This window comes from Talpa occidentalis, unplaced genomic scaffold, assembly GCF_014898055.3.
Source record: "Talpa occidentalis isolate TD23 unplaced genomic scaffold, MPIMG_talOcc4v2.1 talOcc4.4, whole genome shotgun sequence".
In the NCBI taxonomy this organism is placed as follows: domain Eukaryota; kingdom Metazoa; phylum Chordata; class Mammalia; order Eulipotyphla; family Talpidae; genus Talpa; species Talpa occidentalis.
This window is the reverse complement of record NW_023604295.1, coordinates 115,070,752-115,214,930: the sequence shown is the minus strand read 5'-3', so window position 1 is coordinate 115,214,930 and position 144,179 is coordinate 115,070,752. Positions and strand designations below refer to the sequence as shown.

General features: G+C 41.3%; 1 protein-coding gene across 9 annotated transcripts; it reads right to left on the bottom strand.

The window, feature by feature from the left end:
* Positions 1 to 33,387: 33,387 nt before the first annotated feature.
* Positions 33,388 to 143,306, bottom strand: TACC1 (transforming acidic coiled-coil containing protein 1). 9 transcript variants are annotated; one of them, XM_054700895.1, is made up of 13 exons: positions 143,284 to 143,306; positions 88,685 to 88,800; positions 58,396 to 59,509; positions 54,754 to 54,814; positions 52,153 to 52,360; positions 49,584 to 49,636; positions 40,641 to 40,766; positions 39,730 to 39,806; positions 37,885 to 37,928; positions 36,718 to 36,878; positions 35,793 to 35,899; positions 34,328 to 34,448; positions 33,388 to 33,546 (listed from the first exon to the last, which is right to left on the bottom strand). In XM_054700895.1, the coding sequence occupies exons 3-13, from the start codon at positions 59,358 to 59,360 to the stop codon at positions 33,478 to 33,480; spliced, it is 1,992 nt and encodes a 663-aa protein (XP_054556870.1). In that variant the 5' UTR covers positions 59,361 to 59,509; positions 88,685 to 88,800; positions 143,284 to 143,306; the 3' UTR covers positions 33,388 to 33,477. The 9 variants fall into 9 exon arrangements, with proteins under 9 accessions (XP_054556870.1, XP_037381986.1, XP_037381987.1 ...); XM_037526089.2 differs by lacking the exon at positions 143,284 to 143,306 and adding an exon at positions 121,935 to 122,063; XM_037526090.2 differs by lacking the exon at positions 143,284 to 143,306 and adding an exon at positions 121,935 to 122,063 and having other exon boundaries at positions 52,240 to 52,360.
* Between the last annotated feature and the right edge of the window lie 873 nt (positions 143,307 to 144,179).

Below are 144,179 nucleotides of genomic sequence, written 5' to 3'. Positions count from 1 at the left end.
TAAACTGTGGGGATCTGTTGCTTACATAATGATAATTTGAAAATCAACAACACAAACATTCTGAGTTCTGCTTCTCCCACTGTGATGCTCTGGGCTCTCAGGTTCTTGTCAAAGAAGGAATTGACAGTGGCCCGCTCCTTCTGTGCCGAAATGGCATGGTAATCACAGCCCTGTCGGTGGCATGTCCCCAAACACTCTTATCCTCTGAACTGCTGGCACTTGCCATCTACTCCTTTCTGCAAGAATTATAGTATCTGTTCAACCACTAGAGTAAAACGGAGGAATCTGAGGGCATCATTTTGGAGCTTGGCAGAAGTTTTATTCATGTTTTCTTTTATATAAGAGGACACAAAGGTGGGAAGTGTAAGCACGGTAATGGGAGTCTGGTCTCTACTGCCTATTCATAACAACATGCCCTGTTCGTAGATATTTCTTATATCCTAAACCTGATCAAATATTTTTGGCCTTTTCCCCAAAACTAGTTGAAAACCTTCTGATGATAGGGACCATAGCTAATGTGTTTTTTGTTTGGTTGGTTGGTTGGGTTTTGGGTTTATTTTGGGTTTTTATTTTCTGCATTCCCCACTGAACTTGATAGTGGTTTGATAACTATCTGCTGAGCAAGCAGGAGAGGCCTGTACTGTCTTGGTGAAAAGTCCTGCCATGCACATGTCGACAAAGAAGTTGCGTTTATTTTAAAAGAGAATAAAAAGAGCAGGGTGGGGCCTCCTGGTGGTTGAGTGCCCCACTGTGAAGCTGTCCACAGCCTCTGCAGTGCTGGTTTCATCCCCACCAGCCGTGAAGCAACCCACAAGTCACGGCAGACCTCTCCTGTCTAGCCTGCTGCTCCCCTCAGCAGTGTATTTCGTCAGTCTGCCTGTTCTGTTCCCTGCTCTGTCTCTGGTGAATCCTCTCACCCTCCGGCACATCTGGCCTGTACCCAGGTTCTTATATAAATAAATAAATCTTAAAAAAAAAAAAAGAGCAGAATGATGGTGGGGGATTTTGGTCAAAGGGCCCAAGGAACTGCTTGAGTGGTTCTCTGTACCATTTATGTTTCAGCTTTTTTTTTTTTTTTTCGTTTGTTTGTTTTTGCTGGTTGCTTTGTCCCGTTCATGGAAACATTCGTGGGTTAGGAAACAGAAATCACAGAGACTTTGGCCATAATTTACCCTGAATATTCTGGGTGAACTTGAGAAAGTCAGATGTGAGCATTTGATTTATCCCCCCTTCTCCACTCTCCTCCCTCCCAAAGATAAAATGATTGGACCTACATTTGCTTTGGTCCCTTCTAGTGCTAACATGGGAGGAGGCATGATGATAGGTGAATGGACACACTGCTGGGGTCTGGGGCCCAGGCTGCCCTGCGGAAAGACAGTGCCTGACTGGCAGGAAGAATAGACAACACCAGGTGGTGGAGGGTCAAGCCAGGCAACAGATGTGAAAAGGGAAGTAAGATAATGTACAAGCAATTTGCAGGTGGAATAATTCATGAAGAAAAGGGCACCTCCGCCTATTTCTCTGTAGGTTACTCTGGTGAGAAGCTTCCAGTCACCTGCATAGACTATGCTCACTGTGAGTTTCAGTCATTCCAGAAAACTGTACCATATTATTTCCAAGAATCACTGATTTTGAGATTGATAACTACATGTGTGTGTGTGGGGGAGAAACCAATAAACATTTGGTGTGAGGGTTGGGAAGAGTGGGAAGACTCGAGGTGGGAAGAAGATAAATGTGTAAAGTGGTGGTATAATTACCAGCTATGGAGTCCTGACCACAGTGTTCAGTTGGCCTTGGACAGTGTACACACCTCTTTGGAGAAGTCTTCCTCCCCCTACCACAACTCTCCTTGTTACAGGGCAGGGAGTGGGGCACCCCAGAACCCCCAAACCTGCCTGCTCTAAATAGGTTCTGCCATCTGCCACATCAACACAAAACATACAAGACTTTAATGGAAAGGAACTTTAATACAATTAGTAAATAATACAGAAAGGACAAAGAATATAGTTTCCAAATCAAGCACCCAGAGTTACCCGTCCCCTCATGGGTAAAAGTCCACCCAAATGGGATTGGCCCAGAGCAAGGCCCAAAAGCCTGCCACAAGTCTAAAGCACCTGCCAGTGGGGAACCACAGAAAAGGGTCAGAAACAACCAGACAAGTCTGGGAGGAAAAGAGCAAAATCAAAATCAAGATGAAATCTGCCATTGTCACCTCCCCACGGGTCTCACCCACATCTGTGTCACCCAGTCCCTGACCAAAAGGCAAGCATAGTTTCTTCAATTGTCTCTTTGCTCCATGTCCCTCCTCCAAGCCTCCTTCTTGCTCTCCATTCTTCTTCCTTCCTTCCTCAGTCTCCTCTCTCCAGCTTCACTTCCCTGCTCAGCTCCACCCTCCTTTGGGTGGGGCAGGAAACCTGGAACTTCCCCGTTTCCTGGGGACCACCCTGTTACCCCTGTCACATCCTGACTAATGTTCCTTTCCTTTCCAACTCCCTCTGATTCTAGAGGGAATTCTCCATGCTTTTCATATCTCTGTCATCCTGGTATGGTCACCAATGGATACCCAGTCATGGCATATCCAGATGAGCCCACCCAACTGGCTCAATTGATTGGTCCTTGGAGGAGTCTGTGACCCAAGTCTGGTCAATTAACCAATTTATTTGAGATATTTCAAATTAGAGTTGGATTTTAAAAATCCAGATCTTCTTGTGAGTGTCAAAACTGGATGTGAGATTCCCTTTGGCTAAAGGAGAGAGTTACTCTGAGAGAATGAAGCCCACAGGCAGGAAAAATATGAATGTTCAAAGTTGTAGAAGTTACTGAGCTACATGTTTCCTACAATCCTAACATCTGAGAAAGTAAACTTCCACATGAGGTTCTAGAGGCTTCTTAGCTAATCCTGCTTAAGCTATGATAAATAGCTAAAGCTATGATAAATTGTTTCTGTTACTTGTAATCAAGAGCCCCTGTCTCACTTACTGAACTACTGCAGTTTCTAATATCAAGCACATTCCTGTAATTAATAAAAATCCATGATTGAAAATATAATTTCTATCAGTTTTGGAGTGAATCAAATAAGTTAGTGTTTATTATTTTTCTGAACTTTTGGTATAGATTATTAAACAATAGCAGTGAAATAATGTTTGCAAGCTAATGTATGAAATGTGATGAGCTAATAATGTAATGTGATGTATTGTCTTGGTATTTGCTTTTCAAGTTCATTAGTCAAGATGAATAATTTTAGTAGTATTTTAGTTAAATTTAATAAAATTCAAATGTCATATATTTACCTTCCCAGAAATGGTTACTTTATCTTAAGATCAAAAAATACAAACTTATAGGATAAATAAGACTTAAGGTTGTTAAAACAGCATGGTGACTACAGTTAGTAATATTGTATTGCATATTATAAAGTTGCTACGAGAGTATATCTTAAAAATTCTCTCATCACACAAAAAAAGTGTAACTATGTGGGGTGATGGATATTAATTAGGCTCACTGTTGTGATGATTTTGCAATAGAATTATATTCTGAATCATTCATATACCTAGAACTAATAGAGAGAGTTAATTTTATATCTCATTTAAAATTTTTTTTTTACTCTAAATGCTCTTGATCTTGCTGTTTCTTCTTTTGCCACACCTGGTAGATGATCTGGGGTGGCAGTTATGTGACACTTATGCCATTATTTCCCTCCAGTGCACACAGTTATCATAGCTAATGGACCACATGGTTCTCATTACCTAAGTCAGTGTCTCTAAAACTTCTTTCCAAGCAGCAACATTGGTTGACCAGATCAGGTAAATGAAGGCAACCCCCTGGTCCTTCCTCAATGAAGCAGTTGTAATACTGTCTTGAATTAAGCTCCCCAGTGGAATTCATTCCTGCATTTTACTAATTCTTTCAGAAAATCTATATTGAGGACCTTCTCTGTGGCAGGCTCCATTCTAGGTGCCCAGGATATGGTGATGAAGAAAGCAATCCCTGTCTGCAGAGCTTTCAGGAGTGAGGAAACAAGTGAGTGACCTTGTGTGGCAGGTCCTATGGGTGAAATCAGAAGAGGGGGAGGGGAGGCCCTATGGTGCTCAGGAAAGAACTCCTTTGTGGGGCCTCCCTGGTGCGCAAGGTGTTAAGTAGTGCACTATGAAGCAATCCGTAGCCTCTGCAGCACAAGTTAGATCCCTGGCCGGCCAGGGAGCTACCCTCATGGCGCAGCAGACCTCTCCTCTCTTGCCCACTGCTCTCCTTAGCAGTGTATTTCAGTCAATCCACCTGTTCTGTTCCCCACTCTGTCTCTGGTGAATCCTCTTGCCCCCCACACCTCTGGCCTGTACCCCAGTTCTTGTATGCATAAATAAATAAATCTTTAAAAAAAAAAAAAAACTCCTCTGTGGTGGTGATGTATGAGCAGGGACTTGAAGGAGGCTAAGAAGTGAGCCATGCAAAGATAGGTGGAGGAAGATTCTTGGGAAAAGGAACACAAATCTAGGTCCTGTTAGCACTAAGTTCCACTTGTTGAGGAAACAGCAAGTAGGCCCTGGTAGCTTGAGCAGAGTCTACAAGGGGAGCCATGGGGAGAAAGGTCAGAGGAAGGCAGGGCCACATCATTTGTGGACATCATCTTACATCTGAAACAAGGAGTGGTTCACACCTGGGACCATGGCTTGACATTAACAGTTTCGTTTCTTTGGTTTGTGTTATCTTTTGCAACCATATTCAAAGGTGTAATTAGGTCTCATGGTGATAAGTCAGTTATCTCTCCCACCTCTGCCCTCCAATCTCCACCCCCAGTTTCTTCTATGATGTTCCAGAGATATTCTGTGCATCTGTAAGAACACTCTAATACATTTTTTACATCTTATTTCACACAAATATTAATATACCACATCTGTTGTTCTTCACCTTGTAAGAAATTTTGGAAAAGTAGGTTCAAGAAAAACCTACTTTTGACCCAAGATGGAAGAAGGAATACACACATTAGCTTCTCTCTCCTACCTCCCCCAGAAATGTCAGAAATTGTCCTAAAGAATTTAGGAACATTGTCCTACTGACTTTCAAATATGGCCTAGTCAGCATTCTTTTTCAAAGCTTTGTAAAATATAAATTCAACCTCCAATCTATATTTATAAACCTATTAGGCTAATTCTTCAAAATTGATGACAGTCTTGTTGGGAATAGTGGAAAGGGCTGAAAACTCAGGACACCAGGTTTAGGTTCTTCCAGCATCATCACTGATTTTCTGTGTGACCTTGGGTGAGCCACCTTATAATTTGAGAGAAGGGAGGGGAGAAAAGAGAGAGAGGGAGAGGGATGCAAGGAAGGAAGGTAGGAAGGCAGGCACATTTGCCTTCCTGACAGTGCAAGTGTGTGTGTTTGTGTGTATGTACCGTAATGAACAAAAAGGACAAACTCCATTCTAAAGGAAGACATATATAAATTGTTGAAACATTAAACAATGATAAGTACTAAGGAGAAAAAATAAAGAGGAAAGAAGACTTAGAAGTAAAGGGGAGGTAACGTTTGAAATAGACTAAACAGCAAATGTCACATTGAGAAAGTGATATTGGAATAAAAATCTGAAGGGGGCCTCCCTGGTGGTGCAGGGGTTTAAGTCTCAGCACTATCAAACTATCACCAGCCACTGCAGCATGAGTCCCATCCCCAGCCAGGGAGCTACCCACATGGCGCAGCAGACCTCTCATGTCTCGCCCACGGCTCCCCTCAGCACTACATTTCAGATCTGCCTGTTCTGTTCCTCCAGTCTATCTCTGGTGAATCCTCTCACTCCCCCCCATACCTCTGTCCTGCACCCCACTTCTAGTATGCATAAATAAATAGAAATAAACCTTTTTTTAAAAATCTGAAGAATGTGAAGGAGTCAGCCATGGGAGAATTGGGGTCAGATGCAGAGAAAAGAGCAAATGCAGAGCCCAGGGACATGAAAGCCTCACGCTAAAAGGTGGAGAACATGGGAGAGCAGAGACCAAGAAGTAGCATCGTGGGTCATTGTACAAGCTCTAGGCTGCCTTTTGGTCTTTTAAGTCACAAATATTGTAGGTGAGTTTCTGTTAGAGACAGCTGAGCAGAATTTTTAGTTGATTCACTCACATAGTTCAAAAACATTTTCAAAGCAGACTGGGCAGTACCAATTGTTACATTCTTTTGGGAAAGCAAACGTGTTGTGGGCTGAATTGTGTCCAACCACAGATTCCTACGCTGCAGTCCTAGTGCTTTTGGAATGTGACTATATTTGGACATGGGGTGTTTAAAGTGTAATTAAGTTAAAATGAGGCCTTTTGGGTAGGCCTTAATCCAATCTGATGGGTGTCTTTTTCAGCAGAGGAAATTTTGACACCAGAGGTCCATGCACAGAGGGGAGGCCACGTGAAGACATGGCCAGATGGGGCCCATTGCAAGTTAAGGAAAGAGGCCTCAGGAGAAACCCAAAGTGCCAACGCCTTGATCTTGGACTTCTAACCTGTGGCATTTTGTTAATGGCATCCCAAGTAAAAGAACATACACTATCTTTTTAAATTGTTCTAAATATTTAAAATAGACCAAATTTAAAATAGCCTAAAATTTAGTAATAGGGAAAGAATATTGTATACAGTTATCAAAATACTGAGGCTGCATGGAAAATGTTTATAAGACAATGTTTAAGAAAAAAATCAAGATATGATTATGTATCTATACACATCTCAGAAGGAAGTGAATGCACTTATGCACATATATGCATACCTATGTAGAGAGATGATTTTAACTGTTACATAAAGACTTTTCTATATATTTAAAATAGCCAAAATTTCAAATAGCCTCAAATGTCAATAATAGGGGAAGAATGTGTACAAAAAAAGTCCAAGAAGTAAGAAAAACTAATTGCAACCTTTTGAAGAAGGCTATTATTTATATTCTCTTCTTTAATAAAGAATTTAAATTATTATTCTTTGAAATATATTTTATTAAAGTAAGCAGGTAGAATAGTGAATTGTCTATGTGGCCCTATACACTCTCACAGAATAGATTTCAGAAAGAAAGCTGATTGTTTAGACTGAGGGTTTTGTTCTTGGTCTCAGGTGTACATATTGTATTGATAAAATTCCTGCCTAAATGTTTGAAGCAGCAGGTTAAAAGTTATTCTGTACTTTATTCCTTGGTTGGTCTGCAATATGAATGAAGCTTTTGGTGCTTTTCTCATAGAGAAAAGGTGTCTCTCACTGGGTCCCCTGGAAACTTGTCTTGGAGTTCTAGAATCATGCACACCAGTGTGGTCAGCAATAGGCACACCATCCCACAAAATCTTGGGGAGGCCTACAGGGTACTGGCTATCAGACATTCTTTCTACCCACCCATGAGACATGTTCAGAAAGAACAAGTACTGGTCTCCTGTTTCCCCCATTCAAATCCATACCCTTTCCTTCCCCAGTTTAATGAATGTCATTCTTTTGACTTCAGCTACCATATACTGACCACTCCAAAATATGTACTGTTAGCTTGGACCTTTCTCCTTAATTCTACATCTAATTGCTTTCTGGTTTTCTACCACTGAATGTCCCAACTGACCTTTTTGACGATGCCTCACAATCTCCTACTCCTACATTCCCGGGCTCTGAATAATCACTCAGTCACCTACGTGGAGAACCTAAATGTTGTTTTTACTCCTCCCTCTCTCTCTCTCTCCACCCACATCCATTTAATTCATCTAGCCATACAGACCCTCCCCACTTTTCTTATTCTATCCTTTCTTCCCTGCTCCTCCCTACTCCCCCCTTTAGTTTGGGTCCTTATCTCTTGTTTGAGGTATCATTCATCCTTTCCAGGTCTGGACTGCTGAATGAGACAAGAAATGAACCTTTCCCTCACAAAGGATATTTGAGGGGGCAAAAGAATCAAACAAACAAAAGACTCATGTGTACAATGTGTTAAAGGGTGATGAAGGTCATAACTACTCTCTTGAAGAAGGTGACATTTAAACTGAGGCTTCATGGTTGAGAACATAGAGTCATATGGAGAGGCCAAGTCCAAGCACTTGAGGCAAGATAAACAGCAAATAAACACAAAGATCCTGGGCTAGAAAGAGCTTGCCAAGTTGAGGAGTAGTCCCTGAGAAGGAAGTCATTCAAGAGGCATACAGAAGTAGGAAGGGCCCTTCTGGCAATCATGTGAAGTTAAGTCTGAAGTTTATTTTAATCACTTGGAAGATTTTAAGCGGGATAGAGGGTCTGCCTCTCCAGCCCCCTTCAGTGTGTTTTCAGATTCTGTCTCTCTGAGGTTTTAAGAACATCCACTGGCACTAGCTTACCTACACAATAACACCCAAACTCCCCAGCCTGGCCTCCAAGGCCTTTTCTGATATTGCCCCACATTTCTTGCCATCCTTGTTTCTCCCCTCACCTCTATCCCCTTTGCTCCGGCCACTTGAAGCAACTTCAGATGCCCAGATAGATTCTGCTTTTCTGCTGTGATGTACTGATGATTCCTCTCTCCCGAGCACAGTGTTCTCTACCCCACTATCAAGCAAAAATCTACTCATCTCTCAAGTCAAAGATCAGATATCCCCTCCTCTGTGGATTCTTTCCTGGCCACTGCCCCCAAATAGAATGGACTATCTCTTCCATTGCATCTTCAGTGTGCACTGCATGAACTTCCAGCATCACCCCTTCAACACTTTACAGCACCTCTCAGTTGACATGCATCCTTCCCTGTTCACAGGTGGCCTTGCTTACTGGTATTTATCCCCTACTGCTTAGCATAGATCTTGGAATAGTTTATTCTATAAAAAGAATGAGTTTCCCTCCGTTTTGCATATTTAGGTTATATACAATAGTTCTGCCAAAGGTACAGGAGCCCAGATGCTTGAAGCTCAGTAAGAATATTAATAAAAATATCAGATGCCTCTTACAGCAAGTCTGCTTGACTTTGAGCTGTTAGGGTCCCCTCCATTAGCTGCATCAGCACAGTGATCCTTGTGGGAAGGAATGGGATTGGGAAAGGGTTTGAGCAGGTAAAAATATCTATGGGGCGTAGGTTGTTTTGAAACCTGTTTGCTTGTCAGGCATCTCTAAGCCTTCTGCATCATCCTACTGTGTCTGCAGTGCCCACCCCAAAACAGATGGTACAAAGGGGTCCGCTAGCTGGTACTGGTACAAGACTGCTGGAGACTGAACTCGTCACTTTATAATTTCCTGCTAAATGCTCAGCATAAAGAAGTAAATCATTTGTTTCCTATATTTGGGGGAAGAGAGATCATGATTATCAATCGAGAACACTAATTGATATTTGTCAATTGACACTTTGATATACAAGACTTAATTCAAACGGGACCTAGGATTATATAATCAAATGCTGGATGGTGTGTTACAGGCAGTAGCAGGTAGTTTTTTTAAGGGCCTCTTGACCTTGATGTTGAAGGTCAATATGTGACTTCAACCAGCTAGTTCTGTTTCTCAAAGATTGGGCCACAATAAGGATAAATGAAAAGAGAATCAGAAAATGTCTCTTCTAAGAGCTCAAGTAGTTTGCTGCTTACTTGAGGAACTGGCCACATTCTGAGACATACATTTGCAACGTGTGATCCTCCTGCCTATTCAGCAGCTGTGTCTCAGAACAAAGTAAGACAAAATTGACCTGGAAGAATACACAGGTTGCAAAGTTTGCTGAGCCCCAGGAGGGCTCATATGGAGTTGTGTGAGCCTTAAGCTGTTCAGGGTTAAGGGAATTGTAGTCACTGATGACTTTCTTTGTGAGTTTTCACGGAAAATTTTCATAAGGGGACACCAAAGGCAAATATGCTCCTCATGGAGAAGACCGACGGCAGCAAATCCTTCTGCTCCCTGAACCGCTGCAGCTGCAGCAGCTTATCCAGAGACTTTGCCAAGAAGGCGTCATGGCCTGAGCAGGGGTCACTAGTAGCTGCACTTTGGAGAGGGCAGCTGGCTGGACCTCAAATGAGATGTAATCCTGACCAATTTCTGAAGAAATTTTGAAAACTTGAAATCAAGCAACAAATTAGGATGGCTCATCCTTCCATAAATCCTAATTGTGGTGACTTCATTTGGTCTTATTTCATTTGGTCTTAACCAACAATGTGCAACTTCTTGGTGAAGTTTAAGTTAGTATATCTTCACTTAATGATACAAAACTTGAACTGACTATTTCTTTTTAAGTTTTCTTATATATCTATTTCTGGATGCGTTCATCTCACCTGACAGGATGTCTCCAGAACAGGGCCTCTGACAGTTCACTGCACATTACAAGCTTGTACTAAGTAGCTGTTGCTGGACCATTTTACAATATAGCAGGTTAGACCACAGCAAGATATTCCATATCAATAAACTAACCCTAATATGGAGCCCATATTCACATAGCACCAGATGCACATAAAAAGCCTTTGACACTATTTTTAGCTAGCTTCTGACCTCTGAACATTTTAGGATGGAGAGTTTCTCAGATTCTCCCATACTTGATCACAATCTTCTTTAATTGTGTTTTTCTGCGGAAACAGAAGCTGCTTCCTCAAAGGCAACAGAGGAATTTGATTTTCTAGCTCTTCTCTGGATAAGGCGGCACAGCGTGTCAGATCTATGGGGTGCACAACACAGCACCCCCAGGGTCCCCACCCCCACAGATTCCTAGTGAGTCGTGGGAAGGGCAGGTGGGGTTCCAAATCTTTCTTCTGAACATCAGCTGTAAACATAAGCTCACTCTGGAACTAAGAACATAAACCTTAGTTTTAAAAAGCAAAATAAAGATGTTTTTAACATTTGATGCTATTAACATGTGTGGCCACATCCCAATTAGCTAATTTGTTTTTGATTAGCTTCTTACATTAGTCATGTCACCCAAAATAACTTAGGTCTTGCCTTCTAATATAAAATTTGCAGTAAACGGTCTTTGGGTAATTCAATGTTTCACTTAAAAAAAAAACCAAAAGATTCAATAATGGAAGAGAGAATTAGACCCACCAGGTTCAAAAATTATATACCCCCAATACAGCGTTTGTTGGTTGATATCTCCCCACCCCCATTTCCCATATTTAAAATTTTGAGTGTGTGAACATGTGCATGTGTGTGTGCGCGCGCGCATGTGTGCGTGTGCGTGTGCGTGTGCGTGTGTGTGTGTGTGTGTGTGTACACCAAATGATTCATCCATCTGCTCTGGAAGTCATCTCTGCTGGTGATCAGCAGAGGCTGATCCACCCTTTGCCCTCCCCTCTGTCTGGTGAAAATGCAGAGTATGGGTTCTGTGGTGCTGTTCCCCAAGTTGTGGTCCTCTTTATCTAGGTACAGTGCTCTTAGGCAACTTATGCCCACACAGAGCTTATTATCGCTTGATCACATTTCCTCATCTTTTCCATCTGCCTGGGACACAGAAAGTGTGCACACCCTAAAAGAGGACCCAACAATCCCCAGGGTCCTCAGAACCCACAGAATAGGCCCCTCCAACAAGTGATGCCCTTGGTGGAGTGACCTATGCATTCAAGGAGACTAAGTACTAGATTCTTCTCTATCTTTCTCAGCACAGGAAACCTGTGCTCTCTTCCTGCTTCTCTGAAACTCTCCGCTGCAAAGGTGACCAGAATGCTTTCTCTTTGAGCTTCTGGTGATTCTGATGCTAAGGATATTAACAGAGATCCTGAAACTTCTGGTGGTACAAGCTCTTAGGTTTCTTTTTACAATGAACTTGGGTACAGATCTGTGTACTGAGGTTCAGGCTAACCACCCTAAAACAAGAGCACTTTTGTGGAAATCGCCCTTTCCCCTCCTGTTCCCACTCCCTCTATAGATTTTCCTATTCTGGAGGAAAGCCAGGCTTTTTTTTTTTTTTTCCCCCCCAACTGTAGGTTTTCAAGCTGGCCCTAGCAGGCTTTCAGGCTCCCTCCCTCCCTCATTTCTTTCCCTCCTGGCTCCTATTCAATGACTAAAGCTCTCCAGGGGTATTTATGGACCAGGGTATCTATTGTGACCTTGTGATTGCACTAATCCCTTGGCTTGAGGCTGCTCTGCTCCAACAGTCACAAGGGAGATTGGGGGTGGGAGTGGGGAGGAGGCCCATGCATCATCCAGGAGTGGTGTGCTTATTTATAGAACAGCCTTTCCTCTCCTTCCTAGAGTTATCTGTCAAAGCTGCAGTTGCCATATCCTAAAGACCTCCCTTTGGGAGAAAAATGAGGAGCCCCAGTGCCCTCGAGTAAAGGCCAAGGTTTCTGGAGGCAGGACACTGAAGGAACAATTCCTCCCACCCATATGGGATGAACCCAGTTCCCAAGAATGGTTGATTACTGACATTAAAACTGCCTCAGGGGCCTCCCCGGTGGTGGCGCAGCGGTTGAGTGCTGGGTTGCGAAGCTGCCCACAGCCTCTGCAGTGCCGGGTTCGATCCCCGGCTGCTCCCCGAATTCTCTCACCCTGCTGTGCTTCTGACTGTACCCAGTGCTTGTATAAATAAATTAAAAAAATAAATCTATTTAAAAAAGTAAAAAACTGCCTCAGTAGCCCTAGGTGCTCCAGCCTGGGCACAACTAATTCAATAGCCTCAGGGAGTGTGTCACACTCCAGAGAGCCTCTGGCTTCATTCTGGTAGTATTTGGGATCTGGTTAGCTTGATAATCCCTTTGGGGTCTTTGAAAAGCAGGGTGGAAATTGCTGTTGGGTAAAAGAGAGAACAAGAAAAAGAGACCTGCCTTTTGTGTATCTTATAGAATGGAATTGCTGCTATCATAAGAAAAAAAAAGGGGGGGGGGACAGGATTTGGAAAAAAGTGAAAATGAGGACCAAATAAAGCCAGAGGAGGACTCTTCACTTGCTAATTTAGTCAGGATTGTGTGCTTCCTTGAGGAACTGTTATTACTTCTTGTATTCAGATTCTGACTCAACTCATCAGTAAATCTCTGTGGACAGGAACCTTAAGGCACAGGGCTGGTGCAAAATTGGTGAGTGGTAAACCCTGTGAGCTCCCATATGTGGGTTCCTATAAGCAACAATCACTAGTATTAAAGAAAGGTTTTCTGAAGATGATGATGAATCCTACTAAAGCCAGAAACTGGTAGTTTTTACATTTTTCTCCTCCTTCTGCCCCGAGTACAATGTGTGTAATAGGTCTTCAAAATCATTTGTTAGATTTTTGTTAAATAATTGATGATTCTCACAGTTTCATGTCAGTCACATGGAATGTCTGAGACTGGCTTATTAGTGACTTTGACTACGTTTTAGACTTTGACTAGGTTTTAAGTTTCTCTGTTTTATGAAGAGAATCTTCTGAGGCTGTGCTCAGTTGTCCCACTGAGCCCTGGGAGTGTTATTCCAAGGGCAGGTGGCCCTCAAACCCCAGCCTTGTACAGAGGCCACCTGGAGAGTTGGCAGCCGGACTGTCTGATGCAGAAGGTATTGGGTAGAGCACCAGAATGTGAATCCCCAAAGTCCTCATGGCTGCTGCTGATGATTTGGGGACCATACTCTGACAACCACCGGTATGTTAGACTTACCTCAGGTTCTTTCACCTGGAACTTCATTTGAGGATTCAAGAAAACTCCAGGGAAATGGGCTTACATTCTGCAGAGAAGGCCCCTGTAGAATTCTTCTCAAGGAATCATTGCTGCTATCTGGGCCCAGGGTCCACTTTCTCTAGAGTTTAGAAGTTGTCAAAGTGAGACAAAGGTTGCTGAGAAACCACTTGGGGCTCCCAATTTAATTGCCTCCAGGCTTACCTCATCTCCAATATATTTCAGCTTCTTGCTTAAAAGCCTTCATGGTTCCCCACTTCCTCACCAGAAAGTCTAGTTCTCAGTCCTTTCATGATTTGACTCTTGTTTGTCTCTTTAACTTAGTATCCTGCCACCCCCTAAACACTGCCGTTCCCAGACCTCTTTCACCCTGGTCCTCTGCACAAGCTTTCCCCTGGGCTTACAGTGTCCTTCCTGCACCCCTCTGTCTGCATCCTACCCGCCCGTCCATCCCCTGCTAGATCTCCCAGCGAAGCAAGCCTCCCTTGTTCTCCCTTTCCTGTGTGGGCACCTCCCCTGGGCACAGAGCCCTTGTTCCCAGAGCTGTGGTCCTAAGTGCTTTCCTCTTGGACTCAGCCCACCAGGCTAGGAGGCACCAGGACTGACCTTTTGATCCCCTGAGGCTTAGTACACTGCCTGGATTGTAGGAGGAGCTCAGTGAGGGTTTCTTGAATGAACAGAAACTGCTAAAGACATGGTAGCAGACCACACATTGGACCAGAAATACTTCAACTTTGGAGACTTTTGGATACCAAACAAGTGGGGATGGAGCTTGCAGGTAAAGATAAGGGGAGGGAATGGAAAGAGGGTGGATGGAATTAACCAGCATTCCCTTTAAGTCACCTGCAGTAAAATTAACTCCTCCAGCCTTTGTTTTCCTAAAGCACAGTGACAAAGGTGTGTTTGGAAACAAACAAATGAAGGTTTAGAAGTAGAACTTTAGACATTGATCCATGGCAGGGAGGAAGTTGGAGGTTTTGCAAAAGGGGAAGTAGAAGCCTCCTGAAATTACAGCCCTGCTAAGAGTTGCCTACCCGGGAAATAGCTCAAATCTCCCCAAGTCCCCTTCTGTCTTGTTGGGGGGCAGCATCTTTCTTATTCCCTTTTGATTTGAAGGCTTTAAATGGTGACAAGTTACTTCAAATTCTGGCTTCTATATGGTGCCTGGAGACATCAGCCTTCTTATTCTGCACGGAGTTTGTAGATCAACTTCATTTTTAAATGTGATTTTTATACTTGCCAGGTTGACTTATAGACTTCAGATCAAGTTTCTAATAAAAGAACTAGACTGGGAATCTGGAAATGTGGCTCTCCTTCCTCCTCCAGTGATCAGCTAGCTGCCTGCAGTGGTGCTGTTGTATTTTCAACTTCCTTCAATGCTCAGGCAGTGCTTTTAAAGACTGTCCACTTGGGTTTATTTATGACCCTTCCAAACCGACCACATAACTGTTTTCCATTCCTAAGATTGTGCCTCAGAAAACTTGGACCCACTTTCTAAGTCCTCTCGGTGATATCACTCTCTGTGAACTCCAATGGCCAGGAAAGTATGATAAACAAAAGAGGCCCACAGGGAGTTTCTCAAGTTCCAATTGTTTGATCTCAGAATCTGGTTGAATTTATCAGCTGAAACCACCATTGACAGGATATTTCTGACTGACCCCTGGCCCTCCACACCAGCCACTCTCCTTCTGAACATTGAGCTTTCAGTCCTGTTAACATCTGCACAGTTCCCTCCCCTGGGATAAGAGCCCATGTTCTTCCTGGAATCAATTTAAACCCAAAGGAGTCTTTAAAAAAATACAGTTAATAGTTGGAGAGGATGCCTCTCCGTTTTAACTTCTGAGCTCATTCCCTCTGGGAATCAAGTGACATTTGGATTCCGGTGTATAAGTTGTTTTTTCTTTAGATTAGTTTTTGTGTAAACATTCCTTTGCAAATTATTTTCACATTTTAAGGCAACATCTCTCAAGTGTCCAGTCAGACTGATTCCTACTCTGTTCCCTTCACTAACCCCAACCTTACTCTCTCACTCAACAACTTCCCCATTTCTCAACAATTCAGATTCAAACTGATTCTACTGTTGGTTGAAATATTTCCCCAACTTTCTGGAATTTCCATTTTTTCAAGGTTGTCTGCCCTGGACTGCAGCTGCAGCCAAAGCTGTGTCCACCAAGCTGAATGTAGCTAGCCGAGGTAAGGAGGGCAGTTTCACCCACAGGCACTGTCAGCAGTGGCCAGAGTCATTCCACATGAGGACTGGGGACTGGGCTGGGCTTAGCATGAGGCAGAGAACTCGCTCCACAGCCAAGCAAAGAGGGGAGCAGCTTCCTAATTAGGAGACCTTCCAGTGCCTGGCAGTCACAAACAGAAAAAGCATCAAATGATGTCCTCTTTAGCCAAGAACATGATTGCTCTTTGTAATAAACCTACAAGAGAGTAAGCTCTCCTCATGCCTTTTCTGCTAACGTTGTCATTAATTTTTTTTTTCTAATTTGTTACTATTTTCCTTGTACACTTGCTTTATCTCTCAGTTTTAAAACATGTCCCTTTATGGGGGCTCTCATGGTAGCCACATGGGCTGGCCACAAGCCCAGGGATGCCATTCACATAGACTACAATATAATTATCAGAAGAAAAGCCATTTTTTCTCTTTAAACCTTTAGAGGTATCTTTTATTTTTCTTTTAGGCATTAAGAAAGGTGAGATGGGGTCTCCCTGGTGGTGCAAGGGGTTAAGATGCAACCTATGAGCTATCCACAGCCACAGCAGCACGAGTTCGATCCCCGGTCAAGGAGCTATCCACATGGCACAGCAGACCTCTCCTGTCTTGCCTGCTGCTCCCCTCAGCAATGTATTTTAGTCGATCTGCCTGTTCTGTTCCCCACTCTTCTCTGGTGAATCCTCTAACCCCCCACACCTCTGGCCTATACCCCAGTTCCTGTATGCATAAATAAATAAATATTTTTAAAAAAGAAAAGAAAAGTGAGATAGTTGAGTGGAAAGAATACCTAAATACCTTGGGATTAGAGTCTCTGTGCTGCCACAAATTTACCTTTGTGGCCTTACCTTACCTTACAGATCGCTTTGCCATAGAAGAGATTCGCTTTGCTCTCACCTGTAAAATAAGCAGTGAGACCCACATCATCTGGAAGGATCTTGACCTCTGGTGATGACATTTTCTGGACAGCAGAAAGGGACATTTCTTTGATCAAAAAGTCACTTCCTGGGGAGCTTTTGATGTGTCATTTTCTTCCATTGCCACATGGGTGTTTTGAGCTGCTCAGTTTCGTTCTGACTTCAGTTCTCTCCTTGCAATGCTGCAAATTTTGAAGTCCAGTGAATATGTCTCACTGGGCCAATTCTCTTCCTTGATTTTCTGAGCTTGGACTTTTTTCTGCACCATTAAAACCAGAGGCACTAATTTGAGGAATCAACTGAAGTGGTCACTTGAGGTCATGTAGCAGCTGTGGTCCTTCAGGGTCTCACTTTTGCAAAAAAAAAACAAAAATAGAGGCAAGAAAGTTGACCAGATATCTTCAGAAATTGAGGAAACAAAGCATTCCATTCTAAGTGTTTGGCTGTTGGGGAATAAATCACAGCTCCTCCTGTTCCTCAGCAAATCACAACTTGGCCAACTTATTCTGGCAAAGTTCATAAGTGCCTGTTGTGGGGGGCACCATGTAGAAACACTTCTTAACCAATCTCAAAGCAGTTCTTCCATACCAAGTCCCTGGAAGAAGGTTTGGGAAAGAAGGCTTTGTTTAGTTGGCTACATCCAATAAGTCTTGTCAGGATACAAGGAAACAACCTCAAGTTTTAAATGATTTGTAATCAAATGCATGTGTAAAATTAGACAGGTGTTTCTCAGTCACTGGGGGGTATGTCACAAGTACTTTATTACTATTAGTACTTAGGGTACCAACATTTGAAAGTGATGGCTTTGAAAATATAAATTAGGGTGGGTTAAAGCTGATCTTTCAATATTGAGGGCTTTTTTTAAATTTCTCTGCAAGAATCGTTCTGAAGGGTGTTTGTTTGTTTGTTTGTTTGTTTGTTTGTTTAGAAAAATACATGGAAGGGATATTTAGGTTTTAGAAGATGACACTGAGAAGAGAGCTTAAAAAGACAGATAAAATGGAGGAATTATTGAATTGCTCTGCATAAAGAAAAGGAAGCAACATGTTTTTTGTTATTGCTATTATTGGAAATAGGTAAACCAGCAAGAGAGATGGCAGTGTGACTCAGGCAATGTAACAGGAGGTGGGCATTCCAGAGTTAAGTCATCAGTGTTCACGTTTATAAAACCTGTTCAGGTGCACCTTACTGTAAAGCACAGCTGAGAGAATTAGTGCTTGGCTTCCATGCCCTGTCCAGTTCATATTCTTAACCAGCACCGGGTTAAGATTGTTTTTTGTTGTTGTTATTAATTGTGGTAATACATACATGACATAAAACTTAACTATTTAACCATTTTTAAGTATATAGTTAGTTGAGTAGCATTAAGTAAGTACTCTCCACTCCCACTGTGGTGCTCAGCTCAGGCTCTTATTTTCTCTGGGAGACAAGAAATGGAGACGGGAAACATGAAACAAGCTCAAAAGACAAAAAAAAAGTGTTCTCTATCTCCCAGGTTCCCCCATCCCATCTCCCTTGGCACTATCTCACTAGGGGAGCCCCAAAATTGCCACTACCAACCCGGAAGTCCAGCTAACCACAAGACCAGAGATTGACCCTTTTGATATTTAAGCCTGAGAGGTCACCTATGGGGTCACAATCTGAGCCAGTCACCAGTAGGAGGCTGGTGCCAAGCCATAGGAAGCATTCAGACAGCACAGCTGGACTTCTGGAATGCCTGGCCACAAGTTGCACAAGCTAACCACAGTTGTTCACTAAACCTCATCATAATGCAATACTGCCTTTTGCAGATTAAAAAAATTAGAGCCCATATATTTTCTCCTGGAGGGGCTTACTATATATGTATATGAATATTTTGCTAGTATGTAGCCCATAATAACCATCCAATAAATATATTACTGGGCATATCTAATATTCAAATTTAAGTTGTTGCATTTTGTGATGCTACTTGTTCTGCAGTAGTTCTATATCCACAGGCAGTTGTTAATATTGTTGCTTTTAGGATGCTGAGGCACAATTTTTACTCAATGCAAGTATAGAAATATAGAAATGCCATTAGATTTGGAGTTAGGAAGAGAAATTCACTGGAGGAAGGAAGCTGGTCTTACAAAGTTCACCATGAGAAATCACTCCTTTCTCATTGAATTGAATTCTCAGCAATCTGGCAGAGGGCATTAGACTTTAGTCAAGGAGTGGAGAGTCAAGTGTTGGTCCTATCTGTGTGGTTAAATGTTAAGAAGACCCATAGGTGTTAACGAAGCTACAAATAAAGTCAGCTCATTGAGTGCTTTCTTTAATGGAAGAAGAGAGAGTGCCCTGTGAGAATCTGCATATCCTGGTGTTCTGTCCAAGGGCTTATGTGGTGCCAATGAGCATTGTTCATGACATGAATAAAACACAGAAACTCTGAGGCTGCCCATCTGTCCTTGGGCAAGTTAACTTGTTCTAGATTCCCTATCTATAAAGTGGGGACAATAATACAAGGTATGCATGAATCTGGAAACATTAAGTCAATATAACGTCATCAAGGACTTCATCATCTTCAATCGATAAAAAATTTATCTTACGGACACACTGACTTCTATCAAAAAAAATTGTGAAAGACTTTGAAATAGGCTAAAAAAAAACCCCAAAAGTTTTAATGAGTGCTCAGATGATTATACCCATCTGTGCTATCTCCATCTTTCATCTTTGAGTTCCTTTCAATTCTAAATTGCACTAAATGAATATTAATAAAATGATTCTTAGCCACAGAAATACAAGTGAACTCTATCAGATAGTGTGCAATGGACTATTCCTTGAGGATAGAAAGACCTGTTTTGCATTCATCTGATTATGGACTTATTTCAGACTTCCTTATTTTTCTCTGTATGTGTAGACTCTGAGTTCTCTTTGAGCCAGTTAAAACATATTACTGTTCTCTCATTAACTAATGATATTTATAAAATCTTTGACACAAACCAAAGTTTATATATTTATAGAAAGTCATGGTTATACTGTCTTCTAAAAATTCTCTTAAAACTTCATAGAGGAATATAAAATCATTTGAGTAGTAGCTAGCACATAGAAAGCTGCTAAGTGTTAGTGCATGTTATTACCTATGTTACAGCACTATGATAGAATTGTTAAGGTCTATCTTATTTATTAGACTCTGTCTTGCTGTATTGTTACTAGATCAGGAAACTATAATTTCAATACAGAGACCATTAGACCCTAAGCACCAAGAATATAGTTAGAGAGTCAGTAAATTGCTTGAATAATCCAACAGAGTTTGATAATTTATTTCTAGTAAAGGACCAGATAGTTAATACTGTAACCTCTGTAGGTCACAAGATATTTATAACTATTCAACTCTGCCAGTATGGTACAAAAGTGCCATAGACATGAGTATTACAATCAATCCTAACATATAGACACTGAGGTTTGATTTTAATATAATTTTCACATGGCAGAGACTATTATTTTTCTTGACCATTTAAAAATATGAAAAACATTATTAGCTTGAGGGTCTCATAAAAAAAAAGTCTGTAGGCCATATTTGGCCCTGGGTCCTGGTTTGCTTATCCCTTAATTTGATAATAGGTACTTCAAAGGCAAGAATTATGTCTTATTCATTTAAACTTTAATTTGGCCCTTCTCTTGTAAAAGAGGCTCAAATAATTGAATTAAGTAACAAATGGATAAAAGCAAAAGGGGGACATTTTATAATAATGAGAATAAACTTGCTAAATCATTTCAGAAAGATGGGATATGTAGTGATGACAGGATGAAGGCGGGTTTGGTCACGCCTGCCGTGTGGGCAGAGTGGCAATGACTGGTCCCAACTGTATCCACCAAGTCCTGTCATCATCACTCTTAATTGAAATCATCAGTGACACTGATGGTTTTATACCCTGTCTGCACACTGCCTTAAATTCTTTCTAGAGCAAAAATTCTAAGTAAATCTAAATTGTATCTGCTGATCAAACAAATGTGACCAGCATCACATGACAAGATACCTTTTCCAGAGATTACATAAAAAAAACTGTCAGTCTATATTAGTTGTTACTTGTCAATTTCATAGACCAGAATTTGGAATTTTCCAGAATTGGGGAATTGGCAGATTTGTGTCCAAAAGCACAGATAGGACCAGAATTTTCTCCACCTACAGAATTGAAATGGACCCAGCTGGAATCTACAAATGCTGCCTGCTTCGCCTCCTGGTATACACGCCTCCCTCCCCCTCACTTATATTGTCTCCCAGACAGAACAAAAGCAGTTGCCTGCAGCCCAGTGAATCCTCTCCTGCCTGGAGATCATGTGTCCATGACACTGAGTTACAAAAGTTATTTACAAAGATACAGCTATATTTTTGCTGAGGGGTTCATAATTCGATCTTTTTTTTGTGCCTATGATTCAATTTCTATAGGACTCAGGCAAATGGTAATTAGGATGGTCGACTTTCAAATAGGAATTCCATAAAAAGTATGAAATTCCTCAATGCAAGACCATGACCAAAGGAATTAAAACAGCTGTGTCAGGAGAACATATCTGGAATAAGAAGGAAATAAACAGAAATTGGAAAAGAATTCGGGTTTTAAGCACATTTAAAAACGTTAGCATGGGGCCTCCCTGGTGGTGCAAGGGGTTAAGCATCAGCACTGGGAAGCTATCCACAGTCACTGCAGCACGAGTTTGATCCCCGCCAGGGAGGTGACCCATATGGGGCAGCAGACCTCCCCTGTCTTGCCCGCTGCTCACCTTTGCAGTGTATTTCAGTCAATCTGCCTGTTCTGTTGCCCACTCTATCCACCTCCCACACCTGTGGCCTGTACCCCAGTTCTTGTATGCATGAATAAATAAAATCTTAAAAAAAAAAGATTTAGTCTACCTAGACAAGTAGTTTAAAAAAGAAAGAATGGTCAAGCTCCTGGTATTTGATAGTTGAGGAAAGAGGTCCACAGTGTGACTACATAAAGCCCAGGTCACAGGGTAGGTACCTGGTCAGGTGAACACGTCAGAAAACCTGGCTCCACTCATCATGACCCACGCTCTGTGCACAGAAGATACAGGGAGGAAAAGGAAAAGGCCTTCCTTTCATGGACAGCCGGTTATTACAACATCAATTTGCAGCTTTAAAAAGAGACAAAGGTGGGCCATCCCGGTGGCACAGCGGTTGAGCGCTGGGTTGCGGAGCTGCCCGCAGCCTCTGCAGCACCGGTTCGATCCCCGGCTGCTCCCCGGCCACCAGAGGAGGGTCCCACATGGCGCAGACCTCTCCTGCGCCCTCTGCTCCCCTCAGCAGTGTACTTCGTCCATCCATCTGTCTGCCTGCTCTGCTCCCCACTCTGGCTTGGTGAATTCTCTTACCCTCCCGTGCTTCTGACTGTACCCAGTGCTTATATAAATAAATAAATAAATCTTAAAAAAAAAAGAGAGACAAAGGTAATATATAGCTTAATGAATAAAGATTGCCCATGATAGCATCACTTAGCCATAACAACCTTGTCAGCTAGCACAAAGAAATTGTGTTTATTTTGGGCTTTAGTACTGCAGTCCGGGAGACCCAAGGAGCCCTTGAACTCTGTTGGTGTTTAGGGTTGCCTGGGGATGGGTAAGGACTTTTATACACAAAGACAGGACGGGACAGGACAGTTCTCTTTCAAGTCCATTATGCAAATTATGCTCCAGTCATATTCTCCTTGGTGCATTGCAATATGCAAATTAGGTGAAGCTGAACAGTGATTGGTGAAGTTTCACTTTTGGTGGTTTGCGGCCACTGCTTTGTTTTCCAGTTACTTCTGGAGATGGAGGTGTCTGGACACCCTGAGCGTGTTCGGAAATGTCTGGAAGTGCCTAGGACCGCCCTCAACAGCCTGATGACTGTGTTTTGGTTTTACTCAGACTCATTTGGCTCCATTTTGTTATCTTTCTTTTTTCACATTTCTTTTCATTTCTAAGTTAGAGGCAAAGAACTAATAGTAATTCCTTGTTTCTTTAGGCAACATAGTACATAAGTGCTGGAAAAAAAGAGAAGTGTGTGTGGTAAGAAATGGACCAAGTTCTCCCTCAGGAGCAGCGACCCAGAATGGGATAAATGCTGCAAATATATTAAAAAAACTCTTGGAATGGTATGTCAGTGGGGTAAGAAATAGGAGATGGTGGAGAGATAGCTAACCACAAAAGAAGGAAAGTTTAGAGAATCCTTGCAACTTTTCTGGAAATCTAAAATTATTCCAAAATAAGTTTCAAATGTTTAGAGAAGCTGGTGGTTATTTCACAAATATTTCAATTGACCAGTTATGTCCCCAGACTTCTAGAATTCTGATTTCTACCTGTGTGACATTGGGCTAAGCCTTACCTCAAACTAGCAGATTCAAACTTAAATTTTATCATACTTCTGAAAATATGCAGTAATTGTGTGACTTGGTCACTTGTTCATTTAACACACATGTATTTATTGCTCCAGGTTACTCAGTGGAAGAATGGCATTGGTTATAATAGAAAATCACCCAAATCTAGTGAAGATGTAATAAGGGCCTATACAAACCTTTATAAAGTGGAACTGAACAGTGCAGAGAGAGTTAAAGACCTATAATCAAGAGGCATTCTTTCTTCCAACAGGAAGCTGCTGCTGCTGCTGCTTTCTTTTCTTTTCTTTTCTTTTTTCCATATGTAAGTCAGTTTTTGGCTGTGCTAACATCTTTGGGGGCTTTGAAACTCAGTAGTATGCCCTCTGCTGCCACAGGAAGGAGGATGAATTTGAAATGATGAGGATGGGAAAGGCAGAGAAGAATTTGGTTTTTATTCTCTTTTTAAAAATATTCTTTTTTTAGAGCAATTTTAGGTTCACTGGCTTTTATTCTTAATATGTTCCCCTTCCTAACTTCCACTTTTCTTCTTTTCCTCTGAACTGAGAATTAGGAAGGAATTTTATGTCTTGTTTTCTGAATGTAGCTTCATGTTCCTGTTTTAAAATTTTGATTTCTTCAAGTTACTATAAACTGTGGTTTTTGGTTACTAAGTGCTCTAACTCTGTAACTTACTTTTAAAATGTGAGTATTGCAATAGTTATTTTTGACTCCCATAAAACCCTTGACTGATTCAACAATAGCCCCTCCCTCATAACCTAAAGTTAGTGGCTTTCAGACTTTTTTCAAAATCTTTTTTAACTTTTTTGACCCGCTACCACATCTACATTTAAGTAAAATAAAAGCTTCGAAAGTTACTTTCACTATTTAATCTTACAGTAAGCGCTCTTCTAGTTCATATCCTCTCTAATGGGTTTTGACCTGCATTTTGAAAAATTGTAAGGCTTTGGGAATGGAGCCCCCCAGTGACCATTCACATGCATTTGTATTGGAAGCTGATACAGGAAAATAATTTCACATACCAGACATCATATTTTTGCCAAAAATCTGTGATGTTACAAAAAGGAACTGAAAGGGGGAAAGAAAAAATTGTGTCTGGAAAAATCAGGACTTTATAAAAGACAAATTAGAGTAAGTGCCAACCTTTCAGTGAAACAGAAAGCACATTTATTATTGTACCTCATTATGAGGGGCTGTCTGGACTCTTTACATGAAATACTATAATTATACCTGAATGCACCAAATTCAGTAATTATGCGGTCATTTTTGATGTGTTGAACAAAAATGCCTTTTGAAGTCTATACAATGTCTATGGTTGAATATTTGTGATTGAGTTTGTACATCTTAAGAACTCTAAACATCTTGTCAATTTAATTCTCAGAAATGCAGACGATAATGGCATGCCCATCTTCTCAGGGCAAGCAACGGAACTGGTGAGTCCGTGGGCGTATTGCAGGGAAAATATTTAGTGTGGGTCAGCTTGCTTCATACAAGTGTTGGGTTCAGTGGCTGTTAATGACACTCTCACTCTTGGGAGAGACCTTGGAGAATGTATCCCAACTTCTTCATTCCACATACAAAGCTGAGACCCAAAGAACTGCAGTCCACCAGAGAAAGGAGCTCAGACTCAGATGCTGGCTGGAGCTTAGGCCCAGTGAATGCTGACATGGGCTGGCACTCACCTCTGAATGCTGTAGCCACCATGGTGCCGCAGAACGTCCTGTGGACTCATCATCTCTTGGCAAGTTCACTATTGTCAGCACATTTGAAGATTGATTTCAGAATGATATTGAAAGGGAAACTGGAGAATCTTTTGCATTATAGTTAGCACTTTAGGGAGATTTGTAACTTACATCACAGGATGGACTTTCTAGTCTTCTCAATATAGATGAGGGCGTTAGGGGTTTACCCAATGCTGGCGATAAAAATTAGGACTGGAGCCCACACCTCAGTCTTCCAGGCCAAGATCTGTCCACAAACAAGGATGCCTTACATATGAAAAAATGTTCAACATCACTTGTAATCAGGGAAATGCAAATCAAAACTACCATGAGATACCATCTTACACCAGTGAGAATGGCACATATTTAAAAAACTAGCAACAACAAATGTTGGCGAGGTTGTGGAGAAAAAGGAAATCTCCTGCACTGTTGGTGGGAGTGCAAACTGGTCCAACCACTATGGAGAGCTGTGTGGAGATTTCTGGACCTACTAAACATAGAGCTTCCATATGATCCAGCAATTCCACTCCTAGGTATTTACCCAAAGGACACAGAAACATCAATTCCAAAGAGCACCTGCACTCTATGTTCATAGCAGCACTGTTTACAATAGCTAACTTTGGAAACAACCCAAATGCCCAAAAATAGATGACTGGATCAAGAAGATGTGGTACATATATACCATGGAATATTACTCAGCATTCAAAAAAGATAAACACATGCAATTTGCAGCAACATGGATGGCGCTGGAAGGGATCATGCTCAGCGAAATAAGCCAAAAAGAAAAAGAAAAATACCGGATGGTCTCACTCATAGCAGGAATCTAGAAAATTTAAATAAGGGACCAGGAAAATGAATAACTATAAGAAAGTGAAAATCAAAATCAACAAAAAACAATGAACCAGAGACACTCTATGGGGGGTAGGGGGCGGGAGGGGAGGGATTGGGGTCAAAATAAGGGGGTTGCAATTGTATGGGGTATATAAAAATAAAATTTTATTATTAAAAAAAAAACAAGGATGCCTTAAAGGAAGTAATGAATTATGTATCTTTACCAGGTTTCATGTTCTCATACTACTGAACTTTGGTGACATGTTTATGCAAGACTTCCCAGATATTCATTGAAATATTCCCACTAGAGATGAGAAAAGAACAGGAAAATTCAATTGTGAGTGAAAAGTCCTCCTTTGCACTGTTGAAGATATTAGTGAGAACAGGATTTGAGGGCCTCCCTGGTGGTGCAGTGGTTGAGCGCTGGGTTGCAAAGCTGCCTGCAGCCTCTGCAGCACCGGTTCTATCCCCTGCTGCTCTCCTGCCACTGGAGGAGGGTCCCACATGGCGCGCAGACCTCTCCTGCCACCCGCTGCTCCCCTCAGCAGTGTACTTGGGTCCTTCTGCCTGCTCTGCTCCCCGCTCTGGCTCTGGTGAATTCTCTCACCCTCCTGCGCTTCTGACTGTACCCAATGCGCGTATAAATAAATAAATAAATCTTTTTAAAAAATGGGATTTGAGATCAGACCTGGGTTCAAATGCCAGCTCCACCTTCTCAGTGAACCAACTAAATTGTCTTTTAGTCACATTTCCCCCCATTGTACAAACAACACAATTCTACCTACATGGAATTGTTAATGTGACATGACATATTTGTAAAGGCACACTTGGCACACAGGGGACTCAGTAATCAATTACCCTTTTCTATAAACCGACTGAAAAATGAATTTCTGAATTCATTAATTGTATCTTCAGCATAATCTTTCATATTGTTTTAATTATCCTATATAGATATATATCTATATATGCAAGAATAGGCTGAAGATACAACACATTCATCTGAGAGAGGAAGTTGTATATATTCCCATGAGAACCAAACTTTGAAAGAAATACACATTTTGGCAAAAGGAAAAGAAAGATCATAGAAACCTAGTATTTTGTGGCACACACAGATCCTGGGGAGTCTTGGAATGGTCTATTATGCAGAATTTCTATCCTCCACTTAATAGCTCAATCATTCCAACTTCGGAATCTGTCGTCTTCAGCTGATCCTCCAGTCTTCCACCATGGACCAATTTCAAATAAAAGAACAAAGTTAGGTTATGTTTCCTTTCAATTTTTTTTTTTTTTTTTTTTGTGGGACCCTCGCCGGCGGCCGGGGAATGAACCGGCACTGCAGAGGCTGCGGGCAGCCTCGCAGCCCAGCACTCAACCGCTGTGACACCAGGGGAGGCCCCTGGTTTTTTTTTTATTTCTAATGAAACTAATAAAATTATTTGCCTCATCATTTGAGAAATTTCTTAAGCTCTAAGTTTTAGGTGATAATTACTGTCATTTATTAAAGATTTAAAAGTCAGGCATCATGCAAGCATTATGAGTCCTCACAACCCCCTCATGAGGTAGAAATTAATATTCCCAGAGTTGAGAAAATTGAAGCTCAGCAAAGTGAAATATAACAGAGACTGGGATCTGAGGCCAGGCCAAGCCCAGAGTGTCATTCTGTGTGGTTCCTTCTTATTGTGCTGTCTTCTGTTCCTTCTAGATGCCTCTGGTCTTAGTCTATGCCATCCTCAACAGTTCCCTGCCATCTTATGCTGTTTGGGATTAGATTTAACTAATAGATTGTATAGAACACTGTCTCGCCATCCTTAAGCACATAACTTAGAACTTGCAATAGATTTCTCTTGGGAAAGACTAGTTTTAATTAGCATATCATCTATATTTAAATGAACTTTCTGTCAAAATTGAAAACAGTTTCTTTTTAGCTAATTAGCCTCAGAAATTTTTTCATGTATCAGTTTAATAAGTCAAATTTTAGTAAATGAATGTAGAAAAAATATATTTTGTTTTGATTGGTCCTTAAATGCCTATACACTTAGAAAACAATGTAATATTACCCAAACCTGGGATAACTTGAATTTAAAGAGCTCCAGAGAACTAAGTGACTGTTAATTTTGTTGTCCATTTTGAGTGAGGGCAACAATTGACTAATACACAAACTATGCAATCGAGTCTCATCAACTTCTTCGGGGCCTCAGTTTCAATTGTAAAATGTTGGTTAGATCATGTTTTTTCATACTTCATCACTGGTTATTCCAAGAAACTTATGTTTGTCACACATTTGTAATTGAAACAAATTTCATAGCAATATTTGTCCTTAATTTGTGCAATGCACTTTATTTACTGTCATGTTTTTAAAAAATACTGATTGGCACTTAATGTTTCTCTATTTTAAAAGTACAAAAACCTGCAGTAGTTTGTTATCAAAAATAAAATTCAGTAAGAGTAGAAAGGTAGTTTCCATCTTATTTTTTGCAACAATTCTCAAAAAAAAAAAAAAAATGAGCCTTCTACTGTCTGTGGCATTCAGTAAATGGCAGTGCCTCCCTGCAGTCATGTTACGGGTTCCTTTCTGGAAGTTCAGGGGCCACTAATGAGAAGCATTCTCTTTAGAACTTTATAAGGAACAATATCTTATGATGCAACTAATAGTAAGAAAATGACAGTGCTCTTATTTCCCTGAGTACCCCCCCCAACCCCACAAGTTGTAAAATGAAGCCTGAACTAGCCCCTTAACATATTTTTCCTGTAATAAAACTCATGAAACTTCCTGCCCACTCCTCTGCCCCTTTAATGGAGAGCTGACGTGGCTAGTGCTGAAAACGGTTTTTCCTGGTATTAACCTAGAAGAAACATAAAACGTCACCTATTTTCTGTGGGTCATTCTGCATGTTGACATAGTCTGGCTTATCCTGTGTCCTTCGACAAGTCAGACAGCTTGGGGTGACTTGGGTCCTTCTGACTTGAAAAATGCCAGGCAGTCAGGCGGTCTCTAAGCAAAACCAAGAAGTGCTCAATTAAAAACTTTGTTTGCACAGATGCAAAGCCATGGAAATTTCTATCGTGAGGTCTAAATTCCAAAGTTTGTTTTGTTTTTAATTATACACCCAACCAAATGCATAAAACCCACAAAATAAGTGTAGCAAAATGTCATCTTGTCTATTTTTAGACTGAAATATGGAGCTCATAAAAACGGGGCTGACATAAATTTTCACATTCAAGGATAAAACGACTTATAAGCAGGGAAAAAAATCATACACACACCATCTACAGTGGTAAACAGTTTTTATTCAGGCAATGAAACATGGAAAAAATATATTAGTAATCATTATAATAATTTCATTTGTGTGAGTATAACTTTTACAAATATTTACCTGACATATAAAAGGGAAATTACTGTGCATATAAAATTTATGTAGATGATTATTCCACACAACACAATCCTGACAGCAGTAGTCAATGCAGCGATCATTCCTCTAGACGAGAGGTTCCTCACACACTTCATGGCACCCGTAGGAACACAGTGGAAAATGTGCAGTCAACGTTTACTGGTTGGCACATTAGTACAAATGAGTATCTATTGGCAAACACACACTTGCTAACAGCAACACTGAAAGTTTACTGCTACCTCTGAGACTTAAAAGAAATGCCTGCATCCTGTCCTGGTGGGTGAGAGGGCCCTGGCTGAAGCTGGGGGGTGGGATCTATAGTCTGGCCCTGTAGCTGGCCTGGGTGTTTTTGGAGTTCAAATGTTTGTATGTCCACTTATAAAAATTATCCATAAATACAGAATATTGGTTAATAATGTGACAAGCGAATACTTTTTTGGAGTACATTTCAGACACCACTACAAGGCAGAAGGGGACAAAGTGGCATCGTTATACTTCCTAAGAATCAATACTGGAAAGGTTCAAGCCACACCTCAGCTCCAAGCCTGGCCTCCAAAGGATTTAAAGCGTCATACAGACTGCCACAAGCCAGCATTGCACACATCTCCATATTAGAACTATAACCAGAATATATATATATACACACACACACATTTATGTAATAGCTGTAACCATATTATAGTTAATAGTCATTCCTTAGGAATCTTGTTTGTCCAAATCTAATTGCATGCTAAGTAAGAGGCACAGAAATGGGATTGCATTTGGACGAAGAACTACGAAAAGTGCAATCTTTAGTCTCCAGAATGCTAGCTCTGGGCACTAGGGAATGGGTCTTCACCGGAAATGCTGGCATTTATTTTATCTTCCAGAGGAGATCCTTAGACATGTCTAATATAGCAATTGCTTTTATCTTCACTATATGGGAGACTCAAGGTGTGACTGATAAATTGCTTTTTAAAAATGACTGGAATCCGAAGGCCAGTCAAACCTTTTTGCATAGAAGTCTCCTTAAATACTTCTTTATAAAAATTGGTGAAGAAGACTTCTTAGACCTTTGGTTTGACATTCTGGGATTTCCAGACTATATTTGTCCTTTAATAAGCAAATAATAATCTACTATTTTTTAAATTCTTCAGAATATATATATCTTTACTTTAAAATCTTTTGCCTGAATTATTTAATCTTTCAATATCTAGTTTCTGTCTTCCTATAAGACGGATGAAGTAAGAATCCCAAATCTGAGAGCAGGCGCAGAAGGCTATAAAACAACAAAGATGGGACAACAGTTGTGGACAATTCATGAGACGGCCACCAATCACAGTGGAAAACCAAAAGGAAACAAGAAGGGAGGTTGTGAGCTTTTTACTCCACTAAGATGTGCTGAATCACTAAAACTAGTCAGCAAATCTTGCTCTTCAAAACTTCATTTTGAATTTTAAATCCACCATCAATCTCCTTGTTACCATTATTAAAAATAAGGGCTTCACTCTGGCTGCTTTTCGTCAGCCCATGGACATCCGGGGCAGTTTAGACAGTACTGACTCAGGACTGCTTATAAATACTGAAGCATGTGTGTGAGAATTGTATGAAGTGTGGGGCAGGTAGAAGGGGTAACAGGCTAGAAAGAATTCAACTTGAGATGTCCTACCAAATGAAAAGGAAATCTTCCCTTAGATTCCATATCATTCTGGAAGGCTGCCAGGCCCTCGGTTTTTCACCATCATGTGCTTCTGCACTTCCCAATTTGGGCTGGGTTTGAAGAAGCTAGAAACCACACGAGAACATGAGGCTTCTCAATATTTCCAGACGAGCTTTACAGAACAAAAGGTTTGGGCAGGTCACTGGCTTTCAGAGCCTTCTCCAAATAGAGTAAGTCTTGGAAGGTCTGACTGTAACTGACCAGCTCATCTAGGGACAAACTGTTCGGTCTTACATTAAATCCTCCAATTAAAACACCTGTACATAAAGACAATTTATATACACTTTTGCAGTCAGAACCTTAAAAAATGTCTCTGGATCTAGAGTCTCAACCTGATCACGGATTACTCCCCAAATCACTATCTAGGCCAGTGGCTTCCTTTCATGGCCCCTTCACACTTCTGTAACTGAATTTACTAACCAGTAAGTTAGTACTGACCAATAGTACTAATCGATAGTGCCTAACCAGTAAGTAGTATAGTCCTCAGATGCTTTGAAGCCAAGTTCTAGACTGTATTCTTACATTCCAGAGTTCTAAAAGAGCTTTCTCTAGCTTGTTTTTAAAGAAAATAAACACTTGTACTTCATTCTACCCAGCATATCCTCCTGATTTGCCAGCTGTACAAGCTGTATCTTTATTCTTGTTGGAGAATATCCATTTATTAAATTAGAATAAAGAGCATTTCCTTGTAATGGTCAAGGTCCTCGGTTTCATATTCTTTGTGCAGAAACTTCATTCACCAGGGTCTCTTCCACCACTGTGCTAGGGAAGGACTGTCGTCACCTCTAACACATTGCTACTTTTTTCCCCCACCACACAAGAAGCTTAAAGGAAGCAATGGACTTATAATGAAGACCACTATAAACCTTTTCATGCTTAAGACAGGTCAACATAAAATAAGAAAACATGGGCATTCCACCAAAACAGCAGCAAAAAAGGTTTAGCAACGGTTCTTAATGTAAAATGCCAATTTCTCTAGTGATGGAGGACTGAAAAAGGAAATCAGTTACACCAACTGGAGACACTTATATTCCATTGATACTCTGACTACAGTATACGGCATTCACAATTAAACCACAGCGACTGCTTTCAAAGCCCAAATGATTGTCCAGTCACCTCCAAACATAGATCACTTCTGTTGTTCTTTTTCATACAAAATGTTAAGACAAAAGGCTTTCAAATATAGCCTAAGCACCAATTATGACAAATCATACTGGTAAAACATGACTTCTGGCTTTAAAGGACATTATTGACCTCTCTGGGGCTAAAGATTACACCCATGTGAATACACACCTAAAGAAAAATTCATTGTTAAAGATCTATAGAGGTTCTCCACTAGGCACAATTCATTTGCTGAAGTTGGATCATGCAATAGTTTTACAAGAAAAGTACGAAAACTTACTTGTACTGAATGTAGTGCATATCACCATGAAGACTTTCAGGGTGTAAGATTAAGACAAAAGAGTGCTTTAAAACACTTGCATGGATTTGGTTTTGCCTATCAAATGGAAGGGAATTCACTGCATTATATGGGAAATTTCCATCTTGGGGTTACTGCCCCCACAAGCTGGACCAAGTCCAGTAAGAGCTTAAGGAATTTGGTTGAGTATGCCCCTCCTCCAGTATTCAAATGGTCTTTGTTTAAAAACATTCAAAATGCGCTGATATTTGGAGTGGTTCACATTTTTCCTGTCTGCTTTGTTAAAAAGTTTAGTATCTTAAGTTTGAAAGGACTCTTTGCCTTTAAAAAGAAAACATCTGAAGAACAATGCATTATACTTATAAAATACCCATTGTTCCTTCACCTTATGATTGCTAATGGGGTACAGTGACCTTTTAATTAAATAAGATCATCTAAACCTTTTACAAGCTTTTCTTTGCATATTTCAAATAGGAAGATAATAAACAGTAAATGCTGATTTTGTAGCAACAAATGGAAGCTGAGCAGACTAGCTGGCTCCAGGACGGACTTGCCAAACTCCAGCTCTGAGGGGGTCCCGTGCTGCTTTGTGTGTGGAAAGCAGAAAACTTTCAATCCAGGGACTGATGCCAAAAGGGCCAGACTGATTAAGACTGAGAAGTGTTCACATACCAGGACAACCAGACACGAGGGGAAAAGACTTCCCTAGATGCAAAACCTGAGTCACAAGAGACACAAATCTGGGGTCTTCCCATCTTTAATCCCCTAAATTTGAAATTGCCATCCTGAGCCAGGATTCTATTTCATAACAGGGTTTTACATTTATGGAAATAGGTCCTACTGTAAAGTTGTTAGTTATGCCACAGGGGAAACCCAGCAGCACATACAGATATGTGTGTCCGTATGTAAATGGGTAGTCAAGAGTCCTTCTTGTTTATAACTTGTTTATAACTGGAAGTAACAATAGGTCAAATTAAGTAAAACCACTAATACTAAAAATAAAATGTAAAAGATGAAATAAATAGGTTATACGACAAAATAAGACAGGTGATAGATAGGAGATGACCCCAAGTAAGCACAAAACCACAAACTCAATGCACTTTGAAAAGTAAAGAGGACCCAAAACAAACTGAAGATAGAGAAATCACAAACCCAAACTTAGCAGCCTGTCTATCCGAACTATCGACAGAGAATTGAGAAAGACTCGAGGACTGTCAGATCCCACTCATTCAGGACTGTGCAACACTCCAGGGGTCCTTCCAGGGCTGTTGCGTCAGCAGCAAAGCGGGACAGGTAGCAGTAGGCATGTGCTTTTTTTTCAGTTTTTTTTTTTTTTCTTTTCTCTGCAAAGGGGCAATTATTCCTGGATAAGGCAAGATAATTGTGGTCACGAGAAGCAGCCAAATGCAGATCTGCTGAGCTAACAGGGAAAACTCAGTCAGTCTTTCCTAGCTTTGCAATCAGTTCATCACAGATTTTCGTCAGTTCTTCAATTTCTTGGTTCTGAAAAATAAGTGATATGATTATGCAGGCCACTCTGTATCCTGAGCCAAAGGCAATTATAGTTAAATAGTTCCAAGGCTGGCTATACTCTACCTAGACATCCTAATTCAGTGGTTCTTAACTTTGCTATGTCAGAGACTCTTAAAGAAAGGAAAAGTATGTATCATCTCTCCTAGAAAATGTTCATGTGCTCAGTTAGGCCTACATTGAGTAGGGAGTGAGGTTAGTGACTAGCCCTCTGCAACTCATCCACAAACTCTTATTTCTCAAAATTTCTTGTTATCATAGGAACTATCTGTGGTATTTGGACCTCACCCAATCCATCAGCATTGCCTGGGTCTAGGGTTCTATAGTCTTACTGAGTATCCCTCTGTTGTAGTTGTTAGACCCCATAGGGGAAAAAACCCTGGTCTAGTTGAATTGGATGTCACAATTATGAGTACGTGAAACACAGTAAGAAAAACAATACTGGCATATGAAAGAGGAAGTCCAAGAACTGCTGAGCAGTGAAAATAGAGGCCATATTGCCACTGATTTTAACTATGGTGCTGTTGCCATTATCTACTAGTTCAGTCTGCAGGGAGGGCTGCCCTGGGCACTGTAGGCTGTTTAGCATTTCTGGCCTCTACCCACTACATGCCAGTAGGATCTCCTAGTAGTTACAACCAAATATACTTAGATGCTGCCAATGGTCCCCTGAAGGGTGAGATTGCAATAAAGGGCTTCATATATTGGGTTGTCTACACCTGATTCAGTCAGGCCACCATCTCCCTCTTTGTACCTTCTGCTGAAGGGCTCTTTCCAGGGACTCCACCTTCATCTGTTCTTTCCGGAGTCCAGCGTGGAGAGCCGCACTCTCAGCCTTTGCTTTTGTTCGAACCTGAGCAATCTCTTCATTGGCTCTGTTTATGGTGTTTTGTTTGCAGAATAAGGAGACAAGAAAGCACATGGTTAGTCATCAATCCGGATACTAACCACTGATGTCCATCTGACCTAGAAATTATTTCATAGTAAGAAAAAGTGTTAAAAAAAAACACCTAGCTAAATTTAAATACTCTATTTCATCTATTAGAACTGCAGAAAACCAAAGTCTGATCTGTTGGCCAAGCTGTAGGGGAAAGAGATATTCTTGCACGTTGGCTAGGGAAGTAAACTGAAGGGGAAAAAAAAGCCTAGTTAGGGCAGTTTGATAATATTTATTATAATAATTCATATGTTTGTTGGCTCAGCAACTCCTTTTATATCACACAGAAAATTCATAAGCATGCCAAATGATCATTATTCAAGGTTACTTATTTATTGTCATTCAAGAGTTTAATAAGGTACAAGCTTAATGGAACAAAGCATCACAATTCAAAGCAAGAAAGAGGATTGACATTAAAAGAGTTCAGTAAAACTAAGGCTGTCTCACACTGAACCACTTCCTAAGAGGGTCACACTATTCAGCATCTTCAGCAAGACCTCCTTCTATTTTTCATTTAGTTCTCAGGACATTTTTCTTGGCTCCTGGCACTCTCTACCTTCCTCAGAAGTCTGTCTGCCCTCAAGCCACCACCAGCCTCTCCCTTGCTTTTTTCACTTTCAGGGATATCTCCAGCAATTTTACTTACTGCAACATTGCTTGTAGCTGAAGATTTTAAATGACTCAAATGTACAGCAGGGGCTGACTAAAAAGTTATATAGTCCGACAACGGAATACCATTCAGCTATTAAAAAAACAAGGATGCTCTTTATGGATTGATATGGAAAGTTTTCCAAAATACACTGTTAAGTGAAAAAAGTGAGGTATGCTTCACCTTACCACATAAGAAAATGGTATTAAGTGATGTGATAGGAGGTGTCCGCCAATACTAAAAGTGGTAATCATTCTGATATATAAATTTATCAAATCAACACATTGTACACTTAAACTCACATAATGTTGTATGTCAATTATATCTCAATAAAGCAGGGGGACAAAGGATGGAAAGTATATCTAGAGGATAAAAGAGATGAAGTACCTGGTATGAGGAGAGAGATGGAACTCAATGGAAGGGGTGACAGGTTGGGAGGGAAATATAGTGTATTTTCTTATTTTGTTTAATGTTTGAATCATGTGAATAGTCTACCTATTCAAAAAATTAACATGTGTGCACACATGCATGCATACACATGTAATCTAGAATTGCCAAACAGTGATTTTTTTTTTGCCTCTGTCAATCTCCCCACATCACGAAAAATGAAACTGAATATGCATAAGCTCTTACTTGTCTAGTTTTTCTTCTGCGTGAATTTTCAGGGCTTGGTATCGTTGTTCCTCTTGTTTAACTCTTGCCAAATAATCCTGAGCACACTTTTTCAAGGCTTCTTCATTCTGTTCCAAAATGACAATTTAAAACAAAAGGTTATTTTGTTTTTCTTTTACTAGTAACATGCCATGTGCTAGAGTTTTCATATTAAAAAAAAAAAAAGAGAAAACCTAATTTATTCAAATGTCTTTTAAGTTATACTCCATGGTAATTTGAACATCAAATTATCTCACTGACACAAATATACTCACTGAAGAAATTTTAGATAATTTTTCCATGTATTAATTTTAAATCACACCAGTAAGGTTCAGTTACACCTACTTTAGGAAAGAAGTTAATTCAAAAGTGAACGGCAATCTGATTAGCCAGTCTCATGAAAAAAGACAACTCATGAAACATGAAAAAATAAAGTTTACTACTATAAATGTGTCTTATTGATAGTATGTAAACTATATTAAATCAAGATGTCCACTGACATCTTAATTTGAAACAATACACTTACTTTTTTCTAGAATATGCAGCCTGAGTTTTTCAGGTTAGAATCCCTTTTACTTTTACTAATATTGACTTGATAAATTATCCAAAAGAACACTTCTAGAATACTCCCAAGGCTTGAGGGCTGCACTCCGGTTGTTTCTGGGGTATACTGGCCTGACAGAAGGACCAAAGACAAGTCACCCATTGGGTCAAATGTCCTGAACAACCACATAAAGAAAAAAGGGTGATAAATATGTCTCCAGTTTCACTGAAACAGAAGGTACAAGGCCAAAAGGTGCCTAGAATCCCTGTTTAAAAGACTATTAACACCTCCAGCACACATGTTTGAAGATCTGTTACCAAGAAAACACACCAGCAAGGGGACAGAAGGAAAAGAAAACACTACCTTCTTGAACCCTTCCAGAGCACCTTTTAGGTTCTCATATCTCCTGAAGAGATCAGAAAGGGACCTTTCCACAGAGTTAAGGTCAGCTAGGGCCTGCTCCTTCTCCATGGTAAGTTGTTGGAAGCTCTTCTGGGAGGTCATATTTGTCCTTTGTTCATCTTCTGTAAATCACAATCAAAAGCAATGGCATATTTAGTCAATAAAGAATGAACAGTGGTTGGTGTGGTGGGGACCCAGCAGTGGACAAAGCAAAGCTCTCACTTTTTCAAGGACCTACATTCTAGTAGAGGGAGATGCATGATGTATGTTGATAGTGACAGGAGAAAGAGCAAAGCAGGGCACGAGGGGTGTGTGTTCCATCTTATAGAGAGATCTCTCTCACAGCAGAAATTTGAGCCAAGCCCCAAAAAGAACTAAGGGCAAAAGCCACGAGGTACCTGGGAGAATATTCCACACAGAGGTATGGCAAAGACCCTGCTGGGAAGGCATTAGATGATGTTGATGTTAGAAAATATCATATTGGTGCTTAAGTTCAGGAAGAACTGACTTCCACTTGGAGTGCTAGTCCTTAGAAGATAGTCCTTAGGAGAGGTTCTAAATTCAGGAAGATGAGCCACTGTTGTCTTGTAAAGGCATCAATAAGTTTGACATAGGGAAAGGACAATTTGCAGAGGTGTAAAGGATACCAAAGCAAAGAGATCCCACCCAAAAGGATACTAATGATATGGCTAAACTGGCCAAAAGCATCAACATTCTAGGTACTGGGAGAGGACTTTTCACAGAATTCAAGGGTTTGCTATTCTCTAAAATGAAACTAACTATAATCAGTCCTCATTATTTGTGGACTCCTTATTTGTAAGTTGGCCTATTTGCTAAGGTTTACTTGTATCCCCACAATCAGTAGATGTAGCATGTCCCTGTCATTCATGGACAAGTGCAGAGCAGCAAAAAACAGTCACCTGGTGAACACATTTTCAGCTAAGAGTCCTCTAAGAACACAGCTTCAGTGCTCCTTAAATCAGCATTTGCAGCAGCTTTCTAGAACAGAACTGCTGCAAATATGAGCATCAACTGTGTCTGAGTGATGTACAAAATAAACTTAATGGCCTGAGCTGAAGATCATTCATGAATCCTGTGTCTCATACCCCAGAAAAGAATTTTCCTTACCAATCATTTGGGCAATAGTCTTTTCATATTCAGCCACAATTTTCCTTAAAAAAAGAAATAAAACATTACTATCAGAAGTGAATTTCCAGACAACAGGAATTAGAGAAATGCTGCCCCAAATAACTGAACACATTAACACACTATGACAAATTTACATGACTTACTTACCTGCTTTGGGACTCTCTTTTTTAACATTTACGTAAGATTTGTCAACATTCAAAAGGATTTCCCTAAGATTTGATGTTTAACAAGACTCCTATTCACAGTAACAAAATTTTTTATAATATATTTTTTAATCGTAAAAGAAATTAAGAAAAAATGAAGGCATTTTTTTCTTTGCATCTCTTTGAATGACTCTCAAGGTAATAGATTAGAATTAATCTCTTACAAATTAAGTTAATGACATTTTCTGGGGTTCCTCCTAAGAGGTATGATCTGAGTTCAATCTTTCCTGGCCCCATACCTCCCTTTCAGACAGTCTATGTATGCCCCATTATTCAGTTATACATTTTATTTTACTCTCCTAATTCCAAAAGCATCCCAGTTATTCAGACTTTAAACATCATTCTATTGTGTTAACCTTTTGTTAGTGCAGTGCAATAATGCTTTCCCAACCCTCTCCAGTGACAGTCTCTTCCCTGTGATCCCCTCAGGGAGAAAGGATGTCTTCCCACTCCTCCAGGGTGGTCCTCAAGTTTCTACAATGGCTACTGTATGCTTTCTAAGGGCAGGGACTGCCCCTCACCCTCCAGCATGGGGCTTTATACCCAGCAAATATTAAAAAAAAAAAAAAAAAAACCCGCCAAATCAATCAAAAGTCACAAATTAGAGTGGACATATTTTAATTGTATCTTGATCATTCAAGGGATGGCTGCACAGTATAGAAATGTCAATTTCCCTTCCCCCCTTCTTTAGTATCATCTTTAGTTATTTCCTAACTCCCAACTCTCTAAGGAATGAGAAGAAAAATAAAGGGATTTCAATTTAAAGTCAATTTTGGGTTTTGTTAACTGACTTTTTTTTTTTTATTTATATGTATTTTGCATCATTGTTCTTTTTTTTTTTTTTTTTTACAATGTTTGCTTTCTTTTCTCAGGGGTAGTCCCTATAGAATTTCCACCACCAGTTCACCCGTGCACCACCACCACAGTCCCTTGTGCTCTTCCCTCCCTCATCTTGATCCCTTTCCCTCCCCCACAGAATGTCTCTGATTTCTCTGATTTATAGTTATCTGTTTATTTTTGTTATTTTTTTATTGTTATTATTTTTCCCTAATGCTTTATTTGGCTCCTTTATATTCCTCCTATAAGTGAAATCACCTGATATTTTTCTTTTTCCTTCTGACTTATTTCACTGAGCATGATCCCTTCTAGCTCCATCCATGTTGCTGTGAATGACATTATTTCATCTTTTTTGATTGCTGAATATGTTAACCCATTTTTTATAATTCATTTGGTTGTTATGAAATTGGAAGTTACTGTGTATAATTAATTTTATAATTAATTTGTGAATTATAATGCCTCCATAATAAAATATATCACTTATTATACTGTATTTCAAATGGATATTTTAAAACAAACTTATGTCTTCAAAAGACTAGAATAATGTGGGTTCTGCTATTTGTAATGTTCTGAACAACTCAAAATAGCTACATTATTTAAATATTTTACCTAGTCAGCAATATATATGAAGTCATTTTATCATTCACAAATTAAGGTATAATAGCAAAGCCTTCAAGCTCAGAACAACTGGTTCTGTGATACGCAAATATTTTAATCACTTCATTTCTATTAAATCTAACATTGCATAAAGGTATCCGACACCTTCCCCAACTTCCAGACTAACCTCATCTCCAAGACTTCTTGTCGGGTTTCTTCATATTTTTTCTTCCATTCATTTGCTTCAATTTCCTTAGTGATTATCTAGATTATGACAGAGACAAAGCTTGGTTTAACCTACTCAACCCACTGTAGCTGGATTTTAAGATTGTAGACTGAGAACAAGATACAACCAGTTTCATCTCCAAACATTCAATCTATACTAAGAATTTAAGTCCTAAAGCCTAAATATAAAATATTGCTCATCAGTATTCAGAAAAATGACAATCCCATAGGACCCAAGATGTGGCCACCAGAGGAAACGAGGACAGAACACCCACCAGGAATATTCCTGGTGGTAATCACAGTCTCTAAAGATTTTACCTCAGTTAATGGTCTGGCTCTCAGCTGTGTAGGTTCAGAATCCTGATTGAGACAGGACACCGAAAGCAGAGCCATCTGTCTGACAGAGACTCACCTTAACCCAAGTACATGCCCGAACAAAAATGTTACTTTGCATGAGAAATACAACTGCCACAAAATCAGTGTTAGACAATTGTTAGGATACATTTTTATAATACTTTTCATAATACTCCAAGTCAAAAAAGTCAGCAATTTTTAGGCAGGAGCAGAGCATATATCCTCTGTAAAATAAAGGTACTGCTTTAGTTATATGTGGGTAAAGTTGACAAAATTAGATATTTAAAACCTCAAGGCTGAAAGATAAAGTATGCAAAATTCAAAGCATCAGCCTTCTCCCCTTACACCAGTATGTCAGACTCCAGCATCAAAGTGGAGTTTTACAGGAAGCCCTTTACATGAGCTACACAAGCTGTAGGAAACAAGAACTTCCAGCCAACAGAGACCGACCCACTGGCACATGGGCTACATTGCCAGAGAAACAGACTGATAAGTGAACAGGACAAAAAAAGCCTTTACCTCTTCTCTTATCAGGGCGAGCACAGCAGTCTTATCTGACTCACTGAGGCAGATCCCATCCAGAGGGCTCTCACCTCCACAGGCCACAGACACGGGGGCCTTCTCAATTTGGGACTCCAACAGCCCCTGTGGGAGAAGAGGTAACATTTAATTCCTCCATTCTTCAGCTTCTTAACCTCAAATAGCCTTTAATAACTTCCTGATTGCTGAATCGATCACATCCTTTAACAGGTTTGAAGAAAAAACCAGGGGAAGCTTTTAAAAAAAAAATCCAGTTACGCTATTATCTACAGGGAAAAACGTTCTAATGAATTATCAGGGGTCTAGTTACTGTTAAACAGGAAGCTTAGAGAAATTTTCTTCTTATTCAAAGATGAGAAAGTATAATTATCATAATGGTCAGTTACCAAAAAGTTACATGTAGAAAAGAGAATACTATTCATGGTTAATCTCTAATTTTTATACTGGATATGTTCCATGTAAATAAAATTTCCCAGAAAATGTCAGTGTTTTAACATACTGAAGCTTTCTATCTTTATTTAGTACTTCAGATGGAAATGTTTCTAAAATGCATTACTAACTTTCGGGCCTAAGGAAGCAGAAATGGCAACTATCTCTCACTCCTGATGCCCACACCCACCCCAGGGTAATCCAGGAGCATCAAGAACTTCAAATGCTCTGTAGTGACGTCCTAACCTGGCAGTGCTGAGGCAGCCACATAAAGGCAAGGCTCTAGGCCTACATTTCTTTTTCTTTTGTTCTTGCTATTAAGCTTTCATTTTCCTCTAGCAACAAGTCACCTTCTGATGTGCCAGCTCTTTCCCATAAACTCAGATACTGAAGTCATATTTGGTCAGTACTGTGACTTTCATAGAAACATGGGCTTGGTACTATTTTTTTTTTTTTAAGATTTATTTATTTATCTATACAAGCACTGGGTATAGTCAGAAGCACGGGAGGGTGAGAGAATCCACCAGAGCCAGAGAGGGGAGCAGAACAGGCAGAATGATGTACACTGCTGAGGGGAGCAGTGGGCGCGGCAGGAGAGGTCTGTGCACCATGTGGGACCCTCGCCGGTGCCCGGGGATTGAACCGGTGCTGCGGAGGCTGTGGGCAGCTTCGCAGCCCAGAGCTCAACTGCTGCACCACTGAGGAGGCCAGGTACTATTTTCCTTACTAATGGGCATTTTGGAGGGAGTAGGGAGGAGGCTATTTCCTTATACTTATATAAGAAAATGTTTTATATGAATGGGGAAAAAGCTGATATAAAAACATCCAAAATGCCAGCCAATGTAACTTGGGAATAATCATAATAATCTTAATCATCAGTATAACTGATCAATTAGTTACTATAATTAGCCAGTTCAAATTAGAAAAGTGGGGGCTTCCTCGGTGGCACAGTGGGTTGAGCACAGTGTTGTGAAACTGTCTGCAGCCTCTGCAGCACAGGTTCAATTCCCAGCCAGCTAGGGAGATTCCCACATAGTATGGCAGACCTCTCCTGTCACGCCCGCTGTTCCCCTCAGCAGTGCTTTCGGTCCGTCTGCCTGTTCTGCTCCCCACTCTATCTCTGGTGAGTCCTCTCACCCTCCCTCACCTCTGGCCTGTACCCCAGCTATTGTATAAATAAAAAATAAAATCTTTAAAAAAAAAAAAAGTGGACATTTAAAAAAAGAAAATTTAGACAAGTGGTTTTTAAACTTCTCCTGGTCATAATCACCGCACCCCTTCTCTCAAGAAAACACTGAAAAACACATATGCAGCATCACAGATCTCATCCAAAGGCCCAATACAGAACCTGCCAGCTTAGGCCACAGAAAAGGGAAATGCAAAATCCACAACAGGCAATGCCTATGTCCACATCACTTGGAAGAAGGTAGCTCCCCATGTTGACAGAAGCCCAGCCTCTGTGTCTTGGAATAGATCTATCACTAGAGCAAGAAGCCACTTGTGGTGGGCAGCCTCTAAAACAGCCCTACCCCTTGATATTAATTCTCATATGTAACCTCCCCTTGCAGGTTGGACCTAGTGATTCACTTACTTCTAAAGAGGAGACTATGGTAAGTAATGGGATGTCACTTGAGGTTAGGTTATAAGACTCCAGATTATACGCTGTGAGAAGCTCCAGGGAGAAGCCCAAGTGGCAAGGAACTGACTCTGCCAACTACCAGTGATGCCCTGAGACTTGCCAACAGCCACATCTGTGAGCTTGGAAGTAGATCTACTTCGAGTCAAGCCTAGAGGAGACCATTGTCCCTGTTGAGGTCACGATGGAGGCTTGTAAGAAAGCCCAAGTCAGAGGTACCCAGAAAAGCTGCCTTAGGATCCCTGGTGCAGAAATGATAAAATAATGAATGTTTGTTGTTTTAGATTAATCTGTACATAGAAACTGATAATACCCCTGGACCTTCAAATCATCTCAACTTCCTGTGCATGTCAAAGAAACTTTCCCCTAATCTTGCCTCCCATGTGACAGGATTAAATTGACACATTTGGTTCACCTGTTACATTTGCCATTCTATTCAGTAATACATTTTAAAACGAGTCTTTTAAAAATACGCGATGGTCTCACTCATAGCAGGAATTCAGAAAACCTAAATAAGGGACCAGGAAAAAGAGTAATGAATACAAAGTAAAAGTCAAAATCAACAAGCAACTATAAACCAGAGACACACTACCGGGGTGCGGGGGGAGAGGCGGGAAGAGGAATGACTAGGGTCAAAATAAGGGGGGGGGGCAATTGTATGGGGAATATAACCAACATGAAAATGCATATATTGTGTAAAAAATGAAAAATGATGTAAGAATTATATAAAATAAAATATTAATAAAAAATAAAATGAGTCTTTTGTGAGTTTTTATTATTCCAAGCCAGAATTCCCAAGTTGGGTAAGCTCTAGGAAATGCCCCCATGAGCCTCCATGACTTTCATGTTAGCAAGAATTTGGGAAATAAGCCAAAAGAATTTTCTTAGTGAGGAAAACACCAATGTCTATTCTAGAGTTTAGCACCTCATTCATTTGTTGAGGTGGTGAATGAATTTAGTCAGCATGCTTACTCAAGAACTTAGTGCTAACAAGAGGTGGCATTCTGACTGGAAGTGGGAGATCAGATCTCAGAAGGGGGCAAACTAGCAAACAAGTGCAGATGGGTGGGATCTGCAGCTACAGCTCTCCTGGCCACTCCCCTTTCCCTGTCATGGCTCAAAAATGGAACAGCTCTTAGAGATGACAAGGGGAAGGGAATTTATGCTGGGGCTCATTTTAGCCACCTTTTCCAGTCCCACAGGATTTAACTTTTTAAATTCCCGAGTCCTTCACATTGCTTATCAAATACTATAGAAAACTTACTAAATCTACTATCACAAAGAATTGGCCAGTGATCTCTTTCTGGGCTGCACAAACTAATATGTATTTAATAAAGATGCTAATCAATCACATTCTTTCAAAAGCGTCCCATGATTGTGTCTCCCAATCCTTCTCTTGTTACAACTGAGGACCAACAAAGACCTGTCTGTAGACTGTAGGGAACGCAATGGAGCTCTGAATTACAAATATATAGTGAGTACAGATGCCACAAAGAAATTCTCTCAGCTCATGTCCTTGCAGTGGGAGAGTGAGGGGGCATCAAGAATCTTTCAGTCTGGGCCTCCCCCGTGGCACAGCTGGGTTGTAAAGCTGCCTGCAGCCTCTGCAGTGCTGGTTCAATCCCCAGCCACCTGGCGAGGGTCCCACATGGCACGCAGACCTCTTCTGCTGCCCACTGCTCCCCTCAGCAGTGTACTTCGGTCCTTCTGCCTGTTCTGCTTCCTGCTCTGGTGAATTCCCTCCCGCGCTTCTGACTGTACCCAGTGCTTGTATAAATAAATTTTTTTTAAAGATTTATTTATTTATTTTATTTTATACAAGCACTGGGTACAGTCAGAAGCGCGGGAGGGTGAGAGAATTCACCAGAGCCAGAGCGGGGAGCAGAGCAGGCAGAAGAACTGAAGTACACTGCTGAGGGGAGCAGCGGGCAGCAGGAGAGGTCTGCGCGCCATGCAGGACCCTCCTCTGGTGGCCGGGGAGCAGCCGGGGATCGAACCGGCGCTGCAGAGGCTGTGGGCAGCTTCGCAGCCCAGTGCTCAACCACTGCGCCACTGGGGAGGCCCATAAATAAATCTTAAAAAAAAAAAGAATCTTCCAAGCCTGCTGATCTCATCATTTGTCTTTGAAACCCTGAGGCAGACCCCTTTTTACACAGACATGGTTAGAACAGCCAAGTGAACATCCTGAAGAAAGTTTAATACTTCTTTAAAAAATTAACTGAAAAATGCTGCAGATCAAGAGCTGAAAAGCCAGGTGAGATTCAATGCCCACAATGCTCTGCACTACAGCTTAGTCATTTTGCCCCAGCTACCCCTGGGCACGAGAATGCAATTTGGAATGTACTTCAAAGCAATACAGAGAGGCTTACAAAAGTGAAAGCTAAATCAAACAGATTTCTTTACTCAACTAAATACTGCAATTGCTTTATGCAGAATTTGTTTATTTTTTAAGATTTATTTATTTATGAATACAAGAGCTGGGGTACAAGCCAGAGATAATGGAGGGATGAGAGGATTCACCAGAGACAGAGTGGGGAACAGAACAGGCAGACTGACTGAAATACACTGCTGGAAGAAGCAGTGGGCAAGTCAGGAGAGGTCTGCTGCACCATGTGGGTTGCTCCCTGACCAGTCAGGTATCGAACTCATGATGCAGAGGCTGCAGATTGCTTCACAGTGAGATGCTTAACCCCTTGCGCCACCAGGGAGGCCCTCTTTTACGCAGAATTTAGTCAACATCCTAAAGAAGTAAAAATTATGTCTGGAAATTCAACTGGGGATACTTTTAAAAGGTCACAATGGGGCCTCCCCGGTGGTGCAGCGGTTGAGCGCTGGGTTGCGAGGCTGCCCGCAGCCTCTGCGGCGCTGGTTCCATCTCTGGCTGCTCCCCCCCCCACCCCCCCCACGCCCCCCACCCCCCCACCCCCACCCCCCGCCCAGGAGGGTTCCACATGGCTCTCAGACCTCTCCTGCCACCCGCTGCTCCCCTCAGCAGTGTACTTCGGTCCTTCTGCCTGCTCTGCTCCCAGCTCTGGCTCTGGTGAATTCTCTCACCCTCCCGCGCTTCTGACTGTACCCAATGCTTATATAAATAAATAAATAAATCTTTAAAAAAAATAAATAAAAGGTCACAACGCAGGATAAATTCCTCCGGCTCTAGAGACAAGTATTCCCGCTTTTCCTTTCATTATCACACCAGCTTACATTAGCCTGGCACTTCACAGCTTCAGTCTTCCATGTTACTTCATTTTATCCTCACACTCACTCTGACGAGGCAGAAGTGCTGCTTAATTTATGGAGCATAAGTTGGAAATTCAGAAGTTTAACTAGTATGTTGTAAGAACTGGGTAAATCACCTGAGTCTGCAGCCACACAGACCAATGCTTGGTCCTCTCAACACTTCCTTCTTCAGTCAGCCCTCTGCTATTTTCATACACTGAAGATACTAGAAAGTGCTCCCACAGCACTTGGAAATTTTCAGAAGAAACTAGTTCCCCCAGTGCATGAGCAGGCTATTTTGGTGGTGGAGTTTGGGGTCTCATCCTCATGGGTGAAGATGGTAGGCATACTGTCTTGCTCACAGGTGAGGAAACCCAGGCAAAGGTCCATGAGTGACTGCATTAGGTGACCTATCTACCTCCCAAGAAAGCTGAGGATAAAAGGTGATTCTGTCAGACAAATATCACAATGCATGAAGCACAATCCTGTGAAAGGATAAAGTATCCGAGTCCCTATGTGCACCTCCCTTCTTCTCTTCATTCTTCCACAGGCTCCTCCACCCTACTACCTTCACATTTGCTGGCCTAAACTATCTTCAAAGCAACCTATTAATACAAATAAGCTGTATTTAAAAAGCAAAACAGAGGGCCTCCCTGGTGGTGCAAGGGGTTAAGTACAGCATTATGAAGCTATCCCCAGCCTCTGCAATACGAGTTCAATCCCTGGCTGGCCAGGGAGCTACCCACATGGTGCAGCAGACCTTTCCTGTTGCACCAACTGCTCCCCCCACAGCAGTGTTATTTCAGTCAGTCTGCCTGTTCCGTTTCCCACCCTGACTCTGGTGAATCCTCTCACCTCCCCACACCTCTGGTCTGTACTCCAGTTCTTGTATGCATAAATAAATCTTAAAAAAAAAAAGTAAAACAGAATAGAAAATACCAGAATGAATCACACAAAGAAGGGTAAATAATATTTTGTATTTTATAAATATATAAATGTTATGATGTATCTCATATGTGCATATACATATATGTTAGCCAGATGTAAATATATTTTTTTTGGTAAAGTATGTTTTAATCATAACTTCATCTAATCCTATAGCTTCAACTATCCCAAATCCTAGGGGGCATCAAATCTGCTAAAGCAAACCCAGGCTTTCTTGAGCTCATGCTATGTAGTTAAAACTGCCTACTGGATATACAGACTTATACAGAAACTAGTCCCAAGGTGTCTCAAAGTCACACAAAAAATGAACTATAATTTTCCCCTCCTTCTGTATTCTTTATTTGCTGATTCCTATGTTTAGCAATATTTACAGTTATTATCCTTATCATCACCAAGCCTACAGTCTTGTAAGGAAGGTAAAACAGGGAAGTGACTTTCAAAGTAGATTCACAGAACTGAAAGAAATCCTGTGTGGTTAGAGGAGCGTCAGATGTTTGAGGGAAGGGGGTAGGGTCCCGATACTGAAAGTCACACTGGCCACAGTAAAAGACTGAATCTGCCTCAAAGACAAGGGAAACCAATAAAGTGGTTTAAACAAAAAGTAACAAAGTCAGTTTTGTATTTACAACTTTACTCTAGCTTATGTATAAGGATGAGAGAATAAGCCAGGGAGCAGGGAGACTGGTTAAGAAATTGCCACTGTATTTTTTTTTAAAAATGGTGGTAGCTATCAGCTGGAGAAAAGTAGACAGATTTATAATATACAATTTCTGGACATAGAAACTTACCTCTGGGACTAAGGGGGAGAGAGGAGTCTAAGGTGACCCCAGATTTTGTGGCTTAGACAACCAGGTAGACAGTGGTGCCATTTGTTGAACTGAGATCCCCTTGGGTTTGGTTAACAGCAACACTGACCATACCAGATGTGGTCAGAAATCCTGAGTAATCTTCATCAACTTTCATTACCACCTCTTCCCCAGTCACTATGGATGTCCCCAAGATCACATAGCAGTGTTGGTTCTACATGCTAAATCTCTGTTTCCACCCCATCCTCTGAACTATCACCAGTCACAATGTTCCCTACTTAAAACCCCAAAATAGTTACCTTCCATGTCTACATCTGCTGGGGCCCTGCTTATGGTTCTTGATGATCTGACCCCACTGTGCCCATCCACATGCACAGTGTCCTTGGATCACAAGACAATTAATACTTGTAATTCCTCATATAAAGTCTGTGCTTTTTCTCACTCCCTGCATTTGCAAAGGCCATCTCTCCTGTCTGGCATTCCCTTCACTGCCTATCTCCCTAGAAAACCCTATTTTTCCTTTAAAAAGTTAGTTCACATGGTGGAACCTAACTGACACCACCTTAACCAAGTGATGAAAATCAACTCCACCAAGGACAGAATATAATGATGTCCATGTCACTCCTGTTGTATCTGTGCCAAAACTGTATAAACTGAATGATGAGGAAATATTGGGTGAACCCTAATTGAAAGACATTCTACAAAACAACTGAGCAATACTCTTCAAAAATGTCAAGGTCAGGAAAAACAAAGAAGAACGATCACAGATTAAGAGATAAAGGACATGACAAGCAAATGCAATATGGGATTCTGTGTCAGAAAATAGATATTGTGGGGCCTCCCCTGGTGGCTCAGGGGTTGAGCGCTGGGCTGTGAAGCTGCCCGCAGCCTCTGCAGCGCCGGTTCAATCCCTGGCCACCACCGAGGGTCCCACATGGCGTGACAGACCTCTCCTGCTGTGCCTGCTGCTCCCCTCAGCAGTGTATTTTGTCAGTCTGCCTGTTCTGTTCCCTGCTCTGGCTCTGGTGAATTCTCTCACCCTCCCGCGCTTCTGACTGTACCCAGTGCTTATATAAATAAATAAATAAATCTTTAAAAAAAGAAAGAAAAAAGATATTGTGGGACAACTGATAAAATATGAATGCTGTTTATAGATAATATTATTGCAACAGTACTGATTGATTTTGATCATTATACTGTACTGTGCTTATATAAAATATTAATGTTTGAGTATGAGTGAAAGATTTACAGGAATTCTTTGTTATTTTTGTAAGTCATAAAGTTGGTTTTTTTTTTTTAATATATTGTTTTTAATTGGCAGGTGCCTTCCCGACAGCTACCATGGAGCCAGTGAGCCTGGGCTCCCACAGTCCTGGGAACATATTCTGGTGTAACATTCACCACAGGTTATCATTGGTTCATATTTTGTATCTTCTGTTCAAAAGAACTAGAATACAAGTCATCGCAATTTAATATTCTTCAATGGCTACATGAAAAAAAAATAAACAGGTGAAATTAGTTTTAAAACTATAGTTAGTATCTGAAATATTATCATCCTAACATTTAATCAATTTGAAAAGTTAGAGACTTTTTATATTCCTTTTTATGGTACTACATTTTCGAGACCTGGTTGTATTTTACACATACTGGACACCTCTCCATTTGGACTTGCCACAGGTCAAGTGCTCAATGTCACATGCAACTAGGGGCTATTGTGCAGGACATTATATAAGCTCCGCAAGTGAATATATTTCATCATCATCACTAAATGCTGACAATTAATTTAATGAATTAACATGGACTTCCAAACAATACTGGGGGGGAAAAAACCCAAAACAGCACTTTACTACCACCCACCACACCCCTCCTATGAGCTTAGGAACTTACAGGCACGGCAGGTCCATCTTTTTCCATCTTCTGGCACGACTCTTTCTCTATGCCTAAAACACAGAGAGTCATTTTTATAGTTATCCCAAGAAGCAGTTTCCCTCTGAGTGAGACTCTTGGAACCCCCAGTGCAGGCCCAGAATGACATCAATGAGTACATGACCAGCACTTTAAGATTCTCAAAGAAGCACTGGCATTCTGCTGACTGCTGTACTGTCTGTGTTAAAAGTTGAAAATATTCAGAAGAAAAAGGAGTGTGCCACTGGTTAATCAGCCATAAACATATCAAGGATCTTCAAGTGAAAAGAACAGTAAGACTGCCTCCTTGTGTCCATAAAAAGTTTTACAAGAGTTGTAATAAGTGCCGCAATTTTTCAGAAAGAGGAAACTGAATACTATTATATTTATTACCAAGTCTGAGTGAACTTAAATTCCAGCCTTGAAGAGTACTCTCAAACCAATTTATGTAATAGATAAGTTTCAAAGCCTACAAAACTAAATGCATTATCCTCTCCATACACTTCAAACTGGTTTCCTTATATCCAGTCTTACTTCTACTGTCACCAGAAGCAACATTTTAAAATAACCAACTCTATGCTTTTTTTTCCCAATCTAAAGGAATATGTACTCACTGAAGAAATTTTTAAAATATGGGAAATCACACAGAAACTTAAAGTGCTGTCTCCACACAGCACGAAAATAATAATTTGTTATTGCTATCTGTCAACTGTGAACTATTTAAAACACAAATGTGACTCTGCCTAAAAACCTTTAATGCTTCCCTTGTAGGTACAGGAATAGGCCCAATTCCTCAGTGGGATCTCTTTATCCCACTTGCCAGTACTCACACACACAGCTACTGGGCACTTTACTAATATAGCAGGTGGCCTCCTATCCCTGTGTGAGATTCTCATGGTGCACATCTATATTTGCATCCACTAAGACCTAGCTCAAAGGTGACTCTCTCCAGGAAATGGTCTGATTCAGCTGACAAAGTCAGAATAACCACTTCACCTCCACCACCCCCCAACCCCAAACGACCCTACCCTCTGCCTGCTCCCATGATACATAGCTAATCAGCGACAGTAGGCCATTAGCTATTCACTAACTCTGAGGATAGCACTGCCATCTAATAGAACCCCAGCTGTAGAAATTTCTGTTGAAGGGATTTCCTCCTAGTAAGAAGAACATAAATCAATAAGTATCATGCATCTGCATTAGAGGAAATTCAAAGACTAAATCACTGATTGTCCATAACCTCAAAAAAGTTACCGTTCTAAAATCACTACATGGAACAGGAATGGTAAAGGCAGCAGGAGGCAGTGACAACTGAGACAGACCTGAGAGGACGTGCAGAATTTTTATAGGAGAGAGTGAAGAAAGGCATTTCAAATGGAAGAAGCAAATGTAAGTATAAAAGTACTTGGGATTAGTCTGTGTAAATGGAATATAAAAGGGAATGAATGGCAAACAATGTCTCTGGGAAAGAAGTCAGAGCAGAGAGAGACCAGCAAAGAAATGTGAAGTCCTGTCACATGTGCTTTACGGATGGGAAGCAGAGTCCTGGGAAGCAGGGAGGAAGCCAGGGGAATAACTTCACAAAGTCTGTATTTTCATTTGCTTCCCTGGCTTGATGATAGATCAAGATTTTTAAAATTCTAATATTCTAAGTATAAAAGTCCCAAATTAAATTATGCTGCTGAAGATCTGAGCTTTTATTAACATTTAATGTAGCCAGGAACAGGACTCTAAATATTTCACAAGTCAAGCTTAAGGCGACAGATGTAACTTGGGACCTGCAAAAGAACCTCAGTTCTAGGAATAAACCAAAGGCAAGAAGCTGCAGCACAGGTTACATGAGGTTTTTATTAGAACATTAAGAAGGATTTTATAGGGCACTGATCAATTTCAATCTATCACTACTCTGAGCATGACAATTTTTAACATACTAATGTAATGAAGATAATCCTTTCACATTTTAGCACTTTGGTTAAAAGACTTTGGGACCAGACTGCATAGGTTCAAATCCTATTTCTACCATTTACTAGTCAAGTGACCTGACTTGAGTTACTTCTGTATCTCACTGTCCTTCACTGAAAATGAGAAAAATACCTATCTAATCATACCTAGAAAGAAATAATGAGTACTTTAATGGCATGTAAAGCACTTAGAACAATGCCTGCATGTGGTAAGGCACAAGCGTTAGTTTCTATTATTTTTGTAAGTTAAACAACGAGCATAATAATCACAAAGAACATAATTACCATATAGTTATAAGCACCTGTACTTTAGGATGTTGCCACGTTAAAATAAATCATAAAAAAAATACAAGCTATCTCATACACCAGTGTCTCCTGAACATCCTGCCACACTTGTCCATCTGTCCCTGGCATTTCAGTAAGACACCCTTTTGTGTCTCTTTTCCAGAAAAAGCAGCAAAGCATAGATCAAATCCTAAATCTATCTTCCAAGTGACCCAATTTTCTATTAACTCTAAGGCACGTCCTGCTTTAGGCTTTTAGGCTTTTCTGTGCTTATGTACATTAAAGATGAAGATATACTTCCATACCTGCTTCTGAGGATGAAAACGCATGATTTATGGCAGACACAGGAACATTGGAACATTCAAAGTACTCCAGGTCTTCCTCTGGCTCACCTTTCACCTCGGCCCCAGCTGATTTCTGACTCGAAGAAGTGGACGCCAGTTTCTCCTCATCAGTAGCATGGCCATCCCTATTAGAAATGTCTGAAATCTGGGAGATCACTGTTTCTTCATCCTAGGAAATGAAGTAGATCAGATGTTACCTCTTAGGAGCACAAACAATGGGGAAAGCACCATTTCAGGAACAGAAGCAACCACCATCCCATATGGACACTGGATAAAAGTTAGTCACAGATTGGATACACGGATCATAGAAGAAATCTGGAATCTCTTAATCATGAATACTGTGTTTTCTAGAACTAGTTTTTCTAATTCAATTCTGAGGATTGAAAATTTCAGCTTCTCTAGCCTAAACTTATAAACAAGTTTAAGTGATCCAAAGGCAACAGTTTTAAATATTTTACTCATTTACCTCCCAAATTTCTTGAAAAATCTAAGTACCCCATTGTATTTTCAAGAGGTATCTAAAAACTTCCCAGCATAAATTTAAATAATTTCAAATAATATCTGATATACTTTAAATAGTGACCTTATTTAATTCAACCTAGTTATTCTAATGTTTTGATATCCTATGATCTATTTAAATTTGAACACGTGCATGCTCTTGAATTAGTGACATTAATCTTCTGGACATCATTCTTCTTCCTCTCTGAATTTCTATTTCTATTCTACCACCACCAGGAAATTATCCCAAGGAAATACAATGGTATGCTTGAAAATTGTCAAAAAGACTTCCTATCATATTTTTGTTTAAAAAAGTTAAAAACTTTAAAAAATCTTTTCTGTGACCGTAAGTCTCACTTAGTTGACACTGTTCTTCAGGGGACTTATTACAATTATTTATTACAACTTCTGACAAGTACTATCAAACACAAAAGTAAGATTTTATTGAAAATATAAAACTACAATATTTTGATGCATCAGGTTTTAATACTTTTATACACAGTATCAGTTATCTTTCTGAAGCAAATCATGTACCAATTTCTTATGGCTCTTGTTGCCCGTTTTAGCAACACCTGAATGAAGGTCAATAGTTCATATATTTGTAATAGATGAAGAGTAAATCCAATTGTAAATCCTTTCTATCTTTTTAAGATTTATTTATTTATGCATACAAGAACGGGGGTACCGGCAAGAGGTGTGGGGGGTAAGAGGATTCACCAGAGACAGAGTGGGGAACAGAACAGGCAGATCGACTGAAATACACTGCCGAGAGGAACAGTGAATGAGTCAGGAGAGGTCTGCTGTGCCATGTGGGTAGCTGCCTGGCCGGAGATTGAACTCATGCTGCAGTGGGTGTGGATAGCTTCATAGGTTGAGTCTTAATCCCTTGTGCCATTAGGGAGGCCCTGCAAATCCTTTTTAAAAATAATCTTAAAGTATGTACCAAGTTTTGGTACAAATCACATAGGGTAAGTTAAACTTAAAATGCATTTTATTAATCAGTGAATGTATTTCTATGTTCATAGTTACACAGAAACTGAGTGCTAAAAAGAAAAAAGGATCTCACTTAAACCCAATGGGCCTGAATTTTTTGTTTCCCAATAATTCATATAGTTATGGTCAAATATTATTTATTGCTGGAATGAAATAAGGGTCTCAATAATTTTATTCCCATTTTTCTTTTGTATAATTATAATCAATAAGAAATCTTATGTATAAGTAGATGAAACACAAGGAAGTTTTGAAATAAAATGTCTCTCAATTCCTTGAACCCCTTTCCAAGTTATGTAGCAAACACTTCTATCATCAAGTTATTTTTAATTTTTAAAAAAATATTTATTTATTTATACATACAAGAGCTGGGGTGTGGCCAGAGGTGGGGAGGGGGAGGGAAGATTCACCAGAGACAAAGTGGGGAGCAAAGCAGGTTAACTGACTGAAATACACTGCTGAGGGGAGCAGCGGGTGAAACAGGAGAGGTCTGCTGAGCCATGTGGTTTAGCTCCCTGGCTAGGTATTGAACTCATGCTGCAGCAGCCACTGATAGCTTCACAGTGCCTAGACTTAACCCCCTGCACCACCAGGGAGGCCCTCATCAAGTTATTTTTTAAATTGAAATATAATCAACATTAACATTGTCCAAATTTATTTTTACCTGATTAATTCAGGTTCTCCTGTTTTATTGAAAGCAATGAATTAAAACTCATATAAACTTAAAAATATTATCTCATTATTGGAGACAACTACCTTCCTAATACACCAATATTTCCAATCTCTCTGGTGACCCAGAGGTTTCACATTTGATGGTGATGCATCTTAGTAAGATTTAGAATGAATGAGAGAGGACATTTGATAAAAAACTGGGGAAAGGGCAATGTGAAAGGTTTCCCTTGACCTCAGGGGCCTTCTCAGATGAGTTTAGGAAGTTAAGGACCCGGAAATTGGTTTCTTTATCAGACAACTCAAATACCTGCTGAAAGTTTTCATTACCTATCCCACTCTCAATATAATCTCCAGTTTGGGGATAAATGGTTTAAAAGACATTCTGGTGACAGACAGACTTACCTGAGCACACCCATCCAAAGCAAGAGACTGAGTTTCATACTTCTTCACCTTACAGCCACTCCTGGAAAGAAAAGGAAAAAATTCAGCAGGTTAGTAATCAAACAGACACTTTCTAGGTTATGAAATGGAACAGAGACAGCAGTGTTTGCAGATAGAAGCCAAAGCATAAAGCACCACACAAGTCATACATCTACACGTTAGAGATGGCAACATCTTTCGCCTGAGTCTTCTCCCAAGAAACAGAATAAAGCAAAGACTATAGTTCAACTCGTTCTCTGAAATGACCACCTCTTTTGCTTTTATGGGATATTAAACGCCGGTACTCTGATCCCCCCAGTTTCAACAGCACATTACCAGAAACCTTTCAGAGAGCAGCCTCAGTACTCACAGACATTTGGTTCATCTGATTCTTACTCACTTGGCTTTGACATTCATTAGAAAAATTACCACGCCGGGCCAGATTCTTTAGATAGAAATTCTTTATTGCACTAAAAGCCACAGAAGTCTGATAAGGCAGTTCCAGACCTGTTTGCTATCAGAGAAGAACTGTGGTCAACACAAAGTATGAAAATATTTAAGTAAACTGATACCATTCCTATTAAGTAGTAAGATGGAAAATGAACATAGCCGGAACTGGGGTAAGTTCAAACCACCTGTTATTTTTTAAACTGGCATGTAATTTGCGTTGCAAAGATTTGGTTCTAATGCACTTAAATTTTCCTGAAATGTCACTGACACTCCCCTCACTTCCCCCTTTCCCAAATACCAATTTTTTCTTCTTCTGTGTGTGTGTGTTTGCAGGAGGAGGGGTCGGAGGAGAGGAACACACAAGCATGTAAGTTACCAGAATGTATACTAATACTGTCCAGTTCATGGCTTTCTTTCTTAATACGCCTACTAAATTCCAACCCCTGCCACCAAACTCACATTGAGCTTAGTAAAATTTAGCCCCTGCTTTAAGCCAGCAGCCTTATTCCATCAAAAAAGTCACCTATTTCCAAGAATAAATAGCAGAGCAGTCCCTTGAACCAGTGCTGGGACGATTTCAGGGCCAAGCTAGCACTCAATATTCAAAGCGCACTTGAGGAGTGCCAAGCCGAGGAGCGCAAGCTCTCGCACCTAAGGTAGGAAGGCAGAGCTTCATCCTTTAGGTACAGACAATTGCAAGGCTAAGCTGACTTGTGAAGTGGCAAATGAAATGCAAAAAATCACCAGGTCCAACTTAGAAGTGGCAGCCAACATGCTATGGAAAGACGGTATGGGGAGGGCGGGAAAGGAAAGTGCCAACATCTCGGGGGTCAAACAGAAACAACAGCAGAAGTACTTACAACAGAAAACAGAGAAATTTCACTTGTTCAGTAGTCCTGATGCACCAACAAAATTAGAGACAGGAAAAGAGACAGACAGATGGAGAAAAAAAATTATGTAAAGCCTGGAATATTTATCTCTAGTCTGGTAGATGTAAAAAGGCTGCAAAGTTCTTTCTACAAGATGAGATACAAACGAAAAATGTTATATTTATGAATATTACCACTGGTGAGTGAATGATTATCAGGAACCTAGAGGGTGGTAGAAATACTCAGAAATGCTATATAGTCAAACTTAGAGATGAAAAGTAAATTTTCAAATATTTGTAAATGCATTAAAAGGATACGTCACTGCTGACTATAGTTAAACATTTAGTCATCCAGATTAAAGGATGAATGAAAATAATAGTCGTTGAAAATGTACCTGTTGCTATCTACTGTAGGTGTGCATCACTAAGATACTTGAAATGACTTTACATAATTTAATTTGGTCCACAAATCCCAAGCATAAAATGCTATCTCCATTTACACAAGAATCTGAGAAGTCACTAAGATACACCTTTTAAAAAGTCACACTGTAAAAAAAAAAAAAAAAAAAGTCACACTGTAACCTGTTAACAGAACTTCTAACCCTCCGCTAGGTTTTACCACCAAACGTGTAGTTTCAGTCTGTCCTACCAATGACGGATTTGCTAAACAAAATCCCAGAGTTACATATGAGGTCAAGCTCCCTTCTCTTCTAGAAAGGACAAAGAGATTTGATTGCAACGGAGTAAACAAAACAAAACAAAACCTACAAAGTATACAGATTAAGAAGTTCACTCACCAAAACAGAACAAGAAGAAAATGCTATCAGGCAAGGGTGGTAGCACTTGAGAGAGGGCGCTTGTTGCTACTGAAAATAAGGTTTATGGTAAATTTTCCTCCTTTTGGCCTAGACTTAATCTTACCTAACATGGATGCATGGGCTACATGCCTTCAACATGCAAAACTGAAACAAAGGCTTCCAAATGAATCCTGATCAACCTTGCTAGGCAAAAGCATCCTGTGGTTAGGCTATCGCATATTCAGAAGCAACAGGACAATGACCGGGCCAACACATACCCCAAGCACTGTCTAGACACCAGTAACCAACCTTAACCACAGGAGAGCACTTTAAGGACATCCAATTTTTAGCAGCCACTTTACTGTTCATATGTAATTGAAGAACAGATCAAGACTACCAATGACATTTCATTTCCTTTAGATGTTCTGCAGACATTCCATGAAGAACTGATTCCGACAACACTCAAGCTTCTTGGGCCTGATAGATACTTTCTGCTCTTGAAAACTTGTTCTCTAGAACAATTCAGCAAACCATCTAATATGTTTCTTAAAGTCTAAGTCATTATGAAACTGTATCTCCAACTGATGTATAGTAACTAAAAATATAGTAATCTTCCCTTTTCATGTTCCTGACCCTTCTTTGTATCTAATTTTTAGGGAAAACTGTCACAGAAGTCACAAAGGCCTATATTGTTATCAACACAAGTTTTGCAATAAGGTAATAATCCTGTAACAAATCCAAACTAAAATTTTACATGGACTGTGGCCTGAGGCCATCACTTTGGGAACTTCAAGGACCTTGCAAAAGTGGCTCTAGATTTCCCAGGCCCAGGGGAAGGGGGGGGTGATGATATACAACTAAAGGTTAACCAAATAATTTGTCAGATTAATGTGTTATATAATATTCTTCATTCTAATTGAAAATTCATTTCCTTACTGATGGAGCCAGTTGCTGAACATGGAGACATTAGGACTTTTACCAAATTTTAGTGATAGGTATTTTTCCAACCGAAAGCACAGCTTTCTATTTAAGTGACAAGACTAAGACTCACATGTTTTGTTGCTGCACAGGTAACTCGTGGGCTTGGAGTTTTTTGCTTTATCCATACACAATCTGATGGCAGTTGGCAGTGACACATGAATTCAGTATGCAGTATATAAAGTGATTACTGACAGCCTAGATAGGACTTCCAAAAACCATCAAGTCTCTATCTCATGCCATTCTTTTTATTTTTTTAACAGAAAAAAGTACTCAAGGAGGGGGTGAACGAGGGTAAGAACTGAGCTGAATAAGCTGAGAATTTAGAAACCCGGCAGAAATCTGACATGAAACCTCTGGGAGTTCTGATTCCAATAAGTTAGGCCAAATAGTGAAGATGGCAACATAGTTATTGAGTTTCTCTGCCTGCCCTGTTGCAACGCAAGGTAACTTCAGTTCCCTAAAACCAAAAGCTGGCTGCTCAACTCACAGAGAATACACAGAACGCATCCCACACCCCTCGTCACTCACGTTATTAAACGCGACTTTGCCTTCTTGGGTGACTCTAAGATCTCATTAACATGATTAGCAGCGGCAGAACAAAAGTCACTGCTTGGTAAAGCTGTAGTTGGCTTAAAGGGATCCGAGGACTCGTCAAAGTTGTCTGGGTCAAAGTGGTAGGAGCCTTTAGAGGAGAGGGGTGGGGAGTTCTGCAGCGTGGAGTGGCCCCCAAAGGGATTAAAGTTGGGGTTATCCCACTGACTGGGATCCAGCTTAGAAGGTGCTGGGGAGAGAGGAGCATCTTCTGGAGCTGGAGGTTGTTCTGTATCTTTAGATGCTGCTGGCTTACTAATACCATCTTTTTGTATCTTGGGGGTCAATTTGTTACCCAGTTTCCTGCCAAGTTTCCTTGGAATGGCTTTCCTGGACTCAACATTTTCCACATCTTCTGTGAAATCAAACTCAAGTTTCAGAGGTGAGCTCCTTGACTCCTCTAGCAGCTCAGCCCCTGAATCATTGGTGTCACTGCTGGGAGCCCTGGATGTTTCCTTAACATCAGGAGATTTCTGGATCCTGGCACTTCCTAGCAAAGAAGGATTTGTGCTCCCATCCACTTCTTCAGCACTGAACTGACAGGATGCCTCGGGGAGAGGCATGGCCTCCAGAGCAACTTCCATTTCTGGTAACTCACAGCCATTCACTTTTTTCCTCAGGGAGATAGGTTTGGGCTTTCTTAGTTTGCTTCTGCTGGGCACAGGTTCCAGACAGGAGTTGCTAGCCTTTAGGTCAGCTTCTGTGGAAGCTTCCAGTGTAACCCCCATGGTACCCTCTGTCATTGCCTTGTCCTGGATGGCTTCTGGCGTACAGGAGGGCAAAGCCTTGCCTGAGACCGCAGTTACATAACCATAGGCAGCTTTTGTTCCAAGAGTTGCTGGGATGTCTGTGGAATTCTTGGTTTCTATTGAGAATGGTCTCACTACTGAAATTCTGCTCATATCATGTTCGGGTTCTTCTTTGAAATCCTTGACTGAGTAAGAACCAATAGCCTGCTGGGACACCTCATTTTCTGAGGGTCTAGAACAAGTCTCAGAAGAACATTTTTCAACCACTTCTGCTACCAGTCGTTCATCAGTTTCTTGTGATTCTAAAATAAAACACAAAGTCAACTATTAAAGAATTATCTTTGGGGCATTAAAAGTAATTACATAGACAAACAACAAGTTCTCCTCTTTACATTTATTAAGCCTCTCTCAAATTAGGCAAGGATGGGAGTTCAGTTTGAAAGGGAACAGCTGGCACTAAACCCAAAAATGAGTTTTCCCAGATATACAAATAATAATTACACCAAATAGAGCTATTTAAGAAAAGGCTAAATAGATCATAGACCTACCGCAAAACTATATTGATATATTAAGACTCTGTAGGTTAAAGTAACTGGTCTGGAAGAAACTTTAGGCTCTGAGGATTTCAGGCCCCTAATTTTATGCAGTAGGCACATTTTTTAAAAAAGATTTTTATTTATTTATACAAGAACTGGGGTACAGTCAGAGGAGTGGGAGGGTGAGAGAATTCACCAGAGCTAGAGCTAGAGCAGAACAGGCAGATGGACCAAAGACACTGCTGCGGGTAGCAGCAGGCGAGACAGGAGAGGTCTGCTGCGCATGTGGGTTTCTCCCTGGCCAGCTGGGAATCGAACCCATGCTGCAGAGGCTGCAGACAGCTTCGCAGCGTGGCACTCAACTGCCTGTGCCACCTGGGAGGCCCAGCAGTAGGCACATTTTAATCCTTGGATCTTAAAAAACATAAGTCAAATTTATGTTTCATTTTTAAATACAGGATGGTTTTATGGTAGTTTTCATTGTACCATTTTCTGTCACATAATCTCAAAACTTCTCAGAAACAAAAAAATCTGAAACAACTGCATTACACACAAAATTTTAACAAGAACATTTAAAGTGGGCCTCCCTGGTGGCACAAGGGGCTAAGTCTCAGCACTATGAAGCTATCAGCAGCCACTGCAGCAAGAGTTTGATCTCCAGCCAGGGAGCTACCCACATGGTGCAGCAGACCTCTCCTGTCTCACCTGCTGCTCCCATCAGCAATGTATTTCAGTCAATCCACCTGTTCTGCTCCCCAGTCTGTCTCTGGTGAATCCTCTCACCCCCTGTACCTCTGGCCTACATCCCAGCTCTTGTATGCATAAATAAATAAATCTTTAAAAAAATAAAAAGAACATCTGAAAGTATATGGACACTTTAAATCAGTAAGAGGGATTCTCCTGTTTGCTCTCATTTTAAGTGTCGTTAGGTCAATTCAGGCTTAATTTAAGAAAGGTTAAGTCCAAGTTTACATAGCTAGTTAGAAGCAGAACCAGAATAGAAACCCATGTCTGCCCAACCCCAGACCCAAGAATTTAACCATTACATTAGATTCATTTCTAGATGACCAGAATAAATAATTCCCTGTAGTCTCAGCTGATCACTTAACATCTGGAATTGTGAATTCAGATGGGTTCTTAATTCAGTTCTGAAAGGCTCATCTTAAAAAAACAGTGACAAAAGGCAACGTCCTTATATGAATGTAGATCAAGATAGTTATGTCTGTAAACAATTAGTCTAAGACACGTAGCTTAGAAAACTAAGCATTGTACTTATTGTAGCTTGAGAAAATAAAATTAGGATCACATGGACAACTGTTAGAAGGAAACAGATCCCAAGTCACTATTAAAACTAACAGAACTAACCAGAAATGGAATGGTTACAAAGAAGCCAGCTCTCTACCAAAAATGGAATGGGTACAAAGAAGCCAGCTCCCTATCCATCAGTAACAGTTCAGAGTGGTTTCTATACCAATGCAAAGGCAGGGCCCTGAGGCCTTTTTAATTCTATGCCTCTGAACACAGAAGCATTATTTATAATAGCTAAATAATGGGCATTTATTTCCTTTTTTTTTTAATAGAGGCATGTTTTATTTATTTATTTATTTGTTTGTTTGTTTGTTTATACATACACTGGGTACAGTCAGAAGCGCGGGAGGGTGAGAGAACTCACCAGAGCCAGAGCGGGGAGCAGAGCAGGCAGAAGGACCGAAGTACACTGCTGAGGGGAGCAGCGGGCGGCAGGAGAGGTCTGCGCGCCATATGGGACCCTCCTCCGGTGGCCGGGGAGCAGCAGGGGATCGCGGGCAGTTTTGCAATCCAGCACTCAACCGCTGCGCCACCGGGGAGGCCCTAATGGGCATTTAGGACATACATAAAGAGCCTTCCTCTGGACATGAACAGTGACTTGGGTACAAAGAATGTTTGCACTAGTAGCTGAGGAACTGTAAACTACTACTGATTTTGTCGTTAAAGAATCTAGAGACTTTTTATAAGTTATTGCAGCATTCTGAGTCTGTTTCCTCATTGACAAAATGAAAAGTTGAGCAAAAAGATCCTTGAGGGCCTTTTGATTTCAAATCCTCAAGTATTTAGATTTTTTTTTTTTTATGATATTCTTTTTTTTTTTTTTTTTTAAGATTTATTTATTTATACAAGCACTGGGTACAGTCAGAAGCGCGGGAGGGTGAGAGAATTCACCAGAGCCAGAGCGGGGAGCAGAGCAGGCAGAAGGACCGAAGCACACTGCTGAGGGGAGCAGCGGGCGGCAGGAAGGTCTGCGAGCCATGCGGGACCCTCCTCCGGTGGCCGGGGAGCAGCCGGGGATCGAACCGGCGCTGCAGAGGCTGCGGCCAACTTCGCAACCCTGCACTCAACCGCTGCGCCACCGGGGAGGCCCTTCAAGTATTTAGATTTAACAGGTTTGTAATAATCAGATTCTTTAAATTATAACCTGTAAACATGTTTTCTGGATGGTTCAACCACCCATTTCATTCTTTCTCACTCAATAGTCATTCAACAAACATGTATTTTTTATGTACTGGGCTCTGGTGATACAAAAGCAAACAGAAAGGATGAGGTCTGGCTCTCCTGCAGTTTAAAGTTTACTAGGAAAGAGAGACCTTCATTCAACAATTATTGAATGAAGGTGGGGGTGAACTGAAGTTGGAAAAGGAGAAAGGCAGTATTTTTGCAGAACCTTGCAACGCTTGCTAAGACTTTTGGTCTTTATCCTGAGAGTAACAGGAAGCCACATAATATTTAAAGAGGGGACAATCAGATCAGATTTATGTTTTGAATAGCTCACTCTAATTGTAATGTGGAGAAGGACTGAAAGGGGGTCAAAAAGGAACAAATAAAACTGTTAGCATCTTTCTCTGGGGACTTTGACTAAGGCAATTCGAGAAAGATGGTAAAGTAAAATTGATAAAGTTTAGTGACAGGCTGAATACAGGACCAAAAAATAAGTAGGCATCAAAGCTGACGCAGGAATTTTTAGCTTGTGGAATAAGATGGCGTTACCATCAATGACATGCAGGAAATACTACCATAAGAGGTTGGCGGCTGTCAGAGTGAGGCCCTGGGTTGGATTGGACGTGCTAAAAACTACTGTGTAAAGATGTTGAAGGCAGTAAGTTCAAAAAGGAAATCTAGATTGTGAATAACACCTGACATAACTTAAGTCATGGATATAGCTGTGACTACCTTAAAGTCACAATGAATACAGTGTATAAGTTATCGACATTCTAGACTTTCTTTGAAAGCCTTATTTTAAATTTAAATTTATTATAGGTGTTATCTTTTTTAAAAGTTTACCTAAAAAGAATTCATCGTATTTAAAATAATATTGGAATTTTAATCATTCTGTAAAAGTAGTATCATTAATAGTTATGTTTGAAAATGTCCAAATATTTTAGAGAAGCAAATTGAAGTATTTAATGGCATGACACCTGAAATTTGCTTTAAAAATACTTAAGCAATGAAACAAAAGATAAAAAGGGGAGGGTAAACAAGCCCAGAAAAATCTTGACAACTGTTTAATCTGGGAAGTGGGAATGTGGAGGTTCTGTTTTGTGTGGTGCTGGAGTGGATCACAGTAATTTTTTCTCTTTTGTTACATAATTTCTCCCCCATTCTCCTTTTCTAAATCTCTGCTCCCTCATAGACTCCCTGGGCCCCAGGACCCTGCTGTGTTCTTCCCCCACAGGCCTGAGATAACTTCCAGGGACAAGGTAAGGGGGGAGATAAGGAAAGTACAGTGGTACCAAGACTGAGCAGTCGGGAACTGAACAGCCCTTCTCCCCTCCTTCTATATCCCACACTCACCCACTTCTTGCAATCTGTTTTCTACTTCCCAGACTCCTCCATCATCAACCTCAAGCCTTTGGGAGACCAAAGGAATCCTGCGAGAGGAGGCGGTCACTTACTTCTCTCCTAGCTTTCTATTTCTGTCATTAGAAAAGCGCAGAACCTTCCCACTTTCCTTCGCATTTACCTGCTCCTTGTAGAGCTCCCCTCCCCCTGCCCCATCTGCTATTTTGCCCAAGCTGAGAATCTCAAACTTAAGAAATGGAGAGTGTACCTTACAATGATAAGGGAGAAGGAACAAAAAAGGAGCCTATATCTCAGTGTAAGACGCAAGTTCTAATCCCGGCCCAGTCCCAGCAATCTATAATTCTATGGATTAGGAGTCCTGACTGCAGCATCATAAAGCAAGCCACCTGCCATGGTGGAATGGGGAAGAACGCCTCATTTGGCTTCAGTTCCCAGCCTGAGCAGGAGGCTAAAGAAGCTCCGCCAACAAGACTCCCTGTTCAGGCATTTCTATCAATTGCTCAAGCCAGGTGCCAGGTAAGTAAACTTACCCAGCCCAATAGCTAGTCACTGCTGACAATACCTTGATCTAATATCTTTAGTCAACAGTAGAACATACTGACAGGGTGGGAAAGAGCAGACAGGACAGGAGTGCTCACTGACTTAAACCAGCTTTGGAAGTCCTGACAATGTAAAAACCAATCTAACCACATAACTCAAAACGATATGTTTGAGCATGATTTCATTTACATTTACACTCTGAATCAGCAGCGCTCCAGTACCAGTTGACCCCACCTGCCCAATGCCGCCCTAAAACAGTACCTAAATTTTAGGTATCAAACCACAAGTAACTTTCAGTAAGAAGAAAAATACCCAAATTCTCAGGAGGCACCAGTTCCCAATAAAGTCCTGGCCACAGCTGTCAGTTCTTGCCTTTCATCTGAAAACACTGTTATATAACTAACTACCTCTATTTATCCTTCCATTTTCACAAAAATCCTATATTCCCTAAAAATTGTCCAGGGTACTGAAAAAAGCTCTTTCCCTGAAATGAGTTTGATGAGTTTGGACAATTTTGACAAGCACAGCATTGCCTGGCAGCTTGATGAACACAGACAGAGAGACTAGATTAGTAGATGAATTCAAAGCAAACACAGAGGAAATCCAAAAATAGACCAACATTTTCACTTCTGCCACATATGCTGCTGTTAATGAAACTCTTCCTTTCAATAATCAGCTTCCCTTAAATCTAAGAGGTTTTATGAATTGCCCATGGGAGCGCTAAAACAGCAGATGCCTTTTATGTTTATTCAGGACACAGACTATTATCAATGTAAAAAGAAATTTTCCCTCCCCTCACCCATAATATTTTTAAAAGGAAAAGGCATAGAAAGCCAAAATTTTAAAGACTGAGGTAACAGTTTGACATTCTGGTTTGTACTTTGATATGCTGAAATATTACTTGAGTTAAATACAAGTTTATGAAAAACCTTCAAAGTCTTAGGAGAGGGGAAATGCCATTATCACTGAGTATTCCTGAAACTCAGAAATGTTTTCAACTAACATATACTGAGAACCTACTACTTGGCTAGCTGTTTTCACATGTATAATCTCATTAAGAGCAGAAAAACAGCAACCACGTGAAAACAATGTACAGTAAGTAACACTTCAGGTTTGGGTTTTATTCTCAAATAACCTTGACTTTTTTCCCCTCAGATAACTTATGGTGAAACACTTTCTGCAAGCTCCTTTTATACCTGTCTACCACTCACTACTTCATTAGCTACAGAAGGCACCTTCTATGGGTTTCTAAATACCTGACATGTAAAGTGAGAAATTTGCCAAAATTTGAACAGGCCACTGTATTACCACAAAGCACCTAGTGTAACAGCTTTAAAATCTCAGAACCAATACATGAAGATCAATGTCTGTAGGGTAAGGAAAAATGTCAGGCTTTTCTGCCCTCCCGCCATCAGGACAGATGATCGATCCTTGCGGTCCTGAATGCATGCCTGATGGCGGGCACCTGGAATAGGATGTGGGCATCGGTAGATGGGATTCACCTGGGCTGAGACTGGGCTTTTAAGGGTGGCATCACCGGGATGCCAGCAGAAGCCAAAAGAGAAGCCAAAGAGAAGCTGAGAGAGAAGCAAGAGAAGCAGAAGCTGAAAGAAGGCCGGAGAGCCCAGAGTGAAGACCTGCTGGGGGCTGGGAGCCCTGCCAGCATCTCAGCCCCCCAGCACCCCTGCCTGCTGTGTACCTGGTAATCCCAATAAAAACCTGCAAAACCCCTGAGGGCTCCAGAACTCCTCCTTTACCGGGTCTGCATGGGATCCTAGAAAACCTGCTCAGTGGCCATTCCTGACCCTACAATGTCCTTAGGTACTTTTCAGAAGGTTCACAAAGTGGCTGGAACTCAATGAAACATTATGTCAGAGCCTGCTTCAGAGGAGAAAATCCAAGGCCTTATTCACAGCCAGGCATTAGAAACTACTGCTCCAGAGGACTATTTGGGGACCAATTTCTCAGTCCTCAAAAGGGTTCCTTCTCTCCTCATTACTCTGTAGCATAACTTCAACCTTCCCTCCCAGCCCCAATCATAAGGGTTTAAAAACTCTTTAGCTACTGCAGAAAAAAATAACAACATGCAAGAATAAAGCTTGCTACCTCTGAGAACACTCAAATAGAATGTGTGGTAAGTTCAATCTTAAGTGTGGACTAAATCTTTAAGGGAACATTCACTAAAACACAAGTTCTGATGTTTGCTGAAACAAAATTCAGTCACCTTACTTCGTATGTGGTGACGTCAAGACTGGACCAAATGGGAGACCAGCTGGGCAGCTGGGAACTAGTCCTGCAGGGGCACCAGTTATCACTTCAAGGTAAAGTTGGTGGGGAGACAGACTGGTCAATACTCTGGTGTGGTAGGCAGGGATACTCGGACAGGTTACCCCCGGAAGGGGATCAAACCCCAAAGGAACAACTTAAGTCAACAGTTTTCCTTCCCTAGAGGGTGGTTCAGTTTTGTTGAGTAGTGCTCAGCATCAGGTCAAGAGACAGTCATATCTGGCTTAAGTCTACAGACCTCTTCTCTATATAAGCTTTATCTATAGAACATTCACTTGAAGGGGGGAGCCAAATTTCAAGCCTGCAGGGTGGCCTCAGCCTTGGGTTGGCCCAATCATAGGCCAGGTATTGTGAAGCCCTGGGAAACATGCTCACCTACCAGGTGAACAGGAAATACTGGGGTCATGGCTAAATGCCAGCTAAGCTATCTCCCAATAAGACCTGATACAGTGAGCAAACAATGTGAGGAAAGAAGGGAGGAAGTCAAGCATTGACTACACATCAGGTACAGTGACTGAGCATTTTACAAACAAAACTCTATATAACAAAAGGAGAGTTAGGACACAGAATCTCATTCTCAAGGACTTTATAAACTGGATAGTGAGCCCAATCAGTTCCCCCTTCCCATGGACCCTCTCCCAGTCTCTCCCCCTAACACAAAGCAGAGGAACAGAGGTCCCACACTCCTATTCCATCCCATCTTAGGTCAGTGCCGTGATGCACTTGACCCCTTTTCAAACTTATTTTCAAGAAATAACCAACAATCCTCTCACTCTGCTGCACCTCTGGCCTACACTCCAGTTTTTGTATGGGAGGGAGGGAGGGAGGGAGAGAGGGAGGGAGGGGGAGAGAGGGAGGGAGGGAGGAAGGAAAGAACCGACAGACAGTCTGTCACACAAGGGGTCAGAGACAACCTAACATAAATACTGGTACAGGGTACAATCAGATAAAACATGTCTCCAAGAAGGGAAACAGGAAGGCACAGTCTGGATACATTAACAAGTGTAAATTCAGTGAGGAAATGGCAGACAGTTTAAATACAACAGCAGAAATTGTAGAGCAGAGAGAGTGAGGTGAGGCGAATTGGCTATGTGGTGGTAGTGGCTTCCATCTGTGTGCAGGAAAGCCTGACACACAGATGGAAGGACAGACTTCCTATGGTGGAAATGGATGCATACAGCTAATGTTTCAAAAGTGCTCCTAAATCACTTAGGAATCTTTAAAAATAGATACTTGGGTTTTATTCTCTGGAGGAGGGGTCTAGGCACAGGAGATTCTTAAAAGGTGATATTCACATGCAGAGTAGGATTGAGGGCTATTGAACTTCTGGAGTTCTATTGGACTTTCTGCAATGATAAAAAAAAAAAAGTTCTATAATCTGCACTAGGCAATAAGACAGTCATTCACAGTAAGTGGTTATGGAGAACTTAAAATGTAACCAAGACACAGATGTTTAATCTTACTAAATTTTAACTTGTTTAAATAGGCATGTGGGACCTTACTGAACAAAGCAGTATTCTAGGGGGTGCCAAATCACATAATCTGTGAAAATAAATATACACAAACCCTAATGTTAGGAAGCTAGAAGAGTTTCCACATAATCAGTAGAACATGTCTTGCATCTCTGATGGGAAGTGATGTTGCTTCCCCACTCCTGGAGAAGGAAGGAGGGCATCCAGTAGTAATGGCTGCTGTAGTAATGGCCCCTGTGCAAGGACTAGATCTATGGAGATGTCTTGCTATGTCACTGCATTTTTACAGGTGCCTTTATTGTTTTCCCAAAAAAAAAAAAAAAATCCATTTTGTCGGTGCAGTAACTGACTACCTTTTTGTTTGAGTTCAACAAAATTCAAAGCCATATTTACTAAATCAATGCTCTATGGAGGGAGTCTGAGCAACTTGAAACCTGCGAGCAGTCTCTCCTCTCTTACTAGCAAATCTAGAACAGCAAATCTAGAACAGGGCATGCTGGGGGTGCATCTGCATTCACCTTCCTGGGCTTTGTTTCTTCTTTGCATCTTTTACCCCTTGACATATAATCCCTATTCCTCCTCTCTACTTTCATTCTAAAATATACATTTATTAGTTAAACTAATGATGGAAAGCAAGGAAGTCATACCAGATGCTGTTTAAAAAAAAAAAAAAATGGAGTCATATCAAACCTCACCAAGACTTACTACCTAATTTAATTGTAGTTTCAGATTCTCCCAAAAGTAAATTTTAAACCAATCAATCTGGAATTTCCTTGTTAGCACAAGTGAGGTAAACTGCATGGTAAGATCCCCTTGCTTTCCCCTAAGGGAAGGTGTCTTTGCCTGAAATAATCTTTTTCTGGCCCGCCCTCTTTTCTGACTATAAAAAAGTTTTGTACAACTCCTTGCAGCACCTTTCAACTTGCTAGATGGGATGCCTGATCATGAACCATTTAACAAAGCCATTGCTGTAATGAACATTTTCTATGTGTATCTTTTCACACTAGGCAACTAACTGGTGGTATAACAAAAATGGTCTTTGCCCAAAGTACCTGGCACAGAGTTCTTAAACCTCCTGGAATTTCAAGTGACAGAATCGTTTGTAATTCACAAAAAGCCCCTTCTGACCACACCAGTCATATGCTAATGAGGTGTCTCAGGGTAAGCTTTGGGATAGTTTAAGGATGGGTGACCAGAAAGACCACACAACCCACCTAAACCTAGAAGGTGGGGACTTTCAGACCTGCCCCAGCTCCACCTCTGTGGAGGGTAAACAGGTGAGAGGTTGGGTTACAGAAATTCTTGAACAGAGAGATACAGAGTGTCCAGGTGGGCGGACCTGGAGGTGTGGGAGTATGGTGCTGCTGGAGTGATCATGGAAGCGCCATGCCCTGCCCTATTCATTCTCTTCCATTTGGCTATTCCTGAGTTGCAGCCTTATAATAAATGAATTCTCCTGAGTATTATCCTGAGTTCTGTGAGTCACTGTAGTAAGTTACAGAACCTAAGAGGGGGTTGCGGAAACTACCAAATTCATATAGTCCAGTTGCACAGAAGTGTGGGAGCCTGGGGACCTGGGTCTTCAACTGGTGTCTCAAGAGAGGGCAGTCTCGTGGAACCAAGCCCATAACTCTGTGGAGTAACATGCAAACTCTGGGTAGTTAGCATCAGGATAGACGTAAACTGTAGGACACAAAGTTGGTGTTAGAAAATCAGAGATGTGGTAATTGAAAAGACAACAAATACTTGGTATCAGGGAAAAATCTCTCAACTACATGTACTATTTGGTCACATTTTCATGTACTTAATAAGTTACAGACTGGCCACAAAAAGTAGAGAAATACAGTCTCGTCTAGTAGCAAGAACAAAGATTCTGTCTCCATGTAATGGGAAAACAGTTTGTTTCATGATTACCCAAGGCTGGATGATCTTCACAAGGGAAACCAGGTGAATTCCCTGCAACCAGATGCAAGATTTCTAGCATGGGTACCCACACATCTGTCCTCCACAAAAGGAACAAAGAAAACATTTCCTTACAGTCATTGTTTAACTGCCTCATTACTAGCTATCTAGCTCCAGAACAGAGATTTATTTATATATATATGTTTATTATTCAATGTTATATATATTGTGTTATTATACACTGTATATAAAATTTGTTTCGTAGTTATGACAGAAACATATTCATTATATATTAGAGAAACCAATTTCTATAAAGCATTCTGACTATAGCATTGTCCTATCTTCTTGAATGTTACTTATAGAACTTTTATTATGTAATAATTCCCACATAATAAACCTTAAATAAACATTATATTAACTCCAATGTTATATATTTATAGTCAAATGACTCAGCGCAACAATTTTCTTCTCACCCCAAACCTAATCCTCTTCTACCCAGTTCTCCTTTGTTTCCATTTCATCACAGGACACTTACTCCAACCTCAACCAACCCCACCCTTTCTGTTTCCAAGAGAGAAGGATGGAATTAATTGCTAAGAGTTGTTTTTGAAGTGTCTCTCTCCTAAAAATATTATTTTTAATTATATTGCTAATGTGATTATACTTGGAACTTGATTCATTACTTTAATAATGTTGTAATACAACAACTCTGTGAGGTATTTCTCAACCCTTCTTTACACATGAAGAAAATAGGGCTCAGAAAGGTTAAACACACACACACAGAGGAAGTGAGGGAAGAACAGAGGGAAAGATAGGCAGTGGAATCTAGTTTTGGCTCATCACTCAACCATGCTAGACAGGACCCCAATTAATTCCAGAGCTGAGAAAACCAAGTGGGACCATGAACCAAAGAAGAAAAATGGTGGGTAGAGGTTAAATGCTATGGAATAACAGTCAAACATAGTCACAAGCTGCCTAATGACATGCTGATCAATGAGGGACCATGTATATACAATGTGGCGCCTACATATATAGTCTAGGTGTATATTAGGCTATATAATCTAGGTTTGTGTAAATATACTCCAATGATGTTCACATAATGATGCCTATCTTAGAACATATCCCTGTTGTTAAGTGATGCAAAACTGTGTATCATTCTGTGTTGTTACATCCACTTAGAGGTAGGCATCTGTGAGTCAGGAAGGAAGCAGAGGGGTGGTCAGTCTCTAGAAAGAAACATCAACGCCACACTATGCTCAGAAGTGAGATAAGGAATCCATACGACCAAGGTGGGCTAGACATCTCAAAAAGATGTAACTATTCCTTATCTCACTATTTGATTCTATCCTCACCAGTATGAGTTTCATACAATCCCCCTCACCCTTATTTCAGGTTGTAATAAATCTCGTAACAAGTAAAAGTCAACTAACAACTATAGAATAGAACCCTGGCTAGCAAGGCAAGTCTAAAGTATAGGTCTCTTCTACTCCGGGATACATAAAGAATAAACAGCGAATAAGACAAAACTGTCACTGAGGGAAGACCCAGCAATGACAGTAAAGTTTTATAAATATATAACTGAAAACATGTCATCTATAGTACTAAGACAGTCTACATAAAGATCTAAGCTAGATGTTCAATGTCAGCAATCCCTAATTATTTTAAACTGATAGCTTCATCAGTATAAAAGTCCTAACATCAAATCACAAAATATTTTCTAAGATAGTTATCCAACCAACAAACTAACCTCAGGTTCTAGTGACCTGTATCAGACACTATGAAGAGGACCATAAAATAAGCACATGGGGTTTATAATCCAGTTAAGGAGACAAGAGCATACTCAAACCCCCCTCAGAAGACAAACACTGAATCATGAAGAAATAACTACCACCTGCTTCTCATTTTGCCACTGCAAATGGTTTTACACAGAAAACAACTCCAGACTTTAAGTCGATGTCTTACAACATCAACTTCTTTTTCCCTTTTTTTTTTTTTTTTTTGGTGATTTTTTTTAAAAGATTTATTTATTTATACAAGAACTGGGGTACAGGCCAGAGGTGTGGTGGGTGAAAGGATTCACCAGAGACAGAGGCGGGAACAGAACAGGCAGACTGACGAAATGCACTGCTGAGGGGAGCAGTGGGTGAGACAGGAGAGGTCTGCTGTGCCATGTGGGTTTCTCCCCGGCCGGCCGGGATCGAACCCTAGCTGTAGAGGCTGTGGACAGCTTCATAGTGCGGCACTCAACTGCCTCCACCACCAGGGAGGTGGTTTTTTTTTTCCCTTCTAAATGAGCTATTTCCTCTTTGAATTTGCCCTCATATTCATAAGAGAATTTCAAGAAGCATTATATAAAATAATTGTTTATTTTTGAAAGCTAGGTTGTATTTTATTTTATTTTTTTAAAGATTTATTTATGCATACAAGAACTGGGGTACAGGCCAGAGATGTGGGGGTGAGAGGATTCACCAGAGATAGAGTGGGGAATAGAACTGGCAGATTGAAATACACTGCTGATGGGAGCAGCGGGCGAGACAGGAGAGGTCTGCTGTGCCATGTAGGTAGCTCCCTGGCCGGGTATAGAACTCATGCTGCAGTGGCTGCGGATACTTTCATAGGTTGCCTTTTAACCCCCTGCTCCACCAGGGAGGCCCCAAGGTTGTATTTTAAATGGATCTTTATTATTTACTTAGACTCATGCTAGGAGGAGGTGGAATGAGCAAATACAGTGCATGGAAGGCATAAAAGCTACAGGAGAGATTAGGAAACCAGGACTGAACCTCAGCATTTCCTCAACCTCAGCATTTCCTCAGAGAAGAGAAAAAACAGTTGCTTTTAGAGCTAGCTGAAAGATGACTGGGTCAGAGCATGGAGTTAATTTTAATGGGGCACTGATGTCCCTGACCCTCCAAGTATAGGATCTATGTTCTGTTACTCCTCAGAAAATAGGAAGAGATTGGCTCCCAAATCATTTTATTTCCCCTTCCAAACCAATCTTTGTTTATATTTCTTTAGTAACAAGGGCAATAATCACTCTCCTGAAATGCAACTCACAGAGGAAGACCTAGTACAATGTTAAATTATATAAAATAGAGAAAGAAGAAACCTTGTTATGTTTTTTTTTAATTAAGAAGAACAAATAAAATACTTTACTCACACTTTTATATGACTTTCAAAGCATTTCCAGAAACATTAGCTAAGTGGTCTCAAATTGACAAAAGGTATCTCAGGGCTTAACAATTCCATTTAAAAACAGGAAAAGGGAATTATGAGTAAATGTATGTTAAAAAGTTACAAAACTTAGATAAAACCAATTTCTAGAAAGATACAAATAAATGAAATTGACTTAAGAGAAAATAGAAAATCTGACTATATCTAAAGTAAGAGTTGGATTAGTCCATTAAAGACTTTCTATACAAAATATAGATTAAAAATGACCTGTACTAGATTTGTGACTTCTACCACATAGAGAAAAATTATTATAAATTTCTCATAAAAATGAGGAAGAAGCACATCCCAACTCATTCTATCAGGCCAGTATTATCCAGATAGAAAAACCTACAACCACCAAAGGAAAAAAACCAACCAGAGACAAATACCTTTTACTGAAAATGGATGCAAACGTATCCCACAAAAATACTAGCAAACCTGAACAAGTGGAATTTATCCCAGGAACGAAAATCAATTAACATAACATGCCATATCAATAGGAGACAAAACTCACATGATTATCTTAATATACACAGAAAAAGCATTTGACAAAATCCAGTATCCTTTCATGATTTAAAAAAACCCAAACAAACGCAACAGACTAGGAATAGAAGTGCATGCCCTCAACTTGATAAATGGCATCAATGAAAAACCAGTTAATGCTATATCATACTTAATGTAAAAGTTTGAATGTTTCACCCTAAGAGCAAGAATAAAAGAAGAATGTCAGCTCTTGCCACTTCTATTCAAAATTGTACTACCAGTTCTAGTCATAGATATTAGGCAAGAATAAGGAAAAAGAGGTATTAACATTGGGGAAAAATATTTAAAATTCAGCAAAGGTGTGGGATACAAGATGAAATTATTAAAATCAATTTTATTTTTGTATATTGTGATGAAAAATCAAAAAAAGATATAACAATAAAATTTATTATTTAAAAAAAATAAAGCAAATATATCATAATGTTAATAAAAAAAAAAAGTCCATTCACAGTAGTTTCAAAAAACAAAATATTTCAAAGTAATTTTAAAAAAAAAAATGCAAGACTTTACTCCAAAAAACTACAAAACACTATTTGAAGAAAATCAAAATAAGTGAAAAGGCATCCCATAATCACTGATTGAAAACTTCACTATTCTCAGGATGACACTATTCCCCAAATTTATCTACAGACTGAATGCCATCTCTATCAAAATCCTTGCTTTCTTCTTTGAAAAAATGAACAAGCTGCTCCTAAATTCATTTAGCAATGCAATGGGCCCAAAATAGCTAAAATAATCTTGAAAAAAGAAAAAAAGGAACAAAGTTGGCAATTTCACACTTTGCAATTTGAAGACTTACTGCAAAGCTACTACAATCAAGACAATGTGGGACTGAATAAGGAAAGAAATAGAAAATGAAAACAGAATTCAGGGTCTCCCTGGTGGCACAGGGGTTAAAGACAGAGCTATCATGCTATCGCCAGCCACTGCAGTGCAAGTTCGATTCCCAGGCTGTCCAGGAAGGTGACCCACATGACACAACGACCTCTCCTGTCTCGCCCGCTGCTTCCCTGAGCAGTGTATTTCAGTGGATCTGCCTGTTCTACCCTGCTCACCACTCTGTCTGGTGAATCCTCTCACCACCTTCCCCCTCCCCACACCTCTGACCTACACCCCAGCTCTTGTATGCGTAAATATTAAAAAAAAAAAGGACAGAATTTCAGAAATCAACCTTTAAGGCCATTCCTACTATTGAGTTCAGGTACCAGATAGAAGGTATAAAGTATGGTTTGTTGAGAACAATCAGCAGTTAACTTTTGGCAAGGGTGCAAAATTAACTCAATAGAGCAAAAAAACAGTCTTTTCAACAAATGGTGATGGAACAAAGGGATGGCCACCTGGGATGAAGGTGGATCATTTCCTCATAGCATATATAAAAATTAACTCAACATGAGAATCACAGAACTAAATATAAGAGCTCAAACTATAAATCTTTATGACTGGGGGTAGACTTTGACTTTCTCTACCAAAGACAACCAAAGGCACAAGGGACAAAAGAATAAACGGATAAACCTAACATGAATAAAATTTTAAAATTTTATACTTTAGATGATACCATCAAAAAAGTATAAAGACAATTCACAGAATGGGAGAAAACATTTATAATTACATATCTGATAAAGGACTTGTATCTAGAGTACATAAAGTACTCTTACAACTGGATATGAATAAACTTTTTGTTAAAGAAATACAGAATAGGCAACAAATACATGAAAAGATGCTCAACATCAGGGAAATGCAAAACCACAATGAGATCCCTACTGGATCTCACACCTACTGGAAGGCTACAATCAATAAACAGTTACCAAGTGTTGGTGAGCATGAATAAAATTTGAAAGCTGCGGGAATGTAAAATGAAAAACAGCTTGACAGTTCCTCAAAAATGTTATAAATAAGTTAATGTTATAAATAAGTTACCTCATGACCCAGCAATTCCACTGGTAGGTATACATCCAAGAAAAATGAAAACATATATCCACATACAAACTTAAACATGAATGTTCATAGCTGCATTATTCATGATAGCTCCAATGTGGAAATAACCCAAATACCCATCACCTAATTAATGGATAGATAAAATACAGCACATCCACACAGTGAATATTAATCAGTAAAAAAGGGATGAAGTCCTGCTACATGCTACAGCACAGATGAACCTTGAAGACATTATGGTAAGAACTGAGCCAGTCACAAAAGACTACATACGGTTCCATTTACAGGAAATGTCCAAAATAAGCAAATTTATTGAGACAAAACAGATTACCAGTTGCCTAAGACTGGGGGTTGGAATGGGAGGTCACTATAATGGGTACAAGGTTTCTTTGGGGGTTGATAAAATGTTATAAAAGCTAGATTGAGGTGTTAGTTTGATAGGTGCCCAAGGCTGTTAATAAACTAAAAACCACTGAATTTTATAGCCTTCAAAGGGATGAACTATGTGTCATGGGAGTTGGATCTCAATAAAACTATTTAAGGGGGGGTGGCGGGGAGGAGAGGGAGAGAGTGAGAAGAACACAAAAGCTCAGAGAGTAACAGACCAGGAGCAAGTTCTTCAGTTCCTAATAAAATGTTTACACCACAGACTTACATTTCAGAAAATGCTTTAAATAGTCTCTTACGTGTGTCACTTGTAGAGACACATACTTGAGAAAGTTGGTAGGTCTCACTATCACATCAATTTGGGAATTTAAATTTCTCTTGAGGAAGCCCACAATGTGCTAAATAAATGCTATTTACAGAAAGGTGGAAAAATGACATCACTCTTCCTCCAATACAGATAGTCAAGTTTATGAACCATCCTAGAGACATGACATTTAAAAGTTGTTTGTTTTATTTGCTGGGGGAGAAAGAGTATTTTTCTTTTTTTATTCTGACTTTCAACATTTGACTTCTTCTAATTCTTCCCTCACACATTTCCTTTCCAGAACTACCTACTAGCTATTAAAACTTCTGGGGAAGTCAGGGAGGCCATGAAGCCTGGGAAATAGAAGACATCTTGTTCCCTTCTGACTGGGCTCTGCAGTGGAGGCTTTTCTCTATAGCCCCCTTTGTATTCCCAAGGCAGAAACTCAGCACCTAAAACAGAGTTCATATTCTCAGTGTCCACCACTGAGCAAATGTCTGATATATAAATCCCCTCCTTCTTACCTGATCATCTTTTTATACAGAAAAGAAGTATAATCAATTAGTAATACTGTTCAGCTCTACATCACCTTGTACAGGATTCACACTTGTTCTTCTGTTGGATTGTTCCATTTGAAGGCCCCTCCTCCTCTAAAGGTATACCTCAGCCTGCCCTCTAATTCCTGACTCTCTCATGTTTGAATCAAGGGCTTCTGATTCTGGCATTTGAGGCACCCCTTTGTGCTCAAGTGGTTTGATACAAGGAGAATATTAATGAGGTACATATTAGCATTTAGGCAAGTGTCCAAACTTGAGGTTTTTTCAGTTTTGTATCTCTGGTTTTCAGTTCCTCTGACTACCCCAAAGTTGAAATATATTTGTATATGTATGATCTCAGTCACTTATCAAAGGCATCAGCCTTAAAATGGAGAAGTGGACAGAATGCATTGTCCAGGGAGGGAACACCAGGATAACAGTACAAGAAGGCCTTTCCCAGGAATGCTGGGTAGAACTTATGGTGTGAGCTGCACAGTTCACATTTCCTTACCATCCATGGGGGCTCCAGGTCACCCAGAAACATGAGAATAACAGAGAGGTTTCAAGTGGGTGAGTGTCAAGCAGGAAAAGACAGAACATCCTTTTAGATCTGGCATAATTTTAAGATGCCTCACTATTTATAGCAGAAAACAACATTAACACTCATACACTGCTAACAGAACTTAGACAACACAGTAACTGCTCAAAACTCTCCTACCCACCCTTCAAAAACAAAAACATTATCCAGGAGTAAAGGGAGTCAGAGGGTGGGAAGAGATGCAAGATTAACTGATTTTCGTAAGAGATGGGAGTGCCACATTGCTCTTTGAATTCCTAAGAGAAGCTCACTCTAAAATATAAAAATTCAAAGGTAAAGAATAACCAAAAAGCCACTTGATAAACCGAAAAAGCTTGTACTGAGGATGAAGAAAGTACTTTAAATTTTCAAACTAAGACTTTCTGATATTTCATTTAAAAAGAGACCCAGGGTCCACCCTGGTGGCCTAGGGGTTAAGTATCGGTGTTATTACCCTGATGGCCTGAATTAGATCCTAGCCAGGGAGCTAACCCACATATGGAGCAGCAGATCTCTCCTGTCTCACCTGCTGCCCCCCTCAGCAGTGTATTTCAGAAAATCTGCCTGCTCTGCTCCCTACTCTTGTGTCTGGTGAATCCTCTCGCCCCACCCCCCACACCTCTGGCCTATACCCCAGTTCTTCTACACAAAAATAAATAAAATCCTTAAAATAAATAAATAAAAAATAAAAAGACCCAAGCACTAGCCTCTGAAGGCCAAGACTACCATATGGTAAGAGGGTGGAGTCCTGTAATCAGAAAGTTCTCAATGCAGGAAGCCAAAGTCGTCTCCAAAAAGCTACTCTAACAATGAGTATGTTTTCTCTTTTCACTCAGGAGATGTCCCTGAGTTTTGGAGCCATCTGATTTGTTTGAGGTTACACTTCAAATAGAATACAAACCCCCCCTCCCCCGGCAGATAAAGTCACAGAAGGCCCTCCCCACAGGTCTTCTCCTTCATCCCCAAACTACTGCAGCAGGAAAGCCAGGGGAGAGACAAGTGCTGACAGATGGGATTCCTTTGCAGAGATCTGAAATTGTGTAACTTCACTCTGGTGCTGCCAAACAACCACAATGTGCATCGCTTCAGAAATAATTACTGGAGAATTCAAAATACCAACTGCCTCTCTCACAAAGTAGCAACCACCCACACAGAGCTGAGAAGCTGATGCAGTGATAAAGAAAAGGAGGGAGGAGACTCCAGACATAGCAACAGCACCCAGTAAGCTGGCATATGAGTCTCTTTCATAACAGGACGGGGACCATGGCTGAAGCACATTTCATTTCTCCTGTCCCCTTTTGCTTTTCTACTCCCAAGAAAAGCAGCAGCAGAAAGGGGTGGAGAGGCAGTGGAAAGTTCCAAAGGAAGAGTAATTTTTTAAAAAGTTGTAGTCTTTGAACTACACCTGTTGGTATAAGTTTCCCCTCCACCACAAAGTAGAAAAGGATTTTGTGGTAGCCAATCTCCAAAATGGTTCCAGTAAGTCCTATCTCCTGGTATTCATGTCATTGGACTGACCTCTATAACCAAAAGGATGCTGTGGAAATAACTGTGTGGCTTTGTCATATAAGCACTGTAGTTCCTGGATCATCCTGCTCTTGGGTCACTCTGTGGGCATCAGATGCCATGTTGGAAGAACACTCAAGCAACGCTGTGGAGAGCTGTCTATCCACATGGTAAACTGAGGTCGCCTGTCTATATTACTAACAATAGCTTGTCAGCATGAGTGAACTAACTGAGGAGAGAATCTTCTAGCCCTAGTCAAGCTTCCAGTCCTGGCCAACATTATGACTACATTCTCACAAGTAACCCTAAGCCAGACCCAGGTAAGCTGCTCCCAAACTCAGACCTATGAAAACTAAGGGAGATAATGTTTATTGTTTTAAGCTGCTAATAAGTTTTGGAATGATTTGTTATGCAGCAATAGGTAAATACAGGCCTCTTAAAAACTTTTCTTCCTACCCCAAAATAGGTGCAGAGTCCTAGGAAGTTGCATACATCTCCATGCATCTTCCTCTTCTCACCCACATATGACTCACAGGTGAGAGAAAAAGCAATAGCTATTTCTGAATGTGTCCCTTCCCTCTTCATTTCTCATTGAGCAGCTGAAGCTTAGCATTAAGAAAGTAAAATATTTTCAACCTAATAGGACTACTTACAGAGATTTTTATTTTCTTACTATTTTTGCATAATATATGTGCTCTGTGTGAAAGTTGTGCTACAAACTTTTTTTTAATAAATTTTTATATTCCCCATACAATTGCAACCCCCTTATTTTGACCCCAATCCCTCCCCTCCCCGCCCCTCACTCCCCATAGAGTGTCTCTGGTTCGTAGTTTTTTTGTTGATTTTGATTTTCACTTTCTTATAGTTATTCATTTTCCTGGTCCCTTATTTAAGTTTTCTAGATTCCTGCTATAAGAGAGACCATCCGGTATTTTTCTTTTTCTTTCTGGCTTATTTCGCTGAGCATGATCCCTTCCAGTGCCATCCATGTTGCTGCAAATTGCATGTGTTTATCTTTTTTGAATGCTGAGTAATATTCCATGGTATATATGTACCACATCTTCTTGATCCAGTCATCTATTTTTGGGCATTTGGGTTGTTTCCAAAGCTTAGCTATTGTAAACAGTGCTGCTATAAACATAGGGGTGCAGGTGCTCTTTGGAATTGATGTTTCTGTGTCCTTTGGGTAAATACCAAGGAGTGGAATTGCTGGATCATATGGAAGCTCTATGTTTAGTAGGTCCAGAAATCTCGACACAGCTCTCCATAGTGGTTGGACCAGTTTGCACTCCCACCAGCAGTGCAGAAGAGTTCCTTTTTCTCCACATCCTCGCCAACATTAGTTGTTGCTAGTTTTTTTAATAAGTGCCATTCTCACTGGTGTAAGATGGTATCTCATGGTAGTTTTGATTTGCATTTCCCTGATTACAAGTGATGTTGAACATTTTTTCATATGTCTGTTGGCCATTTGCATTTCCTCTTCAGAGAAGTTTCTTTTTAGCTCTTCTGCCCATTTTTTGACAGGATTATTTTCTTTGTTGTTGAGTCTCATCAGCTCTTTGCAGATTTTTGTGATCAGTCCTTTATCATTAGTGTTGTGCGCAAAAATGTTCTCCCAGTTGGTGAGGTTTCTCTTTGTTTTTGTTATTGTCTCTTTTGCTGTGCAGAAGCTCTTTAACTTGATGTAGTCCCAGCTGTTTATCTTTGCCTTCACTATCACTGCTTTGGGCGATGTGTCTTTAAAGATGTCTTTGATGTGCAAATCACGTAGTGTTTCGCCTATATTTCCTTCTATGTATTTTATGTTTCAGATCTTATGTCTAGTTCTTTAATCCATTTTGAGTTGATTTTTGTGTATGGTGTGAGGTAGTGGTCAAGCTTCATTCTTTTGCACGTAGCAACCCAGTTTTCCCAGCACCATTTATTGAACAAAAAAGTTGTGCTACAAACTTCTGAAGGTCAAAAGTTCTAAAATTTAGGGCCTCCCTGGTGGTACAAGGGGTTAAGTCTCAGCACTATGGAAGCTATCCATAGCACTATGCACAAGTTTGATCCCCAGACAAGGAGCTAACACACACGGCGCAGCAGAGCTCTCCTGTCTCACCCGCAGCTCCCCCCAGCAGTGTATTTCAGTCAATCTGCCTGTTCTGCTCCCCGCTCTGTCTCTCACTTAACGGATACTTAAGATGCTTTCCCCCATTACACACTCTGTGCTGGCAACATTTTAAGAACCTTTATTTCCACTGCTAAGTCTTCTCTTCTTTCAGTAAAGATTCACACATTCATAGAAGAAATAAGATACATAATATACTCAAAAAGAGTTCTGGATCTGTGATCCTAAAAGTTGAATTTAAGACTCGACACTACTATTAGCATTAAAGGCAGCGGCCTTGATTTCCCAATCTGTAGAAAGTCTGAAAAACCTACTTGCTTCTAATACATCTAATAAATACAGATGAAACCAAAAACTGGTAATCTGTTAAATGGGAATCTTACAGTGGGAAATAGCTATTCCATTTCTTTTTTTTTTTTTAAAGATTTATTTTTATTTATTTATACAAGCAGTGGGTACAGTCAGAAGCGCGGGAGGGTGAGAGAATTCACCAGAGCCAGAGCAGGGAGCAGAGCAGGCAGAAGGACTGAAGTACACTGCTGAGGGGAGCAGCGGGTGGCAGGAGAGGTCTGCACGCCATGAGGGACCCTCCTCCGGTGGCCGGGGAGCAGCCGGGGATCAAACCGGCACTGCAGAGGCTGCGGGCAGCTTCGCAACCCAGCACTCAACTGCTGCGCCACCAGGGAGACCCAGCTATTCCATTTCTAACAGTAACAAAGGAATGAGGACTTCTAGACTAGCAAGGAGATTATGGGTCTCTCCAAGCAAACTGTCAAAAATTACAATTTTGAATATTAATGAATTGTGAATTAATGAAATATTCTATACAGGTAGTTCCTCCTTGTGAGCTTGGTCATCATCTGTCTAACTTCTGGAGATTTGATCATGTTTGTGTAAGTTCATAAAATTAAGTTCCTGTACATGTAAAGGTGACAGTGAAATCTCTAACTTAAAAGCAAAAGTCCTGGCGCGCAGACCTCTCCTGCCGCCCGCTGCTCCCCTCAGCAGTGTACTTCGGTCCTTCTGCCTGCTCTGCTCCCCGCTCTGGCTCTGGTGAATTCTCTCACCCTCCCGCGCTTCTGACTGTACCCAGTGCTTGTATAAATAAATAAATAAAAATAAATCTTTAAAAAAAAAAAAAAAAAAGCAAAGGTCCTTTCTAGGCCCTATGTTAACAGTTATCAGGAGATGTAGCAACCTCAAGTTATCAAATGCCCCCTGAGACAGCTGTTTTGGGTGGATAAATCATGCACGAAATTCTCACCACTAATGTGAATTCAAGAGATTATGACAAAATGGTTCATACTGCCAGGGCTTCCTATTAACAGTATTACTGGCCACGTGAAAAATATACTATGGCAACTCTTTAAATGTTAAAATGGTTTTAGAACATATTTATTTTTTTAGATGGAACACTAAATGGAAGCAAGATAATTTTCCAGGTGTTTCAAAACTCACCCTTTCCCTCTTTCTCCGTCTCAGCTACAATGCTTTACTTGATGTTCAGACAAGGTCAAAACTAAGGAGCACAAGTCTGAAATGAGTTGAATTCTTACAATGCATATTTCTTAAGAATGCCCTGAATTTATAATTCATTTTAAAAGGAAAACAACATTTTGACAGTCACTAAAATATTTACTCTCAGCAGGCAGACTATGTCTTTGTCCCCTGTTTTGTTTTTTATTCAAACACTGTGGTTCTGAACGCGTAGGTCTGTGCTGGAAAAGCTTTGTGTTTATAGTTTTCATGCTTTTGTAGAAGACATTCTCTGGGTGGAGCACCATACTGAAATGACGGTGCTCCCTACATGGCTCATTTACACTGGTTTAAATAGAGCAACAAAGAAACGTGGCTCTGATCCCACTTACTAACTAAGAAAAGCTCCAAGCTGAGAGTTAAAAACATACGAGAAAAAATGGAACCATATCATGCTGAGGTTTTTACATCTTAAATATATTAACATAAAATAATAAATAATAACAATAAAACAAAAGCAGTATGTTCTGAAAGGAGCCACAAGAAAATATTAGTGGAATAAAATTGAATTATTAATTCCATTATTTCTAGGAAATTCTAATAAAGCAATCTTTGTGGGAGAAGCAGGGATAGAATGTTAATTTAAATACCTAGGAGAACAAGACTTGTAGATTCAACTGGAACATTTCAATATGTACTTAAAGAAAAAATGTTTGCATAGTATTTGCTTATACATGTAACTCAATGCATTAGAATTGAAAAATATAAGACTAAGATTTTAACAAGATGTTCATTCTAGGTTATATATGTACAGTCTAAGGCATTTCAAAAAATATAGCAATGATACAACATTATTAATGACATAACATATACAACAATATACTATACCAACAATCAAATTACAAATTCTTAAACACCCAAAGTTACATTAAATTCACATAATGAATGGGCAAAAATTAAAAGCAGGCATGTCTGTATTTGTATTAAATGATAGAAAAATTCTCCCCACTCCTCCTTAATTTTTTTTTGTAACTCCTTAGATTTTTTGGTCAACTGAAAAATCAGGGAGAGTGACAGACCAATTACATCATCTCTGTTTTGCAAATAAGACCAATAGTCTTACCTGACCACAGGAGCCTACTAAATGGTACCTAGTGCCCACACTCATTTGTTGATCAATTATAGCCTTGACTTTTTAAATTCAACATCCTGAATTACTTAAACTTTATATTTTTACCAAAACTATCATTAAATGTAGCTCTAGGTCAGCACAATATTTCTGTAAAGAGCCAGACAGTAAATATTTTAGGTTTTTGCCAGCCATTCAGAATCTGTTCCAAGTACTCAGTGTTGCTATTGCAATGTAAAAGCAGTCACTGACAACACCTAGATGAATGAACAGGATTGCATTCCAACAAAACTTTTATTTATGGACCCTAAAGTCTGAATTTCACATAATTTTTACACATTATAAAAAGATTGTTTTCAACCACTTAAAAATGTAAAACCACTTCTAAGCCCTGGGACTGAACAATAAATGAAGATAGACTGGAGTCTCTGAGCCATAGTTTGCTGAATCCTGATCTAATTATAAAACAAACCAACCAGCCAAAAAAACAGTATGGACAAACAACTCAGCATTCCCACAATGCTTCCAGCAATAAATATGTGTGAATGGATCCTGTTTATCTATTTCTTTCCATTTTGGACATCTATAATAGGTCTTTGAAATACCTTAGGCATTAATTAAGATATCAGAGTGGGTAGGTTTACCCAGTACTTCCAAGGGCATATGAGAGCTTCTGTGCAGAATTAGGATTCTCCTTCAAAGAGAGATGAATGGTCAGGAAAATAAAGGGGAGGGGTTACAAGTAAGGGGAAGACTGTGGGAAGCAGGAGGGTAGAAGGAAGGACCTTACCAAGTAGAGGACAGCCACTGCAGCTTTATAGCCTAAAACTAAAACAATGGATAAAATCACAGTCCATAAGCCTGTGTAAACACACAAATAGATACACAAGAGGGAGGGAGGATTTGAGATTTCAGTTCTTTCAAAAATCCTGTCCTAGGTGATATCTCCTCACAGATACATCTCCCAGCAAAGAGGAAGAACGGCAACAGCAGCAGCTTAAACACCCTTTGTGGGGGAAGGCAGAGAGAACTATAACCCAAACATAATAGCCACTATTTTGATATTTTCAAGAAACCTCATTGGCTATAGTTATATTTTATCAGTTAGTCTGAAATCAGTTTGTATCTTTGGCATTGGAAAAAAATAATCCACCACTTCATCCACCATGTAATTCCTAGAATGGCAAAAAATTCTGTTTTATAAAGTTATTATAAACAAACCCTTCACATCTGATTGCAAAACTGAGGCAAACAGAAGTGTAGAGTGGCAGGGTGGGAGTGGGGGAGTGAGTGGGCCCAATGGGATATGGTGGAAGATTACTGGGGCTTTGGTGGCTGGTGGGCATGGTACGAAAACATGAATTTGTAGAGGTTTGACCCTCTAACCCCTAAAACAAATACAATGGTGTAAACCAATTTTACCTCAATAAACATTACTTGGAGGGCAAAAAAGTTATTACAGAGGTCAGATATTCTAAGTCCTTAAAAAACTTCCAACAAAAAGAAAATTAATTTCAAAATAGACTTAGATGTTGCCCTGAATTAAAACAATTAGATGGAGGTTGGTATAGAGTATGGGACATAACACACTTGAGGACCATTATCTATCAGAAAGACAGATTTTTTTATTATGTAAGCTCCAACCTGATTGGATAATGATCATAACTCATCCCTCTGGAAGATACAGTGTTATATAATCTTTAACTACTGTACCACCAAGTCCTAATGCCATGGAAATAAGAAAGACTAACCTTATCAGGAGCAAAATAATCAACAATTTTGGGAGAAATGGACTCATCCTAGGCCCAGAAAGTAAATTTCAACATAAAATGATTCTCGAAAAATTTCTAACTACTGGTATCCTCCCTGGTTAGAACTGTACTTGGTTTTTGTGTTTTCACATTTACTATGTATACACATATATATTACTGTGTATGTACAGTAAGGTCATGAAAAGGACTGTGGCCTGGCTCTAGATGTTGGGGAGAAAAAGTCCAAGAAGGCAGGTACTCTCAGGGTGATAAGCAATTATTCATTCTATTTTTGAGGATCCTAAATTGAGAGATTTCATAATATGTAGTGGTTGTTTCCTAGACTGTGCACCCCACTCACACCACCATACAAACGGTCTATAATCATGAATGACTTCAAAGAGCTTCTCTAAAAGGACTCTCTAAAAGGAAAACTTTTAGAATGAAAAGGAGAGTGTCCACTAAAAGCTACCAAAACTTGTAATAATAAGTGAGTTGCACAGGAAGGACTAAACAATTGGGTCTCTATGGCTCTGGAGACATAGTTCATACAGGCCTTTATTCAATTAGTAATAAATTTGTAAAAATGAATCATTGTACCGCTGACAATGATAAGGAAGAGGTTGCTCAAGCTGAGGGCAATTTCAAAGAGGCTTTCAAATTGCTGTTTAAAATATTTTGTGAGCTTCATTTAAATTTGACGGGAAGACTACAAAACAGTTATATCAGTCTTTGAAATCTCCCTTCTGATGTGCCATCTTGAGAGACAAAAAGGGAAGCCATGAAGAACAGGAGGCATCTTTCGTCACTGAGAGTGCTACAAAGCAGAATGCATGCACAAGTTCTCCAATATTTATACTGCCTGTTCCCATGCCGTCTCTGCCTAAAACAATGATAAAAAGCAGCCCAGGGCTGAATTCTCTTTAAGGGAATTAAAGCCAAATTTAAAGCCAAATCACAAAAGCTGAAATCATTTCACCAATAATTCTGTCATGAATTCTATCACTAGAGAAAATGACTTCCTAGGCAACCTGTGAAGAAGTGACTAAGCAATAAAATACAGTAATCGTTAAGAGGAAAAAAACCACAATTGGTGCAAAAACAAGGTGACTGGCTAGCTGGAAGCCAGCTTCTACCGGAAAGCTGGAGATCAACAGTGATAGACAGTGGAATGGAAACCCAGGTAAAGAAGGCATTCATCCCAGAGTCCCTTCACCATATAGCAGACAGTTAAGACTTTAAAAAAAGAAATCAAAGCATGACCCCTCTGCTCAAAGGCCTCAGCTGTGAGTTGAACTGTGTCTTTCAGAAGGATAAATTGAAGTCCTAACTCCCTATAACACAAATGTGGTCTTACTGGGGAAAAGTATCTTCGCAGATGTAATCAATATAAGATGAGGTCACACTTGATTAGGGTAGTCCCTAAATCCAGTGACTGGTGTCCTTATGCAACTGCCACATGAAGGCATGGTGACATACAAAAAAGCCATGTAAAGAAGGAGGCAGAGACTACAGTTAGGCTGTTATAAGCCAAGAACACCAAGAATTAATGACAATCACCAAAAGGTAGAAGAGAAAGGAAGGATTCTTTCCTATTGGGTTTGTCAGAAAAGTCATGATGTACTGGAAGGTACATGGTCCTGCCAAAACCTTAATTTCAGATTTCTTGCCTCCAAAACTGTGAGAGAATAGATTTCTGTTCTTTTTAAGTCACTGTGCTCTGTTATTTTAAGTCACCCAGCACTTTCTTTTTTTTATTTAAATTTTATTTTTATATTCCCCATACAATTACAACCCCCTTATTTTGACCCCAATTCCTCCTTTCCCCGCCCTCCACGCCCCATAGAGTATCTCTGGTTCATAGTTGTTTGATTTTGATATTTTCTTTCTTATAGTTATTTTTTTTTCCTGGTCCCTTATTTAAGTTTTCTAGATTCCTACTATGAGTGAGACCACCAGCACTTTCTTAAGGTTGCCCTGGGAAGCTTAACACACCCCTGATGGCTTCCTGTCACTGAGAGGAAAAAAAAAAAAATTGAAGCATCTTCACAATAAATTCCAGACCTCTCCTTATCTGGCTGACTTCAACCAGCCACCTAGTCACTCCACTGCAGCCACACTGGCCTCTGTCAGGCTGCTATCCTCCCACTACAGGTCTTTCCGTCATAGGTTGGTCCTGTCTTAAGAACTTTGCAGATGCTATTCCCTCTGCTGGAAGGATTCTGGTGCAGTAATGTGGGAAGGTTTATTCCTTCAATTTGCTCAAGATTCTTTTTCAGTAAGGTTCCCCCTAATTGCCCTTCAGCATTTCCTATCCTCCTATCCTTACCCCAAACATCCTATTCCTTCTTCTCATGTTTTATAATTCTCCATAATAACTAACAGATCGACAGCAATATTTTGCTTAAGTTCTAAAAGAGAGATTTATAATGTTAGCTCCATGACAGCAGGACTTCTTCATTGCTGAATCACAGTGCATTCTATTTATTGATTGAATAAGTGTATTTTATCAGGACAGGTGAAAGTTTACTCAAAACTGGCCTTGTGACAAAAAGGTTTTTACTAATTAAGTGGAACAGCAGGAGTTCCCATAAACGAAGGGCAGGCTCAAGGTTGGGCACTGAGGGGCTAGGAGAGTCTCTGTGTCATGTTTTCTTAGATAGACTGAGGGGCTCACCACCATCTATGCCTGGAAGAGGGAGAGGTAAGAAATTCCCAAACAACCTTTTAAGATTCCTCCTTATCTAAAAAAAGGAAAACTCTTACCTATAATTGTCTCCAGCCACACCCGTCAAAAGAATTTAGCTTGAGAAATTTGTGAAGCCAAATCTAAATATAACCTTACCTCTGCATTATTATACAGGGTTTTGTTTTTTATTTTTTTTTAAAGATTTATTTATTTATACAAGAACCAGGGTACAGACCAGAGGTGCGGGAGGATGAAAGGATTCACCAGAACCAGAGCAGGGAACAGAACAGGCAGATTGACGAAACACACTGCTGAGGGGAACAGTGGGCGAGGCAAGAGAGGTCTGAGGGCCATGTGGGACCCTTGTCCGGTGGCAGCTGGGGATAGAACCCGCGCTGCAGAAGCTGCGGGCGGCTTCACAACCCAGCGCTCAACTTCTGAGCCACTGGGGAGGCCCTATACAGGGGTTTTTTGGGGGAGGCGGGGATACTCAGGGGAATCAGGGGGTCCAGCAGGAATATTTAGTAATGATAATCTTATACTGCAAAGGTACAAAGTACTTAAGGAAGAAAGCCTCTAAGAGTACCATCCCAAAACAAACATTTCAAATAGGCCAGGACCTTTAATAATGCTCCTTCTCAGTTTTACCTAAAAGACAAACCCTTTTAAATGGCTCTAAGTTATAACTACTTCCCTTCATTTACATTTCAAAACATTAAAACAAAAGAGACAGAGAAAGCAAGTCATGCTTTACCTTGGATTTTGGCCCCAGGTGGTGTCAATGCTAGCGGTGCATTACAGGATTCCTTGAGAGGAGATCTGATGGGAGTTTCAGCTTCAGGGGTCTCAAAATTACCTTCAGAATCCGAGCTGCCAAGGGGGAAAAATGAGGAATTACCACTTTCAACGGTATTTCCGACACCCTTTATAACCTATGTATCCACACAGACTAAAGTCCAGCATTTGTCTCTAACTTTACAACCCGAGAGTCTCAGCACGGATTGGCCTGCAGGAGCTGCAGTGGATTTTCTAGCAGTGTCCTCCTCAGGCTTCTGTCTGCCAACCTGTCTCCCTGAAATCTCCATCCTCCAGAGTCTTCCTTCAGCACCATTTATTTTTGAGGTCATCCTTCCCTCTGACACCCGGAAAAAAAAAGTGCATTCCAACAGACTCCTTACCTCACCAGAGCCCTTTTGTAAGAGCCCTTTTCCAGAGGCTAAAAAATTAATATTGTCCCTCTCCCCCTAAAAAATGTAAGGCAATTTCTTCTCGATGCCTTTTTCTTCGGAAGACTTCTCTACCTGCAAGCACTGACTTGGCTGGAGGCTGAGAATGCTGTCACCTGCCTTTCGCAATCATACGGGTGACAGCTCAGCAGAGACCACCATTTCTCACCAGCTGCCAGGGGCCTGTCATCACACGACCTTTTTTTTTTTTTTTTTTTTTTTTTTGAACCAAGGCTGCATTTTTCGGGACACAGTCGTGGGTGTGGGGGGAGACTGCTTCCTTATAGGGAGGACCCTAAATTCCACCAGGTATGTGTGTGTGTGTGTGTGTGCGTGTGTGTTTCAAGGACCGGGAGGAGCAAAGCTTAGCGAAAAAACGACCAAGGCGGATGGGGATGCGGAGCCACTGCAGATTCTGGGGTGGGTTCCGAAAGCTCATACTGAAACTGGGGGGATAGAAAACACACAGGCAGCCAGAACATTCTGAACTTTCGAATGCACAGCGGGGACCTGGTTAAGGGCAGGCACGCAACATTGCCATGAAAACGGTTACGCGGGTGGGCGAGCACACACACGCACAGAATGAGCCGCAGATGGATGGATGGCTGGCAGCACGTCTGCATCTCGACTGGGATGCGTGTACTTGCCTGAAACTCAAGGATTTGGTCTCGGCTTGCGAGTCCTCCTCCTCGGGGTCGCCCTCGGGCCCTCCGGCCTCGTCCTCTTCGGCGCCCCCGCCACGCACCGCGGACCACGTCCATTTCGCCCACTGCACGGGGGACAGGATCTGCCAAGGGCTGAACGCCATTGCTCCGGCTCCGGCGCCTAAGAGTAGGGGAAGGGGAGAGCCTTTTTTCCCTTTCAAAATGGAGGGAACCGGTGACAGGCGCCGGGAAGCGCTTTCAGCCGAGGCGCGGATGTGGTGAAACGGGCGCCGTCGGGGGCGCGGGCGGAGCGCTTCCTCTCGGCCGGCGGGCAGCGCGCGTCCTCTCCGTGCTCCGTCCCCCGCGGCGCGGCCTCGGCGCCGCTCGCCCCGGGCGCCTCCCGCCGGGCAGACGTCTCTCCTGGCGCCTCCTCAGGGCCCCGGCCCGCAGCGCCCGGCAGAGCGGCTCGGCCTCGGCGGCTCGGGGTCTCCGTCTCCCGCCTCCCGGCCGGCGGGCGCGCATCAGCTGCGGCGGGAGCCGCGCCCCAGGAGCCGCCCCCTCGGACCGTACTATTGGCGCGCGCGGGCGGGGGCGGCGGCGGCGCAGGGCCTTTGAAGTCAGCGTCGCGCCCGCCGGATCCCCCTGCCGCGGCGCCGCGTTGGTCGCGCCTGGACTGCGGGGAGGGGGCGTCCCGACCGCGACTCCGGCCGCCGCGGAGGACCCGGGCGCCCCCAACCGCCGCGTCGGCGTTAGGAGCGGCGAAGAGCCGGTTTCCGCGTCGGTGACGCCGGGCTGTTCCTCTTTTAATTTTCATTTCTTCATCTTGCCACTGTGGCGTGGGAGATACTGGATCGCACTGGAGTTAAGCCTCTTACTTTGAAAAAAAAAAAAAAATTTGGTGGCTCATGGGGTTAAGCACCGCGCTGTGGAGCAGTCCGCAGCCTCTGCAGCATGAGTTCGAGTCCCGGTCAGCCAGGGAGCTACCCACATGGTGCGGCAGACCTCTCCTGTGTCGCCCGCTGCTCCCCTCAGCAGTGTATTTCTGTCTTCTGCCTGTTCTGCTCCCCACTCTGTCTCTGGGTGGATCCTCTCACCCACCCCCCCCCGCATCTCTGGCCTGTACCCTAGCTCTTGTATGCATAAATAAATTTTTAAAAATTTAAAAAAAAAACCTTGAGGCTGCTATTAACTGGTACTTCCCCCTCCCTGACACTGACAGCGTGGACGGTTTCAGACTGTTCACCTTCAACCCTCTCTAGCACTCCCAGGATTTGGAAATCTCTCAGCAACGCTGCAAGAGAGCCAGGGGCTGGAATTTTAGATGCCTCGCCCTTCCCCAGACAGCACTCGTGGAAGCTCTGTGGCCTGGTCTTGGGTAAAGTGTGCTAAATTACCCAGTGAAATTGTAGCCTGATCGGTTTCCCACTCCTTTTTGAGGCTCTCTTTTCATAACTTCTAAGTCTTTGATTTCAGACTTCGTTTGCTGCATCAGAAGTATGCCAACAGGCCTGAAGACGGCAGCCTTCAAAATAAAAACCGTCTCTGTTAGAAAGCAGGGGGAGATAGCAGAGCTCGCCTAGGATTGTCTTCATTCTCCATGTAGGGATTCCATTTAGGGATTGCTCCTCTCAGAATGTACTTCTTTCAGGTGAATCGACTGCCTCAAACACCGGTGTAATGATATCTTTGCCCAGACAAGGTGTTTCTTAAACTATTGTAATTTCCAAGACTGTGGTGAATCTGTGAGGTTCCCACAGAGAGAGCAGCTCCAGAATTTGGGTACAAAATTATGCTGAGGCAGACTTTCTCCCTTGAGGAGGGTTGGTACATATATTGTGGATGAATCATGACCATGACGTCTTAGGGATTCAATAACAAAAACAAAAGCAGTAATAATGTGAGATAAGGCCTGGTAGATAGTCTTATCATAACAGAAGGGCAGGGGTTAATAGAGGGTTGGAGTGTCAGGAAGCTTGAGAATTCATCCAGCATCTTCCCAAAGATTAAAAACAACCATCACAGGTGTTGTGGAGACTACAAAGATGGAAAATAAAATAGCAGGAGTCGTTCTGGCGGTATCCACATGAAATATGCCACAATACCACTGAACTGTACCTTATTTTTGGTTTATGGCTCACCATGTAAAACTTCAGAAGGCATGGCGGGGAGGGTGTCCTGGATTTGACACGTGTTTTGTTGCCTGGAAATAATACTACCCTATGTAAATCAGAAACTGGCACATACTTGGTCATTCTTCCTCCTAAGTAGTTCTGGAATCTTTTCATTCTTCTGCATGCTAATTGTGACTGACTCTCCCCCTCTTTAATGGAGCTACTGTAACACTTACCTCTGAGAGTTTCTGACCTGGGTCACCCTACCTGGCTGACCCCTGATTTGTGCTCTCATCTAGCTGTACCTGTTCTCTGCTCCTGGCCCTTTGTATTCCTAGACATAATCAGTACCAGTTGGGAACTTTTATATGTCCAAGAACTATTTGGGACATTTCTTTAAAGACACAAATCCAAATTGCCAGCAGAATCCAGAAATCTGAATTTTTACCAAGTGTTCTAAGGAATTATTCCCCCACGGGATAAATTTGAAAACAATTACTAGCTTGAACCAATTAATTGCTGCTTCCAGGAGTCTCCCTTTTGCATCTACTCACATTCCCCTCCGCCACCCCCACCTTAATCTCTCAAACCTTGACTGCCCCAAATGTCCTTCATCAACCAGCTCATGTCTATTCTGGAAAAACAGGTTGATTTTTCTCTCCTTTCTAAACAACTCTATACCCGGATATTCATAGAGACTTTTATTTATGACCCTTAGTTTTCACAAGGGACAATATTTTTTTACATATTTTATTTTATATAATTCTTACATCATTTTTCATTTTTGCACAATGTATGCATTTTCATTTTGGTTATATTCCCCATACAATTCCCACCCCCTTATTTTGACCCTAATCCTTCCTCTCCCCCTACCTCTCCCCCAGTGTGTCTCTAGTTTATAGTTGCTTGCTGATTTTGATTTTTACTTTGTATTAATTTGTCTTTTTCCTGGTCCACAAGGGACAACATTAATAGTTACAGCAGGACAACAGGATTACGCAGGATGTCCCAGGAGGTAAGGTGAATCTACACAGAGCACAATCCGTTTCTGGACTACAAGCTTCTAAACAACAAGGACATATTGTATTTACGATTCATTTTCATTTCCCCAGATATTAGGACAGGGCTAAACACTGGTGTTCAATAGGTGTTCAATAAATGTGCCAAAGAAGGATATTCCAGTTCACAAAGAGACCTGATGAGTTTGGTTAAGGTGAGAGAAATTTCCCAAACTTAAATCCTCCTAGGGAAATCAGGTTTCCGAACCAGAATAGTGATGACAGCAGTAAGATCAAAACCGACCTAAACAGCAATTTCTTAAAACTTGAGAAGCAAATGCCCAGATTTCTAAAAACCACTCCTCTGCAAATTTCCAGACTTAACATGACAGCAATGAAGTAACTACTCAATAGCTCAAACTGATTTTGTTATCTGGAAGTACAAGTAATGAGGCTAACTGACATATCAATTTTCCTGTAATTCTGGGAAAGAATGGGCAATGTTTGACAACAGATATCCTAGCTGAGGTAAACCATCATCTTGCTGCTAAGCCCTAGACCTCACTGGAGCACATTGTCTGTAAATACATAACCAAGTAACCAAATGAAACATATTTGTTTTGGAAATGACCATAAAAGCACAGAAAAAGCCCCATCTGTTCTATTCCCTGTTTTTGCTCTTCACGGAAGCTTTGGATCAATACACCATGAAAATCTAAAACGTAACTCTCTTGAGACACTCTGCAATGGTGTCTGGAGGTCAGGCATATGCCTGGCTGTTAATAGATGTTTCACAAAGATCTGCAAAATGGGTCTCTTTAATTAAAATAGTAAGCAACTCAAACAGGCAAACAACTAACCATTTCAGAGCACAGCCATAATCTAACCATTTCAGAGCACAGCCATGATAGGAATGTGGCAAGAGATGAAGTACAACATGGAGCCTAGTTAGAAGGGATCCTGCACACCTGTTAAAAGTTTAGAACTTGATCCTGTAGTGGGGGAGCAAAGACAAGTACCTACCTGGATAATGAGTGGTAGCTGTGCTCTCTGGAGAACTCATGCTGTGACTGAAGGGAAGCCCCACCTAGTTCCTGTTACCCAGTGTTTAACAATCTTCCAGGAGAAACCCAAATTTAAGATTTCATCTTTAATGTTCTAACTTACAGTGTTTAAAACCTTGCGGAGCCCAATACTGTGCAGGACAAACAAAGCCATCTGTGCTCCTGCTCAGCCCTGGGACCCTGGTGGGCAATGAAGAACAGACTGTAGAGCAAGTAAGTAACATCTCCATTTAGAAAGATCAGTCTGGCAACAGTCTAGGGAAGGAATGGAAGTATAAAGATTAGGAAACCTGTCATACTATTTTCTCAGCTGGGAGCTGCTTAGAGAAGGGAGACAGTTTCACTTCAGAACTGGAATTAGTATCCTAGGCTTTCACCCTACTTGTTGGAGCAATATCAGAGCTGGAAGTAAGCCAAGCACGATGGGACCAGTTTACAATGGAAGGAAAACTGCTAGTGTAGAAAACTGAGTTTCTGACAGCCAGGGACAAGAGAAACTATGTGGGCCTAAGATGATGTGAAGGGTGGAAGAGGCAGGAAGGAGTTGAACCAGGGTGGCAGTAGGAATCACAGAAATAAAGAAACCACTGTGAAAATGGAAAGATCTAGCAGCAAGCAGGCAAGCCCATCAACTTATTTATATTTTCTAAGAACTAAAGAATTTGATGAGCAAAAAACCCCACATCTAATTCCACTTAAGCTTAAATGCCAGGTTCATGATGTAACCAGAATGGCTGGGCAGCTCTGAAGGGCTCAGTAAAAGCTTTAACCCAGACACAAATTTTTTTTTTTTTAATACAAGAACCAGGGTACAGGCCAGGAGGGTGAGAGGATTCACCGGAGACAGAGTGGGGAACAGAACAGGCAGACTGAAGAAATACACTGCTGAGGGGAGCAGAGGGCAAGACAGAAAGGTCTGCTTCGCCATGTGGGATTCTCGCTGGCTGGCCGGGATCGAACCTGCGCCCCAGAGGACACGGACAGCCCCACAGTGCGGCGCTCAACCCCCTTCGCCACCAGGGAGGCCCCCCACCCCGACACAATTTAAATGGCAGTGGCAACCCCCCACCCCCCCAGCTGCTTTTGAGGGCCAGCCTGCTCACTGGATGAGGTTTCCACCATATAGTGGGGTATCCCTGAGTGTGGTTACTCCATCACCCTGACCCCTCCCCTGTTACTCCCCACTCACCAGGCTTTACACTCTCAAATTTTATGCCCCCACCAAGGATATTTAAATTGTAGAAGGTGTTCAAATGGAATGACTGTAGCACCTTATAGCAACAGAATTTCATCTGTTCCTTAGCATCTTTTCTCTCAGGTAGCAGGCAATTTCTCATTCTCAATTTACTGATGAGGTAACTGAAACAAAAAATGGAACCACCTGCCCAAGATCATGCAGATAACTAGGGCTAGAACTGAATCTAGAACCCTAGTTTCCTGACTTCCAGTTCCCTTTGTGCTTATCAATCTGGAAAAAGCAGCATGATTCGTGGCCCTCCTGCAGTTTAGGAGCTAGATATTCTTTTTAAATTCTTGCTGCTTTGCTACAGCTCCAGCGGCCTCCTTTCTTGGTAAGGCTGCAAAGTCACAGCTAGGAATCCCTGCCTCCAGATCAGTGAAGAGCTGCCATTGCCAATGAGAAGCCTGGTTTTCTAATCTAACTCAGTCTACCCAGGCAAGAACATGCTGATGTCTGCATAAGACAAACTTGTCAATAACCTCATCTGACAATATTCAAATATTGTTACATTACAGCTTAACCTTGCCAGATCAGATTTACCTTTTACCTGCGTGTTATAATCGCCTATAGTATTATAATCTCTCCACCAGCCAAACAAATCCAAATCAGGGAATTTGTACCACGTTTATACCAAAAATTTTATCTTAAGGAGAAACTCATTTCTAATTTTTTAAAAGAGAAAAGTTGAACGTACATACATAGTTAATTCTATTTCAAGGAATAGAATCCAAGGAGATTATAAGGGATCCACACTGCGTCTGCTGAGAACTTAGCGGAGCTCCCCACCCAGGAGCTGCTCAAAGATGCTTGCCCAGGCTTTGCTCTGGTGAACACCTCCTATCAGATCCATCGTTTGATCTACTTTTTTCTGTGTCATGTGGGAATGGTCTCCCCAAAAGGGTGTAGGGTAAGTGATTATCAGGCTTTTCTGCCCTCCTACCATTAGGATTAATGATGGATCCCAGTGGTCCTAAAAGCATGCCTGATGGTGGAGACCTTTAGTAAGGTGTGGGCATGCATATGTGGGCACACCTGGGCAGAGACAGGGCTTATAAGGACGGCGTCATGGGGACGCCAGCAGAACGAGTGAGAGAAAGAAGAAGAAGAGCACAACAGAACCAGAGCAGCACCAGCAGCGAAGCAGAGACCACGAGTGAACGCCACAGAGCCCATAAAGAGTGAAGACTTGCTGGGGGCTGGGCGGCCCTGCCTGCTGTGTACCTGGTAAACTCAATAAAACCTGAAAAAGCCACTGAGGGCTCCAGGGCTCCTCCTTTACCCGTCTGCTTGGGTCAAAGAGATCCTGCTCCTCCCTCTTGCACTACAAAGGAGTTAGATAGGCTTTCTCCAAGGCACCCAGAGTAGGCCTTTTCTAATACAGGTCACCTTGGAATGTGGACTGAAGGTCAATAGAGGACCTAGAGGCTAAGGTGAAGCTCTTGCTCCTCCCCTTAGCCTCTGCCTTACCCCTAATCAAAGAAGTATTCACACCTCCTTCTAATGACCTAGAAGAATGTAGTTTGAAGGGTATCACCCTGGTGTAAGTTTACCAAAGAACATGTGCTCTCCCTCTGGGAAACACACCTTTTTAGCATTAAAAAGGAAGTCATTCACCTCCTGGTAATGAGAACCCACTCCTCTCTCAATGCCCTAGGTCCCTTAGCACAGGCTATATACCCCCGGTTTGCCCCACTTTACTTTAGAATTTACAATGTCAATTCTCCACATGTTATTACATTTTGCCATTTTTTTTTCCTCCACTAGTCTTTCTGATGGTAATGTGTTCATTCATAAGCCCCAAAAGAACTCAGAGGGGTAGAGAAGATTTCCCCTATGTTCCATCAGTCACAAAAGCACAATTTGACTTCCTCAGAAAGTATGTTATTCAACCTACAGCAGAACTGCCATGGCAGTGTTATACTGTGTTTGTTTTCAGAGAAGTAGGGGAAGAAAGCAACTATGTTTTATGATGTTTACATTAAACAAGTGTCATCTAAGAGCCACCTCTATCACCATCAGATGGCACAACTATATGTTTAATAACTTTATTTTTAAAAATCCAGTACAATTCTCCACACTGGAATGAAAGAATATTAAAGAAACAGTTACTGAGTACAAAAAATATAAAAGATCAATTTGTTCTTCGTAAGTGAGGAAAATAACCCCAAGAGTATCCTTAATTCTTCCCATCAACTACCACAAATCTGAAGTTGAAAACAAGCAAACCAAAAATCAAACAAACACAAATGATCCCTCAAAAAGAGTGAACTGGGCCTCCCCGGTGGCGCAGCAGTTGAGCACTGGGTTGTGAAGCTGCCTGCAGCCTCTGCAGCGCCGGTTCGATCCCTGGCCACCGGGTGAGGGTCCTACATGGCGCACAGACCTCTCCTGCTGTACCCACTGCTCCCCTCAGCAGTGTACTTCATCACTCTGTCTGTTCCCCGCTCTGGCTCTGGTGAATTCTCTCACCCTCCCGCGCTTCTGACTGTACCCAATGCTTGTATAAACAAATAAATAAATCTTAAAAAAAAAAAAAAGTGAACTATCTTTAAATTTTGAAATATCGTCTATTCCAGTTGATATAAGTTTAGTTTTTCCTGCTTAACAGCATTACTGAACTAACAGAGCCTGTTAAACAGGAATACTATCCTGCAAAATCACTGTTACTGATTTATCACATTTTGTTTTCTTCCTTTGGTCTTACATTCCTTTTTAGCTGAAAGGTATTAAAAAAAATAGGTCCTCCAAGTTACAGAGGTTACACATAAAACCACAGATAAGGGAACTACTGAAACCCTCTCTCAGTTGTTTATGAATTTAAGTTTCTAATAATGAACTTTACTCCAAATTTGAGAGATCTGCTTTACTTCATTGACCTGGTTAAGGGAGAGTGGAATCTAATGCTTGAATAAAAGAGGCTGAAGGAATTTAAGAAGCTAAAATAGAATAGTCTTTCTCCCACAGGCATTTTATCCCTCTCTTCTACCCTACCTCCAAAATTAAATAAATTCCTAAATAATCCATTTGGATGACTAGAGGAACATTGATCATGTTACAATCCGGGTTTTCTAAGATCATCCTGATTTCAAATAGTCTACCCACTATCCTTGTAAATTAGTGAGTCTTCAGGAGACCACATGTACCATTTTTTGATTTATGAAACACTGTCACTAAGAAGTTAGAAGGTAACAGATTAAGAGGCACTTGGAAAGGACAGCAGAGACACTGGTGAGAGAGTGGAGGGAGAAGAATCCACCCAGAAAAAAAGAATAAAATCACAAAAAGCTTTCCAAAGCAACTGGGATCCCATCTAAATGCTTGCTTTGGGAAACTGAAAGGATTTTACTACAATAATTCATGTGTTTGTTAAATAGTATTCCTATGTTCCTTAGAAATAAAAAGGTGGGACACCAAGAAGCCAACTCCATGACATGATATGAAGCTTCTTGCTACTTCTAGCTTTGATATTTTTACAATAAAGTTTTAACTGCCATATTGGTTCTTAAATATACGTGCAGGGAAATGTGTCCTTTTCTTTCTGCAATAGTATAAAGTAGAGAGGGGACGTCTATTCTTTTTGTGTTCAATTAAAAAAAAATGTTAACATATTGCTTGTTTTCTTCACAAATAACTATAAACAAAATGATTAGCTGAATAAATTGGAAGACATAACAATGTTCCAAGTTGGTAAAACTAAATATTGTAGAGATGACAATAGTATCCAATTAATATGTAGGACTAAAGCAATTTCAGTCAATTCTTAGGGAACTTTCCTTAGAACTTGTCAATATATGTGCAGGCAGGGGAGAGAGAGAGAGAGAGAGAGAGAGAGAGAGAGAGAGAGAGAGAGACAGAAAAAGAAACCCAGAGTGAAGACTTGCCTGGGTCTTGGAAGCCTGCAGGCCTCCTGGTCACCCAACACCACCACCACCCCACCCCCACCCCCACCGTGTACCTGGTTGCTACACTACATGTAAAAGCTCAATAAAAGCCTGAGAAAGAAAGACAAGGGCTCCAGAACTCCTCCTTTACCCTGTCTGCACAGGATCTTAGAAAACCTGCTCCATCCCATCCTGCCACGACAATATGATAAAGATGTTACAGTGCAGTAGAGAAGGGAAGGTTGTTTAAGAAGTGGTTGGAGAATACTTGGCTGGCAATGGGGTGGAGAGATTAAGTTAAACCCTTACCTGAGAACATATACCAGGATAAATTACAGATGGATTAGATGGCTAAATAACAAAACTCAAACCAGGGAAGAAAACAATCTAGAAGCAACAGAATCTGTCAAAGCTCTGTGGGAAGGATGACTGCCCAAACTTAGAAGTAATTAATGAATTCCCATACAAAATAAAGATTGCAGTCTTGGCTACATGAGAAAAGTAAAGCTTCTAAATATTTTCCTTCAAATTAGAGACAAAATGGCACATTGGGTAAAATACTAGTAATCAAAACTACTATTGTTATTACTAAGGGAACTCATGAAAATCAGTAAGATCCAAATTCCAACAGAGAAGGATTTTAACTACTTACTGCATCCACAAATTATTTCAGTTAATCCCCAACCCTTTGCCTCACAGTCTCATGAGAAAGGTATTATTATGGTTTTGGTTTTTTGTTTTGTTTTTCAAATAAACAAGTCAAGTTGGCTACATTTTTAACCTCTCAATCAGGGTCTCCTGATCTGATCTTACCAAGGAAAGGTTTAAAAAGATCCTGAGCTGCTTGAATTTATATGCAAAATGATGTGTTTGTGCATTTTTGCATTCATCTCTCCCCCTCTTCGTCCCCATATACAGCAAGTTCCACTCCAACAACAGTACTTCAGGCTGATTAAAGATTAATTTTCTAATCTGAAAGAGGAATTAATAGGCAATTCCCCTTCTCTAACAGTCACAAGGAAGTTCAAACCAAAAGGACCTTTACACAGAGAACCCAGACCTGCCAGAAATTAATACAAGAAAGCATATTGGATAACATGCAGTGAGTGCAATGGGGAGAAACACCTAGAAGGCAACCTGTGGGTCTAATCTAGGTGACTGTCTGGTGAGTAGAGTATGACATTCTCGAGACAAAGGATTTACCTGGGCAGTCAGGTGTCATGAAATAGATTTCCCACGGGACTCCTAATGACACAGATGACCATCCTCAAGGACACAAAAATTGTGCAGGATATACAAGGTTTGCATTATGTGGAAGATACAAAGAATCAATTTTAACACTTCTCTTGCTTTGGTGCATTTCCCTTTAGTGTGATTTCCTCCAAGAAACTATGTTGATGAGACAGATGGGACTGCTAGGAGCCTTTTCCCATCTGGGAAAAGATAGAACCCTGTGGGTTTCAGTGAGGGAAGGAGGCATGGAATAAGTTGGACAGAAAGCTTAAAAATTTGAAGAGCTCTCTTTAAGAAAAATACAAAAGGACCCCTTGAACACAATGTTAAGATTGCTTAGCTATGGCTCCTGAAGTTCAAAGCTTCCCTTAGCTTCTGGGTAAACTCAACTCTGCCTAAAGAGCAAAAAAGAGATGCTTTTGGCTCAGAAGTGGTCCAGTGGCTTCTGCTGGGTGAGTGAAAACACTGAGTTAGCAAGAGTCAAGGCTGACCTCCTCTATCTTCTTAGAGGAAATGAAAAAAAAAAATTAACTGTTGGAAATTTGATAAAACTGTCAAAAAATACCTCCTATACAAATTGTCAAGTACAACTCAGGGCTCTATTCCTTCTGTACCAGTATAAACTCTTTCTCTCTTTCTCTCTCTCTCTCCTTTTCTCTCTCTCTCTCCTATTCTCTCTCTCTCTCTTTCTCTCTCTCTCTCTCTCTCTCTCTCTCTCTCACACACACACATACACACAATTTTAATTAAGATAAAAAAGAAAACTGTAATGCTTCTCTAGCTTGTGTCCCTTATGCACCCTTATCCTTTGAGTTTCCACAAGATCACCATGGTAAAAATAAATCTGTCCCCGCTCTCCTACCCCATTATTCCTTTATTTCTTCTGCTATAAGAACCCTTTCAGTTTATACTAAGCACATGGCTGCCCAGCTAGAGGCCACATCCCCCACCTTCTCTGCAGCTAGGTGTGGCTTTGTGACTTAGTTTTAACTTGTGGGATGTGAGCCAAGTGGTGGATGCAACTTTGGGGCAATGTCTTTAAAAAGAAAACTGTCTTCCTGTGCAGTCCTACCCCCAGCCTATGGATTGCTGGTGAGTCAGCTCTATTGTGTGGATAAGGACATGCTAGAGCATCTCTAGGGAGATGCTAGAGCAACAGGACATATGGGGCCAAGCAGAGGAGCCTACCGCCCTAGTCTAACACCCATTGGACTAGATGTCAGAGAGAAATAAAAGCCCCTCCCTCTTCTTTGCACTACTGTGCCGCTCGGTCTCCTGGGTATAGCAGTGTCACTTCCGAGCAATAAAACCTCTTAGGGGACATTTTAGCATCTAAGCTCATTTAGATGGAGATATGTGAAGAACCTGTCTTAAAATTCATTCCACTTCATCATCAGCAAAATTATATTTAGACTCCTTCAAAATTCATCTTCTGTCTCAGTAGTGCCCTTTATATTATATTTGGACTCCTTCAAAAATTCATCTTATGCTTCAGGAGTGTCAGGTTGCCAAGTGGATGAGGTGATCCAATTGTCCTGAAATCAGGACTGAGGTCACCATTTCATCTACCATACCATGAAGGCTTGGGTTGTAATATTGCCTTTCCAGAAATTCAGCAGTTTCCATAAGATGGTACAGACAAAACACTGAAGTGGTAAGGAGTCAATATTTAGATTCCCACAAAGTCCAGATCTGCCAAGCAGAATGGATTTAGATACAGCACAAAGGATATTATCTTCAGAGAGGTTTCTTTGACAATAATATGACTTTACAAGTGTAGAAATGCTATATAGTAAATGAGTATTTTCCTAATTCAAAGGCTAATAACAGATCCACATTATATGAATGAATTAATTATTCTTCTTCTTCTGCTTTACTACTAACTGGTTTTAGTGAAAATTTCCATAACCCACCTACAAAATCATTTATGTAACTATTTTGTTATTGATTCATAATCAGTTAAGTTACTTTGTTTTAGTATCTTACGGAACTGTCATTACTTCTGACCTTCCCTGTACCTCATACATGATATAGTAATATATGTTTAATAACGTCATACATAGTAATAACAAATGTATATTTTGTTAACCTTTGGCAGAGATAAAGATAGCTCTAAGTAAAAACTACTTGTTTTAAACTGTTTTCTGAACAAATGGTAAATCACTGACTCCAAACCTAAGCATCCACCCTGGATCTCACAGAACCACAGGAATTTTTATTTGGAAAGGATCTTTTTAGTTAGAAAGATCCTTGGGCCCAATAGTATTGTGTTCAGATGAGCAGATGACTCCTTGAGACATTAAGAACTACCTGGGGAGTATGTCAAAGACCCATGCTTCTTGGGTAGAATGTCTGAGGTCGAGATTTCCTCCCCACCCCTAGAACATACACAACCCTATAACATGCACATTTGACATTTGTGATAGAGCTACAACTCCCCCGCCCCCTTCATCTCATTTTAAAAGGCAACATGAGGGACTCCCTGGTGGTGTAAGGGGTTAAGCACAGCACTGTGAAGCTATCCGCAGCCACTGCAGCATGAGTTCGATCGGGCCAGAGAGCTACCCACATGGCGCAGCAGACCTCTCCTGTCTTGCCCACTGCTTCCCTCAGCAGTGTATTTTGGTAGATATGCCTGTTTTACTCCCCACTCTGTCTCTGGTGAATCCTCTCACCATCCCCCACACCTCTGGCCTGTACCCCAGTTCTTGTGTGCAGAAATAAATAAATCTTTTTTAATTTTTTTAAAGATTCATTTATTTATTTATTTATTTATACAAGCACTGGGCATAGTCAGAAGCGCAAGAGGGTGAGAGAATTCACCAGAGCCAAAGTGGGGAGCAGAGCAGGCAGAAGGACCCAAGTACACTGCTGAGGGGAGCAGTGGGCCGCAAGAGAGGTCTGCGCGCCATGTGGGACCCTCCTCTGGTGGCTGGGGAGCAGCAGGGGATCGAACCGGTACTGCAGAGGCTGCGGGCAGCCTCGCAACCCAGTGCTCAACTGCTGCGCCACCGGGGAGGCCCTAAATCTTTTTTTAAAAAAAGGTAACATGAACAGTTTCTTTTGTAATCAATAACATTGTGCTTTGTTTTAAAAGTATTTTCAATACCTTTATTGTCTAAGGCAAAATGATACATATATTCATTCTTTTATTCATTTATTCCACAAAGTTTACAAATGACCAAGTTTTCAACCAGTTCAGTTCATACCCTCATGGAGCTTATTAGTGAGTCTAGTAAGGACAAAAACAAAGAAAGCCGCTTACAGACTGTTATGCCGGATATATAAGAAAAACACAGTTGCCTATGAGAAAAGCCAAGGGATGGGGGGAGGGGTGAATGGAGGCAAGCCAGGGATGAGGGATGAATGGAAGAGTGGGGGTAACAGCATCCAGAAGGGTGACAACCTGGTCTGCTTTGCAGCAAGCACAATTAAAGCCAAATGAGGGGAGAGAGGGGGTGGAACTGTGATGCCTGGGTTGATGAAGCAGGGAAGGCACAGGCTATCCAGGGGCCCTCCAGGGCTGTGCTAAGGACTACTGGTTGGAAAAGTTGATATAAGTGGAGCCATTTTAAAATGATGCTGGAGCAAGCATTTCAGAGAAAATGCCTTGTTCATCTTGTTCCTTGAATCTTGGGACTAGGCCAGACCTCTGGATGGGGCCAAACCACAACTGCTTGAGAAGTCAGCCTGAGCTCAAGAACTGACACTGTGGATCTTGTTTGCCTGATGATAGAATCAGCAACTAATTACAGCTAGCCAAGGGTAGCCTAAGCTGGTCAGCACCCAAAAACTCTTTTTAAGACACTAACCTAGTCTTCTTCTTTTCCTCTCATAAATACCCCTAACTTTTGCTCCTCCATGGGACACTGCTTGGGGTCTGAGCTGAATCTAAATGACAATCCTTTGTTTCCAAATAAGGTGCTTTTGCCTTTTAATTGCCTCCTGATTTAGAGATTAACACTTGTCTTTGAAAAGTAAATTTTTGATGATACAAAGAACTACAAAGAAAGGAAAACTTGCCCATCATCTTGATTTTAACAAATAACCACTGTTTTAAAATGTTGGTGACTTAACCCCTTGCACAGCACGATGGAGCTATCCACTCTTCAGCATGAGTTCGATTCCCGGCCAGGGAGATGCCCACATGGCGCCGCAGACCTCTCCTGTCTCTCCCGCTGCTCCCCTCAGCAGTGTATTTCAGTTAGTCTGTCTGTTCTGTTCCCCACTCTGTCTCAGGTGAATCCTCTCACCACCACCCACCAAACGCCCCCGCCACCACCTTTGGCCTGTGCCCCAGCTCTTGTATGCATAAATAAATAAATCTTTAAAAGAAATAAAATAAAAATGTTGGTGGACAATTTATCCTATTTTTATCTTTTGCAAAGCACTTTCCTTTTAAAGATTTTTTTATTTATGCACACAAGAACCAGGGTACAGGCCAGAGGTGGGGGGTGTGTGAGAGGCATCACCAGAGACAGAGTGGGGAACAGAACAGGCAGATTGACCCAAGTACACTGCTGAGGGGAGCAGCAGGGTGAGTCAGGAGAGGTCTGCTGCACCATGTGGGTTGCTCCCTGGCTGGCCAGGAATCTAACTAGTGCTGCATTGGCTACAGATAGCTTCAAAGGTTGCGTCTTAACCCTTGCACCACCAGGGAGGCCCCCTGTGAAGCACTTTTAATGTATGAAATCAAATTATTTCTAATTATTACCTATTTTCCCACTCCATGAGCAAAGTACCTGGTTCATCTTGTTCTGTCCTATGTTTGATGACTGAATGAATAAACAAAACAAAACCTTCTAAATCCTTCTCTTACAAATATGCAAGAATGTACTCATGAGGATGGAAACGCTGATAGGTAAACAGATACTTTATATAAATATATATATTGTCCTCTGTCAAGGTGAGGACTTAGCCCGTTTTTTCAATTTTTGTCTTAAGCTCTGCCTCCCAGGGGAGGAAGTCTAGTCCCTTCCTGAGCCCCCAAAGCTGATAGCCTTCTCTTAGCTCATAACAAGCCTTTTGTGGGGCCACATAATTTACTGAATTTGTTCCCCACGGAGAGATACTAGATGTTTCACTGTTCCTCCTTATAAGAGAAACTCCCAGAAACAACCCAGTGTATATATCTTTTCACATGCACACATGATTGTTTCTTTAAGTAAAACTCTAGAAGTGGATCATAGTGTTCAAAACAAATACATTTTGTATTTTGGTAGTCAAATTGCTCTCCAGAAAGGTGGCACTAATTTACAAAATACAGCCTTTTCCCTGAACCCTAATTAATACTGAGTTAGTCAATCTTCTAAATCCTTGGCAAACCTTTGGAAATGACACATTTTTATTTGAACATATTTGATTATGAATGAAGTTTGAACATCTTTTAATGTATTTACTGAACACATTTTATTTTATTTGAACATATTTGATTATGAATGAAGTTTGAACATTTTTTAATGTATTTACCAAACCATTGGCTGACTTCCTTCCTTCCTGCTCTTCCTTTCCTTCTTTCTTTTTTGGTACAGAGAGTACATTCTTTGCCTTAAATCAGTAGCACCAAATATGTGGTTCTAGGACCTGTACCTTCAGCATCACCTTGGAACTTGTTAAGAATGTAAATTCTTGAGTCCCACCCCAGACCTACCAAATCAGAAACTTTAGGGGTGGGTCTGGCAGTCCAGGTGTCCCCTCGGGAAATGTTGAGGCACAGCATGCTCAAGTGCATTAAATCATTGTGGTGGGTTCTTTCCTGCTTACTCTGGACCTCCCTTTCCATATAGGAAACGTGTCTTTCACATCCAAATTAAAGACAAAAAGCCTTGTGATCAGCCACATGTTCAATATTTCCCCTTGAAAACATCATTTACTATTTCATTTTGTCTAAAATATTCTAAATTACTTTGACAAAACTCATAAGTCCCTAGCATCACCAGCATCTAACTCACAGCAGGTGAATTAGCGCTGTAAGAGGTTCTCTCTCTTCCTGTCTACCTAACACCACTCCCCTTTGTCTGAGTAACAGTTCATATTTTCTTTGTGGAGCAGCTACCTTCTTGGGCTTGTAGTTTCACATCATGGTTCCTGATGGAGGGTGGGAAAGTGATTCAGGCCTGATCAAATAGGACATTTCACCATCACCCCTTCCTTCTTGGCTTAGTGAAGGGCACATTTAATTTACAGCCCCTGACAACCCCTCCAAGGTTTTTCACCCAATCCTTCCTTTTTCCTGCCTCAAAGCTGGGGTCCTTTGGCAGGATTCCAAAGAAAATTCAGCATCATCAGAGAGGGAGACAAGCTAAAAGCTGCCTAGCAGGGCCACCTGGAGGTGAGATGGCCTTGATCTTGGTAACTGCAATGGAGCCAGCAGGCACCCCCAGACAGGCTGAGTCTGAGTAGTATCAGTGGACAGCATGTGCAGAAATGTGACTCTGCGCAGGAATTAGCCCCCACGGTGGGCATTTTCATTAGTCACTGGTCTCCGCATTCAATAACCCCTTTGTTTCAGTTGCTCTGTAAGCCTCAAGTGACAGCTGGTAGACACATTTCCCAGGCTGGTGGCAATGGAGACTATGTGGCAACAGTGACTGTGTGGCAACATTCTTCAGCCACATTCCGCAGCCCCTGGTATATCTGTCCCGTAAAAAAAAGCAGCCTCAGATGTTCCCAGAATGCCAACACCATCAAGGTCAGTTTAAAAGAAATAACCTAACTCTCAGAGATATAAAGTGTCCTTGTGCGTCAAGTCTTTTCTCCCTTTCATTGCTGATATTTTCCCCAAATAAGATAGAATTGTTTTATCTTCAGTATTCACTTGTTAAATCGGCATATTCAAGAACATTTTGTGTGGCAAGGCACTGGGGAACTGCTGACTCCCTCGGAACCCCACATTCAGAGCAGGCACATTGCAGGCAGCACTAGGCGAGGACCCGACTTGTTTCACATCTTCCCAGCCAGAGTGATGGAAGTGGGGGAAAGCCTAAGTATGACCAAAAAAGGAAACAGCACGATTCAGTTTCCATAGAGGGTTTTCAATTGTGCAAAAGGGAAAAAAGCATGGGCGAGAGGGAGGAGGCAGGAGGGAGTGAGAACCTGAGGGTGGTGATGTTTCTGATTGCTAGAGAATGTGAACTGAAATCCACACTCCCCTTAAGATTATTCAGAAGACAGGAAAGCTGCCGCTCCTGGGAGATATTTCCATGCTGATAAACAATACAGTATCAAAAAAACCCTCTCTGCTCTGTAAAGAATGTGAGAAATCTTGGACCATGCTGTCTAGCTAGAGTATTCACACTCGATACTAGACACACAAGAGGGCCTGAATGAAGTTCTTCAGCTCAGTGAAGAACTAAGGGACCCTTAGTCTCTGTGTGTGTGACTAACACTGCTTTGTGAGGACTTGTGGGAAAGTCAGGACTGGTAGTGGAGGGTGCACATGCACACAAAAAAAGCACGCATACCCACACCACAATACAAATGACCACACATTTTCACACCCCCACTTACATATATACACATCTATACATAGCCTCACCCCCTAAACAGTCACACACACCCACACAACCTACAGTCACACATACACTCACAGTCACACACATACACACCACCAGACACAGTAACACACCTCGTATCCATGTATAAACACCTACACAATCACACACACAACTCCCTCAAGCATGTAAGTCCTTAAACAAGACCTCTCCCAGGCCCACTAGTCATTCAAACAGGGATATGGAATCAATCAAACAAGACAGACAAGTATCAAGTTATAAAAACAACTTTCACTTAGAGGAAAAAATTCATAAGCTGAAAAGGGCTGCCAAATGAAAAACAGAAGAAGAAAATAAAATATTTTTATTTAATAAAAGTTTAGGCCTAGAGCAACTAGGCCTGAAAGAATAAGAAAAGGAGATGGCAGAAGAGCCAGTTAAGTAAGTACTGGAATTGTTTGGGGTTTGGTCTCTGAATAATGTTCCTCAGAGCTGTGATAACCCACTCTGATTAACAAGAACTTGGCATCCTGCTGGGATGGGGAAAATCCAGTCCCCCACTTTCTCTGTGAAGAAAACCTTCCTCTGATCTGCACAGATTTGCTGGCCAGGAGCTACAGTAGCCACCAGGGGGCACCAGAAAGTTCTGTCACATATTCAGTCAACAAATGACTGAATGAGCCTCCTCTGCATCAAACAGGGGGTGTTTATATTGTAATACAACCAGTGAGCACCAGTGAACAAACAACATAAAGGAGGGTAAAGCTTCGGACTTCTCAGAAGTCACAAAATCTACTCTCTGAAACCATGTGCTCACATCCAATGAGAGAGAGGTAAGACCTAGCAGAAGGAAATGGAGTATCCAAAAAATTCTTATTTTGTCCTCCTTTGTTATCTGATCTATTTTTTTTCTCCTACATACACTATCAGTTAGTAATGGATGACTTTCTAATTTTATACTATTCAGTAAAGTGAGCTGCAGAAATTTGTTCATTTCTGTCCCAAAACTAAGCAGGTGGTGGCTGGCGCCCCCTGGCGGGACTAGAGAATAATGCCTTTTACCAGGTGCCCTGAGGCGAGAGGTTGAAAATCAGGAAGAGGCCCACTCCAGACTATACTACATCTGTCTCTTTTCCTCTCCATTATTGTCAACTATTCCTAAAATTTCTTAGTTCTTACCTTCAAGGAAACCTACCAACCTCTACTTCAGATATGAACAATAAAGGTATCGATGTTAATCGGTATGTGATTTATGTTCCCACATATCGCTACAGGCCACTGGACATTCATTAGAAATCAGGACATCAAACACATTTGTCCTGATGCACCACATTCTAGATATCATTTGGTCTAGTAATGGCTCAAGGACCTTCTGAGGCCACTGGAGACACATGTTTCCAAAGGCAAAGGCAGGGAGTGGGAACGGGACAGAGATGAGAAGTCACTATTAGGGCGCCTCCCTGGTGGTACAATGGGTTAATTCTCAGCACTATGAAGCTACTGGCGGCCCCTGCACCACGAGTTTGATCCCCCACCAGGGAGCTAACCCACAAGGCACAGCAGACCTCTCCTGCCTCACCTGCTGCTCCCCTTAGCAGTGTATTTCAGTAGATCTGCCTTTTCTGCTCCCCACTCTGTCTCTGGTGAATCCTCTCACCCCCCACATCTCTGGCATACACCCCAGCTCTTGTATGCATAAATAAATAAATCATAAAAAAAGAAGCACTGTTGGACTAAAAGAAATGTCTAGAAGGTGATGTCTGGCAGGTAAATGTCAGTCATATTTACACCATGACATCTTGCCTAAGCCTTTCTTGTTTGTATCCTTAAACCCCAATTTAAGACCAAATGTGTTGTAGCCATAGAAACATAACATTTGTCAGTTGTTAAAGCAGGACTCTAAGACAAAAATAATTCAGCAAAGGAACAGTCCATGTAAACGCAATAAAGTTTCTGAGTATCTACAGACTCATCTACAGAAAATACAGATGGCATTTCCTCAAATATTTATTTTACTGACACTGTTATCAGTAGAGGAAAGACCATAAAAATTTATTTTCTAGCAGACAACCAGAAGCCTGTGTGGCTTAATGAGTTGACTACGTGGCAAACCCACTCTGGACAAAACTGGTAATGTTGTCAGTCAGAGTCACTAGACCTAAGTCTCAATTTCACCACTTTACCAGTCCAGTTTATTCATTTATAAAGCAGAAATATTAATGTTTACTTCATAGGGTCTGTGAAAGGATTAAATGAGGTGATATGTAAGCTTCAGGGTCTCTGATACTCCTAACTTTTAGATGTGTGTCTGCATATTTTCATGTGGAAAGCATCTATAAAAGTTTTTTCATCAAGGGATTTGTAGATCCAAAGAAGCCTTCAGAGCTATTGCTCCATTGCAAAGCATCTTTGCAAGATGCCTGGGAGCTCTCACCCTTACTAGTGACATGCCACCCTATCAGACTTTCATAGCATGTGAAGACAATCTGAGACAGATGTAGGGATTATATTAGAAGCAGAACTATTCTGCTCTCAGAAAATAGATATGATGCTAATGGTTCTTCATAAACACCATGAAGTTAGGCAAGCTAAATATAATTCGTTGGCTTAGAATTATTTTTTTTAATTTATTTATCCATGCATACAAGAACTGGGGTACAGGCCAGAGGTATGGTGGTGAGAGGACTCACCAGAGACAGAATGGGGAGCAGAACAGGCAGATCTACTAAAATACACTGCTGAGGGGAGCAGCGGGCAAGACAGGAGAGGTCTGCTGTGCCATGTGAGTCACCTCCCTGGCCGGGGATCGAACTTGTGCTCTAGTGGCTGCATATTGCCTCTTAGTGCTATGTCTTAACCCCTTGCACCAACAGGAAGGCCCTTGCATAGAATTATTAACAACATTTGTAGCAGTCACACCATACGATTGATCAAGGCAAAACTGTACTAGGTACAAGAAAAATTATATCCAAAGTATCCTTAACAGTGATCATTCTGAGAATGAAGAAATGTCAAAATGAGAGGTTCCTCACTCTCCAATTTAGCACAGGTAAAAGAGGTAGAAGAGAAAGGAAGAACAGAGAGTAGTGATTCACCATTTTCACTTCCTCATATAAATCTGCTAGTACTTTGTATCATATTGCTGTGAAAACTAAAGTCTAGGCTACCCAAGCAAAATGTAAGCCTGACAAAAAATGCAGAAGACATTAGAGCATTTGAAAGCACCATCATTTCCACATAGGATGCTAAATTGTTCAAAATGGATGGCTGACTGACTTATGTTGTATAAAATCTACAAGGAAGGCTCAATTATAATATCCCTTTTATGCCAAGTTCCACCCATCCTTCTCCATTCACAGGTTACCGCCACTTATCTGCCTGTCTGTTAAATGTCCTGCCCCAATGCTGTAAATCAACATTCAGATTTTATACATTTAGAAATGCTTTCCTCTGCCTATGTAGATTCCACATAAATAACACATTCAGGGTTCACAGTACCTGAACACAAGAAGGCATATTTGATGTATGAATGAGAATGTGAAGAGAAAATCTATCAAGCATTAAACAGAGTGTTTACTAAACACTGAATTTTAAAAATGGTATTAAAAAATGTATGGAAAGAGAAAGAATTATTTAATACTTAATACTAGTGCTAGAGTAACCAGTTAGCTATTTTGAAAAAAAAAAAAGTTAGAGCCTTTTCTTATGTTAGTAATTCTAGAAATTTCAGACAGAATAAATAGTTTATTATAAAGAAAATTAAGTCATAAAACAACTAGAAAAAATTATTGAGATAGGAAAGAGCTTACTAAGCATAAAGGAAGAGGAAGAGACCCCCAACAGAAAATATAAATTGTTTACTTATATTAAAAAATAACATTACTAAATTTAATGTGGGATTCCAGAAGGGATTCTGGAAAAGAAAAGGGATGGCAGAGAAAAACTAAGGGAATCTGAATAATGCACAGATTTTAGTTAATGATATATCAATGATGGTTTCATTAATTATAACAGTGTATCATACAAAAATAAAATGTTAATAAATAGGGTAAAAATTGTGTGGCTTCTATGAGAACTCTCAGTAGGTCTGCTAACTTTTTTATAAATCTAAAACTTAAAATTTTTTTTAATAACAACTAACCACATCAATCTATTTTTTTGTATACTTCACAAATATAATTTTAGAAGGGCTATGTAACAAATTTCATTTGTCATCAACTGCCAAATAAAATTAAAAGTAAATTTAAAGAATACCTCCTCCTCAAGATAAACCAAACCCAAAAAAATGGTGGACAAGGATTAATAGATTTATATGACACAATGGTTAAGCCATATAAGTCTCTGGATTCAGACTGTCTTGGTGTAAATCTCAATTTTGTCATTTTTTAGCTATCAGACTGTGTGCAAGTAAATCTGTGTCTACTTCCTTACACATAAATGGGAATTTAAATCACTTCTTATCCCATCGGTAATTTTGAGAATTATATGAACTATGCATTTAAGACACTAATAATTTCCTAGCACGTACTCAATAGATGTTAGTTGGCCTCTCCATATGAAGAATTCCCACAAAAATAGAAAAATTAATACTTCAGTACAAAACTGGAAAAGAAAAATAAAGAGTCACACACTGGGAACTACAAATCCCAGGATCCTCAAAGGGAGTTGCAAGGACCTAAGGGCAGAGTTAAGCAGCCCTTTTCTCTGTTTGTAAATAAAAAACAGCCATGTTAGTGAGGTCAGGCACACTGGGCTTGTGCTCTTGGTCAGGCAGGTTTGGTCTCAGTGGTCATTTGGGATTCCAGGTTGGCGGGAATGAGTAGGACACATTTAAGAATTTATCATTTATCTCCCTCTTTTCTCCCTGAGTTGTTCCCTGAGGGGAATTTCCTCATTCCCCTTCCTTTGTAAATAAACCTTTTGTGAACCTTTAAAAAAGAAAAGAAAAAAAGAAGAAAAAATAGTCACAAATTTACAAATAAACATATGACAAAATTTTCACTCTCCCTGTTAATGAACAAAGAAACTGAAAACAAGATCATATTTTTCTGTTACCAAACTGGCAAAGATTTAAAATGATAGTTCTCAGCATTGGGCAGGTTGCTATGGACATATGGAAAGGATGCTAAACTACTGGTGGGAGTAAAATTTGACTACATTTTGGGGAATAATTTGAAAATAATTTAAAAATATATAGTAACATGTAACAAAATATACAAAATATTACCTTTAGAATGCTCACATTCTTTGAGCCCATAATTAAACTTCTCACAATGTATCCTAAATATTATTATTATTTTTTTTTTTGTGGGACCCTCACCAGTGGCCGGGAACCAACCGGCGCTGCAGGCAGCCTCTCAGCCCAGCACTCAACCACTGCGCCACCAGGGGAGGCCCTGTATCCTAAATTATTAATCAGAGATGCACAAAGAATTATAGGGATATTTATTAACTGTGTTATTTATGTGAGCAAAAATTATATCCAACCTAAGTGTCACACATTTAGGAAAAAGTTAATTAATGGAAATAAATTACAGTACAACCAGATAACGTACCATAAACAAGTATTAAGGTATTTTTGAACTCAGTATAATGAGATGTAAAAATGTTTATAATGTTAGATTTAAAAATCAGAATGTAAAACATATATTGTGAGTTGATTTTTGAAAAATATTTTTGCTAAATAAAAAAAAAGGCTATAATAAAATGTGCCAACATTTTTTTTTTTTTAAAGATTTATTTATTTATTTATACAAGCACTGGGTACAGTCAGAAGCGCGGGAGGGTGAGAGAATTCACCAGAGCCAGAGCTGGGAACAGAGCAGGCAGAAGGACCTAAGTACACTGCTGAGGGGAGCAGCGGGCAGCAGGAGAGGTCTGCGCACCATGTGGGACCCTCCTTCGGTGGCCGGAGAGCAGCCAGGGATCGAACAGGCGCTGCAGAGGCTGCGGGCAGCTTCGCAACCCAGCGCTCAACCACTGTGCCACCGGGGAGGCCCTAAAATGTACCAACATATTAACAGTCATCTCTGGGCAATAAGATTATGGGTGGTTTATATTTTCTACAATAAGATTATGAGTGGTTTATATTTTCTTCAGTTTTCTAAATTTTCAGACTTTTTAAGAAATGTACTTTACCATTACAAAAGAAATACATGCTTGTTATACAAAATTTGGAAAATCAGAAAAATGAATAAAATAAGATGCTTAGACATGCTACTAAATCACCCATAAACCAAAATGAAGACAAGATAAGGGGTTGAAAAAGGAAAATGTATCCCTCCAGGTATGCTGCCTGGGTGGGAAGTAAGGTACTGGGGGAGTCACAGAAAGCTGCAGTTCCATGTGGCCCTCTCTGAGAATACTTCTCACCAGTTCAGTCCAGTGTGGTTTGGCAACATCTCCACTGAAAATCACCATCTACTGCTCCTGGAATTAAATCCAAACACCCACATAGCCACAAAGACCGCAAACCCAGTCCTATGCACCTCTCCAGACTCACTGCTCCAATCCCACCAGTAAACTCCACATCTACCCTAACTCTAACTCCTCACCGCTGCCCAGATATAACAAGCCTCTGACACCACCAGGTCGTTCATCCTTCATGCTTTCCTTCCTCCTGGCTGCTCTTCCCCCACCCTGGCGAAGCTCTCACCCTTCAAGACCCCTTCAGGGGTCAGTCTGTTCACTGGAGGCTCCTTGCTGCTCAGCTCTCAGGATTTCTGACCCTCACAAGGGCTCCTGTCTAAACACAGGTTCTCACTGGATATTTGGTGCACAAATGTCTGGCTCACAGCAAGTTTTCAGTAAGTATCTTGTGGTGATAAGTCTGGTTGGAGGTGGAATAAAGGGACCACAGGATAGGAGAGTTTCCGGGGCAGGATACCACCAGTGAAGACCGACTACATTATCTCATGCAAGGCTGGCTGAGTGTCACCACTCAAGAAGGAAAAGCCAGAGAGAAAAAGGTTATAAACAATAAAACTCAATAAATCCCAGAGTCAAACAATTTAAAAACAAACACCAAAGTTATAGGACTCACACTTCCTAATTTCAAAACTTATGCAAAGTTACAACAACCAAAACAGCATGTTACTTTCATAAGGACAGATACAGATCAATGGAATAAAATAGAGCCCAGAAATAAACCCTCATGTATATGGTCAGTTGATTTTCACAAGAGTTTCAAAACCATTTAGTGGGAGCTGATAATCTTTTCAACAAATAGTGTCTTGAAAACTGGATCCACTTATAAAAGAATGATGGAACGCTGCATATCACAAGCAAAACAACTTAAAATAGATCAAAGACCAAAAATTAGGTGCAAAAATTTTAAGACTCTTAGAATAAATGGGAAAATTTTCACAACATTGGACTTGGCAATGATTTCTTGGCTATAACATCAAAAGCACAGGTAATATGAGGAAAAAATCAATCAATTGGACTTCATTGAAATTAAAAATTTCGTTTGTAAAATGACACTATCAATACAGTGAAAAAGGTAACTTACAGAATGGGAGAAAATGATTGCAAATAACTTATGTGATAAGGGGTTAATATTCAGAATATATAAAGAATGCCTATACCTCAACAACAAGAAAACAGCCCAATTCAAAATGAGGTAAAGGACTTAAATAGACATTTCTGTAAAGAAGATAAACAAATGGCCAAAAGCACTTGAAAAGATGATGAACATCACAAATGAAATGCAAATCAAAACCAAATGAGGGGCGTCCCTCCCTGGTGGCACAAGGGGTTAAGATGCAGCATTATGAAGCTATCCGAAGTCACTGCAGCACAAGTTGGATCGGCCAGGGAGCTACCACATGGCGCAGCAGACCTCTCTTGACTCGCCCACTGCTCCCCTCAGCAGTGTATTTCAGTCAATCTGCCTTTTCTGTTCCCCTCTCTGTCTCTGGTGATTCCTCAAACCCCCACACCTCTGGCCTGTACCCCAGTTCTTATATGCATAAATAAATAAATCTTTAGGGCCTCCCCCGGTGGCACAGTTGAGTGCCGCACTGTGTAGCTGTCCGCATCCTCTGCGGCGCAGGTTCGATCCCAGCTGGCTGGGGAGAATCCCACATGGCGCCGCAGATCTCTCCTATCTCGCTCGCTGCTCCCCTCAGCAGTGTATTTCAGTCAGTCTGCCTGTTCTGCTCCCTGCTCTGTCTCTGGTGAATCCTCTCACCCTCCTGCACATTGGCCTGTACCCGGTTCTTGTATGCATGAATAAATAAATCTTAAAAAATAAATAAACAAATAATTAGGTCTTTAAAAAAAAACAAAAACAATGAAAAATCACATCACACCCATGTAAACAGCTACTAATATTACTAACAACAGAAAATAATAATGTTAGTGTGAAGATATGGAAAACCTGGAAAGTCCTGCATGGAAGTCTACCCATGGCTTCTTGGTCCAGGACTGGTTTAAACAGATATGGGTGAGAGACCAATTGGGAGGTTAACAATGGCAGCGTTTATCTTGATTTTGCTCCTTTCATCCCAAATGTGCTGAGCCCCTTCTATTCCTTCCCTCTGGGGACCACCCTATTACACAACAATGTTCAAGTACAATTATTCATAATAACCAAATGGTGGGGTTAACCATCAAGGATCCATCAACAGATGAATGAATAAACAGAAAGATTATATATATATATATATATATATATATATATATATACAAATGGAATATTATTCAGTCATAAAAAAGAATGGAACTCTGATACATGCTACTACATAGATGAATCTTGTACTAAGTTAAGTAAACCAGACACAAAGGACAACTATTATATGATTCCACTAATATGAGGGACCTAGACTAAGCAGATATGGACAGACAGAAAGAGCTAGCTGAGGGGGGATGGGCAGTTATTGTTTAATGGATGCAGATTTTCTGTTTTGATATAAAGTGCTGGAAATGGATAGCTGTTACGGTTATACAACACTATAAATGTACTTAGGGCCACTGAATTGTATACTTTAAAATTATATAAAATAAATGGTGAATTGTGTGTTATGTATATTAAAAAAAAAAAAACAAGCAAAATGGGGCCTCCCTGTTGGCCTAGGGGTTAAGTTTCAGCACTATCACCATGACAGCCCCCTGCAGCGGTCTGAGTTCGATCCCCCCACCAGGGAGTTAACCCACATATGGTGCAGCCGACCTCTCCTGTCTTGTCTGCTGCTCCTCTGAGCAGTATATTTCAGTCAATCTGCCTGTTCTGCCCCTCACTCTGTCTCTGGTGAATTCTCTCACCAGCCCCGCCCCCCAACCCTGGCCTACACCTCAGTTCTATGCAAAATGCAAAATAAGCACATCATAAAAGCTGTCTTCCTCAGAGAACAAATCTCCATGTTCCACAGTGATTCTGGATGGTACCAATTCATTTCCCGACCTTCATTTAACAAATTCTTGTGTCCTGCGGCCCACTCTGTCTGCATACCAACTCAGATGTTAGACAGTCCACTTTGACAGCTCAGGACACAAGCAGCTATGCCCTTTTTTTTTCCTTCCCCTTCTCTTCTGGATCTTTAATACTGAAAAACAGTATTACAGCTGAGAGAAGCTGTATATGGAGGGGGGAGGGGTAGGGGAGTCAGGGAGGGAGAGAGTTGGCCACAAAATGTAAAAGAGGGAAGACATTGTGGAGTCAAACTATACCTGAACCCCCTTAGAGTTTCCATCCCAGAGAATCTTTTATCTTTTAATGATTTGCAGAAAGGGATTTTCCCTCCTTTATTAATTCTTTTTACTATTTCAACAACACTCAGAATCTAGAAGTTGTAATATCCAAACTGAACACATACACACAAACAATTCCCTTGCCATGCAAGTCAAACCATTTCCTTTCTGGTTGGCTTCACCGGAGGTGGAGATAGCCCACAGACTCTAAAAATTATATATTTCCATATCTTTTAAGTCCCTTCTCCAAGTTAAATACTATAATTCTTTTAACTTTTCTGCACAAAACTGGTTTGTCTGGGTCTGTTCCACAAAACTTTCTCCTAAATCTGTCATTTAATTATAAACTAAAACATTTTACATGAATGTTTTATAAACTTCTATAGCAATTGGGAAGTTGGAAGTTTTCATTGACAAAAATGTGAGGTAAGAAAGTGATGAACAATACTAAAAATGTGAAAGAGGTGGGTTTCAGAAATATTGTTCCTTAAGTTTACTAAATTAGTGTTTTAGACACATTTTCTGTGTCTAAAACTTCAAAGGCAGCACCTCCTTCAAGTCAGGGGTTTCTGTTCCACAGTGACTTGCCCATCAAGAGGCACTTGAGTTTAGTCGTTGCTGACTTTGTAGTTCACTAGAACATTGTAGAAGCTTCATCTAGTGCACATGATCAAAAAAACACACAGGAAAATTACTTAAGACCTCAAAAGCTCCTGACTTGTCACTGACCTAATTATGTTATATTCCAAATGCAAAGATTGATTCAAAAACTTACTATGAATTGATAACAGGTGCATATCTTGCATTCCAATCAAACAAGCTCAACATACACAAGATAAATTAGTTACACACCATATTTCTTAATGAAAAGTAGGCTCTGCATTACATCATTCTTCAAAACCTTCCACAAATAACTGACTTACTGCTCTTAGAAAACCCTTCTTGGTTACATCACCAAAAAGGATCAACTATAGAATCAGTGATTTCAAACATTTCAACCAATTGCAAAACATATTTTCATCTTCCTGATAAGTGCATTTGCCTGGAAAATGGAAATTAACTGAGGAAAAAAGTTAAATCAAAAGTTATTGCCTTGCTTCTTCCCTAAGAGACCTTGCTGAATTAGCACACAAGTCAACCATCCTTTTAGAAGAGACTCTGACTTACTTAAAAATACACACCTAAAATATACACTTAAAAATATTATTTAAAAATCTAGTACAGCATCTGGCTGACAGGCACATATACATGTGAATGTATTAATAACTCAGGCACTGAGCACTCATAAAGTAGCAGGCCCTGCATGAATAACAATTACCACTTGAAAAAGTAGGCAAGGGCCTCCCCGGTGGCGCAGCGGTGGAGCGCTGGGTTGCGAAGCTGCCCGCGGCCTCTGCGGTGCCGGTTCAATCTCCGGCTGCTCCCCGGCCACCGGAGGAGGGTCCCACATGGTGCGCGGACCTCTCCTGCCACCCGCTGCTCCCCTCAGCAGTGTACTTAGGTCCTTCTGCCTGCTCTGCTCCCCGCTCTGGCTCTGGTGAATTCTCTCGCCCTCCCGCGCTTCTGACTGTACCCAGTGCATGTATAAACAAAACAAACAAACAAGCAAACAAATAAATAAAGAAAAACATGCCTCTGTTAAAAAAAAAAATCTTTAAAAAAAAAAAAAAAAAAAAAGAAAAAGTAGGCAAGACTACAATTGCCATTTTAAAGATGCAAAAATTTGTTCACCTGAAGAGTTGAAAGTATTTTCCAAATCTTTCTAAACTAAGTTAGCCAGCAACCTATCTGGAATTCCAGTTGGGTCTGCCTGATGCCACAGATGCTGCTGATAATCACCAGATTGTGCAGCCTCGCTGAATAAAAAAAAAGTGAGCTTTTACCAAAAGCTAAAAAAAAAAAGCTAGCTTTTACCAAAGCTAGCTCAAGGATTTCCTTGGGTTTGGGGAAGGTGGACATCTACAATTTTTCAACAATAATGAGACTTCTTAAAATCAGACATTTATTTTCATGTATACTCAATTGGTTTATATTTCATAAAAGAGCTCTGAAAGATTTATCTGATTAATTTTAGTACTTGGTTATATTATTCTACAATATAACATGTGAACACTGTGAAAGATAATTTCTCCCTCAAAAGACAAATGCCAGTATTAATGCATTATTTGTGTGACTTGCTTATATTTTTATAAAGAAACAATAGTTTTGAAAATGAAATGGCAATACCCCAGAACTTCCTTGAGGTCAGTGTTATCCAGGACAGCCATATATCCGGTAGGAAGTCTGCAGCTGGGTGACATTAACAATAATCTCCCACTTTCTTAGACCATAGAGAGACAAGACTTGTGGCTTGTACATTGAACAAGGCATACTTTTTGCTTTTCGTGTTTATAAGGCATGGATTCATATTCCTAAAGGGTCTTTTACCTCGTGAGTGTCAAATGGTTGGTAGGGTTGACTTATATAAGGACAGTCTGTATAATCCATCAAACCCAACACTGCCTAAAGCATTCATATGCTTCTTAATGTATTCACATTAGCAAGGAAGGGCATCAAAGGTTATATTCCCAGGTGAAGAACAAGGATGAATATTTATATTGATCATTTTTAGGCAAGTTTTTCTAAATACATATGGTACATGCAGAACCTCATTGGGGAGATCCTCCAACGACTGCCACCCCACTGGATAATCTAACAACTGAGAATCAAAGTCCTCCCCTAAACACTGAACCAAACAGAAAGCACAGAGTTCACTTCTTCAGCATACTTTCAAATTACACAGTAAATGCAGCCACACATTCACAAAGGTGAGTCAACCTTTATGCTTAGCTAAAACAGTATATTCCTCAGCAATCGAACCATAACTTGTTATTTACACATACATGATCTTACATCCTCCTCAAAACAGCTCATGAAGTAGATATTGTTACCCCTATTTTACAAATGAGGAAAAGAGAGGCTAAGGAACAGATAAAAGATCTCCCAGTGTTAGGGAATAGAGTCCAGCATTAAGCCAAAGTTGTCTGTCTCCAAAACTCTTAACTTCATCTTCATCTCAAGATTATACTGCCTCTTGTGTTTGTTTTTTAAAAGTTAACAACTTTGGCGATTTCCTCTTGTTCAGTGTTAAACATTACTAATTCAGTTTTCTCCATTATTCAGGTGGAATTAAAAGAAAAACGGCAGAATATGTTCTGCCAGCTGAGACACAAATTTGTTTCCCAGTTTAGTTCCAATTCTCCTGTGCAAAGCAGTTGCAGCAGGAGCTCTGGAGTTAGACCTAGGTCACCAGTTCCAAGCTGTGTGACCTAGGGCACATCACTTAACCTCTCTGTGCTTGTTTCATCCCCAGTAAAATGAAGGCGAAAATAGAAACTAACTCATTGTTCTTGAGAATGAAATAACTGTTTTGCACATTTTACTTGCTCAATAAATTCTCAGCTTTTAATGATAAATAAGATGGCCAAACTAAGTTTAGATTACTGATCATATGCAAAAATCAAGAAGTGCAACTATTACATCAAGGACTGGATATATGGGAAGTTGCTTTGCCTTGAAAACATTATCAAAAAAGTCCTCTTAAGGCCCCGCCTGCTAGGACAGGATGGTTAGGTGTATCTTTCTCAAACTTAATAGCTTTGTAATTGGCTGAATTAAAATAGAGTATGAATTCTTTGACATCACTTCAACTCCAGCACTCTCCCTCTCATAAATGTTAAATCAAATGCTCAAATATAGTTTGAGTTCTCAGTTATCAACACATCCTCTTTCTGGGAAAGACGCATGGCCATCTTTCAAACAGTGGAATTTACACTAAATCACATTCTCTAAAAATTTCCTTTCACAGCCTGCACTTCAGTACTTGGTGTCCCCAATTGTTACTGTCCCAGAACAAAAGCCTAATTGCTGCTGCTACAATACAGCCCTTTTTTCCTGAGATCATCTGGAAGCCCTCGGCGCAAACAACAAAGGGCGTCCTGGTGAGCAGTGGGCACCGCAGCAAAATTCCTGGGCACCGAAGGCCATCAAGAACTGAGTTATCTTTGCGAGTCCTTTTTGAATACCTTCACCTCCCAGCAAACAGCTCTGTCTCGTGAATGTTTCAGAAACCCGAGGACACGTGTTTTCCTGCTTAGACGTGTCCGGAAACACTCAGGGTCGTCCGCTCCCACCCGCGCGGCGTGGACGGGCGCAGGCAGCAGCCCCGCGCCGGCGCCACTCTGGCGCGTTAGGAGCTTCGCCGGCGGCGCCCCCAGAGTCCCGTAGGGCGAAGTTCCGGGGGGGGGGATGCCCCCCTAGGCCAACCCTGAGCCTCTATGCCCCAGTGGGCGCGGGAGGGAACCCCACTGTCCCAGCCGTTGTGCACAGGCGCCGGACGCTTCCATCCCCCAAACAGCGGCCCCGGAGAGGGCCCTGGGACTCACGCGGTCTCTCGGGGTCTCGGGGGCCTCTCCCCGGTCTGCTCCTCGCCCCTCGAGGTCTGAGAGTGGGACCCTCCCATGCTTGCAACTTGGCGCCCAGGCTGCGCCCGCCGGAGCTCGATACTCGCTGGCTCGACCCGGACCCGAGGCGGGGAGGAGGCGGCGGGGCGGGGAGGAGGGTGGGGCGGCGGGTGGGCGGGGGTGACGGAGAGTCCCAGGGTCCCAGCGGCCGGGAGAGCCGGCCCTAGGATGCTGCTCGGGAGCTGCCAACTGCCTGGCTACGCCCGCCCGGGGCACCGCCGGGAGGTGGTGCGCGCCCTGGTCCCGCGGCGCGCGCGGCGAGGCTGCAGAGGGCCCCGGGCAGCAGTCGGGGAGCCCCTCGGAGGTGGAGGGCAACAGGTGGAGGGAGCGGGGGGCTTGGGCGCACTCCCCGGCCCCGCGGACTCCAGACGTCGCCCTCGCTGACCACCACACCCGGTGTCCAGCGGCGCCCGCGAAGCCGCTGCAGCGCGAGGCTGAAAGGGCGGCTCTGCAGAGACGCGCCAGTAGGGGGCGATGTGGGCCCGGATCGCAGGACCCCGGCTGCCTTCTAAGCCCGAGGGCAGGACCCCCCGGGAGGGAAGCCCCGGCTGAGCTGTGCAGAAGACTGAGCTATCCTGGTGCTGGCCCCCGACTGGGTTCCTTCACTCCGAGTCTTGTTTCCTTCATCCGAATAATGAGGAATGCGTTCATTTTTACCTTGCTTAATGTCCCTGTTCCTGTTCTAACAACCAAGGAATGCATTCTCTTCCAAGCTCTGTCTTAAGGGGTAGATACACCCCACTCCTCACCCCCACTGCAACTATGCTCCACCAATAATACACCCAATAACAGCCTTTTCAGAACATTTTCTGGGCTTTCTCACCCTCTCGCTCCCACTTCCGTTCTCTCCAACCAGTTCTCCATCTCGGCTTGCCTTTTGTTTTGTTTGTTTACAAACTTTGGAACGCCCTTTTCTGTTTCCAGACTCAAACTTCCCCATTAACTATCAAGCATCCTGATATTGCATCATATTTTGTTATTGTTTATCTCCTTTGCTGCAATATAAGTTCCGAGAAGACAGGGACTTTGTTGTTACTGTCACTGTTGCTCTAACACTGCTTGGCACTTAGGAGAATTCATAATTGTTGATAAAAAGCCTTTATCCTACATGTTATCACCTTCCGTCCCAGTGTATATATGGCACTTGTTAATTCTCCTAATACACACTTAAGAGTCTTATTTGGTAATTATCTCTTCACGGGTCTGTCTTTCCACTAGAATATGAGCGACACGGATGCTGTGTTACCTCTGTATCCAAGCTCCGTGCCTGGCCCAGTGCCTATCTGCTGGCTTATTTACAATAAATATTTGCGATGAATGAATGAGTCAGCGGCTAGGCACACCAAATAGTGTTCAACATTCACTTCATTCTGGACCAAAAGCTGTAGGAGAATAAAGATATTTGTAGCTAGATTCTAATGTTTCCAGAAACAGTCAGAAAACTCAGACTAGAGGGCCTCTCTGGCACAAGGGATCATGACACAACCTATAAAGCTATCAGCAGCCACTGCAGCACGAGTTCAATCCAAGACCAGGGAGATACCCACATGGCGCAGCAGACCTCTCCTGTCTGGCCTGCTGCTCCCCTCAGCAGTGTATTTCAGTAAGTCTGCCTGTTCTGTTCCCCACTCTGTCTCTGGTGAATCCTCTCATCCCCACACCTCTGGCCTGTACCACAGTTCTTGCATGCAGAAATAAATAAATCTTAAAAAAAAAAAAAAAGAAAAAGAAAACTAGAGGTTTATATTTACAATGAACCTCTTTTGCATGTCAAACTTGGACCCCCTGCTTTGTACTTGATCTTTATTCTCTCAGAGCTAGACAGTGCCTGGGATTCAACATGCTGCCACACTGCAAACGTTAGTAAAAAATGTAGGAATTGAGACTGGAATTGAGATTTTGTGGGAAGGTTTTCAAGTAGCCGAAGAAAAGTTGACTCTTGACAGATAAGGGAAAAAATTCAAATTCTATATACATTTAGTCTGGGATTCTTTGGCAATGCGATTAAAGTGCCATTGATAACACAAGCATAACCCTGTCGGGAACTGTGGTTTCCTCCAAAGGACCACTCAGCCTTTCCAGTGAGAAAGAGCTTTATTCCCAGTGGATCATTCCCCAGGGGAAATGGGAGGGGAATTGACAGGAGGGGGTGGGGAGTGTTCATTCTACTGGGTAGACAAGCTGGGCTATTAGGAAGAGCTTTGTTGTGATTAGTGTAGAAAGGCATAGGGTAGTGCTGCTAAAATGATTTTGAAGCAAAGGAAAAAAGTGAAGCCATACTCTGTGGTGCAGAAAAACTTGGAGAAGGGAACAATGAGCCTGCAAAATAATGTGAAAAGTTGTCAATGTGGGCAAAGGGCATTTCTGCAGCGATGCTTGGGTTGACTGGTTCTGCTGCCCTGGCCTACACCCCAGCTCTTGTATGCATAAATAAATAAATCTTTAAAATAAAAAAAAAAGGCAGAGATAGAATTCAAATCCAGGGAGGCAAGCTCCAGGGCACAGAAAACACTTTAAAACAAATAGCTTTTATTTAATAGTTCTCTATGTCTCTGCCATAGAATAATATACTTCTGTATGATATAACCATACATAAGAATGGTACCTCTATTACAACAAATGAACCTACACAGACATATCATTATCACTCAAAGTCCATGGTTTATATATTATTTAGATTTCTGGCAACCCAGTCAAAGCAAATCCTAATCAATATTCTGGTCATTAAATTGAGATTAAAAAAAGAGTCCCATTTCTTAGTCAAATCACCTGTACCTAGAAGAATTGCATTTTTCAGCAGCCCACCAGCATTCACTCCATTCTACTCTTTAAAGAGTTCTACATAATTTAGTCCTAATGCTAATATTTCCCAAGCCTGAAATTCGGCTATGGCTGAATCTATCCATAAAACTCTTCTCCTCCCTCCCATCCAGGAGAGGCAGGCAAATCTATGCTCAATCCCAAATAAACTTCCTCTGGCTGAGTGTTTCCACCCCCTTCTTCCTCAGTGCTGCTCTGAGTCATTCATTCACCCACTCATTCAATCGGCAAATATATGTAAATGCCTACCTTGATGTCTGTCTGAATCTGAAATCATCTTTGCAAAAATGTTGGATGAGGTGAGTTTCCCAAAGCCTGCTATCAGCCTCAGGATGACTCCCTTACAAATCTGCACCCTAATCATGGTACACATCCTTGTTTATTACTGCCTACATTACAAAAAACAAAAAAATAAAAAACCAAAAGTCACATGCCTACTTACAAAAAAAATCAAAACTAAGAGACTGATCGATTCCTAGAACAGAGCTGGGAAGGTCAATAGAGACCACTAGTTCACCTTCTTGCATTAATATAAACAAACCAAACCCTGGCATGCAAAATACTTGCCTGAGATTGCGGAGGCAATGACAAAGCTGGAAGCAGGACTCAGACTTCCCCACCACTACTCAGGCCCTGTTCTTTCCTGAATTCCTTATTTCCTCCATTCACACATGATCCAAATACAAACATTGCATGGCTGCTATTTTTATTTTTTATGTTTTTTTTTAAAGATTTATTTATGCATTCAAGAACTGGGGTAAAGGCCAGAGGTGTGAGTGTTGGTGGGGAGAGGATTCACCAGAGACAGAGTGGGGAACAGAACAGGTGGATTGATTGAAATACACTTCTGAGGGGAGTGGTGGGCGAATCAGGAGAGGTCTGCCGTGCAATGTGGGTAGCTCCCTGGCTGGGGATTGAACTGGTGCTACAGTGACTGTGAATAGCTTCATAGGTTGCATCTTAACCCCTTGTGATACCAAGGAGGCCCTGCATGGCTGTTATTTTGAACAGAAAAATTTTAAAATTCTACTTTAAACACTATCCCCATTATACTCAGTGGCTAGAAATTACCTTTAGTATTTCTTCTGTGCATTTATTCTCAAATTAGAGAAGTGAACATGCCAGCAACTGAGACCAAGATCTTTTCTATGGCCTTGGAACCCTTGGGACTGAAGAAAATGAGTTCAGGTGAAAGTCACATGCCTGCTTACAAGATTAGCGTTCAGTGCAAATTTTCAATCAAATGCTTTTTTGCCTAAGGTTAATACTCAGAAATTCTGCTATAATTCCACCAGTTGCTCTGTATGTAACTATTCTCTAACAATTTATGCTAGTAAAGCTGAATTCTGGCAAAAAAAAAAAAAGTAGTGGGCCTCCCTGGTGGCGCAGGGGCTAAGCACCGCACTTGAAGCAATCCGCAGCCTCTGCAGCAGCAAGAGTTCGATCCCCAGCTGGCCAGGAAGAAACCCACATGGCACAGCAGACCTCTCCTGCCTCACCCACTGCTCCCCTCAGCAGTGTATTTCAGTCAGTCTGACTGTTCTGTTCCCCGCTCTGTCTCTGGTGAATCCTCTCACCCCCCACATTTCTGGCCTGTACCCCAGTTCTTGTATGCATAAATAAATAAATCTTTAAAAAAAAAAAGTAGGGCCTCCCCAGTGGCGCAGCTGTTGAGCGCTGGGTTGCGAAGCTGCCCGCAGCCTCTGCAGCGCCGGTTCGATCCCTGGCTGCTCCCCGGCCACCGAAGGAGGGTCCCACATGGTGCGCAGACCTCTCCTGCCGCCCGCTGCTCCCCTCAGCAGTGTACTGTGGTCCTTCTGCCTGCTCTGCTCCCTGCTCTGGCTCTGGTGAATTCTCTCACCCTCCCGCGCTTCTGACTGTACCCAGTGCTTGTATAAATAAATAAATAAATCTTTAAAATACAAAAAAAAAAAAAAAGTAGTCTTTGTGTTCCCTGTTCCAGGATGATGCAACTGTCACCTACAAGTGAGCAGTTTCCAGAAGAAAACTCATACTTCAGACCTTTTACCCTGTGCTCGGACTAAGGAAACAGCTGTCAAGCTCACATTTATTACAATCTCACTTGCATTTTAAAAAAAGATTCTTTTGTCTTTTATTTCATTTACTTGTTATTTCTAGTCCTACATAATGGTTCAGAGACAATACACCCCTTTTGTGCTTTTTATTGATTTTTTTTAAAAGCAGGCTATCTTTGTGCCCTGGCACTGTGTTCAGAGACAGAACCTGCCTATAATTCAAACATCTTGGATTCAGGAGCCACCTTAGTGGCTAATATTCACTCTTAGCACTTTTGGATCATGTCCACCTTTGCCATATTGACGGGACACAACAACCTCCTGGGGGTGGGAGGGTAGTGAGCATTCATTCACCTATATTCTATTTCCATTCTCTGACCCAACAGGTTCCCACTTTAGTCATCCATTGAGAAATGACAAAGCAGACAGGAAAACAAAGGCTGGCAAGAATCCTGAGGGATTGGGTTCAAGGAAATGCTTTAATTTGTTAGCCTTGGGAATTAAAATCAGTGTGCATGCCCATGGCTCATTGCATAAAAATAGCAGCATGGATATAAAAAAAAAAAAAAAGCTACTGTTCTCAGACTGGGCCAAACAAACAGGGTCTATGGAGCCTGCAAGTGCTGCAAAGCAGGAGCAAATATTCAAAGGAAATCTCTAAACAGAGAAAAATAAATAAATGAAAAATAAATGAACATTTCTTTTGGCTTCAAAGTGAGATCACATCTAAGTGGCCTCAGAGGCCATATAGAGACCTTAATTATTTATCTTAGGGCATAAACTTAGGCTGCCAAGTTACAAGAATAAAACATGCTTTTAACCTCAGGCAGGAAGAGTAAGCACAGGTAGAACAGAACATCTGAGCCTCTCTGTCTTCTGGAAGTCTAGACATTTTCCACTTTCTTGCAGAAAAAGGGCAACATTGCACTGAATGACTCTGTGCCTGCAGATGAAAATCCAGTGGCATCCATGGGAATGAGGTTTTCTTTGGGCTGGGGGGAGGGTTGAGGAGGAGAGGTACGAGGGCATGGGCGTTTGGATAGAAGAAAGTGAAAATCTCACACTTTGCCAGGTGTGGTGTGTGCATAGATCAGTAGAGAGTGCTGTTGATTTGCTTTTTCCGTGTTCCAAGGAGGGACCTATCAGATGGAATTTGGCTTGTGTTGTCTTAACTTTGAGTTTTTCAACTTTCCTGACTATATTCAAAAGCTTTTTGTCTATGTTCAAGTCAGTGATGCAATTGTTAGCAATACCATAGCCATGTAGGTTAGCATCTGGGATCTAACAAAGGTGAGGGCAGCAGACATGGGAGACACAGACTTCATCTTTTGGTTCTTCAGCACCTCTATGGATCGTGCCTGGAAGAAAGAAGGAGTCCTTTCTGGTCCTAACTCTAGGACAGAGCTGAGCATAAGATGGTAAATGCAAGGAAGGAAGGAGAGGCTTGAGCAAGGGGAATGAATGTGAGAAATGGAAAACCAAGGTTGCCTGGATCAAAACAGGCTGAGCAGTCATAGAGTCCAAGATCTGAAAGGCACCAATAGGATCACCTGGTTCCAAACTCAACCTGATGCAGGAATCCTCTGCTCAAGATTCCTAACCAGTGGTCAGTCAACCTCTATTTGGAATTTTCAAAGATATTTCTGGACACAGAGCTGTAGCACTCTAATCTCACTCGAAGAAACCATTTAGTAACCCAGCTTCAAAGACTATGGTTAGCTGATAACCCCCAGCTGTCAGAGCCTTTGGGGTCTGCATCTGCTTTTGAGCTGAGTCTGCTTCTCTGGCAGCTTCCAGCCAATGGCTGAGCAAGGTGGTAGCATAAAGGCTTTATCATTTCTACCCAATATCGGACTCCTCTAATGAGCAAACCTGCTTCAGAGCTCTCCTCTGGCATGGCAGAGACACCTGCCCATGATTAGAGGTGACAGACATGTGTCATCATTAAAAGTTCTCCCCCATCTTACTTTTTCTTCTTTTCCTTACCCAGGTGCTATTCTTCAATAAGCCCTAACACAAGAAGAACAAAGGATTTTATTAGGGTGTGAGTCTATTCTCTATGTTACTAATATGGTGGAGATATGGTACTACATGTCTGTCAAAACACATAGAACTTTCCAACACAAAGAGTGAACCCGTATGTGTGTAAATTAAAGAAAAATCAGCTAGAAGGATGGAAAGCAGACTGTGAAAAAAAAAAAAAAACAATCTAATTGTATTACAAATGTATGAAATACCTTCACAGAAGTAATGGAGGTGAGGCACTGGGAAGGAGGGGTCATTCTGACCCAAGTAAATTTGGACATGATTGAAGTCTGTAAGGCTAAAGGGAAAAGAAAATGTTCATAAGCATTGCACTCTGGCTGAGAAGGCTGTTTCTCATGGGGAAGTACATGTTAAGGATTCCAATACCATTGCACTGTTGGCCCTCCATATCCACGGGTTCTGCATCTGGGGGTTCAATCAATGGTAGATGAAAGATCCTTACCTTGTAGTTAAGCCTAGGAGGGCTATCTCTGTACTGAACCAGATAGACATTTTTCTTTTTTATTTTTTTATGCATACAAGAACTGGGGTACAGGCCAGAGGTGCAGGAGGTGAGGATTCACCAGAGACAGAGTGGGGAACAGGCAGACTGACTGAAATACAATGCTGAGGGGAGCAGCGGGCGAGATAGTTGAGGTCTGCTGCACCATGTGGGTAGCTCCCTGGCCGGCTGGGGATAGAACTCATGCTGCAGAGGCTGCAGATAGCTTCATAGTGCTGTGCTTAACCTCTTGCACCGCCAGGGAGGTCCCAGGATAGACTTTATTTTCTTTGTCATTTTTTAAAGATTTATTTATTTTTATACAAGATGCAGGCCAGATGCGTGGGAGGGTGAGAGGATTCACCAGAGACAGAGTGGGGAACAGAACAGGCAGACTGATGCAGTACACTGCTGAGGGGAGCAACAGGTGAGACAGGAGAGGTCTGCTTCGCCATTTGGGATTCTCTCCAAGTGGCCGGGATCAAACTCATGCTGCAGAGGCTGCAGACAGCTTCATAGTGTGGCGCTCAACCACCTGCGCCACCAGGGAGGCCCCTTCTTTGTCATTATTTCCTAAACAATATAGTATAACAACTATTTACATAACATTTGCATTGTACTAAGTATTATAAGTAATCTAGAGATGATTTAAAGTACACGGGATGATGTGCATTGGTTATATGCATTTTGTATAAGGGATTTGAGCATTCACAGATTTTGGTATCCAAAAGGGCTCTGGAGCCAATCCCCCATGAATAGCAAGGACAACTGTAGATGTAACTGCAATTTAACAATGAAGATCTTGGTTGTCAACACCATCTTCAATAAAAGGAACTAAGGCTAGCTGGAGAAATGGCTGATTCTAAGACTAGGGCAAGAAATATACAAGGTGAGCCTGGAGCATCTCAGAATAGCAAGAAGCAAAGAAGCCCTCAGCAAACAAAAACAGCAAATCCCACAGTGATGGGGTAGAGCAAAGGAACACAGAAGTTAACTAAAAGAACTCCCAATAGCCATAACTAGAACAATTTGAGGAATAAAATTAAATGTAAAAGTATAAAATAAATATCCATGAGTCCCTACTAGTGTAAATAAATGAACAAATAAATAAGAGACAAATCTTCCCAGAAGAATTCCAAATAATGTATGCAGATACCCCATCCTCAGTGAAGCAAATACTTAACTTTCCACTCCTTAAGCATGGGCTGTGCATTGTGTGACTTCCTTCCTAAGAATACAGTAGGGAAAGGGGTATGAAGTGGAAGAAGGGGGTGGGGGGGATGGGGGGTTGGGGAGAATAACATTACAGTGGAGAAATCTTGCAAACTGTGGTTCACCCTAGTGATTAAGGTTGAAGGTGGTAAGTCAAGTTGAAAGTATATATCCCTGGTATGATGCTATGAAATAGCACTTTACTCTGAGGCCTTCACCTAAGAACACTCATCCCCAGGGCAATCATGAGGGAAATATCAGACAAGCCCCAGTTGAGAGACCTTGTATCCTGGATGGGATCTTGGAACAGAAAGTGGACAGGGCCTCCCCGGTGGCACAGCAGTTGAGCGCTGGATTGCAAGGCTGCCCAAGGCCTCCGCAGAGCTGGTTCAATCCCCGGCTGCTCCCCAGCCACCGGAGGAGGGTCCCGCATGGCGCGCAGACCTCTCCTGCCGCCCGCTGCTCCCTTCAGCAGTGTACTTCGGTCCTTCTGCCTGCTCTGCTCCCTGCTCTGGCTCTGGTGAATTCTCTCACCCTCCCGCGCTTCTGACTGTGCCCAATGCTTGTATAAATAAATAATAAATAAATCTTAAAAAAAAAAAAAGAGGACAGTAGGCAAAAACAGAGAAATCTAAGTAAAGTATGGGTTTTTGTTAATTTGAAGAAATCTAAATAAAGTTTGGGTTTTAGCATGAATATTGGTTTATTATTTCTGATATATGTTCCACACAAATGTGAAATGTCGCCAACGGGAGATTCTGGATGTGGGTTGTCTCAGAACTCTGTGCCATCCTGTCAGCTCTGCTGTAAATCTAAAATTGTTGTAAAACAAAAAGCTTGTTTTAAAAACGCTCTCTTAAATTGTTAAGATTAACTTTCTTATATTTAGCTAACCTCTGCCTGCCAATAATTATTCTCTCGATGACCCTCTGGATACATCACTCCTATCCTAGATCTTCATGTGCTGACCTTGGTCGTCACTGGAGGCTTAACTCAAACATCACCCCCTCAGGCAGGGTTTTCCTCACTATCCAGCCTGCAAATGCATCTCCCTGTCCCATCATCTTATCTTATCTGTTTTTTTTTCTGAAATTATTTTGATGCTGTGTATTATTTCATAATCACCCCCAATCCTGGGACCTCACCAATCTTGGCCACAGTGATCTTCTCAACTACCTAAAAAAAATTCTGGAAATACAGTGGGTAATCAAAAAATATATATCAGTTAAATGAACCAAAAAAATGGTTTACTTCCTTTCATATGACAAGTTCTTCAAATATGTGAACTTGAACTCCTCCCACTTTACTTTAAGTTGGAAATCTCTAGACTATTCACCTGTTTCTAACTTGACACAGTCACTTGTATTAGATGAAGATATAGTAATAAAATTTTTTTTAAATTTATTTAGTGCTTTACCATGTGCTGTGTACTATAGTAAGTAACTACTTCTAAAAACAGTTTCTCCTTTATCCTCACAAGATTAATGCTCTCTGAGCCAAGTACTGTTAGGTGATCTCTGGAATGTCATTATCCCTCTTAAAGAATGGTCCCTCATCTGAACTCTACTAACTAGATGCAATTTGGACAGAGGGACTATTATCTTCTCTGATGGTGTCTTCCATCAACATGAGCCTATTTAGAGGTAGGGTGGCTTAAGCAGTGAAGAGTGAGCGCTCTTACTCTTGTCCTCTAGCTAGCACTCATCACACTGGTCCGTATGAGATTAGGAACGTCTGCATTATGAACAGACTGCATTACTGAGTGCACTGCTTAGTTAAGGTGACGAGTTTCCATAGTAAGCCTTTGTTAATGAAGGAAGCTGTGTGTTGGTTTGTATTCTGGCACAAGCCCCTCATCTCTTGCAGATGCTTTCGAAGTAGCCACAATTGTCAGCTTTGTTTCCATCTTCTGGGCTGTAACATACAGTCAATATTTAGTGCATTTCTTACTGCCAACTCCCAGTACATGGAATCACTAAGGGTGGAGATCCTACAGAGAATTTCCCAAAAGAAGGGCTGTTGATTAGAAGGTGGGATAGGGTGATGAAGTGGAAAAATCATCAGGTTGAGTCTTAAGACTTCTTAGTCATGAATCAGTGCTTAACCAGCTGTGGGTAAGGAAATCTTCCTCTCTGGACCTCATTCTCCTGGTCTGTAACAGGAGGTGATGGAGCTAGGTACAGGAGTGCTTTCAGCTTACGTGCTCTCGGATTCAGCCCTTTGAGTCAAATGACTTTCACCTACAAATGTGCCTAGCCAAAGCCTGTATACAACTTTTGGGTCTCCATCACCCTGTGTCTACATTTGTTTCCCAGAGTGCTTACCCTGGTGACTAATCAGCTTAGTGAGTAAGTGAGTGAGTAAGTGAGTAAGACTTCACAATGGGAAAGTCATAGTGATACCAACTACTAGTCCAAAGATAAGAGAAATAGAGAGTCCAGGGACTGAAATGCATCTTCAACAGTATGTGTCTCCAAAGATCAGACAATGCTTTTGTTAGGAAATAAATGTGTGCCATTAGAATTGTTTTGGGGTTTTCCAGTTCTACATACTAAGGAACTTGGAAGTCATGATTCTGTCCTAACAAGTCAAAAGCTGAACAGACTGAAAAACTAGCTTTTCTTGGATCCATAAGAAGGGAGGACACAGGGCAAACTATTGCACCCAAGATTAGAGGGACAGACAGACAAGTAGAGGTCATCACAGCTTGTAGCAGAGACTTGTAAGTGGAACAACCATGCCTTTAGGTTATCCTCCAATAGTCAGATGGGATAACCAGAAGTGTAACTGACAAATTGTCGGAGTCTCAATGAAGACAAATCTAGAGTTAAAAGCTCCAGGGAGACCCAGTAGTGGGGGCTGGGGAGCACAGTATTTTAAGATTTATCTCAGAGAGTTCAATCAGATTCCCATAGGAAAAGTCTGGGAAAAATCTCCTGAGGCTTTTAGCAGTAGGGAGTGGGGGCTGGATGGAAGGCAAGAGAAAAGGAACCATTTTGAAATACATCAGAGCACTCTGTTCTTAACAAGACCTTAGGGGGAAACTAGTTAACCAAAGCCTGAATTGCTGGGGTCTTATCAGAGCCTTACTAATGTAGGGAAGGGAAATACTCAACTCCAGCTCACTCTAGACATCCTGTCACACCTAAGTGGGGTAGTTGAGAAGCACTTGTGAAGTTCACAGTCCAGAGGCAGAGTTTCACAAAAAAAAAGATATTTAATTATAGGACTATAGAGTAGGTCCCTGCCCCCACATCTCACCATCACATTACTAAAGGTCTGTTTATAGCAGTTCCTTTTACCCAGTACATCAGGTCTAGTTATGAAGGAAAAAAAATTACAAGGCATACCAGAAGGCATAACAAACAAAACCTTCACAATTTGAAGAGGTAGAGTAAACAACAAAGCCAGACATGGACGAAATGTTGAAATTATCAGGCTTGGAATTTAAAACAACTATATTCCTATGCCAAGGGCTTGGAGGGATAAAGCAGACAGCAAGCAAGAGCTGATGGACAATGGTAAGTAAAGAGAAGGAGATCATAAGGAAGAACCAAAAAGAAATCCTAGAGGTAAAAAACTGCAACAGACACAATGTCTTTGATGTACTTATTAATGAAATGGGCATGACTGGGCAAAGAATCTCAAAGCTAAAGGATATATTGATATAACAGAACTCTCCAAAATCAAAAGCAATGAAAACAAAAACTTGAAAAGACGACACAGAAACCCTTTACAAAATTAACATAAAGTGGCTCATAGATCAAAACAAAACACGAAACTATAAAATTCCTGAAAAATAATAGAGGAGAAAATGCCAAGTGTGATTAATTTCAGAATTTTGAAATGGGCAGATTGTCCTGGATTATCTGGGTAGGCCCTAAATTCAGTAACAAGAGTCCTTACAAAAGGCAGGTTGAGAAAGGTCTCACATGTAGAAGAGCAAAAGACCATGGGGTAGATGGGGAAGGGATGCAGCCATGAATTAAAAAATAGTGGCAGCCTCAGAGGATAAAAGAAGCAAGAATGGATTCTCTCCCAGAATGTCTGGAGGGAGTGTGACTAGGTTGATACCATATTCCTGCCTATTGATACTGATTTTGGATTTCTTGCCTCTAGGCCTGAGAGAATAAATTTCTGTTGTTTAAAACTGCCAAATGGGGCCTCCCCGGTGGCGCAGCGGTTGAGCGCTGGGTTGCGAAGCTGCCCGCAGCCTCTGCAGTGCCGGTTCGATCCCCGGCTGCTCCCCAGCCACCGGAGGAGGGTCCCACATTCCCACATGGCGCGCAAACCTCTCCTGCCACCCGCTGCTCCCCTCAGTAGTGTGCTTCAGTCTGCCTGCTCTGCTCCCCGCTCTGGCTCTGGTGAATTCTCTCACCCTCCCGTGCTTCTGACTGTACCCAGTGCTTGTATAAATAAATAAATAAATAAATATTAAAAAAAAAAAAAATAAAAATAAAAAATAAAAATAAAACTGCCAAATGGGGCCTCACTGGTGGCATAGGGGGTTAAGCGTCAGCACTATGAAGCAATCTGCAGCTACTGCAGCAACAGTTCCATCCCTGGCCAGGGAGGTGACCCACATGGCACAGCAGACCTGTCCTGTCTCATCCACTGCTCCCCTGAGCAGTGTATTTCAGTCAGTCTGCCTGGTCTGCTCCCCACTCTGTCTCTGGTGAATCCTCTCACCCTGCCCCCCCACCTCTGGCCTGTACCCCAGTTCTTATATGCATGAACAAATAAATTAATATTTTATAAGAATAAAAAAACTGCCAAATGTGTGGTGATTTTTTTTTATGTCATGTGCAAGTTTTTATTTTCATTTTGTCTTTCAAATACTTTTTTTTTTTTAAAATAATACATTTTATTTTTATATTCCCCATACAATTGCAACCCCCCATTTTGACCCCAATCCCTCCCCTCCCACCCCCCACCCCCAAAAAGTGTCTCTGGATCATAGTTTTTTGTTGATTTTGATTTTCACTTTCTTATAGTTATTCATTTTCCTGGTCCCTTATTTAAGTTTTCTAGATCCCTGCTATGAGTGAGACCATCCGGTATTTTTCTTTTGCTTTCTGGCTTATTTCGCTGAGCATAATCCCTTCCAGCGCCATCCATGTTGCTGCAAATTGCATGTGTTTATCTTTTTTGAATGCTGAGTAATATTTCATGGTATATATGTACCACATCTTCTTGATCCAGTCATCTATTTTTGGGCATTTGGGCTGTTTCCAAAGCTTAGCTATTGTAAACAGTGCTGCTATGAACATAGAGTGCAGGTGCTCTTTGGAATTGATGTTTCTGTGTCCTTTGGGTAAATACCTAGGAGTGGAATTGCTGGATCATATGAAAGCTCTATGTTTAGTAGGTCCAGAAATCTCCACACAGCTCTCCATAGTGGTTGGACCAGTTTGCACTCCCACCAACAGTGCAGAAGAGTTCCTTTTTCTCCACACCCTCGCCAACATTTGTTGTTGCTAGTTTTTTTAATAAGTGCCATTCTCACTGGTGTAAGATGGTATCTCATGGTAGTTTTGATTTGCATTTCCCTGATGACAAGTGATGTTGAACATTTTTTCATATGCCTGTTGGCCATTTGCATTTCCTCTTCAGAGAAATTTCTTTTTAGCTCTTCTGCCCATTTTTTGACTGGATTATTTTCTTTGTTGTTGTTGAGTCTCATCAGCTCTTTGCAGATTTTTGTGATCAGTCCTTTATCATTAGTGTTGGGTGCAAAAATGTTCTCCCAGTTGGTGGGGTTTCTCTTTGTTTTTGTTATTGTCTCTTTTGCTGTGCAGAAGCTCTTTAATTTGATGTAGTCCCAGCTGTTTATCTTTGCCTTCACTATCACTGCTTTGGGTGATGTGTCTTTAAAGATGTCTTTGATGTGCATATCACGTAGTGTTTCGTCTATATTTCCTTCTATGTATTTTATGGTTTCAGGTCTTATGTCTAGTTCTTTAATCCATTTTGAGTTGATTTTTGTGTATGGTGTGAGGTAGTGGTCAAGCTTCATTCTTTTGCATGTAGCGACCCAGTTTTCCCAGCACCATTTATTGAACAAACTTTCTTTGCTCCAATGCATAGTCTTTGCTCCTTTGTCAAAGATTAGTTGACCATAAATCTGTGGGTTTATTTCTGGATTTTCTATTCGATTCCATTGGTCTGTGTGTCTGTTTTTGTTCCAATACCATGCAGTTTTGATGATTATGGCTTTGTAGTAGAGTTTGAAGTTTGGGAGTGTGATACCTCCATTCCCTTCTTTTTTTTTCAGGAGAGCTTTGGCTATTCGGGGTTTTTTGTGATTCCATATGCATTTCATCAATAATTGTTCTATTTCTTTGAAAAATGACATTGAAATTTGATTGGAATAGCATTGAATCAGTATATTGCTTTTGGTAGGATGGCCACTTTAATAATGTTTATTCTTCCAATCCATGAGCAGGGGATGTCTTTCCATTTCTTTGTGTCTTCTTCTATTTCTTTTAACAGTGTTTTATAGTTTTCTTTGTATAGGTCCTTTACCTCTTTTGTTAGATTTATTCCCAAATATTTGATTTTTTTTGTTTCGATATGTGTGGTGATTTTTTATGGCAGCCATGAGAAATAGATCCTCTTCCTAAATTTTGCTATATCTTTTTTTTTTCATGTAGGTTTTTCCCCCTTTCAATAAGCAAAGTCACATGTATCAGTCAGGGTCTCGCATGTGACACTCTCCAGTTGGAGAGTTTAACCAAGGGACTGTTTATGAAGATCTAAGTGGAGTTTGGGAAACCTCAGATAGAGTGTGTCCCCTAGGGCTGCATGGTGGGGTGGGCCCTGACATGCCCTAGGCCTGAGGGGTCAGGGAGAGAGAGGTTTGTGGAGAGGGGTCTGTCCCAGGCCTCTGACAGATGCCACAACCAGCCCAAGGCAATGTGGCAGGAAAGGGAAATAAGTACCTTCACTCAATGTCTTCCCTCCCTCATTTCCTGCCACGGCCTCCACTGGCTCAACCTAACTGGAAGCCAAATGCAAGGGAGCTACTCAGGTCAGCCTCCTGGACACTGAGCAAAGTGGAGACGGGTGAAGAGTGGATTCAGAAGGGCAAGTGGAAATATCCAGCATCCATCCAATTTTAATCTCTTCTCAAGCCTCTCCATATTACAGGTTCCATGAGATAAAAAGCCCCCTAGATCCTAGCTCTGTGACCTTGGGAACTTACCTCTTCTTTAGGCCACCTCATCTCATCTGTAAAATAAAGGGTTTAGACTAAATAGTCTCTCAGCTCCCTTTCAATTCTAATACTTATGTTCCTAGAAGCAGACAAGTGCCTTATCAGGTTAAGGCTGATACGTGCCTGGAACCCTGACATCTGTTTATTTACTGAAGTACAGGCAGGCCTTTCTTTTCCATGACGCATCTGAGTCTCAGCAAGGGTGTGCAGTTCTGCGCTGGTTTTCAGTCCACTCAGAGGAAAGGAGCGACTGTGCTCATTCAAGTGTGCAGACATGTAACAAGCACACTGGAAAGGAAAACCAGACTGAGCTCTGGACAAGCAGAGGTGAGAAGCCAAGCAGTGGGCAGAAGGCAAGCCCCTCCGCAGTGGACCCGCCTGCTTGTTCCTGAGCAAAACACCAAGGGTCTCAGCAGCTGGCAGAGGCTGGTGTAGCCTCCAGGCTGGCCTGGCAACTCGACTGGCAAACCCAGCAGAGCAGATGGTAATAATTAGCCAGAAAGTCAAACTGTGGAAAGTTCCAAGAGTCCAGGAGGGCCCCACGTGTTGAACATTGAACATATACCGAGTCTCCCCTTGCCGCCTTGGGGCATTTTGTTCTGTATTGTGTCTACTTTTTCAACTATTCCTGTCTGCTTCTGTCTCTTTGGAACTTCCTTTTGAAAACAGAGGGTGAGACTGAGGAAGAAAATGTACTCATTCCCCCTTCAGGGCAGAACATGCATAAGAAACAGGAGCCCCTCCCTATCCCCCTCACCCCCACATATCTTGGGTGGCCTGGGATATTCAACAGATTTCCTTCCTTTCCTTAACTCCACCCCAGTCATTAAACTAGGACCCTCCACAACTATTGATGGGCCCCACATGAACACTAATTTGTAGTATGGAATGGGGTGAGGGGGAGGGCAGTTTGCTAGAAAAGACATATTCTAAAATCCTTAAAAACTTCCCCCAAACTGCTGATTTCTAAGTTCGAATGCCATCTTTTTTTCCAAAAAAACAATTTGATTCTTGTTGTAAACACACCCACAATTCGGAGATGTGTGCTTGAAGGTTGTTCAGTGAATTAAGGGCTTAAAGGCCTTACTATTGACGAGAAAGAGCGTGGATGTGAGAGGCTGAGAAGGTGGGTGGCAAGAGAGGGCTCTGGGCACCAAAGGGAAACATCAGCCACTTTACACTGCTCCCTTGAGCTGTGCCTGCTAATGTTTTGAGAATTCAGAATAGCGGTTTCTCTATGTAATAACACACAGAGAGTTTGTCATCTACACCTCAGACCCACTTAGAAAGGAGCTTGCCTCCCAGCAATGGAATAGATAACTGCAGGCAGCAGTGAGGGGCTGTTTTGTGACTTTCCCTACTCCAAGATGTTTCTCCTACCTATGTTGAGTGTCTCCACAAGTCTCCCACTACAGCTGCCTCTGCTTACCAAACCTCTATGAATCAATTTCCAATGACTTGCTAAGAATCAAGCACTGGTCAACGGGCATTCTGATGAACAACAAATATGAGCATTAATTGTAGGATGGGATGCTGATGCTATCCCATGCTGAGTGGGGCTCAGTGGGAGGTCATCACTGGGCCCTGTTTTGTCTGCACGTGACCAAAGGAGGTAGAAATCCCTGGCACAGAGGTGCCCAGAGAAAGGTAAAGCAGACAACCTACTTTACAAGTTTCCTCACATCTGGCCCTGCCTGACAAAGTTTTCAGTTTGAGATGTGATTGCCCTGTACCTCTCCTATCAGCTGCCTTTGCATCTCCTGACCCTCTCTCTCCTCAGACACCATGCCATGAGGGTTGCTGTTCCCTCCACCCACTTCCAAATGCAACACTCTTCAGAACGAAATAGTAAGCCTTATCAGGTTAAGGCTGATACGTGCCTGGAACCCTGACATCTGTTTATTTACTGAAGTACAGGCAGGCCTTTCTTTTCCATGACGCATCTGAGTCTCAGCAAGGGTGTGCAGTTCTGTGCTGGTTTTCAGTCCACTCAGAGGAAAGGAGCGACTGTGCTCATTCAAGTGTGCAGACATGTAACAAGCACACTGGAAAGGATGATTAGATTCACTAGAACCACAAGGTAAGATGTAAGCGGCCATCCCCAAATCAGGCAATCCTGAGTTAGAAACCCAACCCTAACACTTAACAGCTGTGTGGTTATTTCCTCCTCTAAACCTTGCTGTCCTCATTTCTAAGCAGTGGATAATAGTGCTTACCTGACAGGTGGTCATGAGGATTAAACAAATGAGGATTAAACAAAGTCTGGCTCATAGTAAGTGTTTAATTAACATCAGTCATTCATTTATTTCTTGCTAATTTTGACTTCTATGAAAATGTTGGTAAGCAGATGTACACTATTTTCAAGGTCATTACAAATTTCAACACTTTGGTCACGCTCACAAATTTGTTCTCTGAAAAAGTCACAAAATAAGTCCAAAATTTAGGCCTTACATTTTATCTTTCAGCTTGAAATCTTAAAGTCATCCTTCCTAAAATACAAGTAGTTCAGCCAATGACATTTACTTATTTTAAAAAGCCAAGCAATATTTTTGTTCATTTTTTAATAACAATAGGTCAGAGGTGGGACTAATTGATATAGCTACAAAGAAATAAATATTTCATTTAATCAAAGGATCCAATTTCACAAGACCAATACTATAGACTAGTTTTCATTCTACCTCATTACCCCTGAAAGAAAGCATCTAAGCTCTTTCTCCTAGGTCCTAAGTTGCCCTTCAGGGGCCCTGGGTCCTTCCTGGCTAGGGTTCAGCTCAGTTAAAATTGTGTCTACTTAAATGAACAATGATGTAAAATATATATAAATAAATAAATTATATATATATATTTTTAATTGTGTCTACGGTCTCAAAGACCTATTATTTTTTATTTCCAAACTGTCACCCTACTCTTTATACAAAAGATATTTATTCAGTGTGCACTATGTGTTAGACAGTTCTAAATTCTTTATGTAGATTAAGTAATTTTATCCTAAGATCTTTGTGAAATAGATACTGTATTAGCCTTACTCTAGTTGGATGTCATTATCTTGAAGAAGTTGAGGCACAGATGGTTATAACTGTAGAAGATGAACTAGCTAGTATGTGATCGCTGTGGGATTTGAACCCAGGTAATCTGGCTACAGAGCTGGATCTTTTCACTAAACCAGACCAACACCCAAAGGAGAGGGGATGTTTCTCAGGGCTACAATTGATCAAGAATACAGATTCCACTTTTCAAGCTGTCCCCTTCCCTCCATTGAACATTCAGTCCTGGCTCTGTCACTCTGTTCCTCCCAGCTTATTCTCAGGGACATCCTTTGTCAAAAATGTGAAAGAACCACACTCACGGCAATATCCCTCTTACCTCTGTCAAACAGGGCTGCAGAAATACTGGAGGCAGTGGTTCAAACTCAGGGGATGGGGCTTCCGTCACCTTTACCACTACTGGCCGGTGTCCTTGAGCAAATCCCTTAACATCTCTGCCTTTAGATACATCTGCAGAGTGGGGAGCATGCTGAAACCTGCCTCTAAGGCTTTTGTGGGAAAGTGAGTTTATCTGTAGAATGTGCCCAGCACATACACGACTTGACTCAATAAGTACACTGTTATCATTAAGGAAGGTCCTTAATAACTACTATCATTTCTAATCACAGTCTATAACTATGAGCAGAATTGAGAAGGGACTATAGACCCAGAGATAAGCCAGGTTTTAATATAATCCTTCCATAAATCAACTCCCTTCCATAAGTAGTCATTTTCAACCTAGACATTTCCTAGTTCCAAGTTAGCAATTTAAAAATTGTTTTCAAGACAATTGGGTACCCCAACAAATAAGACAGGTAAAGATGGAGTTGCTTTGTTGGAAGTGGGATGAAGACAGTCCTGGAGCACCCAGTTTGAACTACTGCCAGAGGGGACATTGAGCCCCTTCCAAAAACAATGTCCTTAGACCACAGTTTGAGAAACATTTTCGAAGACAAACAAAATGTATATAAAACACAAACCCTGTGCTTAGGGAGCTTAGAGTCCAGTGAGTGGGCAACTACAGCTTTGTACTGCTTGTCTAGTGAACGCTAGCATTCCTCAAGGAAGGTCCGAATCCTCATGAGGCATTATTGCTACCTCTTACAGAGCCCTGTGGATCTTCAGTTGCAAGGCATCCCTCCGCATTTATACTGCACACTGGAGGGACAGGGAATAGCACACTTGCATTATTCACTTGCCTCAGTGAAATATCCTTTTCAAATTAATTTCCCTCTCATGACACCTCTATGAGGTAGAACTACTATTATCCCATTTTACAGAAGAGGAAACTTATCCAAAGTCACCCAATTGGATAATGCGGGACCAGGTTTCAAGTCCCAGTCTCCCTGGTTTCAGAGCATGGCAGCAGGGGTTAAGACTGAGGGACCTCAGTTCAGTGCCCTCATCTGCCACTTCCTACTTGTGTCTCCAGCCTCAGTTTCCCTCATCTGTAAAATGGGGATAATAATGATATTATCTACTGGCCTGGCACACAGCAAATGTTCAAGGGTTAGTTGCCGTTCTTGGGATCCTCAACGAGTAGTTATGATTTGTTTTATTTCACTTTCTAATTTACTACAGCCTCTTAGTGAACAGGGCATGGCAGTGTGTAGCTAAGGAGGAAATGTTCGATACAGATAAGTAAAAGCCATAGGAGTTCAGAGGAAGGACACTGGAAATGCTTCATTTGTGACGGCACCATATATCTGTGAGTATTCCTCAGGCAGAAGTCACGCTGAGTTCTGAGTCAATTCAATGTGACAAAGAGAGTTGCCAAAGCCGGTCTAGAAGAAATTGAGTGCTGGAAGCCGCTCCCTAAGGAAGTCATGGCCACATCCAGTTAGCTCTGGATTGACCAGTTAGCTCTGCCGCCAGCAGTTATGCTCCTGGATTCTGTCCCCAAACCCATAGCACCGACACTGAAAGGTCCCCAGGCACCATGGGTCACATCCTACACCTGCAGGAACAACCCAGGTGCATGGCCCCATGATGGTGGGCCCAGACAAGGAAGGAGCGAGCATTGAGGGCAGAAAGACACATGGTGCAGGTCCCCAGAAACAGCTGGACCCAGGCTGATCACCATGAAAGTGCCTTTTCCCAGCCCCTTTCCCTTCAGCCATTTCTCTCTGAATTTATTCATAACTGAAGGTATTTATGAATGCTCACTGACATTTCAGGCACTTCAAAAGGAGGAAAAAAAGAAGAAAGAAATCAGGAATTTCCAGAATTCTGTCATAACACTTTCCATGCCAGAATGCAAACAAAATCTGTGTGTCCAGGGACCCAAGATTTAAACTGGAAAGAGAGGGAAAGAAAAGTCATTGCGTCCACCCACCCACCACACACACTTAGCAGCCAGTAAATGCCATAGGCTCAAGGTTTAAAGGACAAGGGCCTCGTTTCACTCAATAGATGTCAATCACAATGATCCCCCTACCTCTTCAGTCCGGGGTCTCCAGGGTCGTTTCTCTGTCCCTTCTGCACCACCTGCTACAGAGGATCCATCAGCTCTCCTTGGGAAGCCTGGTGCTGCTGGTCAGGGAGGGGTTCCGAGGAAGGAAAGGGAGGGCAGACGCTGAGCTCATCGACGTGGAGAGAGATGGTCTCTGAGTTTGGCGCTTGGGTAGAGGGAAAGGATGTTTTGTAAGTTTTGGCTTGTTCCAGAGGCAGGACAGGAAATGTCCACTGGGGCTGGGTGCTAAAGGGAGAAATCCACGGTCTCCCCCGTAGGAGGGGGAGCTTTCCCAGCGCTTTCAACTGTGGCCCGTCTGGAATTTAAAACTCCGTCTGAATTCTGGTGCTTTTCCCCACCCCCCACCCTTTTCTCTTTCCTCCAGCAGTTTTTTTTTTTTTTTTTTTTTTTCCCTTAATGGAATGTCAGCTTCGTTCCTGACATGTTGGAAAAATTTTCCTCTGCCTAAACTTGGCTCAGGAACACTCTCCTTGTGGGAGACTTTCTCCGGTTATAAAGTTCACTTTAAAAAAAGAGAGCTATTTGTTTTGCCAACTTTTGTACTGGGGACATTTTTGATGGATCCGCCTCCTCCTGAATCTCCAGATTCTAAGAAATACATACACATACATACCCCTCCTGACTTCTAATTCTTTCTAATTGAAAAATCACAATAATAATTGGTTGCAATATAAAAGATTGCAGTAAAAATGGCCTTCATCTGTGGGCTCATAGAGTCCTGCCCAGGGCCATCTTCTCCACATTCAGTAACTCACCCATCTGCACAATGTGTAGTAATTAAGGTCTTCACGGCCCTCCCTTAATTCTAGGTCTTTGTATGCTGATGACACAGGAACTGGCTACCTTTCCCAAATGGGGTC

Bases quoted from the DNA above. Each gene is read 5' to 3' on its own strand.
- TACC1 (XM_037526088.2), bottom strand. From the start codon at position 89,964: ATGGCGTTCAGCCCTTGGCAGATCCTGTCCCCCGTGCAGTGGGCGAAA. The intron at 54,815-58,395 runs GTGAGTGACGAG...TTTTCTTTCCAG, and splicing joins GCAAAGTCGCGTTTAATAAC to GAGTGGCTGTAAGGTGAAGA. The intron at 52,361-54,753 runs GTAAGTCTGTCT...TTCATTTCCTAG, and splicing joins CTTTGGATGGGTGTGCTCAG to GATGAAGAAACAGTGATCTC.